The 107,689-nt window shown below is 39.6% G+C and overlaps 2 protein-coding genes and 2 pseudogenes across 2 annotated transcripts; 2 read left to right on the forward strand and 2 right to left on the reverse strand.

Annotated features, from left to right (window-relative positions):
- Window positions 1-235: 235 nt before the first annotated feature.
- On the reverse strand, window positions 236-51,196 carry HSPA4 (heat shock protein family A (Hsp70) member 4). The gene is made up of 19 exons (XM_055301781.1): window positions 50,805-51,196; window positions 36,556-36,613; window positions 34,444-34,584; window positions 31,555-31,677; window positions 29,776-29,875; window positions 28,996-29,129; window positions 26,789-27,033; window positions 18,545-18,621; window positions 16,958-17,109; window positions 16,337-16,443; window positions 15,366-15,499; window positions 14,135-14,316; window positions 12,806-12,895; window positions 8,885-9,037; window positions 7,868-7,993; window positions 6,494-6,601; window positions 3,863-3,982; window positions 2,669-2,830; window positions 236-2,453 (listed from the first exon to the last, which is right to left on the reverse strand). Exons 1-19 carry the CDS (start codon window positions 50,909-50,911, stop codon window positions 2,250-2,252), a joined length of 2,523 nt encoding a protein of 840 aa, XP_055157756.1. The 5' UTR covers window positions 50,912-51,196; the 3' UTR covers window positions 236-2,249.
- Window positions 3,989-6,487, reverse strand: LOC129494759 (60S ribosomal protein L23a-like; annotated as a pseudogene).
- On the forward strand, window positions 38,251-41,919 carry LOC129494927 (RNA-binding protein with serine-rich domain 1-like; annotated as a pseudogene).
- A 21,834-nt stretch (window positions 51,197-73,030) lies between the features above and the next one.
- Window positions 73,031-93,822, forward strand: ZCCHC10 (zinc finger CCHC-type containing 10). Its single transcript, XM_055302732.1, has 4 exons — window positions 73,031-73,125; window positions 88,683-88,847; window positions 91,328-91,369; window positions 92,019-93,822. The coding sequence occupies exons 1-4, from the start codon at window positions 73,085-73,087 to the stop codon at window positions 92,281-92,283; spliced, it is 513 nt and encodes a 170-aa protein (XP_055158707.1). The 5' UTR covers window positions 73,031-73,084; the 3' UTR covers window positions 92,284-93,822.
- Window positions 93,823-107,689: the final 13,867 nt, after the last annotated feature.

Genomic DNA, 107,689 nt, shown 5'->3' on the forward strand with positions numbered 1-107,689 from the left:
AACTCTCAAAGGGACAGACGATGCAAGACATGGATTCCTACGTACCAGGGAACTGGGCCAAGAAGATTCAACATGTGAGAATTTGAATACAGAAAAAGATCAACTTCTTGCCACCCAGTGCACTACCTCAACTGTTCTTCAGACAAAAGGTTTCACTGAAAACAAAATCATACATACACACACACACAAACACACACACACACCTTTCGTTAGGAAATTAAGGAAACCATTCCTGTGAGTGTAAGACAGGTTTTTTATTAATTTTTCCTAAACTTGTCTGTTTATTTAATGTTTCTCTTAGTGTAAGAACGTGTCCTGGAGCTTTAACAAACCAATGTGGATATTATAACCTGGATAAATGCTTGTCTGCAAACAAGTCATCAATTATCACACTCTCTGGCCTGACCTCCAAGTAAATCCAATTGGTCTTAAAGCCTGTCTAAACAGAGAGCAAGCAGACCACATCATCTTATTCTAATTTAAACTTTAAACTTCAATTTCACCCCCATCCCAACACCCATACCCTCCCCCACACAAAAAATTTTCTTAGAAGAAACGGCCATCATGGACTGAATCAGTTGCATAAGAATTGGCTTAATCCTGCAGCCAGCACGCCAAGTAGCTACTGGCCTCATTGCAGGCCAGCTGGAACTCAAAGCATGACAGGTACAGAATGGACAGACACTCTTAAGAACAGGGCCAAGTCCTGGTGCCACAAGGCTTCCATGTGTGCTCAGACATCGACATAAATACACTTCCACCTTCCTCCTCTAAGCAGTTTCTCTATAGCACTTCAGAACTTGGTAACACTAAAATTGTTTAGTGCAGAGATGGACAGAAACTTATCCTAAATAAGCAAAGTATCATCTTATTTCTAACATAGGCCAAAATTAACAGAGAGGCACTCTGTTACATAGATAACAATTATTACAAAGATCCAAAAGGTAACCAACAAAGCTTATAACAGTTTCTAAGGCAGGTACCAGCTATGGCCCCTAATATAGGCTTCCCTTGGAGTTTCCAATATGCTTCCCTCCTAACAACACTGCCATAAAGGGCCGTCTCAGGGAATGCTTTGGTGCACCTGACATGGGCCACACAGTAAGAATGCAGTGTTGCTCAAGTCAGACACCATGTTCTTTAACACTAATTTCAGACTCATCCAGTACAATCCAGTGTATCTTAGGCTTTTGTTTTTTTGTAGATTTTTTTTGTAAGATCTGTCAGCTGTTTGACACATAAATTGGTAGGTTCATGGCAGGTATTAACACTTAACATACAAGTGATTGTGAATGAGCTAAAAAACTTTTTGAATGAGCTAAAAAACTTTTAACTCTTGTCCTAGGACTTAAAGCTATACCTCAAATTTACACAGAACATCTCTCACCTGAATAAGCAGGCCAGGATACAAATCTTTACATCATAATTAAAAATCAATTCCTCAGCTCAATTTATCATGCCTATATCCAACAATACATCTATCCAATTCTAACTCTCCAAAGAGAAAATTATTTAGACTTGATATTTGGGGTATTTGTGAATGTACTTTCCAGAACATACTTTCTCAGGAAGAGCCTCCAGGTCCAAAATCCTCAGTTATCAACTTGCTGCAGGTGAAGGGGTCTATTTTCCCAAGAGCAGCACATGGCATTTTTAAGAGGAGCTCCTTTATTGGGAGGCAGGGAGAAGCAGGGGTGGGAGTCTAAGTGGAGTGGAAGTGCAGCGTGAAGGAGCTCAAAGCACACCTCTCATGTTCTGCTGTTAATCCATGCCATGCCCTCAGAAAGAAGAGGACCCCAGCCCCATTCCCACACCAGGTGGGGAGCCTTCATCACAATCTCCACAACTGATTTTTGCAGCACAATTTCAAGAGTTCCTGCCACATAGGTCACAATGAAAAGTCTGCTTAACAGCTAGTCAGAGCCTTTGCTATAGCTCAGCTTTCCAAAACAAACTTATCCTTGTGTAAGCATGATTAAACATAAAAGGAGTGAAGCAGAAGCTCGGTAAGTAAGACTAACTGGGCTTCTAAATAGTACCATTATGAAAAAGATACAATGCACTTAATTTCTGTATCTAACTATTTAGAAGTCAAAATGCTCCATACATTACCTATATCCCCGCCCACGAAATCCCCTAAAAACTGACTAAGAAATCTCCAGTATTTGATTGCTCTAGTTGATATTTAGAACAAAGTTGACAACTTAAAGCTTTATAATAGTCTGTTTTAATATAAACAATTGTTGGAATCAATCAATGTCCATTTCAGGAAGCTTCTTGTCTGAATCCGAAGGCACAGCTGTATCTGTACCCTGCTCAGCAGCCTGAGGGCCTGGGCTGTCTCCTTGTCCGTCCACTGGTCCATTCTGCTCTGCGTTTTTTTGCTCCTCTTTTGGAGGTTCCACTTTGGGTTTGGGCTTTGAAATTATAGGGCCACAGACACTCATCAGCTCCTAGAATGGCAGAGGAGAGAAAATTGTGGGTTCTTAAAAATAACAATTTTACATGACATTTTCAACTAAACCCAAGTCCACCCACCTCCCAACTAGAAGCCAGAAACTAAGAGGCACTAATAAAGCTTCCTCCTAAGTGTCGCTTTAAGGACCATTAATAATAAATAACAAGGCTGACAAGAAAAGACTATTAAATATTCAAAGCCATAAACTACCTTAATTTTAGCTTCAATTTCTTTTGCCTTGACAACTGGATCCACAGTCAGACTCTGCTTGTTCTGCAGATTCAGTTTGTTATTCATCCACTCCATGGCCTCATTCGTGCTTTTTTCTACCTTCAGCATGTCAGCAGCATCCAAATGGTCATACTGGTCCTCCTGCAACCAGGAAACAACCAGGCAAGTGTCAGAGGATGATAGTCTCCCCAACCCAAATATTACCTAGTTCTTTGCCGTCTTTCAAAAAGGTAGTCTTTACAAAAATGAAGCTCATTCAGCCTCACCATCCAAATGGACACTCAATTCCTTAAAAAAATTCAAGAAAAAGTAACGACAATTTTTTAAACCCTCAGGAAATAGACTTAAGGGCCAAAAACTTACAAAAGGGTAGCAATTAAAAGACTTCAATGGTATAAAAAGCACCAGACACATAATCTTATGTAGGTAATTTCACAAACACAACATTACAGGTCATGAGATGAGAGAGCAGAGGTTTAGGCATGCTACTTGGGAACCAAAACAATAATTAATACAATTTTTTAAAGATCTCTCAGAAGTAAATTTTTTTAAAGAATAAACAAGCCCAATTTTCTCACACTGACAAGCCATCAAGAACCTGGAGTCGAGTGGAGCAGTTAGGAACCCACAATTTGTGGAGGCAGACCTCAGGCCACACCTCACTTCCTCATAGTAACTCTAGGTGCTACTTAAAGACAATGAAGCTAAAAAAAGTTAGAAGTTACCTGTAACTACTGACAAGACTACCTACACTTCATTAAGTATTCTGGGGATTTAATTAAATAATGCATTTACGGAATGTATATCACAATGCTCAAAAGCCTTCAGTAGTTTACTGTTCAGACAGTCTAACATCTACATAACAAACCAAACTATATGCCTAATGGTTCTCAGAAAGACCAAGATAGATGCGGGTAAGTCACTGATTAAGCACTTCACAGCAGGACAAGGAAACTGAACAATATTGCTCACTTCCTGATTCCACCTATTAAAAAGAGTAGCAAATCCCAGGGTTCTTAGTAAGATTCTATAAAATGATACACATTACACTAACATCCAAAACAAAACAGTATAATTAAAAAGTCATTCTTAAAAAAGCAAAAATTGCTATGTAAATGCCTCAAAACTTAACTCTACCAAAATAACAGTAGGGAAAGAAAAAAAAATAGATACCTTGTTTTTGAAAGAGCTGATTACTTTCATATACTGTTGGATTTGTTTCCCTAGTTCTTCAAATAATTTTGGTCTTTCTTCAGATTCCTGGAATCGCATCTTAATAGGTTGACCTAGATTCTTAACAGAAGAAAGAATGCTTAAACTATCATAGTAGTATCATTTCTACTATTACTGAGATATACCATGGATTAAAGTACATTTTGCCTCGATGTGCTAGATGTAAAAAGTTCATTATCACTCCCCATCCCACTGAAATATATTCTAAGGCTAGATATGAAAATATACCTCTATACTATTCCTTATGGAGTCACTTGAACTTGTCACTGGAGTCAAAACACAGTAGGGAGACAACCCAAAAGGAGGTGCCTCCTGATAGAGATACACAAACCTAAATACAAAGCATACTACAAAAAAAATTTTTTGAGAACTAATCTGATAAAGCCTCTCGTTCTAACCATCAATGTATCCGATGATAATAAACAGCATAGAAATGAGTTAGATAATAATAAATAGCTCAGAAATGAACATCAGCAAATCCAGACTGGGTGAAAATCTGACGCAGAACATCTGATCTAGTTTTTTAAATAAATCAATAAGGGAGCAGAAATGATAGAAGAACTTCACAGATTTAAGAGAGAAAGCAACAAAATGTACAGTCCTCATGAGGATTCTGAGTCAAATAAAAACTAACTTATAAAACAATTGGAATTTGAAAACTGAATACATGGTGATATTAAACGTGATCTATTAAGGAGTTTTTTGAGTGTGGTAACAATACAGTTTAAGGTTACATTTTCTTTTAAATACATATTGAGGGACACCTGGGTGGCTCATGGTTGAGCGTCTGCCTTTGGCTCAGGGTGTGATCCCTGGATCCTGGGAGCCTGCTTCTCCTCTGCCTATGTCTTTGCCTCTCTCTGTCTCTCATGAATAAATAAAATATTTTTAAAAATATGTATTGAAGTATTTTCAGATTAAATATAACATAAAGGACTTTCTTCAAATAACTGGGAGTGAAAAGGAGCAGAAACGAAACAAAATTAGCCATTTGCTGACTGTTGTATTTTAATGTGTTTGACATCTCCCACAATTAAAAGTAAAGCAAGAGATTCCATGAAAGGAATCTCAGTGGAAGCTCTTGTTATCCTTCCAGAATGACAGGAAAACCACATGCACTGTCCTTAAGCAATTCTATTCCAGAGTTTAAACACAATGGCCCAATTTGACAGGAAAGTAAGTAATCTACAGAAATGTGAGTTCTTCTAGCACATTTGCATCCTTCTGCAAAGGCCTCAATCTTACACCATTTTTTATATTTTTTTAATAAAGTTTTATTCATATACCATTACTTCATTTAGTCCTTAACTTGGAGGAAAGGCAATGACCCTGGACATGCACTTATAAACTTACTGTACCAAGAAAGAACCAGGATCTTTAGACTTTCAGCCTGACAATCTCCCAACTCAGCTACTGTGGCACACTCATTTTTTTGTACTTTTAACCCTAAGGTTTGATGATCAAGTTCTTTAAATACAAAACCAGATGCTTTCCTTTACTGAAAATCAAAGCTCTATGAACAACCCTTCCCCAGCTGTACTGCAGGTGCCTTTAGGGCAGGTTACATCTTTCTAGTCTTTCAAACTCCACACCAAGGATGCAGTCTCCTTCAGGGAAACATTTTAAAGTCTAAACTCAACTTTTTAGAAAAATAATTTTGTTAACTATAAGGTTCTAAAAATAAGAAAATGACCATAAGTGATAAGTGATCTTCAATCACTTTCAACCTGTCTTCATTACTTGACATGAGACTTCCTCTCAATTTTAAGATAAATCCTTGGATATGGGGTGGGTTAGGGTTTCAGAACACCCCTGCTTTCAAGAACAATTTTTTTTATTTTTTTATTTTTTATTTTTTTTTTTACGGTGAAAAAATTTAGATTTAGAATTATAGCCAGCTGGACTCAGTTTAGATGATCCCAATTTTGTTGGCAACATCCAAAGCATCATAGTCAGGAGCCAATCGAACATATGCTTTCTTCTCTCCATCAGGCCTGATCAAGGTGTTGACCTTGGCCACATCGATGTCATAGAGCTTCTTCACAGCCTGTTTGATCTGGTGCTTATTGGCCTTGACATCCACAATGAACACAAGTGTGTTGTTGTCTTCTATTTTCTTCATGGCTGACTCGGTAGTTAAGGGGAACTTGATGATGGCATAGTGATCAAGCTTGTTTCTCCTGGGGGCGCTCTTTCGAGGATATTTGGGCTGCCTTCCGAGAGGCAGGGTCTTGGGTCGTCGGAATGTAGGTGACGTGAGTATCTTCTTTTTTTTGTGACTGCATGCCTTTCAGCACCGCTTTCTTAGCTTTCAAAGCCTTTGCTTTGGCTTCGGCTTCGGCTTTGGGAGGGGCAGGGGCTTCCTTCTTCGCCTTCGGCACCATCTTCCATCTTCATGAAAGGGATTCCCCCCTTTTCTTTTTTTAAAGCACTCAGAAGAAGTGCTCTCCATCCTCTTGCTTTATTTAAGTAAGCTCTAGGCCCAACCTTGGGCTTCAATTAACTATCCCAACATCAAGAGTCCTATGCTCCACCGACTGAGCCAGCCAGGAACCCCCAAGAATCGCTTACTTTTAATTCCGCCAATTTATCGACATAAACTTGCTTTGGCTGGTCTTCTCCATCCTCATATAACCAATTTTCAGTATCTTCCAGTTTCAAGGTAAAACTGTTACGATCCTAAATATGAAGAAAATATTATGATTAGGTCAATCAAAAATCAACTGATTGACCAGTGAAGTCACAGGCAAAGACTGCAATATCTGAATTTGCTTTAAAGTACAGGGCAGGGGGCTGCCGGGGATTGGGGGGCAAGGGTGGACGAGTGACACAGACAAAAATGGCAATGTTGTTTTGCTTGCTATCTACAGATGATTTTATCATGCTCTCTGCTGTAGGGGATAGGTTTTAAATTCTGGATACATCCAGATATTTGAAAATTTCAGAAATAAAAACTGCATTTAAAAATATGTAAGCTAGGGATCCCTGGGTGGCGCAGCGGTTTGGCGCCTGCCTTTGGCCCAGGGCGCGATCCTGGAGACCCGGGATCGAATCCCACGTCGGGCTCCCGGTGCATGGAGCCTGCTTCTCCCTCTGCCTGTGTCTCTGCCTCTCTCTCTCTCTGTGACTATCATAAATAAATAAAAATTTAAAAAAAAAATTTAAAAAAAAAAAAAATAAAATAAAAATAAAAATATGTAAGCTATTAAAAAAGTAAAATGTTAAAAAATGTAACCTATATAACTAAAATACTATATTGTCTATTTGAAAGCTTATAATAGGGCAGCCTGGGTGGCTCAGCGGTTTAGCACCACCTTCAGCTCAGGGCCTAATCCTGGAGACCCAGGGTCGAGTCCCATGTTGGGCTCCCTGCGTGGAGCCTGCTTCTCCCTCTGCCTGTGTCTCTACCTCTCTGTCTCTCTGTTTCTCACTAATAAATAAATAAAATCTTTAAAAAAAAAAAAAAAAAAGAAAGAAAGAAAGAAAGCTTATAATAAGCAAGTAGCTCTTAAAAGTTCTCTTCACAAGACAAAAGAACTTTTATAACTATGTATAGAGATAGATGTTTAACTAGACTTACATGATCATTTCATAACATATATAAATATCATTATGTTGTACTCCTGAAAATAATAGGTCAATTATACCTCTATTTTTTTTAAAAAGTGAATTAAAATACAGTAAACAGGAGAGAAGAGTGATGGCTGACTTCAAGAAAAATCGGTAAATAAAAGCATGGGAATGTATCAAAAAGTGATGCATTTAAAAAAAAATTATGCATGAAAACAAGCCTTTGGGAAACACTGGACTAACAGAAATATAAAAATTTTTCCCCAAAAAAGGACATCCTTAATACCTGACTGTGTACCTACAACTGCCAGTAAATAAGCCTACCACATTTAAGGTTACTCCCAGAAGACACCTAGTAGGTAGGCACATACTTACATCTTCACTCACAAACTTCTCGTACTCCCCACTAAGCTTATCTCTCATCTCGTACACATATTCTTCCACTGCATTCTTGGCATCATTCCTCTCCTTCTCCAGTTTATCCTGCATGATCATCTTACCCTGAGAACAGTACAAATTAGATATTCAGACAACTGACACAATGTCCTCTTAAATATTAAGTACTGTAGTTATAAAAGTGAAGAATCCTTCTTCCCCAAATCCTCTTAGTTCTGAGAATCGTCCAAGAAAGGAGATGTGAAAGTATTAGTCTTCAGTAAATTATGAAGCTCAACTGTGAGTTCTGTGGATGTGCACAGAAAAAAAAAAAAACAGTAATAGAAATATCAAGATTTAGACACTCAAAAGCAAAAATAAGGAAAAGAACTTAGGAGAACTTTAAGAAACAATTAGCTCAATGTCACAAGGTAGTATACTCTGCTGTAGGATTACTCTGCAATACCATGAAAAGAAAAATGATGCACATAGTATAAATGTTACAGTTCTATAAAATAAATCTAAGATCCAAGGGATACATGATAAAAAGAAAACCTCCAAGACAATAATTCAGCAATTTGTGCACCAGGGGGCCAAGCCTTGCATCACTCACCATAACAAGAGCTCAATATTGACTAGCAATAGAAGGAATAAATAGAACAGCACTACCACTAATGCTTCCATTTCTCCTACTGATCAAGGTCTATGACCCACCACTTCAAACATCCTGAGCTCCCAAGTGAACATACACACAAAACCCCAATATGAACAATACCACCCCTAAACCAAAGACATAATGTCAAAGATCTCTTCAAAGAGCTTCTAGCTATACAGACATATTACCATTAAAGAATTCTGGCATCACACGGTATTTGCCCTTGCAGTACCCAAAAATCTAAAATTATTGCCTTCAACTCCAAACAACTGAAAATGCATAGAAGTCTCTAGACCAAGAATTTCAATGCTAAGGCCACATTGATCGGTTAGCTTATTATCCTAAGAGACCTGAATAACCACCTCATTTTCAATGTACAAGTTGAGCATCTCTCTGTCTATTTGCCACAACAGCTGATTCTCAATTGGCAGGTCCACAGTACTGGTCTTCACTTTTGCCTTCTTGGCTTGAGGTGGTTGGTCCATCTTTTTATCTTTTGATGCAGCTTGAGAGGTCTAAAATAACAAGAAATCATTATTAACACACACATATGCAGACGATCTTAAATTTCTAAATGGGTCAGGTTTCAAGAGCCCTTTTTGCTTTTTTTCATTTGTTCTCTAATGATCTAAATAACCTGAAATGACTACTTATAATATCTAGAAAGCTAAAAACATAAATATTATATGAATAGTCAAATCCAGAGACTGTGAACTGGTGCAGCCACTCTGGAAAACTGTGTGGAGGTTCCTCAAAGAGTTAAAAATAGATCTGCCCGACGACCCAGCAATTGGCATTGCTGGGGATTTACCCCAAAGATACAGATGCAATGAAACGCCGGGACACCTGCACCCCGATGTTTATAGCAGCAATGTCCACAATAGCCAAACTGTGGAAGGAGCCTCGGTGTCCACTGAAAGATGAATGGATAAAGAAGATGTGGTTTATGTATACAATGGAATATTACTCAGCCATTAGAAACAACAAATACCCACTATTTGCTTCGACGTGGATGGAACTGGAGGGTATTATGCTGAGTGAAATAAGTCAATCGGAGACGGACAAACATTATATGGTCTCATTCATTTGGGGAATATAAAAAATAGAGAAAGGGGATAAAGGGGAAAGGAGAAAAAATGAGTGGGAAATATCAGAAAGAGAGACAGAACATGAAAGACTCCTAACTCTGGGAAACGAATTAGGGGTGGTGGAAGGGGAGATGGGCGGGGGGTGGGGGTGACTGGGTGACAGACACTGACGGGGGCACTTGATGGGATGAGCACTGGGTGTAATTCTATATGTTGGCAAATTGAACACCAATAAAAAATTTATATAAAAAAAAATCCAGATACAGAAAGTAATGTTGGGTGCCAGGGGTGGGGGAAAGGAAGATGCGGGAATGGGGAGTTGCTGTCTAATGGGTAGAGTATCTATTTGGCAAGATAAAGTTCAGAAGACTGCCTGTACCACAACGTGAATATACTTACTACTACTGCACTGTGTATACACACACATACACACATACACACACACACACGACCTCTCATAATCCCACCATCTGCACATCACTATTACATCTTTTCCAATTTTCATCCATTCATCTAAACGTACATATGTGCATATGAAATTAGAAGATCAAGGGTATGAAATTTCTATAGTTCAGAAACACATTTCCATTATGATTTCCAGACTATATCAACCTGCCATTGTCATGGAAGGTGAAGCAGACCATCCACCATGCCCTGGCCACAGACCAGTATTTGTTTACCATCATCTATTGTTTTCTCTGGGTCAATAACTTTTTCTTACACACTTATCAACAAAACTTCTTCACATTATCTCATCATAATTAAACCAACATCTCTTAATATTTTAATTATTTTTTCCCTCAACTAATGGGATTTCCTAGTTTCTTCCAATTTTATATTACTTATCTATCTGTACAAGTTGAATGTATCCATCCTCCTTTGTGATTACTTTCATTCCTTTCATGCTTTCAAAGCCCTGCATGATCCCCAGACTGGAAAGATAATTCATTCTAGTTGTTTGTTTTCTACTTAACTTTCAAACTCATCTGGAACTCAATGTGCTGCTCTATGACATGAGGTACAATTTCAAAGTCATTTCTCCACCTCCTATCCAAGTTGTTAGTTTCTAAAATTTATTTAGCATTTGAAAAAAAAATCAAATAAGATTTATTTAGCATTTCTATTTCACTACATACTAGGAAAGGCACAGTTCTCAAGCCACCTCATTGAAGAAGCCTAAGAACCACCTTCCTAAAATCTCCCACAGCCCCACAACATATGGTAGGGGGAAGCAGCTCTCCTTCCTCCTCACCAGCTCTCCACATACACATCAAGTATGTTCTCTCTCACCCTGCTGCCCCCAACCACACAACATGAAGGTTTTCACCCTGAAAAAGGCCTTTCCTTTTCCTCTCCCCATTATTTTTTTTTATGATTATTTGCACAGCCAAAGCCAAGTAATTAAAATGTATTAACTGATATGAAAATGAGTTAACAGGGCAGCCCAGGTGGCTCAACGGTTTAGCACTGCCTTTGGCCCAGGGTGTTATCCTGGGGTCCCAGGATCAAGTCCGGCGTCGGACTCCCTACATGGAGCCTGCTTCTCCCTCTGTCTGTATCTCTGCCTGTGTGTGTGTGTGTGTGTGTGTGTCTCATGAATAAATAAAATCTAAAAAAAAAAAAAAAAAAGAAGAAGAAGAAGGAAAATGAGTTAACAGACTAAAGCCACCTACAGGTTCTGCCAAACCTTTTTAAATGCCACAATCAGAAATACCTCACAAAGTGAGACTACATATTGCAATGTCATAATGTGAAAGAACTGACGCCAAACTTAAACATGAAAACTTGGAAGTCAGAATTAAAAAACAGAATTGTTGGGGGTGCCTGGTGGCTCAGCAGTTAAGTATCTGCCTTTGGCTCAGGTCATTATCCCAGAATCCCTGCTCAGCGGGGAGTCTACTTCTCCCTCTCCTGCCCCTCCCCACTGCTCATGCGCTCCTCTCCCTCTTATAAATAAATAAAAATCTTTAAAAAAAAAAAAGAACAGGATTGTAAAGGATTCAAAAATGTGAGGTATTCATTTAAATAACTACTTGGGATAAATATACTATTTATACTATTTACAAAATACATTTAAATACTTTTATTTATTTATCTATTTATTTTTATTTTTTTACGATAGTGAGAGAGAGAGAAAGAGAGAGAGGGAGAGAGGCAGAGACACAGGCAGAGGGAGAAGCAGGCTCCATGCACCGGGAGCCTGACGTGGGATTCGATCCCGGGTCTCCAGGATCGCGCCCTGGGCCAAAGGCGGGCTCCAAACCGCTGCGCCACCCAGGGATCCCTAAATACTTTTATTTAAAACACTATCTTTAAACAAAAGAGTCAAAGAGGTAACAATATTTGAAAACATTTTGTCTCATTTATCAGTAAAGAATAAATTATGGATAGGATGACTAATAGTAACAGTCACTCAGAAACCAACACGAACCAATCAATAGCCTAGTAAAACTACAGTTTATGAGTGCATTCTTCCCACATACTAAAGGGACTAGAGTTCAAAGTTCTTGCCAAATATACTTTCCAAACCCACTACAAAATCTTGCTGAAAAACGTCAGATATGGGGGCACCTGGGTAGTTCAGTCAGTTAAGCAGTTAGACATCTGCCTTCAGCTCTGATCATTAGCCCAGGATCTTGGGACTGAGTCCTGCATCCAGCTCCTTGATCAATGGGGAGCCTGCTTCCCCCCTCCCCGTTTGTGCTCTGTTGCTCTCTCTCTCTCAAGTAAATAAATAAAATCTTTAAATAAAATGGAAAGTAAATTAAAAAAAAAAAAAAAACTTCAGATATATTAAGAATCCTTAATACGGTTGACCCTTAAATAAAACAGGTTTGAACTGCACAGGACCATGTATATACAGAGTTTTGATAAGTAACAGTACAATGCTGTAAATGTATTTTCTCTACTTTATGATTTTATTAGTAACATTTTCTTTTCTCTAGCTTACCTTACAATAAGAACATAGCATTTAATACTGAAGAGGAGTTAATCAACTATCTTATTCTGATCAACAGAATAGGCCATAGTGAAGTTTTTGAAGAGTCAAAACTTATATATGCAGATTTCCTACTGCATAAGGGTCAGCACCCCTAACCTGCACATTGTTCAAGGGTCAACAATGTAACTACCCTCTAAGACACAGTATCTGTCTGTGAAGAGATTACAAATCCTACTCTAAAACACAACTTGTACCTCCATTTCTTCAGACTCTGCCTTATTTTCTGCTGGCGTCTGCTGTTGCTGCTCTTCAGCATGAGGTTCCTCCTGGTCCACTTGCATCTTCTGAAATACAGGTCACGTCAAATTTCGAAACCAGGTAATACTAACAAAAGACTAAGCAACCCTCATGGCACATTGGCAAAATTATATGGTATCAAACTCCTGATCAATTACCAGCCATCAGAATACCCAGACTTACATTCTAGCTATGACATATATGTTACCTACTAACAGGGAAGTTTTCCTCTCTGGATCTTAGTTAATAAATCTGTACAATGGAGTAAACACTTGCCCTACCCCACCTGTATGCAAACAAGAATGGCTGTAGATCTACTTTGTAAACCACAGGAATACTCATCTTATGGAATAAGACAATATTTAACACAATGTTTCTGAAAAGTGCAGGATTCCTTGTAGTAAACTTCTCTCAGAAGTCTCAGCATTTTCAAGCAGTTTTTAAAATTAGTCTTTTCATCCTCATAAGTACAACCACTGTCCATTAAGGGAGGTGAACACCTTGAGAATTCTGTTCAAAGAACAAAGATTGGGGATGCCTGTGTGCCTCAGTCATTTGACTTGGTTTCACCTTACATCGTGATCTCAGGGTCATGAGACTGAGCTCATGTCTGGCTCCCTGCTCAGTAGGGATTGTACATGAAGATTCTCTCTTCTTCTGTGACTCCCTCTACTCACGAGCATAGGTGTCCGCTTTCTCTTAAATAAATCTTAAGACAAAAAAACGAAGTCTAACAATGACAAAGAAGGGAAAAAGTTTGTGGAGACCTGAATCATGGGCTCTCAAAGTTTGCAGCACATTAGAATGACCTCAGAAGCTTCTAAAAGGGATACCTGGGCTGTAACCCAGACCAACTCAACATCTCTGGAGACTCAAAACATTTATAGTTTCATAAAACTTGATTTTGATGCACCAAAAGGATGACACCCAGGGCTTGATTCCAATAAATGAGTGTAAAATCAACTTATGAAAATAATAATAATAAAAAAGAAAATAATCAACCAAGACTCAAAGCATTCTTCAATAATGAGAATCAAAAACAACTCAACTTGAGAAGTACATGGGGTCTGAAAGTAGAAGCCAAACGACATTCCATCTCTATTAGAAAGACTGCATAAAGCCTCCTGCTATTTCACCAACACTGGGATAAAGGGACACAACGCAAACCCACTCTCATCAGCTGTCACAAGGTTCCTCCCTTGTCACCTAATCAAGTTGTTACAATTTGACAAGTCATCTCTACACCATCATAAATGGTTTAAAATGGTATAAAATATCCAGATTACCTCTTCCTCCTTTGCATTCTGATCTGTTTCCATCGGTTCCTCATTTTCCTCAAACTTGAGCACTTCCACTAGAGATGCACTGGACACACTGAAGATGCCATGGACATTTACTCGAACCTTGACTTTCACTTTTGAACTGGAGCCATCAGATTGAGGAGTAACTTTCTGAACTAAAAACTGAGCTAGGAACATATGAAGCAAAAGAGAACATATAACCTGAGAGGACTAATTTAAACATGAATATATGCCCACATTGCCAGGTTATGCCCATTTCTCAGTGACAGGTCAGTAACATGACACTTAAAGAGAAGTACTCTTACAATCCTAAATCATCAAATTTCTCCTTCTTCTCTCATAAATACTCAAACTCTTAGTACCTTGTCCCAACAATTAAGGTCTCAAACATCTCCTAACTCTCCAAACATTTCCTTACCTCTGGTCCCTTATTCTAATTCATCTTTATATGCCACTGCCAGTTAAGTTCATTTTTTTTTTTTTTTTTTGCCAGTTAAGTTCCTAAACCTAGGTCACTTCTCTACTGGAAAAAGCAAAAAACAAAAAACAAAAAACCCAGTGATTCCACACCACTTCTGTCATTTATCAAGAAATTGCCATACACTGAGTCAGTTACTGTATCAGAGTCTTACTTATGTTTTTTAATTCACAAAACTCTGCAAAATTTGAATTACCATTCTTATTCCTGCTTTACAAATGAGGAAAACAAAGTGGGTTAACCTTCCCACAGTGTCCAAGTGCCATTCAAGATATTCCTAATACTTTACTCATGTATTCTAAATCCGTAATGATCATGCAATTCCAGTACCTCCCCTCATCTGGTAGAATTTCCAGATTTTAAGAGTTTCTGAGGGTCTATGAAGACTCTAGTCAACATGACATAACTGTCTAATGATTTTCTGTGTACATCTGATAAAACTCTGTGTTAGGGTCAAAATGGAGTTTAACTCCTTTGCAGCATCTGTGTACTATCACATTATGTACAAGGTATACCCACTATATGTATTAACCAAGAAATACTGCTCACACAACAGGAGATCCACTTAAATAATAAACACCCTACTAGTACTAAACTGGTCACAAGACTGAAAGAGACTTTTTGTGTGTGATTTAAAATGCCAAATTTCAGAATATTATACTTGCTCTGCTCTCCCAGTTCTCCCAAGTACATAATGTTTCTTTTTTTTTTTTTTTTTAAGTTCCCAACTCTACTTACCTATAGCAGGATCTGGATAAGGCAAGTCTTGCGGAGAGCTATAATAGGCCTCAAGAGTAAAAGGTTCCTTTCTATAAAATGTGAGTACTTTAGAGAAAGGAGCAGAATGATTTTTTGTAAAGACTTCACAGTCACTAGATGGGAGGAAAAAGACAAAAATCACACAATTAATATATTCCTCAACACTTACCAATTGATTCTACATTTGTAATTATTGCATGGCTCTAGTTATTACTCTTCTCAGGCTCTCTCATCTGGCATCATTTCCAGGATATAATGGTTCCAAGGAAAAAACTTTTTTTTTTTTAAATTTTTATTTATTTATGATAGTCACACACAGAGATAGAGAGAGACAAGGCAGAGACACAGGCAGAGGGAGAAGCAGGCTCCATGCACCGGGAGCCCGATGTGGGATTCGATCCCGGATCTCCAGGATCACGCCCTGGGCCAAAGGCAGGCGCTAAACCGCTGCGCCACCCAGGGTTCCCAGGAAAAAAACTTATATGTATCTCTAAAACTATATATGAAATCAGTTTTAAGAAAAGAAATATAAATATTCAGTAAGTACATAAAAGGCACCAAATACTTCAGCAGGATCAATTATAGTAAACTAAGGACACAAATTTATTCAAGACTAAAGTAAGGCATCACTTTGCTTCATGCACTGTAATGAAATGTTACAAATCTGTAGAAGTTGAAATAAAAGACACTATTTTACTCAGACTTAACAGTAAGTTAACTGTTAAGTATAAAAATATTAAATTTGGGACGCCTGAGTGGCTCAGCGGTTGAGCATCTGCCTTCAGCCCAGGGTGTGATCGTGGAGACCCAGGATCGAGTCCCACGTCCAGCTCCCTTCAGGGAGCCTGCTTCTCCCCTCTGCCTCTGTCTCTGTCTCTGCCTCTCTGTGTGTCTCTCATGAATAAATAAATAAAACCTTTAAAAAAAATAATAATAATAATAAATATTACCTTGACCCTTCTTCAGCAGGAGAATTCCATCTCAGAGATATTGAATACGGTACTACATCAGTTATAGAAAATTCTCTGACTTTGAAAGCAGGCGATAAGATTGCACACTACAATAATAATTTTTAAAAATTCCATTATGACAAGTACAGACATTATGAACTGTTACTGTGAGACCTATAAATAATGACTGCAAAAACCATCAATAGTTTTTAAGTATTTACATTAATAATTTAATGATGTATAAGTAAGCGGTTTTAAAAACTTCTATCATATGTCAAGTTAACTATTATCTAGCCATTACTTATCTTTTTTCCATTAACCCGAAACCTTTATTTAACTGATGTACAATCCTACTTCATATATAGATGATAATATGCCAAATTCTAATATTATTTCAGGCTTAACTATGTTTCTAGTAAATTAATTCAGCTCATCGCATGTTACAGAGTACAATTCCATTTATCAACACTACCTATAAATCCATTGTAAAACTAAAATTTTAGAATCTTACACCTAGAGATCATCTTGAGCTAACCTCAGAGTATAAGCTAGTTACAGACAAAGCAATGCCTTCTTGGTAATGACCTAAAAATGGATGGTTACCTGTGAAAGAAGGCTCACCTGCAATGCACAGCCTCTAGTGACAGCTTCATCAGCATTTAGTGTTGTACTAAGTTCTTTACCAAAAAATTTGCTGATCTTCTCTTTCACTGCAGGGATTCGTGTCGCGCCACCAACTATCTCCACTGCATAAATATCTTCTTTCCTTAACTCTATTTTAAAATGGTTAGAATAGACATTGAAATTAAAACAATCCCTAAATTAGTATTTTACAATAAAAGAACATAACATTAACACAACAAAATTAACATAGATTTGTAACAAAACCCCCCACTTGGGATCCCTGGGTGGCGCAGCGGTTTGGCGCCTGCCTTTGGCCCAAAGCGCGATCCTGGAGACCTGGGATCAAATCCCACGTCGGGCTCCCGGTGCATGGAGCCTGCTTCTCCCTCTGCCTGTGTCTCTGCCTCTCTCTCTCTCATTCTATGTGACTATCATAAATAAATAAAAATTAAAAAAAAATACCAAAACCCCCCACTTTCACCCCCTCACCACCACCACCCATACACACACATACACACACACAGGTGGCCTCAGAAAACAAGGAGGTATGTTTTGATGCACCAAGGAGCAGGGGCAGTTGTGGCACGATATTGGGACTTAGGAGGACAGTGCCATGAATACTAAATATCCTGCAGCATAAAAACCCTGTCATCTCTGAAACAGTCCCACACAAAAAATTGTTAAAATATCAATAGTTAAGCTAGCCACAAAGAAAATAAGAGGGCCTTGAAATACTGAGTTACCACTGACATGGCATGATTCAAATCCCAAGAAGCCACATCAGCACTCCATCCAGAGCATAGATATAGTACAGATTATGAACAAGGGTGCAGCCTCCTCCTAAGAGAAGTAAAGAAGGTGCACATCAAAGCTCTTCTCTCACTCATAAAATACTCTTAACACCACCTGGTTTCCGGGCGACATTTTATGCAACCAATACTGCTGATGTGTTGAGAAGGGCTATTTAAAGAAATGGGCCATACCAGTATGGAAGAACATGCCAGTTTGCCATAAGCACTCTGATTTAAGAGCTGACCTTTGTCAAGATGACAGTACATCTTAACACTCTGAAATACTTAGCAACCAACGTAACAGTGAACTCCCAAGTAAAAGTATGCTGATGGTTTTAGGAAAATTAGTGACATGTTCCTAAATCAAACTTCTACTTTTAGCTAGAAGGAAAATTAAAGCATCCTGTTAAAATAACTATGTGGTTATCACATCCTCCCTTGGCTGTATTTCTCAGTCAGCAAAAGATTCACAGGAAAGCATGTACAACTACTACAGGCAGCAATGCAAAAGATAATTTTTACCACTATGAAATAAATGAGATGTTTATATTCATCTTTGAATCCAAATTAGCTTTCTTGAAAAAAGTATTAGATTTCCCTGGACACCATTATCAAAAGGGGTGAGGCTGGGGGTGCTCCAGAGGAAAGACAGACATAAAAAGAAACAATATAGCAATGAAGTAGTAGTTTATACAAGGAAAATCTGTATACCTTAAAAAAAAAAAAAAGTAATAAACAACATGTTCCAAAGAGCCTTGATTATAACAAACAATTCAGTCACAGTAGTACTTACTGGCTTGTTCCAAAACACTACGAAGTGGTGGCTCCACTCTGGCTAAGAGATCATCGCACATTTCCAGAAATTTGCCCCTATGAAAAACAGCAATAGATTTAAATCACATTCCACTTTTAAGTGGGGGAATAAATAGCTATAATCAAAAAGGCAGATAATAACAAGTATTGGCAAGGATGTAGAGAAACTGGATGCCTCATACATTCCTGGTAAGAATATAAAATGGCGTGGCCGCTTTGGAAAAGAACTTGGCAATTCCTCAAAATGTTAAACATAGTGTTACCATATGACCCAGTGACTGCACTCTAGGTATATAACCAAAAGTGAAAACGCATGTCTACACAAAAACTTCCACATAAATGTTCTTCATAGCAGCATTACTTACAACAGCCAAAAAAGTGGAAAAAAATCCTAACGTCCATCAAATAACATTCAGGAATAAAAAGGAATAAATACATTAAGAGAAACTGATACATGTTAAAACATGGATAAACTTTTTAAAAATTGTGCAAGGTGAAAGCAGTCAACCAAAAAAGAACATATATTATATGACTCCATTTATATGAAATATTCAGAAGTAAATCCCAAGAGACAAAAAGTAGATTAATGGCTACCTAGGGCTGGAGGAGGAACAACAGATGATGAAAAGATAGCTCATGACATAATTTCTTCTTTTCCTTTTTTTTATCTTTAAATACATTCTATTTTTTGTATCAGTTTTAGGTTTACGGAGAAATAAACAGAAAGTACAGAGAATTCTCACAAACCCCTCACTTTCAGCCCTCCCCAGTTCCCCTACTAACATCTTAACATTACTATAACATTTCTAACAACTGATGAGCCAATATGAGCATGTGACAGTATATATTAGAGTTCTATAGGTTTTGACAAATATATGTTGATAAGTATCCAGCTTGATAGTTATCACATGGAAGAGTTTCAGTGCCCTAAAAATCCTGTGCTTTACCTATTCATCCCTCACTTCCCCTGAACCCCTGGCTAACCACTGATGTTTTCACGGTCTCCAAAGATCTGTCTTTTCCAAAATCTTTTATCATTGAAATCAAACAGTGTATCACCTTTCAAAGTGGCTTATTTTGCTTAGAAGTATGTATTTGGGGTTCCTCCAAGTCTTTTTATACCTTGATAACTCATTCAGGGTTTCTTTATGAGATGAAGAAAATATGCTATAATTGGGTTGTGGTGATGGTTGCCCAATTTTGTGAATATACTAAAAACCACTGATGAGACACTTTAGAAATGTGATTTTTATGAATTATATCTGAGGTACAAAATGTACACACCAGAATGGCAAAAATTTAAGACCACTTATACCAATATTGGTGAGGATTCAACAACTGCAACTCCTACCTGTTGGTGAGAGTTTAAAATGAGTTTTCCCTATTAGCGCAAAAAAAAAAAAAAAAAAAAAAAAAAACTGGAAAAAAAGCCAGTGTCCATCAGGAGGGGAAAACATTAAATGTACAATGACACAACTACTCAGCAACACATAAGAAAGAATAAATAAAAGATTAAACTAAACGAATCAAATTTTATGCTGAGCAAAAGAAGCTTTACACAAGACTGACTACACACTGTATGGCTACTTTTCTAGATGTCCAAAACAGGCAATTTTCATCTCCAATCCCTTAAGATAAAAAGTTCCCATCAGCAGCTACCCCTGGGCATGAAGACCTGTGGAAACATTTCCGGACATGATGGTCTGTCTCCTGAGACAACTGGCCAGTTGTCAAAATTCAGCAAAGGACCACTTCAAGCTTCAGTATGTCATGATATAAAAATAAAACAAAAAACATAAAACAGTGAGTTCTGATTAATATGCATGCTTTAGAATCTGGAGAGAAGTATACAGATGGATGTCTGCAATTTATTTTGAGGTGTATCAAAAAATAAAACTGGTGGGATGGATAAATAAACACAGGATGGAGAAATGAACAGGTATGTGATTAAACAGGTAGAATTAACGTTATAAATACAACCAATGGCATGATGAGGATGTTCACTGTAAAATTATTTTGCTGCAGATTTGAAAATGTCCATCATACAAAAACAAATAGACTCCTGCAGAGAGGAGCCTAGAAACTGCCTATGGCAATAGCAGTCATAAACTCTTTTAAGTTGTTTAGAAAAATAATTCCCATAACTATAAAATTCACCTATTGTGTCTCTGCCTCTCTGTCTCCCATGAATAAAATCTAAAAAATAATTAAAAAATAAAATTCACCTATTTAAAATATATAATTAAATGGCTTTTAACATATTCAGAGCTGTACAACCATCATCACAATTTTAAAACACTTCCATCACCATTAACCATTATTCCCTCACCTACCCCTCAGCCCTAGGCAACCACTCATGCTGGATATCCCATATAAATGGAATCATACAAAACGTATACTTTGTAACTGGTTTCTTTCATCTGGCATAAAATTTTCTTTTTTTTTTTTTTTTTTTTTTTAATTTTTATTTATTTATGATAGTCACAGAGAGAGAAAGAGAGAGAGGCAGAGACATAGGCAGAGGAAGAAGCAGGCTCCATGCACCGGGAGCCCGACGTGGGATTCGATCCCGGGTCTCCAGGATCGCGCCCTGGGCCAAAGGCAGGCGCCAAACCGCTGCGCCACCCAGGGATCCCTGGCATAAAATTTTCAAGGTTCATCCATGTTATAGCATGTATCTGTACAACACTGTTTTAACTTCCAAGTAATATTTCTTTGTATAAACATACCACATTTTGCTTATTCATTTTAGTAGTTTAATGGACACTGGGGTTGTTTTCTTTCTTTCTTTCTTTCTTTCTTTCTTTCTTTCTTTTTTTTTTTTTTTGCTATTATGAGTAGCACTGCTATGACCATTTGTTTAAGAATTTTTTGCATATACATGCTTTATTACTCTGGAGTGTATACCAAGGAAATGAATTGCTATATCATATGGTAAATCTAGGTTTAACAGATTTCAAGGGATTGCCACCTAGTTTTAAAAGTGGGTGCACCATTTTAGACTGCCACCAGCAGTGTATGAGGATTTCTCCACATCCTCTTCAAGGCTATTGACAATAGGAATCCTGGTGGATGTGAACTGTTGTCTCATTGTGGTTTTGATTTTGCATTTCCCCAAAGGCTAATGATGTTGAGCATCTTCTCCTGCCCTTTCTAGACGTTTCTTTTTTTTTTTTTTTTAAGATCTTATTTATTTATTCATGAAAGACAGAAAGAGGCAGAGACACAGGCAGACAGAAGCAGGCTCCACACAGGGAACCCAATGTGGGACTTGATCCCAGAACTCCAGGATAACGTCCTGGGCCCAAGGCAGATGCTCAACCGCTGACCCACCCAGGCATCCCACTAGCCATTTCTTTATCTACTTTGGAGAAGTATCTATTGAGATCCTCTGCCCAATTTTTAATTAGGTTGTAATTTTTTATCCAATTATAATAGTCTCTACATATTCTATATACAAATAGTATAGTTTTTTCATCTCTTCATATCCTGTCAGAAAAATACACAAAGCAACTAGGATAGCAAAACCAAAATCCCATTAACACCTACAACAAAAAGAAATAACAGTATCCCCCACAAATCCTAAAATACAAATGAGAAAAACTACCAACAATTATACAACTCCTCTACAAAGTATCAGTATCTGTGCAAAAGCCGAAGAAAACAGGATATATAATAGACCTGAAAAAATAATGGATCTGAAAAAATAAACCAAAACTCAACAGGCCAAAATGAAAACAGCAGGTGAAATGAGGAGACACTGGCACACTCCAAAACAAAGGAATATAAAAAAGGTCCTCAATACGGTACAACATTAAGAACAGGGTGAACAGGAACCAATAAACTTTACAGTAACCAAGTTAAAGTTTCCTTCAAGGAAAAAGAGCCACAATAAAGAAAAACTGCTGATAAAATCCAAACCAAAGGGCAGCCCAGGTGGCTCAGTGGTTTAGTGCCACCTTCAGCCCAGGGCCTGATCCTGGAGACCTGGGATCAAGTCCCATATCAGGCTCTCTGCATGGGGCCTGCTTCTCCCTCTGCCTGGGTCTCTGCCTCTCTGTGTGTGTGTCTCTCATAAATAAATAAATAAAATCTTAAAAAAAAAAAAAAAAGAACACACTGGAGACAAAAAATAAAGAAAAAAGATGGAAGCCACATCTTTGAAATATTTCATAAAAACAAAAGAGGGCACTGTGGAGCAATGAAATCAGAAAAACTCTAAAATGACACTGCCCTTCTGAAAGTTCACAGGAATACTTAGAGAGTGAGAGAGTGAGAGTGTGCCTGAGTGGTTCAGTCTACTGAACGTCTGGTTCTTGGTTTCAGCTCAGGTCACAATCTCAGGTTTGGTTGTTTGTTTAATATTTTATTTATTTATTCACGGGGGTGGGGGTGGGGGGAAGAGACACAGGCAGAGGGAGAAGCGGGCTCCATATGGGGACCCCAATGTGGGACTTGATCCCGGGTCTCCAGGGTCATGCTGTGGGCTGAAAGCAGCGCTAAACCGCTGAGCCACCTGGGCTGCCCACAATCTCGGGGTTTTTATTTTTTTTTTAATTTTTTTATTTATTTATGATAGGCACACAGTGAGAGAGAGAGAGGCAGAGACACAGGCAGAGGGAGAAGCAGGCTCCATGCACCGGGAGCCCGACGTGGGATTCGATCCTAGGTCTCCAGGATCGCGCCCTGGGCCAAAGGCAGGCGCTAAACCGCTGCGCCACCCAGGGATCCCAATCTCGGGGTTTTTAGATAGAGCAAGCCCCTTGTCTGCTCTGCTCAGCAGGGAGTCTGCTTGAAAATTCTTGCCCTGCCTCTGCCTCTCTCTGAACTGGAACTCTCATGCACATACTCTCTTATAAATAAATCTTTAAAAAAAAAGTTCAGGGATCCCTGGGTGGCGTAGCGGTATGGCGCCTGCCTTTGGCCCAGGGCGCGATCCTGGAGACCCGGAATCGAATGCCACGTCAGGCTCCCGGTGCATGGAGCCTGCTTCTCCCTCTGCCTGTGTCTCTGCCTCTCTCTCTCTGACTATCATAAATAAATTTTAAAAAGTTCAGGAACACTGACTTCACATAAAAATGAGACTAGGCAGGGGCACCTAGCTGGCTCAGTCAGTAGACCATGTGACTCTTGATCTTGAGGTCATGAGTTCAAGCCCCACTTTGGGGGAAGAGTTTTACTTTAAAAACAAACAAACAAACATCAGATTAAGTAAATCCACTAAGATAGACAGTAGACTGGTAATTGCTTAGGGTTAGTGTGGGAGGAACGGAGATGACTGCTAATGGATAAACATTTCTAAAACTAGATCATGGTCCTTGTTGCACAACTTTGTGAATATATTGAAACCACTGAATTGTACACTTTAAAGTTTGATAAATGTAATGGTATATGAATTGTACAACGAATAAATGATACAAAATGAAAGAGCAACAAACAGAATTAGAAAAACTAAGAATAAGAAATAAAAGAACAGAGGAGCCTGTGTGGTTCAGTCCATTAAGCATCTGCCTTCAGCTCAGGTCATGATCCCAGGGTCCTGGGATGGAGCCCAGTATCAGACTCCCCGTATGCAGCACTTAGCCTACCTCTCCCCTCTGCCTCTGCCACATCCCCTGCTTGTGCTCCCTCGCTCTTTCTCTCAAATAAATAAAATCTCAAAAAAAAAAGAAAATGTCAAAAATGAAAAATAACATAGAAATAACACAAAGACAAATACTCCGAATAGTGACATAACGGGATGAATAGGAAAGAGAATGGCAAATATAGATTATGGGCAAGAAAGATCCAACATACTCATATAAGATTTCTGGAAGAATGAAATCAAAGCACAAGAAACGAAGAAGTACTGAACGATGTAATTCAAGAAAACTTCCTTGATATTTAAATAGCTGTGAAACTACATACCAAAATGCACACTGCATACCTAGGAAAAAATGATCAAAAACAACCTGCAACAAAGCCAAATTATCCTTGTAAATTAGACTTTCCAGAAAGAAAAACAAAAACTGGGACATCTAGCAAAAAAAAAACAACAAATAACTGAAAAAATATATTGTCACAATTAGCGATGCTAAATGCTGAAAGAGTATTACTCCATTTAAGATAATCAAGGAAAGGGTCACCTGGCTGACTCAGGGAAGTATGTGACTCTTGATCTCAGGGTTGTAATTCTGAGCCCCACATTTTAGGTGTAGAGATTACTTAAAAAATAAAATCTTTAAAAAGAATAAAACAATCAAGGAAGGAATATGAGGTAAGGTTATGTTCTAACTGGGTATAAATGTGGAAAACATCATCAACATGCAAGAACTTCACACAGTTCACATGTGCCATTTTTTAAAAACCTATTAGGAGATTATCCTTCCAACAACCAAACTGATGGAGAGATATTAACATAATAAATAAAGCAGTAGTAAATAACAAGCCTGAGCGAAGATGTGAAACTGAAACCCTTATACATTGCTGGTGAAAATGTAAAATGGTCCAAATGCTAGGAAAATAGATTGGCTATTCCTCAAAAAGCTAAACATAGAATTAGCATATGACTCAGCAATTCCACTCCTACACTTACTCCAAAAAGAACCAAAAACAAAATTGTCAAATACTTATTCATGAACTGTCATAGAAGCACTTTTCAAGGTATCTAAAAGGTAGAAACAAACCAGGAAAGGATTAAAAAAAAAAATACGTGATATGATCCATACAAATGGAATATTATTTCCCATAAAAAGCATAAAAGTACTAATACACGTTACAATGTGAATGAACCTAGAAAACATTATGGTAAAAGTGAAAGAAATCAGATACAAAAGAAGCAAACCCCATAGTTACAATTCCATTTATACACAACATTCAGAATACATAAATCCATAAAGAAAAAAGTAGTAGTTGCCAGGTATGATAGGCAAGGGAAGACGGAAACTAACTGCCTAATAGTTATGAGGTTTTAGAGTGTTGAAAACATTTTGTCACTAGATAGAGGTGGTCACTGCACAGCAATGTGAATGTATGAAAAACGCCAGAGTTGTCCACTTTAAAATGGTATGTGAGGGGATCCCTAGGTGGCTCAGCGGTTGAGCACCTGCCTTTGGCCCAGGGCCCAATCCTGGAGACCCGGGATCGAGTCCCGCGTCGGGCTCCCTGCATGGAGCCTGCTTCTCCCTCTGCCTGTGTCTTTGCCCCCCTCCCTCTCTCTATTATGAATAAGTAAATAATCTTTAAAAAAAAAAGGTATGTGAAATTTACCTCAAAAAAGTTAATCAGAAGAAAGTCTACTATGTCAGAAATAACCCAGTTTTGTTAAAGAAAAAAAAGACTGCTGGTGAGCATTACAGACTACATGAAGACTATAAACTAGAGCCGAGAATATGACAGCTTTGCACTCAATGTACACAAAGTCCAAATGTTTAAAAAAGAACAGCACAAAGGTTAATTGGTTTCAGTTTTTAAAAAGTACAAACTACTTACAAGTGTCTACCTGGCTCTGATTATCACAAAACATTCCACTAACAATTTCTGAGAGAGACACCGGTACCCTCTTGCCCTCTAGTCCCCCTAACACAAAATGAAAACCCTCACTTTCAAGTGTGGAGAGGAAAAGGGACTACAAATATAGTTACCAGGCACAGTAATGTAATTCCAATTCCATCTCAATTTTTTGAGGGTCACTGAGGCCACACTTCCCCAAGCAAGTCACCAATCGTACCTAAATTTCTACCAGTAAAGTTCACATCCTAAAGAACTTATCACTCCCATCATCCAAGCAACTCAAGAGACAACAGTAACATTCTGAGTGTTTCTAAGGATAGCCATGAAATGTCAATTACCCAGAATTCTTGCAGCAGTGTACAAAAAGAGCTGTTGCTCACACGTGACCCTGAACTATGCAAGAACACCAATTTCTCAATGACTAAAATCAAATTCAGTATTATTCAGCATTAAAGCAACTTGCCCTGATTTTTTGAAAACCAGTAACTCACATATAATGCACACACCTGTCAACTTAGTGAAATAATCAGAACAAAAAATTAGTCTACATTATTAGGATAATCAAACCCAAACTACGTAAAAACCCAAATCCTGAATGGTCTCTAATTTTTACCCACAGAACAGAAATTATCTTATAGCAAGCATGGTAATTTCAACATTTAACTAAATAAATGCTAATAGAAGTAAACAAAAATCACAGTTCAGTTTAACATCAAAATATTGATCTGGTTACCTATTCATAGTCCCAGATACATCAACATCATTCATAAAACATTCGATGCTCAAAGGGAGGTCTGAAGCATTTGCACTCATCAATTTCTTGAGTTTCTCACACTCCTGAGACAGTCGTAATAATGCACGGATTTTGGACTTTATGTCTAGCTTGTATTTCTTCCCAAATTCTTCACAGAAGTGATTTACTAAAACCTCATCAAATTTTCTGCCTCCCAGTGTCGTGTCAAATGCAGTGGCCAGAACCTTAGGAAAAAAGATAATTAATTCAAAAATAAACCAATTTAAAATTTTATCATGATATATATTTAACTGGTAAATTACAAGAGGGCACATTAAGGTTGAGACAAAGCAATGTGCACCCGTCATTTAATCACTGTAAAATGAGACACTGTAATCCTCAATTTACAGATGATGTTACAGGCCCAGACAGATCAGAGATAATCTGCAGGTCACAAAGCTAATAAATGGCAGAACTTCAATTCAAAACCTAATCCTCTCAATTCCAAAATCCAAGCCCTTTCTACTATACCCATCTGACTGCAAACTAAAATTACATATCCAAAGTCAAATGCATGAACAGGTCATTACACAATTCTGGTCTTATTACTGTCACAAAACTATGAATAATACCAAAGGCCTATCTCAGTGCAGTTTACTAGCATCAAAGATGCTAAAGGATTAATTCACAACAACTTGTAGAAGTCTCATTAGCTTTGATTATCCATTACCCAAATCTTTTACAGATTAGGAGCAAACCAGATCTAATCCAATTCAATAATAGAAAGTAGGCTAAATAAACGATTACATCCTTATGAAAAAATAAAATCAATAAAAAACAATCTCTTCAAAGATGTTAAATGTCATGGGGAAATCTTAATATATTCAGTGAAGAAAATGGACACAGAACTAATTTTGTTTTCTTCAAAAGACTAAAATGAAATACAGCATATCCTGTTCATGGTAGTAAGATTGTGACTGATCTTTCTACCCCAGCTTGGGGGTTGGGGAGGGGGGTTTCCATAATGAGTATTTTTTGAATTAAATTTTAATTATAATCGCAAAACTGACAGGTGACAGGACATAATAAAGGACAATTTTGGTGAGGAAATAAAAGGCAACTAATCACTAACACACACCACTTTGACCCAAAACCAAAGCTAAATTATGGCAATAGCTTCCGTTTAAAAAGGTCAAAGTATACAATGGACTTTAGAAATAAAGCGATTAGAGATTATAAAGTTCAAGTACTAAGAATTACACTTGGTCCACATTTACAACTGTAAAAACCATGTAACTGTTATTTCCCAACCATCCCAAAGATTTCTCTTTTTATTAAAAAAGAAAAAACTCTAGAAACAACATAAATCAGAACATAAAATGAAACCAAGTCTAGTTTTCAAAATAGTAAGACTGTAACAAATAGGGTCTCAAAATGCCCTCTGAACCTAATGAATACTTACTGTGAGACAGATAGATCCTCCCCACCAATCCACAAATTTCAAGGAGAAAGGCAACTGAGGCCTTTGCCACAAAGAAGTCTGATATTCAACCCTAATAACTAAAGCAAACAACTCAAAAACACATTGATTCTTAAGCAAATTCTAGATTAAATCAGCTAGAGAACTGATTTTATATCCCATTGTGGAACTAGTATATGCCAGTAAATTCAAATGCAACCATGTTCATTCTCTGGTCTTCCTTGCCTTTTGTACTCCTAAGACTTCTCTTTATAGAAAGCCCCATTCTCCAGAGCTCTACGATTTCCAAGAATATACAAAGAATATCACTCCCAGTCTGGTTTATCTCTGGCCGTCCAAGTTTTAGTCCGCACAACTTTTCCCATAACACTCAAAACCTTAAGATTAAGCACAGAATACCTTTGTCATCCCTTCAATCCTCAGTGTAAAAAAATACACAAAGGGACTACATGTTAAAGCATCCTCATAAGCCTACAGAGTAAGCATTATTTTCTACACATTACAGATTAGAAAAATTAAGGATCAGAAACCTTTAGAGCTTTCTCAAGGTCTATACTTTTTGCTTCATGTCAACTCTTAATGAATTACAACTTCTACTCTACCTCTACATAGTTTAGTTTACCAAGCTTCCATTAATGCAACAACATTCTCTATTATTTCAACTGTCTCCATAAATTCCTAATTACCATACAGTTGCAATATAGTTCTCCAGAAATAATATACTTACTTTAAGTTTTCCTCTATTAAACGCACATACAGAAACTTGATAAGAAGAATGCCCCATGTCTACAAAAACTACATTTCTTGGTTTCTCTTCTAGGGCAGGAAGATCTTGCTTATAGATTCCATATGCAAGAGCAACTACATAAGAAAAAAATTAAATTCAATGTATTATCATTTAAATAGTACATTTAAAATTCACTTTAAGTAAAAATATATATATATAGTGAATAGGACTACATCATATGCTGTTTTGGAAAAATCAAATTCTCCATATGCTTTGCATAATTTATTCATGAGGAACATTAACTACAAGAATCAAAGGCTGACATTCACTTAGACCTCCTTAACATTTCCAATTTTCAATTCCAATGACCTGGGCCATTTTCCCCCACCACTTCCCCCACTTTTCCAAAAATATTTTCCAGGATTTCTTCTAATTTATGCCATCTCAACATTCCCACCTATCTCTCCCTGAGATGTTTCTTTACACCCCATTACAGTGGTGGAAAAAAAGGCCAATATTTAAAACAACACACTGCTCTCGACACACAGTAACTGTGTTACCTTCCAAACAAGCATGTGATTACATACCAAAGTAAGTGCTATGTGGATAAAGAAAAAGCACTGGTCAGATGAATTCTTTATGAGTGACACAATATCCAAAAGTACTATGGCACATATGTGTAATTGCTGCAAGCAAAATAAAGAACAAGAAACCCCATAGTTTTAAGACTGCAAAACCTTCAAGATTTAGCAAGTCACAGATGCTAACAACCCCTGTTACCTGCAGTTGTTTCATTCATTAATCGCAGGCAATTAAGACCAGCAATTTGTGTCGCATCCATCACTGATCGTCTTTCTGCATCAGTATAGAAACAAGGAACCTACAAAAAAATTTAAAAGTTTACTATATTAGGGAGTCCTCATTTAAAACATACCTGCCAGAAAACAGCAAAATCCAGAAATGTCTTCAAATACCTACAGCAATTTATTCCGTATACAATCAAGGAAGTATTTCAAAAAAATAAAGAAATGTTAGAATATTCAGTAAAGAGCACTGGAATGGATGAAAGAGAAAAATTATGAGGTTGCATCCCTACTGCACACCTCATACCAAAATATATTTCAAATCAAAGATTTAACAGTTAAAAAAAAAAAATGAGCACCAGAAGGAAAGGCAGTCTTTACCATCAGAGTATGAAAAAATTCTCTAAATGTAACACAAAATAGAGAAGAGGAAAAAAAGGGGAGAAAAGATTAATATATTTGAATAGCAACATTAACAGGACAGATGGCAGCTACACTTGTGTTAAACAAGCGTAAAGTACAAACTTGTAAGATGTACACCTGAAGATGTACACCTGAAACTAATGTAACATTGTATGTCAACTATGAACAAAACAATTTTTAATCGATTAATATATTTGACTCGGACACCTGGGTGGCTCAGAGGTTGGGTGTCTGCCTTCAGCTCAGGTCGTGATCCTGAGGTCCCAGGATCGAGTCCCACATCAGACTCCCCACACAGGGAGCCTGCTTCTCCCTCTGCCTATGTCTCTGCCTCTCTCTCTCTGTCTCTCATGAATAAATAAATAAAATATAAAAATAATACCAACAATAAATTTCACTCATAAAAATTCTAATGACTAAATGGGGAAAATATTTGCAACTCATATCATAAAATGAGGAAAAATATTTGCAACTCATATCATAAAATAAGAACTTATCTCTTTTATATGAAGAACTAGAGATCAAAATGTACACCATAAACTCAAAATGAGCAAAGAATAGGAATGTCTTACGTAGAAAATAAAGAAACCTTAAATTTAAAAATGTTCAACTTCAAAAAAAATTAAAAATTAAAAAATAAAAATGTTCAACTTCACCTAAAGAGTAAACATTAAAATCGCATACACTTTGATAGCATTATTCAACTATTACAGAACTAGCTAACATCTCAATAAGTTGTGATGAGGCTGTTGTCCAACAAGTCCTCTTATACTCTGCAGGGAGAAGTGTGATTACAAATTCTTTAAAGGACAATTAAGCAGCTGCTGTTATAATTACAAACACACATATTCTTTGTCCTAGCAGTTGTACATCTAGGAATTTAGCCTATAAATCCTACAAACTTAACACATAAGAGCAAAATCTTATCAAGTTCATTGACTACAATAAATTTTTTAAATTTATTTATAATTAAAAAAAAAAAAAAACCTGGAGGGGCACCTGGGTGGCTCAGTTAAGCATTAGACTCTTGACTTCAGCTCAGGTCATGATCTCAAGAATCAGGGACCCCTGGATGGCTCAGCGGTTTAGGGCCTGCCTTTGGCCCAGGGTGTGGTCCTGAAGTCTTGGGGTAGAGTCCCACGTCGGGCTCCCTGCATGGAGCCTGCTTCTCTGTCTGCCTGTGTCTTTGCCTCTCTCTCTCTCTCTCTCTCTCTCTCTCTCTCTCTCTCGCCTGCTTCTCTGTCTGCCTGTGTCTTTGCCTCTCTCTCTCTCTCTGTCTCTCATGAATAAACAAAATCTTTTAAAAAAAAAAAAAAAGGGCAATCAAACTCACCGAAACAACACAGTCCACAACAGGCTTCTTGAGAACACTTTCTGCTGTCTCCTTCAGTTTGGACAAAAGCATGGCTGTCACTTGCTCCGTAGTAAAATTTCGCTCTTCCTCCATATATTTGACCTGCAATAAAACATAAGGATCTGGGCTTATTCCAGCTTTTCATGAGAAATAAGCAATGTCTAACACATCATCAACGGAACATTATCTTAAGAAGGAACTGAACAACACTAGTTTGAGAAGCAAAAACAACTTGAAGGTCACTTTTAGCTTTTTAACATGTTTAGCAAACATGAATACTCCAGATAAGGACCATTATGTAAACAGTATGTTGTGACCACCAACAAAACCTGAGACCATTACCGTGCAGAAGCAAACTGATGTAGCTCACCATGGCCCACGCTGCACCTCCATAAAGGGGTCTGGTGGCGGACATTCTACCATCTGGAATACTATGTGTTTTAGCTCGTTTACCGTGTTGACTTTAAGATCATTTCTGAAATTAGGATCCAATCTAACCTGAGGTCATAGTTTATTTCCTGTTATAGGCCAAGACAGGACAAACTTGACCCAATAAATACTTGAATTAAAGGATAAATGAGGGATCCCTGGGTGGCGCAGCGGTTTAGCGCCTGCCTTTGGCCCAGGGCGCGATCCTGGAGACCCGGGATACAATCCCACATCGGGCTGCTGGTGCATGGAGCCTGCTTCTCCCTCTGCCTATGTCTCTGCCTCTCTCTCTCTCTCTGTGACTATCATAAATAAATAAAAATTAAAAATAAATAAATAAAATAAAGGATAAATGAATAATGATTCAAGATAAACTACCCTGCATAAAAGTATGCAACTACAATAAGGGCTACAAACTTTAAATGCTGAAAAACTGACTAGGACAAGCCCCAGCCCACATGCCCATAGTCCCCAAATATAACCCACCCCTGAAAACGTTTACTCTCTTCTTTCCGCTGATGCTCCAGGTGACCTGAACACTATTTTCTCCTCCACTCTTAGCTCCCCAGCCCAAACCTAATTTACTCTGATTCAGAATCTAGTAGCCTCTTACTTTACTGCATGATAAAGATGGGAAAGCACCCCTCCCCAGGAGTCTCTTCTTCCCTGCTATCTGCTGGTCTATTCATCCACTCCTGTACTTGGATGCACTTGTTCCCGAGTCTTCTCCCTAGTCTCTTCCTCTTTTGGCTCTTGCAATGCTTATGACTAAATCTGACAATACCTAATCCTATTTCTTTCCTATTAGTATTCTCCATTTACTCACCTCTTTTTTCTCCCTGCTTCCCTCCCCTGTACTCCAGATTTATCTATTACCAGCCATTCAAACTGTTCTGAGATGACTGCCACAAATAATCTAAGTAAACCCAGTGATCATTCTTCAGTTATCAAAATTCTTCACTTCTAAATTCAACTGTGTTCTTAGCTACAACAGGACAACTCCCTACCTTTTTCTCCCAAGTCTCATCATTTCTTGGATTCTGAGCCTATTTCCACGATCCTAACTTCTCCAACTGCAATGTCTCAAACAACAAATCTCCCCTTGCTAAACTCACTTGCCTCTTTTGTATTATCAATTCACTGTATGCTTCACAAACTCTTCTAGATGTCCCAGAGATATCAAAGACTAAATTCCCTTTTCTCAAAAGAATACCTCTTTCCAATCTAAGAAGTCCTATTGTCAAGAGTATTGTCAAGAGTATGACCATACACCTGGTTAGTGACTTTATTTTTTTTAAGACTTATTTTCTTTTTAAGATTTTATTTATTTATTCATGATAGACATAGAGAGAAAGAGAGGCAGAGAAACAGGCAGAGGGAGAAGCAGAGGCTCCACGCCGGGAGCCTGACGTGGGACTCGATCCTGGGACTCCAGGATCGCGCCCTGGGCCAAAGGCAGGCGCTAAACCGCTGAGCCACGCAGGGATCCCTGGTTAGTGACTTTAAAGTGTTCAGTTCTTTGTTTGGTATTCCAGAAGTGTTCACTAAAGTCACACCAGAAAGACTGCTCCATCAGTAAACAATACAAGCAGCAATGGCAACGTTAACTTCAAATCACCACTACCCATCTGTCCAACTCATATTAAGAGTGCAACCTTTCGGGATCCCTGGGTGGTGCAGTGGTTTAGCGCCGGTCTTTGGCCCAGGGCGCGATCCTGGAGACCCGGGATCGAATCCCACATCAGGCTCCCGTTGCATGGAGCCTGCTTCTCCCTCTGCCTGTGTCTCTGCCTCTCTCTCTCTCTCTGTGACTGTCATAAATAAATTAAAAAAAAAAAAAAAAAAAAAAGACTTGTATTTGGGATCCCTGGGTGGCGCAGCGGTTTGGCGCCTGCCTTTGGCCCAGGGCGCGATCCTGGAGACCCGGGATCGAGTCCCACGTCGGGCTCCCGGTGCATGGAGCCTGCTTCTCCCTCTGCCTGTGTCTCTGCCTCTCTCTCTCTCTCTCTCTCTCTGTGTGACTATCATAAATAAATAAATTTAAAAAAAAAAAAAAAAAAAAAGAGTGCAACCTTTCATTTCCAATTAAAATTCAGATTATGCGGGATGCCTGGATGGCTCAGTGGTGAAGCGTCTGCCTTTGGCCCAGGGCATGATCGAGTCCCGCATCAGGCTCCCTGCATGGAGCCTCTTCTCTCTCTGCCTAAGTCTGTGTGTCTCTTTCTCTCTGTGTCTCTAATGAATAAATAAGTAAAATCTTAAAAAAAAAAAAAATTCAGATTATTCAAAAACACCAAAGGGTCTTTCCTACCAAAACCTTCTCCTAAACATTTATAAACATTTTCATTCCAACTTGAACTCAGAATGGTACAAACACGTATTGACCTGATATAATAAAACACTGTATTTCAATTACAAGGCATTACTTTGAGATCTTACCTTTATACCTGTTAATCCAGTGGGCAGTTGCACAATATCATACGCAAGGTTAGATTTTTCTGCTTCCACAAATGGATCAGAGAATGCTCGGCCATGGAATCTTTTAAATCCCTGGACTGTGTTCTTTGCATTGGAAATTACCTAAAAGAAAGAACATCAGAATCAAAGAGTAAAAAGACTAAGAGCAATTAGGGGGAAAAAAAAAACCAACAATGTCAGAATAAACTAGCATCATTTTAACTTTAACTCCAAGTTTCCTTCTGAGTTTCGTTTTCTTCAGCAGTACACCTTTCTGTATAATGCCTGCTCACATGTGAAGTGAGGAATAATGGATTTGTACAGACCACAGTATAAAGGATGGGACCAGAGCCTAGCTTGTCCTACTTCTCCATGAAGACAGGTCATTGAACATGTACAAAGGTAGTCTTCTGTTCTTAAACTTCTAATCAACATTTACATAAAATGAGCTTTAATTTTTAAAAATTACCATAATTTATGATTCAAACTTTCGGAGTCAATTCAGGGCATATCAATTCAGATTCTAGTGAAAGAAACTAAACATATTGGGAAAAAAGAGGACAGTTAAGTACACAAAGATAAATGTAAACAGACAGTAACCGAGTATTATTTACAACAGCAGAAAACTGGAAACAGCCTAGATGGTCAATTAACAGGAGAATGGATAAATAAATGATACACCCATACAGTGGTAACAGTTTTTTAGAAAGTTGGAAGACCAGTATCTATATGGTATGATCTCACTTTTGCAGCAGGGGAAGCATTTAAATCTGCAGAAAAAGTACAAAAGGTTATACATTAAGATACTAATGGTGACTTTGGATAAAGGCAGCAAGTGTAACTTCCAAATTTCTACAGAGCTCCTTTGCATCAGCTGTTAGAAAGCACTCAGAAGTCTTTTATAAAACAATGAGACCTCCAACATTGGGCCCTACTTTCAGTAGGCTGCCAAGCAGAAACTCAGTATCACAGTGACTAATCCTAGAACTAAGTTGCCAGTTTAGTACAAGAACTATTCTCAATAATTAAAGCAAGTTTAAAAACAAAAAAAAAACCTCACTGGTATTTTAGAAGAAAAGACATTTCAAACTAGCTCTGGACATGTTATCTACTGCTTCCTAACAAACCTTTTATTTTTTTTGAAAATGAAATTATAAAACACCCAATGTAATTAAAAAATTGGCTAAGTACCATTTTCTTAGGCTTTTTTAAAATTTATTTTATTATTATTTTTTAATAATTTCTATACCCAATGTGGGACTCAAAACTCACAGCCCCAAGATCCAAGAGTCACATGTTCTCCCAACTAAACCAGCCAGGTGCCCCTGGACTTTTAAATCATCAGCCCTGCCCAACCCAGAAAAAAAGACCGTTAATTAATTCTTTATGGTGATCCAGAATGAACCATTAAAAGGTCAAATATGCAATTCCTTAATTTTACAAGCTCAGACAACCAAAGCAGCAGAACTCTTGGAGTTCTGCTGTGGTTACTTAGAAACCAACAAATAATGTTAGGTTCCTATTTTATAAAGTGAAAACATTAATGTCAAGTGTGCTTCTACAAGTACGCTTTATTTCCTTGAGCTCTTTGATTAACAAGATCAAATCTACAAACACTGACTCTAAGTATGACTAAGATGAAAACCCAAAGAGACAGACTTTAAGGAACATGTAAAATATACAGGAATAAGCAAGCCTTGCTTAAACAAGTCTGGGCAAAATACATCCCTGTAGTCTTCATTAAAGAAATTATGCCATTCAAGTTATTTTTTTTTAAAGTAGGGTCCATGCCTGGTGTGGAGCCCAATATCAAGCTTGAACTCACAACCCTGAGATCAAAACCTGAGCAGAAATCAATCAAGAGTCAGAAGCCTACCCAACTTAGCCACCAAGGGGCCCCATTCATGCTATTTTAAAAAGCTATTTGCTTCTCACTCAAGCACAGGAGACTAAGGATCAGGCCTTTTTCAGCTGTTCACCTAGGAACGGTCATACTAGGCACATAATGGGCACTGAAATAGTTACTGAATGGAAAGATGGACAAAAAAGAGAAATAAGTCATTTAGGAAAAAAAGAAACAAAACAAAACTCTACCTGGCTTTTAGCTGCTGCTCCAATTGAACGATTCTTAGGACCAAAAGAAATGCAAGCCCTAGGGGAAAAAAACATTTAAGCATCAAACCTTACTGCATACAACATTACATCCAAGAGGATTACATCATCATAGCAGGCAACTTTTCTGAGTCTTAACTAAAAAGCCACACATTATAAAAGCACACTGTAAATATTTTATTTTGATCTCTCCATTGAGGAAAACTGTCTCTAAGAATGGCTGGCCTCTTAGAATAATGGGAGTCCTGTCATTTAGATGTTGAAGCACAAGTCTGATGTGTTAACCATTAGTCCTAATAAGTTTATCTAAGTGACTAGATAACAGATTATCTAATATCTATAATAGAATAGAATACTACCTAGCCAACCTCCACTATTCCTTACTCTTCAAGTCTGTTGCTCAAAATCCCAATATGAAATATTGTACCCTCTTACCAATACATCAATTAAATGTTCTTGCTTTCTCCAATAGCTTATAATTTCCCCTAGAGAACAGTCTATAAGCCATGAGAAGAACTCTTATCCTACTATGTATTAGTAAAAAATAATTTTCCTAGAACTAGCTTCCAAGGACTCACAAATTTTTTAAAGTTTACTTTTTTTTTTTTTTTTTTTTTTTAGTAATCTCTACACCCATCCTGGGGGCTCAAATTCACAATCCCAAGGTCAAGAAATTGCATGCTCCTCCAACTGAGCCAGTTAGGCACCACAAGGACTCACCATTTCCGACAATAAACTTCATTGTCGCTTGTGAACACATTCTTCTGTGAACACGTTCTTCCAAATCACCAATTCATAGACTACCTTCATGTATTTGTAGTTTCATGCATGTGCAGCTTATTTTAGAAACCTAAGGCTCACAAGTATAACTACTTCAAAATACCATGTTTAAGCTTAGAAAGTCAGTTATATTGGAATTGATGGGTTTTGCTAGCATGGCCCCTATACTTCCCCATAGGTTTTTCATTCTCTCTCTCTTTTTTTAAGATCTTTTTAAAATTTTATTTATTTCCTCATGAGAGACACAGAAGGAGAGAGAGGCAGACTCGATCCCGGGTCTCCAGAATCACGCTCCAGACTGAAGGCGGCGCTAAACCACGAAGCCACCAGGGTGGGCTGCCCTCTCTCTCTTTTAAGATTTTATTTATTCATGAGAGACACAGAGAAAGAGAGAGGCAGAGACATAGGCAGAGGGAAAAGCAGGCTCCACGCAGGAAGCCTGACATGGGACTCGATCCCAGGATCACTGACTGAGCCAACGGCAGACGCTCAACCACTGAGCCACCTAGGCGTCCCAGTTTTTTCATTCCTATTAATCCCTCTGGAATCCTGCCCCACCCTCTACTCCCATTTATTTGACACCTCTCTTTCCAGTGGCTGCTTTCTTTCAAGCTAAAGATCAAATTCACTCCAAAGCACCCAAAAAATCCTAAAAGACAAAACTAAATCCTAAACAGAGTCTATTTTCTCCTCAATCTAGTAAAACCTTGTCCTCTTCCTCTTTTAGTAACAAGGACTGCACAAATTGCTGTGTATTACCCTCATTAAATCTTCAAAAAAGCACTCCATCTCAGTTTACTGAGTCCAAAAAGATTATAAGTAAATTTATACAGGGTCACAATCTGAAAGCAATGGAGTCAAGACTCTAGGCCATTTCTCCATACTTACAGTCTAGCTATGGCCCTATCTGTCACAGACCCCAAGCTCTTCCAATTTAGAGTATATAAGCTCTGGAGCCATAATGCCTTGGTCCACATCTGACTACATTAGATGATCTACTGAGGATTATTTCACTTAGACAAACTTACTAGCAGCCCTGTGCAATCTGCCAGAATGCTGGGCCTCTCTGTGCCTCAGTGGCCTTTTCAACCCAATAGGATAAGAAGCCTTTAGTCGATCTCCCAGAGCAGGTTCAAGTAGCTATGCACTGTATAAATACAGCATAGCCTGGGATCTTATTAGGTTTGCTCTGAACCCTAAACACTGCCGGCCCAGAAGGTACTGGAGATAGCCTCCAAGAAACACAGGTGGTCAAGCTTAGCCTTTCTGCATATATATACACCCAATCACTAATTTTTTAAATGTTCTCGGTACCACAGGAATGCCTCTCCTATCACAGCTCTTGCTGCCCTTTAGGAACCTACCAAAGACCATTTATCCACTCCATTTACTCTCCACCCCAAAAAGGCCTTCTAGCCTAACCCTAACGATTTGGTAAACTCACATCTTTTCTAAAAAAGCCACCAGATCCCATCAACAACTCAACCCCAAGGTAAATTACAGGGCAGTGTTATCTACCTTTCATTCTTTACTGCAGTCCTTTAAAACTGAAACCTTCATCTCCTCAAAACAATTGCTGGCCCTAACAATAGAAAACATTAATGTTCTCAAGTTTATTATATATCCTGTTGGACAATTAATTTTCTATTCTACCTGTTTAACCCTGAAGCCACCTTGCTTGTAATTATCTTTCAAACAAAACCAGTAATTGACAAACAAAGCCCAGATGCCTTATGGTGGAATTTAAGGCTCAAATCACCCCAACCCCAACCCCAACCCCTTTCCACCTGCATATCAGGCAAAGTGAACCAATGCCAAGTTAGTCTTTCCATCTTCCTTGCTAGTACTTTTGCCACCTGAAATGCTCTCGTCCTTCTTTACCTCACTCATTCTCCAGAAATATTACCTACTTTGTGAGGCCTTCCCAATGGCCCTCAAGTAAAATTCAGATCATTTTTTATCTCTTAAAACTTGTTAGAATTGCATACAGAATGCTGATACAGAACATCTCCATCTCAACAAATGTTCTATTGTACAGAGTTGGTCTAGGTAATATTCTCCCTTAAAGTCTGGTAACATTTTTACTTTTTTTTTTTTTTTAAGATTTTATTTATTCATGAGAGCCACAGAGAGAGAGGCAAAGACACAGGCAGAGGGGGAAGCAGGCTCCCCGTGGGGAGTCTGATATGGGATTCAGATAAAATAATTTTTTTTAAGATTTTATTTATTCAAGAGAGAGAGAGACAGAGAGGGAGAGACAGAGAGGAGCAGAGACACAAGCAGGGGAGAAGCAGACTCCATGCAGGGAGCCTGATGCGGGACTCAATCCCAGGACTCCAGGATCACGCCCTGGGCCAAAGGCAGGCACCAAACCACTGAGCCACCCAGGGATCCCCTTACTTTTAAAATCTACATCTGCCTTAACAGTAATAAGAGTTGCTTTGTAATTCTTGAAAAGTTAAATAAAAGTTTGTCTCGGGTCAAATTACAGCTGACCCTTCAACAAAACTGGTTTGAACTGTGGGGATCCACTTATAACATGGATATTCTGTGATACTCTACTGCAAATGTATTTTCCTTATTATTTTAATAACTTTTTCTCTAGCTTACTTTATTATAAGAATACATAGTAGATACAATATACAAAATGTGTTAAACTGTTTCTGCTATAAGGCTGCCAGTCAACAGCACACTATTAGTAGTTAAGTTTTTGGTTTCCCAAGTCACCCCAACCCCAAAATTGTTCAAGAGTCAATCGTATTCATCCTTTTTTGGCTCATACTCACGCTACAAACAATTAACTTCTTAGAAAACAATCAAGTGTCACTACTGGAATGGCAATCTTCACATGATATAGCAGGCAAACAAGACCGCAAACAAGGCATACTCCTGCCAAATACGGGGAAAGTCCACACTCTTCTTATCCTATAGTAAGAAACCAATATCCTATCACTACAAAGCAATTCTTACATTCCTAAAAAGTTCTGTTAACAGTAAGCTTATCACACTAAAAAAAAGAAATGCTTAGCTTTTCCACTTTGCCATCAACTTTACTGATTTACAGAGAGCTCAGACACCAGAATCAGTATGGGTCTATCCAAATCTCTTCTCTGCCTTTTCTAGCTGTGTGAACTCTGTTGCTTAATCTCTAAAATTCTAAAATGGGGAAAAAAATAAAATAAAATAAAATAAAATAAAATAAAATAAAATAAAATAAAATAAAATAAAATAAAATAAAATAAAATAAAATGGGGAAAATCAGGGCCTCGGCCTTAGCAGTTGAGGAGAGAGGGAATAGTTCACAAAGGCATGAAGATAGGATCCTCCTCCTACCAAACACAAAAATCACTCTGATGAGAAGTCCAAGGATCATTCTAAATATAAAGGGGCCACCAAGGAGTGGAGCGAGAAGGATCTTGACAAGGATAAAACTTGGAACAAGGGCAGCACTTCCAGTGGTGGCAGTAGCACCAGGTCCTGGTCCAGCTCTACCCCCAACACCAGGACAGGCTCCAGCAGTGATTCAAGGTCCCCCCTTCAGTGTCAAACTGCTAGGGAAATACAGCACAACCTACAGCTCCAATTCCAGCAGCTTCTCTAGCTCAACAAGTACTTCTGGGCATTTGCATGACAGCAGGCTGCATTCCCACTTCAAATCCAAAACACCCAAAAGAGATGAAAAGAAAAGGAAAAAGCAGAGTCCTTCCGCTAAACCAGCTCAAATGTCTATCAGGAGGCTCACTAGAAATGTGAGCAAGGACCACGTGATGATGATGGTCTCCACCTCTGGGAAAATTACTATGACTCAAATGCCTGTAGAAAGGATGTAACCCCATCTTTCTAAAGGCTATGCATCTGTGGAGTCTGAAAATCCAGATGAAGCCAAGAAGGTGCTAAAGGACATGGACGGAGAACAAATTAATGGCCAGATCACTACCCACCGCTACCATCACTAGGACACCCCTCCCCCCCAGGTAATTCAGCCCTCCCAGGAAAATGCTGCCATCGCCCTCCACATGGCAGGTCCTCTTCTCCCCACCCCCTCCAGGCGATGTCACTCCAATGGCTGCTGCTGCCACAGTAGCCACTCCAGCTCCAACTTCTGCCACTAGGCCCTATAACTTCTATCTCATCCACTCCAATTTTGTCACTTTCCTAGCCAAAGGAGAATTGGTAAGAAAGAAATTACTTAGGGCAGGCTTTGAAGACAGCAACGGAGACATATCCTCTGAAAGCAAAGTTCCAGCTGCAGGAGTGTTATTGTGGTTCAGGGCTGCGCCTATAAAGATGCCCTCCAGTTTTCTGGCTAGAAAGCTTCCATATTTTGAGTTCCCGAGAGAGTCAATTTAGTAGCAAAGCCAGCAGGGACAAGCAGGGTAGAAGTGTAGCCCCAATCTGCAGGTATGACTTTCATTTCCACAAATGACCAGGGGCTAGTCTGGTGGCCTGATCATGCCCTTGCTTGTTGGTCTGCAGAGCGTCTCAGGAAAAGGCGGACTTTCATGCAGCTGCTGTTCCTACCAGCCTGGCCCTGCTCCCCTGGCCCTGTCCTTTCCCAGCCTCTAGGGTCAAACACCCCGTGTAAGTTACCAAAAATGGTTCTATTTTTACATGTACTCATGCACACACACCCACATCCCAGGTCTCCCTTTCTCTCTGAAATTGATGAGCAAGTTGAGAGCAAGCTCTGCAGGGTCATCACAGACCCCTCTATTGCAACTCTTATAGGGATCTTGCAGGCTACCTTGGCAAAACGTACACTGCTTTTTTGGCTTTTAACAGTCAGTATAAATTTTCTGTCGTGAGTCTTATAAACTTCTAGCATTTTAGGTGCTGTTTTGTTGTTGTTTTTTTAAAAGATGTTATTTATTTACGTTAAGAGAAAGCACAAGTAGAGTGAGGGGTGAGGGAGAAGCAGACTCCCCACTGAGCAGGGAGCCTGATGAGGGGCTTGAACCCAGGACTCCAGATCATGACCTGAGCCGAAGGCAGACCTTTGACTGAGCCACCCAGGCGCCCCAGCACTGTTGTGTTTATACTTTGTCATGTAGGCTGAAAGGATTGTGCTGAATAAACCTGGGAATAGAATGCAGATTGCAAAAAATATATAAAAACAAATAAAATGGGGAAAATTATAACCCTACCTCATATACCTACTATAAAAATTAAATGTTGTTGATACACCATTTTTTGGGTGGGATAGGGGCAGAGAGAGGGAGAGAGAAAATCCTAAGCAGGCTCCACACCCAGCACAGAGTGAAGGGTTCCATCTCCCAGCCTTGAGATGACCTGAGCCAAAATAAGAGTCAGACACCTAACCAACTAAGCCACCCAGGTGCTCCATGTTGGTCCACGTTTGAAGGATTTATATCAGAGATTGGCACATCATAAATAATAAAGTACTAGCGATTTTACCATTGTTCCACTGAAATCCTGGTTTAAATTCCACACAAAAATATACTAACTAGTTTGCTATGAAAGTTCTGCTTCACCTTTCCAAACTATTCATTAAAATCCAGTCAGCTAGGGATCCCTGGGTGGCGCAGCGGTTTGGCGCCTGCCTTTGGCCCAGGGCGCGATCCTGGAGACCCGGGATCGAATCCCACGTCGGGCTCCCGGTGCATGGAGCCTGCTTCTCCCTCTGCCTGTGTCTCTGCCTCTCTCTCTCTCTCTCTCTCTCTCTCTCTCTGTGACTATCATAAATAAAAAAAATTAAAAAAAAAAAATAAAAAAAAAATCCAGTCAGCTAGCTTCAAAATCAACCCATGAAGAATAAAAAGTCCTACTTTCATCCAAAAAGAACTGAATAAGGGTAAATAGTTAAATAGCACAAAACAAAGGGTTTTTAAAAATAAAAGCTCACACAAAGAAACCTAATATTTAAATGTGAAGAAATCCCAAAAGATTAAGTCAAATATTAGAGCCCATTCTAGAACCTAGTCCAGGGCTTTCTAGTTAGTTTAAGCTCATTGTAGAAAGTCAGAAAACAAAAAGTATGACAAAGAAAAGAAACATCTGTAATTCTACAACCACCCGCCCCCGCCCCCACCACGCATGGCCACCATTAGCATTTAAGTAAACACTCCTATACAATGCTAACAGATATAGTTAAGTCATGATCTAAAAAATCTTCAGTGGCTGATTTATTCCACTAAGATTTTTACAAGCAACAAGTACAGAACAAAATATTTAAAAATTTATCTACTACTCCCCACTCACCAGGAACTTCCAGTATCTGCACACAGCCTGCATCCAATCTTTAGCTATGGCAGTTAAGTGTCTCTTTCATCCAAGCAAGGTCAAGCTCCCACACCTGTTCTTTGGCCAGTTAAGTCTAGCAATCTATACTTGATTTTCCCAAATGCTCAATACTATTATGGTCCAATTTTATAAATGAAGATCTGATTCGGGATCCCTGGGTGGCGCAGCGGTTTAGTGCCTGCCTTTGGCCCAGGGCGCGATCCTGGAGACCGGGGATAGAGTCCCACGTCGGGCTCCCGGTGCACGGAGCCTGCTTCTCCCTCTGCCTGTGTCTCTGCCTCTCTCTCTGTGTGTGTGTGACTATCATAAATAAATAAAAATTTTAAAAAAAGGTCTGATTCAAATCACATTAATGTATCCAGAAACATAACTGGTAAATATAAGCATCCAAGATTCAAAATCAGGAGTACCAGACTCCAAACCCCGTATGTGCCTATTTTTGTACTGCCAAGCAAACCAATTAGATTTAGTACTACTTCTATACCTTCAATTAGTACTATTAGTACAATTAGTACAATTTAGTACTACTTCTATACCTTCAATCCCGATCTTTCCATCCATGTGTTTTAACCCCATGTGCTCAAGTCCCACCCCTGCCTTTTCTATCACTCCACCCCCCCATGTAACCTCTCCTCTGCACTGATACTTTAAGTCTGTACTTAATAACCCATCCATAACTGTACTTATTTTCTTATTTACCATTGCTTTACATCATTCATATTTACACCTAGAATGGTTACATCTCTAGACATCAAGAATCTTTATCCTAGACTTCCTCTCTATGCCACACCATTCCAATTCAATGCTGCTAAAAACAGACACTTGCTACCTGACATTACTTTTACTCCACTCCCAAGTACAGGTTGTAGTTTAGTTCAAGACTCCTCTATTCCGGGACGCCTGCATGGCTCGGCGGTTAAGCTCCTGCCTTCAGCCCGGGGTGTGATCCTGGAGACCTGGGGTCGAGTCCCACATCTGGCTGGCTCCCTGCATGGGGTCTGCTTCTCCCTCTACCTGTGTCTCAGCTTCTGTGACTCTCGTGAATAAATACTAAATAAATAAAACCAAAAAAAGACTCCTCCTCTGTTCTAATCATCAGGTCCTAGAAATAATCACCTTTTTAGGCCAGAGAATAACACTGTTCTTCCTTTCCTGGGTAAGAGATACTAGTGACCAAATATTTATGCACATTCTAATGGGATGTTATGAACAGCTGCAATCAACACAGATCCTTAAAAGGCAGTTTCATGTTTGTAAGAATGTGTAGAACTGCTCTTGAGATATTTAGAACAGCTGTTGCTCTAATTCTTTCTTAACTGATATAAAAAAAATGAGCTTATCAGAGAACCCACAATAACATTTAGATTATCAAATAACAGATTTAAGCAAAATTGTCATGGAAAAGATTACGTGAGTTAGAGTATCGCTTACGGCCTTAGCCCTGAACAAGAAAGTACCCCCAAAACCTGACATCAAACACACCAAACTCACACTTAGGATACACAGTTCCCTAAAGCACAGCAAATTCTCCAGTCAGGAAGATTCATACATTAAAAGCTATAAACTATGAACCCTTCAGGCAAACTTCAATAGTTTTCATTTTATTATTCCAATATATATATATCATTAAATGAAGAGGATTAGTAAAAAAAAAAAAAAAAAAAATACAAAAAGTACTAACAGCAATACTAGAAAACACCTGAGCGATATTTACTGTGAACAGCTTTACACTAAACACTTTAGTTTCAGCTCATTATAATCTTTACAATGCCCAGTGAATCACTTATCTTCCTGTTAAAAATTAATCCCTTAAATTTGTGTGAAGTATCCTGGTGACAGTACTTTAAGAATACATTGCTGACTCTTGAATAGTATGGTCTGAAATGTGTGGGTCCATGTATGGATAGATTTTTCAATACAATACAGTAGTATAAATGGATTTCCTCTTATGATTCTACTAACATTTTCTTTTCCCTAGCTTACTTTGAGAATACAATATAGAATATATATACAGAATACATGTTAACTATTTACATTTTCAGTAAGTAAGGCTTTTGGTCAACAGTAGGCTACTAGCGAGTCAGTTTTTGGGAAGTCAAAAGTTTTTATACATAGATTTTTGACTGCACAAAAGTCAGCATCCCTAACCCCCACATTGATATACAGGTTCAAATGTGTATGCTTTGCACTAGCAAATTCACATCTGTAACTCTACCCAACAAAAATAAAAGCATTAACAAGTAAATCCAATTATAAAAAACTATTGTCCAATTAACTGTTTATTACAAAACTTAGAAATAACCTGTTTGAAAAAAAATGTTACAGCCACAATGAAGAACATTACACATTTAAGAAGGTAGAGATTGATATTTACTGACTCTGAAAGATGTCTAAAACATATGTGAAAGAAAATTTACCAAAATATAATATGATCCTATTTCTTTAAACATACCCACCCCCCCCATGTAAATTCGTAGAAGTATGGGGAAAAGGTACGCAAGGATATACAGCCAACAGCAAATAATGAGAAGGACAAGAACTTCAGCATTTTAGTCTTTTTATTGTTACAACAAACAAATATCTTGTTAAAATGTTTTCATTTAGGAAACCCAACCGAGAGCCTACGATATAAAGTTCCTGTCGATTAGTCTACCAATTTTGTATACAAGATTCTGTTATAGCTCCTTAATGATTCTAAGGAACTACTTTCACAACCCGCAATCAGACATATACAGGAGAATGGTGTAAGCAATGTGAACTTTAGTTAACAAATCAACTTTCCTTTTCTTTAAATCCAAAAGACTCAAGATCCTACTGCTATACTTAGCTCTACACAACATGTAAAAAAAAAAAAAAAAAACCATTTACTTCATAGGAATACGTTTCTGGCACCAGTTATATATATGTTAATATTCCAGTTAACCAGAAAGTACATACTTTCAGCTTCTGCTCTCTCACGGGCAGCTAATAGACAATTTCATCTCTTTAAATTCCTACTATATCACTGTATTAGGAACTAAGTCCATGAAAATCAGAATATAAACAATTCACATAGAGAAATTATTTTAAGTAATTCATTTCTACCCTATAAGTTGTTCTTTTTGGAAAGTATGGGCCAATTCTTCAGTAATGTCTGGCACTCCAGTAACATTTTTATTCCAAAGCTTTAAGGTTGTACCTTTCTAGTGTAATAACCCTACTAAATATATAAATAGGTTCCTCATCTTACTCGAAAGCCTATGATCAAAAAACATTTACATGGATGCTCCTAATTTAAACCTCCAAAGTTTATCTCAAAGCCACCCACATCTCCCTCCCATGCTACACTAGTGGAGAACAGCTCCCACATGGACTAAATACTGCCATAACCTAAGTAGCACCCTACTTCTTCCTCTTCCCAGATAAAACCATTCTCCATGAAAATAGCAAACCATATTTTTAAAATTTAAACTGCACTGGGCAGCCCGGGTGGCTCAGCGGTTTAGCGCTGCCTTCAGCCCAGGCATGATCCTGGAGACCCGGGATCGAGTCCCACGTCGGGCTCCATACATGGAGCCTGCTTTTCCCTCTGCCTGTGTCTCTGCCTCTCTCTCTCTGTTTCTCATGAATAAACAAAATCTTAAAAAAATTTTTTTAACTGCATCAACTCTCACTGCACCTAAATAAAAATCCTCAACATGATTTACAAAGTCCTGCCTAACTCCTCTCCAATCCGTCTCACACCATTCTCGCAAGTGGCTCAAGATTAGTTATGATCTTCTCAGTCTGCCAAGTGTGCCAGGCAGTCTGAATGCCTCGGGTCTCCCTCACTTGCTGTTCCTTCTGCCTTAATCAACTCTTCCTTAGACCCACCCACCAAGTCCATGTAAATTTCTACTCACTCTCCAGGTCTCAACTTAAATGGCACTTCTTTTAAGAGCACCTTTCATTCATCCAATTTAAAATAAGCTCCCCCCAATCCCATCATCCTATTCTGTACTTTCCTATCTGGATCTTCACCAGTTAGTAATTACATCTTTGTTTAGCATCTGGCTTTTTTTTTTTTTTCCACTACTCCTGTCCATGATGGTAGGATCTTGTTTATTCGTTCAGAGTACTTCTAATGCTTAACACAATGGCTGACATATTGGAGGCACTCAGCAAAAATAAAGCAAGCCTGTACTTTGTGGAAAAGCAAGGATCTCTTCTGGACAAGAGTCAACCAGATCCTCAAAAACTGAATCGAAAAACTATTACACCCACTATGTGAAATGAGGTACTTCCAACACAGTCAACCCTCCAGAATCTGCATCTCACTTCCACTAAAGCAAACCCACATCATAGTCTCTGTGTACCTGAGACAAAAATCCATTTTCCTTTACTACAAAAATTAACCTTTCCATTCTCGTTTTCTACTTAGGGACTCCAAGAAAGAAATTTAAGCTAATCAAAAGCATAGTTCAAAAATTACTTTCCTAGAAGTTCCTGGAAAATATATATAAAATATAGGTTAAATCATATAAGGAAAACCATTTAAAGTATTTAAATAGTATTTTCTTATCACAATTACATGATGTATCTGGTCACACATAATCTAGTCACTAAGACAAACTTAATTTCAATTTGGAAAAACGAATCTTTTTGTATGTGAAACAATTCTTTCCATCTCAAACAATGGAATTTTTGGTAACTGTTAAAGCTGTTGTTTGCCTTTAAAAAGGGGGGGAAGGGGGCATAACATAGTCTAAAAAAAAAAAAAAGACAGGAACACTGTTAGTTCCAATATTGGGGAATTCTCCTCCCTCTAGATCAAAATTATGTTCAAATCTAGGCAGGAAAGGACCAAAAATGTTAAGCACCTGACTTAGTGCACCAGCCTTTTTAATTTCTTAGGGAAGACTATCTTTACAAACTTGGATCTGGAGAGGAAGACAATAAATAAAATAAATAAAAAATTAATGCTTAAATACTCAAAAATAAACCCATGCTTAAAAAAAATCAATAAACAATACCTTCCCTGCAATTAGAATTAGAACATAAAACTCATTGTTAAAAACTATGAAAATCGGGGGTACTGGTGTGTGACAGCTAATGAGTACAGGACTTCTTTTGGAGTCCTGAAAATGTTTTTAAATTGATTGTAGGGATAGTTGCAGTACTGTGACCACTAAAAACTGGAAGTGTATGCTTTAAACAGGTATAAACTATATGTGAATACTCTATAAGGCTCTGAAAAATTATAAATTAATTGACAAAGGGACATCAAATCACATTTTAGGATCTGGGATGGGTTTTTAAAGAAGCACCTGGTCTAGGTCTAAAACAAGAGGCAGAAATTTGACAAATGGAATGGAAATGTTGTGGGTCTCTGGGCAGCAAAAATCAGTGGAGGTAGCAATCTAGTTTGGCTACCAAACTCCTGAAGGGTGACCAACGTCAGGGGGGAAGATAGACCTTGGAACAGAAAACTTTGTTTTTTTTTAATTTTTATTTATTTATGATAGTCACAGAGACAGAGAGAGAGGCAGAGACACAGGCAGAGGGAGAAGCAGGCTCCATGTACCGGGAGCCCGACGTGGGATTCGATCCCGGGTCTCCAGGATCCCGCCCTGGGCCAAAGGCAGGCGCCAAACCGCTGCGCCACCCAGGGATCCCTTTGGAACAGAAAACTTGAAAGGCCATCTGACAAATAGTAAGAGAACCTAGAAAATAATAAACTTCCTAAAAGATTTTGCCCCAGGGGCACCTGGGTGGCTCCATGGTTGAGCTTCTGTCTTTGGCTCAGGTCGTGCAGTGATCCCGGTGATCCTGGGATCAAGCCCCGCACTGGGCTCCCCGCAGGGAGGCTGCTTCTCCCTTTGCCTGTGCCTGTGTCTGTCAAAAATAAATAAATAACATGTTTTTAAAAAGGAAAAAAAATGGGACGCCTGGGTGGCTCAGCGGTTGAGCGTCTGCCTTCGGCCAAAGGCGTAATCGCCAAGTCCTGGGATTGAGTCCCCCATCAGGGAGCCCACTTCTTTCTGCCTAGGTCTCTGCCTCTCTCTCTCTCATGAATAAATAAATGAAATTTTAAAAAAAGGAAAGAGGGGATCCCTGGGTGGCTCAGCGGTTTCGCGCCTGCTTTTGGCCCAGGGCGCGATCCTGGAGTCCCGGGATCAAGTCCCGCGTCGGGCTCCCAGCATGGAGCCTGCTTCTCCCTCTGCCTGCCTCTCTCTCTCTCTCTCTCTCTCTCTATATATATATATATATATATATATATATCATAAATTCAAAATAAAATAAAATAAAATAAAAATAGGAAAGAAAGATTTTGCCCCCAAACTGGTACCTCTACAGTCAAAAAGCAGACTTTTTTTTTTACCCAAGGAAAGACGAGTGAGTCACGACTTCTTAGAGCTGAGTCTATACTGGTCCCTTAACATACTATAGGCTCTAAAAGTCAAAGTGAGACCCTGAGTCATTCATTAACAATTGCGGCCAACACCCTGGTTGGAATCTATTAACTATGAAAGTGAAACGCTGTTAGGTGTGGACCCGCAAATGACCCAACAGAGTTCAACATACTGAAACAAAGTGAAAAGCCGACGTGAACGGAAAGGTATCAAAAGCACACATTGACTTCACAAAGTAATTTTTTTTTTTTTTTTTTTTTTTTTTTTTTTGGTAGCTGTGCGTTCCACCGCGAGCCCGAGCCTCCGGTGCCCCGGCTCCCTCTCTTCCGGGTGCTGCCCCGCCCCCACTCACGTGGGATTCTGGCCGCTCCATCTTCACGCCGCCGGCAGGCACTAGAACCCGTTCAATTCAACTAACTTTTATTAGGCGCCTGCTGTGTGCAAAGCCCTGAACTCTGTAGTAGGCTGAAGAAACGGCAGTGCGCCCTGGGCCTGGCCTCCGCCCTCTGAAAGAACTCGGTCCGCTAGACATCCGTGCCCTCCGCTGCCTTCCCTCCAGCTCCCACCCGTGCCCTCCGCCGGCAGGAGCAGCCGCGCAGAGCCCTCGCTCAACCGGCAGGCAGGCCACTAGGAAGAGGCATCGCCGCCGGCGCACAGCCTCGAGGCGAGCCGTGGCCACCAGCGACCTGACTCCCAGCGGGGTGTCCTTACCCACCAGGACTCCCCGGCCCGCGCTCCCCAAGCCCGCGCGCGTCGCAGACCAGAGCAGGCGCTACCTCCCCACCCCGAGCGCACGCGGCCGGACCGCCCCACACTCACGGCGTGCAGCGGTCGCTGTACTCATTAGCGATCGTCTCGATGCCGCCGGCGCGGGCCACAGCGACGTAGCAGCTCTGGAAGCCCAGGTCTATCCCCACGACCGACATGGCGCCGGCTACAGTTCGGGCTCAAGCCCAGGTCCGGCCGGCGAAACGGGACACGGACCCAGGTGGGGCTGGCGCGCGGAGTGCGGGCCGCGGGGGCCGGGGGCTGGCGGGGGCTGGCGGGGGACGTGAGGGAGCCCTCGCGGGCACGTAGGTCCCTGGGAAGGGAGCCGCCGCGGAGAGCGCTGCTCAGGCCGGCTCCGGCTCAGCGGCCGCAGAAGAGGCGCCGGTAGCGGGGGCGGAGAAGATCTCGAAAGATCTCGTCGCGACGAGAGTAAAGCCGCAGCGCGAGAACTGCGAAGGAGAAGAGTGATCTCGCGAGACCCCGACTCAGACGCTTTTCCTTCTGAAGTTCCGCCCCCAGTTACGACGAGCCTACGTCATGTCCAGGCATGAAAACCTCGGAAGGGATGGAGCGAGTGGAAGAGGGGTGGGAAGCCAACTGAGCCTGCGCGCAAAGCCCGCCGCAGCGACTCCCAATGGCGGCCGGAAGCAGTGGGGCGCCTTGCCTTCTAGAAGAAAGTAGGAGAGCCAGCTTGAGGCAAAATCCCGAAGAGGCCGTTGGCCTACTTCCGCCGTTTTTCTGTATCAAAGAAACTTCCGGTGATGGGACCTCCTGCGCCCCACTTTGTGTTGCGCCCCCAAAATGGAAGCGCAGACTAAACTTCAGAACCCAGAGAGTCTGCGCCCTTAGGGCGGGTCGGCCGGTTGGGGACCAGGCTGCCCTTGGAAAGAGGCCCTGAGACGGGCCTTAGGTAGGTCTCTGTCCAAGTCCAAGACAGCGCCCTCCCCGGCGGAGAACGGGAATCGTCTCGGTCGCGCTGGCGTGGTTTTTCTCACTCAGTCTTGCCTCACCGTTCTCTAAGCTGCTGGCGCCCTTAGAGGCCGATAGGACTTTAAGCTTGAAATCCCCAACACAGTCCAAGCACCTGTCCTGAGCTGAATGCAAGAGTCACAGATGGATGATACGCTACCTAGGTCCGCTCAGACCAGCCAGTAAGTGACAGGATTACTTGAGGTTAATGAATCTTAAACTTTAGGGCCCCTCACTTCCGGAGTGTTCCAGGAGCTGGCGAACTCCATCCTGCCATCGGAAAGCAACTCTAGATAATAAGAATTTATTCTCTCTTAAGATTTTATTTATTCATGAGAGATAGAGAGAGAGGCAGAGACATAGGCAGAGGGAGAAGCAGGCTCCCTGCGTGGGATCCGGTGCAAGACTTGCTCCCAGGACCCTGGATCCTGATCTGAGCCAAAGGCAGACGCTCAACGACTGAGCCACCCAGGTGTCCTTATTTCTGATAAATTGAAGAGATCTCAGTGGGGGAATCTGTATCTCCAAGTCTCCAGTAATTGTGACTCTTTTGTCCTAAATACTTTGTGACTTTTTTTTTTAAAGGATTTAAATGTATAATATAAGCTTCAACCTCCCAAAACCCGAATCCCACCGGCCTTGAGGACAGCTAAACAAGTAAAATGAATCCCAATACAAGGCGGCAAGTGTTATGTGCAAAATGGAGGCAACTAGGAGGACTTTACAGAAAGGCAAAAGCCTGCTTTCAAGTTGTGGGGGAAAAAAAAAAAACACAGCTTAGCATGGTTTGCTGAAAACTACAAAAACTGATGTATTGCTGGAACGGAGACTGAGTTGAAGATCTCAACCTTAAGGCTAGAACAATCGGATCTTTTAATGAATGAGCCAAGAAGAAAGTACATTTTCTCAAATCTTCATTTCTCACACACACACCCTCAGTCTCCTGGAGCAGTGCCCAAAGGCCAGATTGTCTGCCTGTACCCTTGCAAAGTACCACACAGTTCTTATATTTTGGCTAAACTGAACATGCTTTGTCTTCAACACCAAGTACTGAGTGCTACCTAAAGTGGGAGGGAGGTGGGTAATAGGAGTAGAGGCAGCAAGAAAAGGCCTTTGAGCATAGAGAACAGGGATAAACAGATACTCTACACCCGTGTTTATGGCATTATTCTCAATAGCCAAAAGGTGAAAACAACCCAAATAATCACTGATGCATGAATGGATTTTTAACGATGTATACATGCAATGATATACTATTTATTCAGCCTTAAAAAGGAATAAAGCTCTTTAACACATGTTACAACATGGCAGAACTTTAAAAATGTTATGCCAAGTGAAAGAAGTCTGACAGGAAAGGATAAATTTTGTATGATTCAATCTATAGGAGGAAACTTTAGAGGATGTTTTTGGGCAATCAACTTGAACTATGTAAGCCTGAGTAAGGAGGAGGGCCTCCTGGCTGATACAGTCCCATTAGGCAACCTACCTCAAAACAGCCATAAGCGCTAACTGACCAATGGGTTATTTACACCCATTTGTTGTAAACCAGGTACCAAAAAAGGAAAATGCTGTGAGTTCCCATACTCTCTCACCTTTCCTCTTGTACAGCAGCCCCCTAGCACTGCCTCGGGGCAATCTCTGTTTTGCTGTCCTGCCCACCACTTCATTGGGGTGTCTTCAGTAAATTTCTACCTCCTTTGTTCTGCCTTTGGTGAAAGAATTCACCCGATCTGGTTGCCCCACATTTGGTGGCCCCCATCCAATATCGACATGCCACAGAAATCAGTAGGCAAATTCATGGAGACAGAAAATAGAACAGTGGTTAGCAAGGGCTTATGAGTAGAGGGGAATGAAGAGCTACTGTTTAATGGGCATAAAGTTTTGGTTTGGGATAATGTAAAAGTTCTGGAGATGTATAGTACTGGTGGTCACACAATAGTACAAATGTATATGTAATGCCACTGATTTGTATACTTTTAGGTGGTCAAAATGATAATTATGTGTAATTTACCACAGTAAAAAATAAATAAATAAATAAAAAATAAAAAGGTTGACCTTGACCTTGTGTCTTATATTTGTGTCCTACCTAGGAGGATATCAATGGCACCAAGAACAGTATTGGCCTTTGTAATGACAGAGTCCTGTGTCTGCCCACTCTGGGTTATAAGCACTGGGCAGACAGAGACCAGGCTGCCATAGGCTGAAGTGACGTTTCTACTTAAAATATCAGTAGGTCTGGGGGAACCTGAATGGCTCAGTCAATTAAGCATCTGACTTCGGCTCAGGTCATGATCTTGGGGTCATGGGACAAAGCCCCATGTCAGGCTACCACTCGGTGGGGAGTTTGCTTATCTCTCTCCCTCTCCCTATGCCCCCCTCCTCACTCATGCTCTCTCTCTTTCTCTCTCTCAAATAGATAATCTCTAAAAAGAAAATATCACTAGGTCTGGGTTATGAATTCTTGCCTTCCTTCTTGTGGGAGACCTCCCCAGCCTTTAACTAAACTGGCAAAAATGTACAACCGTATCTTTTTGTGTTTCACCATCATACCTACCTACCTTATTTGCCCTGGCTCTGCTTTCAGTTTAAAATACCATTGGCCCTATCAATCTTTTTAATGATTTGTCCTTCTCAAAATAAAACATAACATCAGTCACAGAGAGTACTCATCCTGCTATAAATAGTTTCCTGGATCATCAAACTTATAGCTCAAGAAGCTATTCTGGGATGTTTAAGTAAATGAAGTCAGAAAAAAAGTTATTTAAGAATTCTGAGGAATCTATAGTGACAAGTTTCCAAGAACCACAATAGTGAAGCAATGAAGCTGCCAGAACATTTCATATTGAAGGCATCATGGTTGCAGCAAAATTCCTTTTATTCAGCAGAGCATCTTGAGAATTGTAGAAGGAAGTTATTGCAGGCATTTCTCTGATACAATGATTAGTTCTAAGCAATCAGGAAGGTGTCTGTTTTAGATATACAGTGTTAATAGACTGCCCACCATGAAACAAAAGGTTTTCAGTTGGGAATTCATGATCTTCCCTGCCAAGTGTCCAGTGGAATCTTGTCCTACACCCTGAAGCAGCTTCAGGTACAAGCTCTGGTAATGGTATTTTCGGCCCTCCATGAAGTCACCCTGAGTAGACAAAGTGCCCTTAACCCAGCAAGCACTCCTTTCTTAAACTCTAACATTCTAGCAACTCAGTAATACTGGTAATTATCTCATCTCTAGATCCTACATCATGGGCAATGGTGTTGAGTGATTTGGATATCATAATTCAATTAATCTTCAGAGCAAACCCATAGTAGGTGTTATTTTCCAGTTTTATAGATGAGAAAACAGATCTGATGAGGTTAAAGAACTGGTTCAAAGTCACACCACTTTCCTGACTTCAATATTGGTCTCCTACAACTATACCACTCTAAGTTCATGTTCTTTGCAAAGGGTCACTGAAGTGAATATGGAAATACAAGAGTAAGAGAAATAAAAGAGGAGGAGGAAGAGAGAGAGGAGTACCTGGGTGACTCAGTTGTTTAAGTGTCTGCCTTTGGCTCAGGTCTTGATCTTAGGATCCTGGGATTGAGCCCCTAGTCAGGCTCCCTGCTCAGTGAGGAGCCTGCTTCTCCCTCTCTCTCTCTGCAGCTCTCCCTGCTTATGCACACTCTCTCGTGCTCTGTCAAAATCTTTTTTTAAAAAAAATGAGAAATAATTCAACCAGAGTCATTCATTGTTGACATTTTGGAATATATTTCTCCCTCTCACTCTTTTTGTTACATATGATGGTTGAATTGGGTTGTGCCTTTTTAACATTAGGTTAAATCAACCTTTCCCAAACTGCTCCATTAGACAGTGTTCCCTGAGATAATAATAGATTAATATTGCCATTTTTTTAAAGATTTTTTTATTTATTCATGAGAGACAGAGAGAGAGGCAGAGACACAGGCAGAGAGAGAAGCAGGCTCCATGCAGGAAGTCTGATGCGGGACTTGATCCCAGGACCCCGGGATCATGCCCTGAGCTGAAGGCAGACACTCAACCGCTGAGCCACTTAGGCGCCCCATAATATTGCCATTTTAGAGCAGCCTTGGTGGCTCAGCGGTTTAGCACCACCTTTACACCGGGGCCTGATCCTGGGGATCCAGGATTGAGTCTCACATCAGGCTCCCTGCACGGAGCCTGCTTCTGTCTCTGCCTCTGTGTGTGTGTGTGTCTCTCTCTCATGAATAAATAAAATATTTTTTTAAATATTGCCATTTTAAAGACACTAAGAAGTCCTATAGAAAATCTGTTTAACTTTGTTTTATCATGAATACAAGTATAAATATAAGAAATACTATTTAAGGAATAGTACAGCACAATTTAGTCTCCTTTTTCCTCAAGTATTTTTCTAATCCTAATGCTCCTTTGATATAAAAACTACCATTACAGTTCACTTGTAAGTCCAAATTGGCTGAAATTTTAGCGTCCTTCCTCACTCTATTATAAACTGCCTGCTTACATAGTAACACCATGATGTCATTCTGAAGTACTTCCCCAAATCCCCACTTTTTTTGCCCTTATTTGGTCTGATTACCGTTATTTTATGTCTTGCAGTGTCATTATCAATCCCAGTCCTTTCCCTCTATATAATCCTAAAATGCTAGATGAATTTTGCACAGATACCTCCAGCCCACATAAGCTGATATGATCATGAAAATTTAACCCCTTTATCTAGCTCCATTAATCAACAATCATTTTCCTGTCCTGACTCACAACCTCCTTACCTATTGGCTCAAGACTTTCCTTAGCCAGCCACAGACTCAACTGAGTCTTCTCCCATTTCTAGTAGCCGACATTCCAGCTCCACCCCAAAGTCCTGCCTGTGAAACTGGTCTGCTGAGAGCAGAAACATGACTCTGATCTGCTCAGCCCAACTCTCCTGGGGCTTTTCCTGTTCCTGAGCATTGGGGGACCCCCAGAAATATATCTTGCCATAGTAACAGCTGCCATCTCATTTCTACTAATTATGAAATTTTCTTTGTAAGATCTTTCATTTTAACTTCAAAGTCTTCAGGGCTCAGGGCATCCTATGCTGGTTTCCCTTCAGCTGAATACAATTCATTTCTCAAGACCAAATGTTCTTTGCTTCTTGCTCTAAGACTCAAAGAAAATGATTTTTTAAAGGTTCCGTGGCCTCTGATAATAATTCATTCTTTAGGTTTCTTGATTAATGAGGAATCTGGAGCATGGAGTGTGCATACTTGTAATATGATTAAGAATCAGTGTTACTATGAACAGTGTTACTATGAACAAGCTCACATGGCATACTGCCCATACATTGCTTCATAACCAGAGGGGACCATTTATTTTCTTGTTGACCTGTAGTTAATGTGAGTTCAAAATCTAAATATATCACAGACGATTACAGTTTGCAGCTGAGTGCCAGCACTGTAAGCCCTAACTCAGAGGAGAGTGAATAACATGTTTTCCTGGCAATGGCACAGGAATCCATCCTATGGTCAAAGGCAGAGCAGCAGCAGCGACAAGCTAAAACAAGAGTGGAGATGATCTGAGCTCACTAGAAATATCAGAGTTTCTTTTCCAGACAAGACAAAGACAAGCCGGGGAAAGGTGACCAGAAGAAGCTTCAAGATATTATGAAACAAAAAGCATGATTAAAACTTCATGTTTTCTGGGAATACCTTAGTGGTTTAGTTGGTTGAGTGTCTGCCTTCTGCTCAGGTCATGGTCTCAGGTTCCTGGGATTGAACCCCACACTGGACTCTGCTCAGTGAGGAGTATGCTTCTCCCTCTCCATCTGCCTCTTCTCCCTATTCATATGCATGTTTGTTTGTTTTTTCTCTAACAAAGATTTGTTTTCTAAAAGTGAAATGCCCTTCCAAAGTCAGGGGAACACAGTGACAACTCAGTATCTCTATGTAAATCAAGAGGAAGTATAACTACATAATGGAGAGGAAGTTCATGAATGGATCCTCCACCTACCCCCTCCCTTGGCAGGTGGATCTATATATACTCTCTCTCTCTCTCTCTCTCTCTCTCTCTCTCTCTCACACACACACACACACACACACACACACACACACACACTTCGGCATTTACTTTGATTGCTTAGGGGTCTTTCCCTAAAATTTTCAATGTAATTTTCTAAAGCATGCAACACATTTTCACTGTAATATCTGAGAGTTCCTGCTATGTGTAAAGCAAGGCTAGCCACTTGCTCCTCCTTTGTGAGGAACAGTTCTCTTCATTGAAGGTGTGGTTGTGGGTAGCAGAACCATCCTGTCAGAGCTGCAAGAGAGAACACAGCATAATGAAGCAGTTATAATAATTGTGATACTTATACCAGAAAAGAGAAAGACAAACAGAAATAAAAGTCCAGAAACAAACCCAAGTATGAGAATTTAGCAATTGATAGATGGCATTTCAAACAAGTTGTAGAGAAAGTAATTTGCAGACATTAGCTAGCCATCTGGGAAAACATTTTAGATCCCTACCTCAAACCACATACAAGAACGTACTCCTGGTAAGTCAAATATTTAAAAGTGTCTAAGTTAAATTTCAAAAATAAAGCCAGAAAATAAAGGTGATAAAATACATATATGTAGTGAATTTTCATAAGCATAACACAAAAGACAAAAAGAGTAAAAGAAACCAGAGCGCAAAAAAGACCATAAACAAAGGCAGCCTGCGTGGCTCAGCGGTTTAGTGCTGCCTTCAGCCCAGGGCATGGTCCTGGAGACCCGGTATCGAGTCCCATGTCAGGCTCCCTGCATGGAGCCTGCTTCTCCCTCTGCCTATGTCTCTGCCTCTCTCTCGCTCTCTCTGTCTCTCTCATGAATGAATAAATAAAATCTTTTTTAAAAAAAGACCGTAAACAAAATTAAAGGCAATAAATACAAAATTAAGAAAGTTTACCCAAAATTGGAGATAAGGCAAAAAGATTACTGCTTGCTCTTTCAATACCATATTAAAACATTGTTTGCAAAAAAAATAAAAATTAAAAATAAATAAATAAATAAATAAAACATTGTTTGCTGAGCCTACCTAAGGGACCTGATTCTCTAGGAAAATGTAACTTTGTTCCCTTTGCTATTTTCTGTTGATTAGGGCCCAGGCTGTAAAATTAGATGTGAACTTTACAGAAGATTGATAAAGTGCAAGTGGTGTTTGTATGGGACAATGCAAATGATTTCTGTCTAGTAGAAAAGATATTTCCAAAGACTATGCTTTTATTGCCTGGTAGAATAATAACAAGTTTTGTATTTCATTTAGCACTCTGACTTCATCATTCTTTCCTTCACTTCAGCCTCTTGAGTTCTTCAATGAACCAGCTATAAGATCCTGCTGGTCCTCTCATTAATGAGTTACATAAATCACTGACACATGTATGTTTTTAAATTTTTAAAAATCATACTTTGTCCAGACAGTTAAACACAGAATTGCCATGTTATACAGCAGTTCTGCTCCTACTGTGAACAGGAGTATTATTCACAATAACCAAGATGTGGAAACAAGCCAGGTGTCCATCAATAGGTGAATGGATAAATAAAATATAGGATACATGTGCAATGGAATATTATTCAGATATAAAACAGATGAAATGCTGATACATGCTACAATATGAATAAACCTTGAAAACTTTTTGCGGGCAGCCCCGGTGGCTCAGCGGTTTAGTGCCACCTTCGGCCCGGGGTGTGGTCCTGGAGACCTGGGATCAGGTCCCACGTCGGGCTCCCTGCATGGAGCCTGCTTCTCCCTCTGCCTATGTCTCTGCCTCTCTCTGTGTGTCTCTCATGAATGAATAAATTAAATCTTTAAAAAAAAAGAAAACTTTATGCTAAGTGAAATAAGCCAGACATAAAGGGACAAATATTGTATGATTCTATATATATGAGGTACCTAAAACAAGCAAATTCACAAAACATAAAATAGAGATTACCACGAGCTGTGGGAAGGAGCAAATCCAGAATTACTTTTTAAAAGGATGCACAGTTTCTGTTTGGGATGGTGAGAAAGCTCTGGAAAACATTAGTGGTGATAATTGCACTACAATGTGAATTCACTTAATGCCATGCCATTGTACACTCAAAAATGGTTAAAATGGTAACCTTTATGTTATGTATATTTTAACATAATAAAAAAATTATTCTTTGACAACTTTGGAAGGAAATATTCTTGGGGGAGGGGACATTCTCAACCTATATGACATCAAAGAAGCAATATAAAAAAAAAAAAACAAAGAAGCAATATGCTTGATCTATACATGGTTGTCATAAACCAATCAGAAAAAAGGGACCAAAGATTAAAAGACAAAATTCACTCAAGAATAAATACAAATGACAAACCTCACTTGGTATTTTTAAAGAGTTAATTAAAACAAGAATGTAGGGATCCCTGGGTGGTGCAGCGGTTTGGCGCCTGCCTTTGGCCCAGGGCGCGATCCTGGAGACCCGGGATCGAATCCCACGTCGGGCTCCGGTGCATGGAGCCTGCTTCTCCCTCTGCCTGTGTCTCTGCCTCTCTCTCTCTCTCTCTCTCTCTCTCTATCATAAATAAATAAAAAAAATTAAAAAAAAACAAGAATGTGATTCCATTTTCCCAAACCATATTAGAAAAAAATTGCATTAGAAAGTACTGGCAAAGTATATGAGAAATTATGATCTGGTTCAGACTTCCCAAAGAGCATTTTGGGAAGTGTGTATGCCCTGTAACAATAATTCTACCTCAATAAATATAACCTTAAAAAATGATGGGCAAGCATGCTTCCCATGGGTATACAAGAGAGGGAGTATAGTAGACTGTTCAGGGTTCTTCTGTAGCCCTACAACCTGGGCTTAAATACCAGTTACACCATAATTGCCAGAGTGCCTTTAGGCAGGTGGCTTAATAGTCTCTAAGCCTCAGCTTCCTCTACTGAAAAATGGAGGAAATAATAGGACCTACCTCATAGGGTTGATGTGATGATTTAAAAAGACAGTTAAGATAAAATGTGTATTGCCTGACACATAGTGAGTCATCAATTAATGTTAGAATGGTGCCTGGCTTGCTCATTCTGAAGAATATGGGACTCTTGAACTCAGGGTTGTTAAGTTGTAGGTTGTAAGCTCACTGTGTGAGCCCCACAGTGGGTGTAGAGATTACTTAAAAATAATTTTTTTTAGGGGATCCCTGGATGGCTCAGTGGTTTAGTGCCTGCCTTTGGCCCAGGGTGTGGTCCTGGAGTCCTGGGATTGAGTCCCACATCGGGCTCCTTGCATGGAGCCTGCTTCTCTCTCTGCCTATGTCTCTGCCTCATTCTCTCTCTGTCTCTCCCATGAATAAATGAAATCTTTAAATAAATAAATAAATAAATAAATAAATAAATAAATAAATTATTTTTTAGAAGATTTTATTCGGCAGCCCCGGTGGCACAGCGGTTTAGCGCCGCCTGCAGCCCAGGGTGTGATCCCGGAGACCCAGGATCGAGTCCCACATGGGGCTCACTGCATGGAACCTGCTTCTCCTTCTGCCTGTGTCTCTGCCTCTGTGTGTGTGTGTGTGTTGCTCATGAATAAATAAATAAAAATATTTTTAAAAAATATTTTATTTATTCATGAGAGGCACACAGAGAGAGAAAGAGAGGCAGGGACACAGGCAGAGGGAGAAGCAGGCTTCATGCAGGGAGCCCCATGTGGGACTCGATTCCAGGACTCCGGGATCATGCCCTGGGCTGAAGGCAGCACTAAACTGCTGAGCCACCTGGGCTGCCCAAAAATAAAATTTTTAAGAGGAAAAAAAAAAAAGAAATCTTACAGATGATTGCTACTGTTGTCGCTCTAATAGGATATTGCATAAGATCTTTTTCCCAATTGTCCCAGAATTGGTGATTAGGGCCCATAGATGAGAACAAAAAAGTGCTCACTAATCTACACCTTTAAGAAAATTGCCAGTAACTGGAGCTGACCAACTTCCCCAAGAGAGGAGGCAGAAACAGCCTAGATTTTTCTAACCATTCCAACCACTCCAGCCCTCCAGTCTCTATAGAAGAACTGGGGAAGAGCGAAAGGGAGATGGGGAATTTGCTTTGTGGAGAGTGCAAATTACTTCAAGGTGGAAGTGGAAGGTGCTGTCTCAAGGAAAAGACAAGTGAGGAGGCTCTTATAAAGACTAGAGAGAGGTGCATACCAGGAAGGGAGACCTCCAGTCTATGCCCTAGTTGGCCATCTGCCAAGGTAGTGCACTAGCCAATTTCCTTCTCTGAACAAAGGAGCAACAGATATGAACAAAAGAGAAGAAGACTGGGGAGACCTTGCTATCAGAAGGAACCAGGAGAGGAAAGTAGTATGTCATGACAAGGGAATTTTTATTTCCCATGGATCCACTGCACATTGGAATTGGTGGCTGAACTTGGACTGTCTCACAAGACTTTACCCAAGAAGACTGCTGGCTCTGAGAGAGGACCCTTGTAACAAGAAGTAATAGTTGAGAAGGAATGGTCAAGCTGGAGCCAAGATCTCTCTCACTGGGAAACTGTGGAGTAGGACATGTCTCTGAAGACACCTATATTAGACCCCTACCACCCAGTGGGAATTAGCATTGACATGAAACAGCTTGGACTAAAGAGGCAGGGACAACCCAAGAGAGCATTACAAACACCCTCAAGTACGTATGAAACCCTTTAAGTTGAGATTTCTATGACTTTTAGCTAAAAGTATTTTGATATACTTCTTTCTCTGCAGAGCATATACTCACTGCCCTCAACTTGGAATGTACATGCTTCAAGTCCGGTTCTATACGGTGATGAAAACTTGAGACCTTCAGTTATTTACTTTTTTTGAGATTTTATTTTTAAGTAATCTCCACACCCAATGTGGAGCTCGAACTCACAACCCCAAAATTAAGAGTCACATGCTCCACTGACTGAGCCAAGCAGGCACCCCATAGACCTTCAGTTCTAATACAAAATTCCCAGGTAAGAGATCCTAACTGGTCCAGCGTGGATCAGTTAAGCTAATTCAGTCAAGTATAACTGTGAATACAGGGTCCCCACTACCCAGTCTCAGAGGACAGACATCATGAAACTAGAAAGACACCCTCGTGGTATTTTTGTCTCATGATGTTGATGTAGTGAAATAAAATGTGACCCAGAATACTAGAAAGCTGAGGAATCCAGATAGAATTGACTAGGCTTTGAAATAAACATCTCACTTTCTGGAGAGTTTTTACAAAGTGATATATAGGGACTATGGGTCCCTTTTAGAAGGGGCAGAGAGGTCTTGATCTGAGATGAAGTAAGGGAGATCAGTAATAGCCAGAGAGAAAGAGAGTGGTCACTTCATCTACAATGTGACCACCTTCCCCTTGAAGCCCATAAGTCTTCCATAAAGTCATGAGATGCCTGGTAGGATGGGATGTCTGGTGGGCACCTGCAAGGGGGAATGCAGTTTCATATACCCAGCTATGACGTGGATAGGAAAAGAGACAGGGAAGCCTAAGAGGAATCAAACCATCAAATATACAGAGTGATCTCTGAATTACTCCAGAGCCGGATATTGAAGCCAAGTTTACTAAATTCTCTGAGGGAAAAAAAAAAAAATTCTCTGAGGGTGCTGAAGTCCTCAGAAACCATAAAGGAAAAGGAAACCACAAAGATTTCACCAATAGCAGCCTGATTAAGTCACTTGTGACTAAATCCAGCTAACCTATCAATTGGGATCCCAGTCCTTCACAGGATGGGGTTTTCTGCTCTATTTTCCTATCGGCAGTTGGGCTAGTGAAATAGAAAGGTGAAGCATTTCAAAGCGCTTTACTGTCCTTTAGATACTAGGACGTCCAGTCTATATTTGCTTCTTTGAGCACCAGCTGGTCCCAGGAGTCAAATTTCCCTGGGACCTTGTTACAGGGGGGCTTGTTTTCTCCCCACACTGATTCATAATCATGAGGCCTTAAAGCTCTTAGGGAGTAGGAGCAGGGATATCTGTGATTTTAAATCAGTAAGCCCAATTTGGCCTCAAGCAGAATGGGACCAGGGAAAGTATCTTTTTTTTTTAAGATTATTTATTTATTTATTTATTTATTTATTTATTTATTTATTTATTTATAGAGACACAGAGAGAGGAAGAGACACAGGCAGAGGGAGAAGCAGGCTCCATGTAGAGAGCCTGACGTGGGACTCGAGCCTCCGTCTCCAGGATCACGCCCTAGGCTGTAGGCAGTGCTAAACCGACGCGCCTCCGGGACTGCCTGGAAAGTATCTTAAAAAAAAAATTGTCAAAGCCAAAATGAAGAGCTTGAAATATTACTAAAGGCTCTTAATATTTGAGGTTTCCGCTTTGTAGCCTTGACTGGAAAAGTCAATTTTTTCTAAGGATGGAAACACTGGATATCATGTGAGACTCCTCAAATGGTTTCAAGTTCTAGAGAAAGGATTCATGGTAATTTACCAGTACTATTACTACAGAGCTGTTATTAAATTTTGAACAAAGGTTTGTATCTTCAGCTTTAAGAACAAATTCTCACAATTAGCTCTGTTGGAATTAAACTGTGACCATTTGCCCACTGTAGAGCCATTTTCTTCTGTCTTCCCACTACCCCTTCTCTTCACCATTCTGACAACAGGGGTGGGCTTAACCCAGGCTGAATCACTCACAGAACCTCTTCCCACTGGGCCACAAAGATTGAACCAGAGATAGCTAGATGAGCCTGGGACCAAGCACATGGCACTGTTTCAAAGATGTGTCTCTTGCAGCTGGTGGGAAACTTTCTTTCTCCCTTCTCTATTGTAACAATGTTGAACTTTACTTTACCTAAGCCCTGTGTTCCTAGAAAACTGAGGTTAAGAAATACCCCCAAATCTTTCAGTTTCCAACTTTACTACAAAGAACCACTCTTCCTCATGTGACCTATTGAGGTCTCATAGATGACCCCCTGGTTTACCTATGATAAGGCAGACAGAGGGACTCCTGGGTGGCTCAGCAGTTGAGCATTTGCCTTCAGCTCAGGACGTGATCCCTGGGTCCGGGATCGAGTCCTCCATTAGGCTCCCTATAAGGAGCCTGCTTCTCCCTCTGCTTATGTCTCAGCCTCTCTCTCTGTGTCTCTCATGAATAAATAAAATCTTAAAAAAAAAAAAAAAGGCCAGACAGAAACTCTCCAAATTCCCAATCACACTGTCTCATAAATGATTATGTGAGTTATCTGTCCCTCTGAAACTGGCCAGACACAAACCTTTCCTGTTCAGCTGAGTCCCCTTGATTACAAAAACAATTGCAACTGTAAAATCACTCTACCTAGAAGTTGTCCACTTCTCCCTAGAAAGGTATCCAAACAAAATCACCCTGCCAAGGCAACCATCTTCAATCTGGAATGCTCTTCCTATTGTAATACCCTAAGTAAAATCAGTTTGCTTATTGTTTGGTTTTTGTCTTTGACAGATTGTGAAATTGTAGAGATGTGTTCCCCCAAGGTTCTAGTGGGCATAGAGAGGGGTCTGAGGGAATGAAGCTATTACTCAGATGAAAGTAGAGACTAGTGGGGCACCTGGGTGGCTCAGTCATTGAGTATCTGCCTTTGGCTCAGGTCGTGATCCTAGGATTCTGAGATCAAGTCCTGCATCAGGCTCTCTGTGTGGAGCCAACTTCTCTCTCTCCCTCTGCCTATGCCTCGGCCTCTCTCCTTCTCTCTCTCTCTGTGTGTCTCTCAGGAATACATAAATAAATAAAATTAAAAAAAAAAACCCTTCGTGACATCCATTTCTAAATGGCTTCATGAAACTTCACTGAAGAAATGGTAAAAAAAATAGAAGTTAGTAAAATATTTATTCATAAAACAAAGTATAATTACCATTTTATTTCTGCTTCACATACCATATAAATGGAATTATGATTTAGTAACTTTCTGATTAGCATCCTAATGAAAAATGAGTTAGAGGAATTTATTTTGAGGTACTTTGGACAGTTTGGGATTTTTCACTAATATCACTGGTAACTTAAAAAAAATAAAGCCTTTTTCAGTTGTTTTATCAATCACAGAGCAGAGCATTTAATTCTATAAAATATTACTTGCTTCACATTTTTTAAAATGTAAGATATACAAGACATTAATGAATTTTTACAATTTACAATAAATTTTTTACAAATGTTCAATCCATATACCTGAGGACCTATAGGTAAATTGTATGTTTTCCTATTTTTTTGCATTCACCAAAAGTAAAACTTTTTCAAAAGAGAACACTTAAGAAATCATTTTGTCTAGACTGAATAGAGAAAGTAGGTCTACATGAAACTCAATTTTTTTTTTTTTTGGTTTTTGGGTTGTTGTTTTTTTTTTTTTTTTGAAACTCAAATTTTCAAAAAGTAAATATATTCTTCAGGGAAAGTGACACCTTTTTAAGATGCTAATTAATGATAGCTGTAACGAACTGTCGGAATTCTACACATAGGAAAGCATCCTCCCCTTAATGGCCAAGCAATGGGGCTGAGAGTGATGAGGACACTGTGAAATGCAAAAAATGAACACCTTCATTCCATTCCAGATAGACTAATGTGATGGTAGAACTCTTACTCCTCATGCCTCTCGCTATGCAACATTGCTTTACAATTTGTAAAATCACTGAGAGAATGTTCTATATTTTGATTTAGGTGGTGGCTGTATTTTCTGTGGTTAAATGGATGTACTCAGTAAAATTCATTAAGCTATACAGTTAAAAATCTGTGCATTTTATTCTATGTAAATTATACTTCAACTTTTGGAAGTACTACATAAAAAGCACAGAGTGTGACCATCAATAAACGCTGTTGCTAAAAGAAAAAAATCACCAAGAAGCAAAGATCTAATTCTGCTCAGGAAAATTAAAAATTCCACAGACATACATTGTCTGTGGTATTTTAAAATGTGTTATAATTAGTTAAGGGTCAGTTGTGGATATAGGAATAACCTACATTTCCCAAAAGAGAACTTCAAACATCTCTACCTGTAGATAATGGAAGGTAATATACAATATTTTTTCTTAATCTCTACTTCCAAGTTTTTAGATAATGAAAATGGATTACTTGTGTTTAAAAAGGGAGGTGTGGTTTCAAGTCTATTATGTTCAAATTGGAATAAAGTCATTTTAGCCTGAGAACCCATGCTGCTGGAAAGATGTAGTGGAGGGGGTGGGAAGCCAGAGCAAGCAGTTGGATGAATAAGCATACGTCTAGAAAAAATATAACAGCATCATTCTGGAATTTTATGTGAACTTTTTAATAAAACATTCCCCAGGTATCTGACTTGGCAATTAAAATGATTGGATTTAGACCACAGATGTTTATCATCCTCGCCAGAAAAAAGAGAAAGAGAACTACCTTCTTCTGGCTTTGCTATATGACATCTCTAAATGCTTTCCAAAACCCTGTGACATCTCTCCCTGCATCTAGCTGTGAACAATTTACAAGAAAGATCTTGTATTTCACTTGCATTTCACTCAGGTCTTATGTCCTGTTACAGGAAATAATGTCCATCTTTTGTTTTTTCTGCTCAGTATTCATCCTTTAAGGTGTTCCTCTACTCTTCCTCATTCTGGCAGGCTGCTGATGGTGGGATCCCACCCATGACTGGAGGGATGGACACATCTCAGTAAGACGCCAAGGAAACTTCTACAGGGAACTTTACTTTTGACCTGAGGCACACAGGTACTGCAAGGAGTTGGACCCAATCATCTGCTGGCAAGAGCCAAAGAAATAGCAGACAAGTTCCCCCACTGAGATCTAGACTCCCCTGGTTCGAGAACTTCTCAAGGCTGGGAATGCAATTCCTCCTCCTAAACTATGATCTAGCTAATACACTGCCAATAAATTCTTTGTGCGTTTTTTTTTTTTTTTTTTTGCCGAAGTTTTGTTTTGTTTCTTACAATTGAGTCCTCAATGATATAGAAGTGGTTCTATGTTATTTCAAAATAAACCCAACTGGCTAGAAGTGAGAGAGAGGTATGTAATAGAAAAAGCTCAGGGCTATGTACTTTGGATAAACCACTTAACAAAGAAGCCTGAAGCTTAAGCACAGTGGTGGTATTTTAGTCCATGAGGTTTATCAGAGGCACAATTATTTCTAATTGAAAACCTTTCCCAATACCCTACCCTGCCTTGAGGACTTGAAACAAAGATGCCTGAATCTCTCAGTCCCTTCATTTGTAAAAGGGGGATAAACATTATGTCTGGTGGTAAAATCACTAATTCTTTGGGGTCAAGACACAAAAACTCAACTTGGGCCATCTTTTACTTTTTCTTTCTTAAGTTGGTTCCATGCCCAGCATGGGGCTTGAATTCACAACTCTGAGATCACAAGTCACATGCACTACTGACTGAGCCAGCCAGATGTCCCGTAACTTGAACCATCTTAATCACAAAAGAGATTGGCAACAGAGAAGCCATGATAACCAAAAAAGGAAAACAATCAAATCTAGGTAGTTATTGTTCTCTCATCTACGGTCCTCTCAGCATGTCAACTTCCTTTTCTCCTCCTGCAGATACATTTAATTACAAGAGAGGGAACCGGCAAATCCTGTACTCAACAATCACACAGTGTTACGAGCACTCCATGAAGCTATGTCACAGCAGAGTGTTATATCAAGGCCCAAAGATTGAGGAGTCCAAGCAGGTCTGTCTGAAGATAAAAGAATGTGACACAACTCCTTTTTTTTTTTAATTTTTATTTATTTATGATAGGCACACAGTGAGAGAGAGGCAGAGACACAGGCAGAGGGAGAAGCAGGCTCCATGCACCAGGAGCCTGACATGGGATTCGATCCCCGGTCTCCAGGATCACGCCCTGGGCCAAAGGCAGGCGCTAAACCGCTACGCCACCCAGGGATCCCTGTGACACAACTTTTAAGTAGTTTGCTGTCAAGCCATCTCAGGAAGTGGAAGCAATTGAGGAAAGCAGCTCTCTCCCAATTCCAGGGAGCTTCAGGCACTGTTCTCACCTCCATGCTCAAAGGCGAATGGAAGAGCCATCCTTCGTTTGGAGAACCAAAGCCTCATACCCACTGAGGTCCCAATTCCACCAGTCCTCTTGCATGGCTATTCTTCTTTAAGAAACAAATAGTCTCCTGGTTCTGATCTCTCTCTTACATTTATTATGTAATTAGAATTAGTCAAATTCTCTTATCCTACCACAAAGAAAAGGGCTCCTTTGGTTGTATGCAAAGGCATATGAGGGCAGAACCACATTTGATTTTGCCCCAGGATCCAATTTTACAACACTGAGGTTTCTTGAATAGTTACAGTAACTAGTTGTAAAACACAATGAAAGGATAAAAAAAAAAAAATTTTTTTTTAAATAATAGCCACCAATCTTCAGGGAAAAGAATGATTCTGAATTCCAGGAAATGTGGGAGGATCAGTTCTCTCCCCTCTTCTGATCCTGGTGGGGCTAGTTGCATTTCTTACAGCCTCTTGTGAAAAACACTTTGACCAACTTCTGGTGCAGACTAATTACAAAATGTATAATAGGGCCCAGTGCAAAACTAAAATGCAAGGCTCCCTGGTCAAAAGTTATTATGATGCAGTAGCACTGCATGGAATCAAATGTGGGACTTCTCTAAGCACAGCGCCCTGAACTCTAGATAGCTTGCCCATGGAGCAGGCCCTGTTCTGTAGTCAGCTCTCCAACCATAGGTGCTCACTAACAGGCCCAAGGGCGGAGCAGGAAACAAGCATCTTGCCCAAAAGCATCCCTGGCCAGAGAGATGCAACTTTCTCTCCAACACAAGCCTTTCACATACATCTTTCCCCCAGTTCTTTGAGACATCTTATATAACTGGAAAACACTTGGGATGTTTTCCTAGAATAAAGAAAGTCTGCTTAAAGTCTAATAAAATGTTCATTCCTGCCAGATAAAAATTACTTGCAGCTTTCACAAAAATTTTTAATTCCTTCAGCTGCAACCCATTAGGGTTTACAAAACTAAGTATCCAGGGACACCTGGGTGGCTCAGCGGCTAAGCACCAGCCTTCAGCTCAGGGCGTAATCCTGGAGTCCCAGGATTGAGTACCACATCAGGCTCCCTACACGGAGCCTGCTTCCCCCTCTGCCTATGTATGTGTATGTGTGTGCGTGTGTGTGTCTCATGAATAAATAAATAAAGTCTTAAAAAAAAATACTAAGCATCTGAATTTTGGCCTAAATTCTCTGAGCAAAGCTGAAGGTCCCTCAAGCCCATGGGCCCTCAGTGAGAAAACACCTACATTGACTTCCTTTCGCCACTAAAAAGCAAGTTGTTATTGCATTTTGTGTATATGTATCTGATCTCTATGTTGAACACTCTATAGACTTTTTAGTTAATTCTTGTAGGCTTTCCAGGTATGCAACCAAATCATCACAAATAATGCCATTTGCTTTCTGCTTTTGATTTGTTGTAGCTTATTCTGTCTTATTTGGCTATAATGCAGTTTCTTTCAAAATTAACTGACAAATGAATCTTGTTTTGTGGGAAACTTGAAAATTTCAGAATACAGCTTATCTAGGGAAATAAATGCCTAGGAGCAATGAAAAAATTGAGGAAAAGTATTAATTAGGAGGGATTACTGTACCAGATATCAAAATATCCTATTGAACCATGGAAACTAATGACACATGGGCACCTGGGTGGTTCAGTTAGTCAAGTTTCTGCCTTCAGTTCAGGTCATGATCTCAGGGTCCTGGGATCAAGCCTCCCATATGGCTCCCTGCTCAGCGAGGAGGCTGCTTCTCCCTCAGCCTGCTCCCCCTGCTTATGTGCACACATGTTCTCCCTCTCTCTCTCCCTCTTTTTCTGTCAAGTAAATAAAATCTTTTAAAAAATAAAATAAAATAATTTCACATCCTGACAAAAACAAGACTTTCAGAAGATCTTAAAATGTTCAAATTAATTTTGTACATATTTAGTATACAAGAAAGTAGCATTTCAAATCAATAATGAAGTGATTATTTAGTATATGGTGTTTCAAAAACTAACAATGAGGATTAAGAATATAACCATAGGGATCCCTGGGTGGCACAGCGATTTAGCGCCTGCCTTTGGCCCAGGGCGCGATCCTGGAGACTCGGGATGGAATCCCACGTCGGGCTCCCGGTGCATGGAGCCTGCTTCTCCCTCTGCCTGTGTCTCTGCCTCTCTCTCTCTCTCTCTGTCTCTCTGTGACTATCGTAAATAAATAAAAAATTAAAAAAAATAAGAGTTTAAAAAAAAAAGAATATAACCATAATTGTAACTACAGAATTACAAGAAAATATTTTATTTTTTATTATTATTTTAAGCATTTTTAAAAAGATTTTATTTATATATTCATGAGGGACACACACAGAGAGAGAGGCAGAGACACAGGCAGTGGGAGAAGCAGGCTCCATGTAGGAAGTCCAATGGGGGACTCAATCCTGGTTCTTCAGGATTATGCCCTGGGCCAAAGGCGGCACTAAACTGCTGAGCCACCCAGGCTGCTTCTATTTTAAGTATTTTAAGTATTCTCTACACCCAATGTCCGGCTTGAACTCACAAACCCAACAAGACTCACAAGCTCTATTGACTGAGCCAGCCAGGTGCTGCTCAAAATATATATTAATAATCGTAGGACATAAAAGACCATTCTAAACATGAATCAAATCCAGGAATCCATGATAAAAAGATTGTTAAAGATGCCTATTTAGAGAGGCACCTGGGTAGCTCAGTGGGTTAAGTGCCCAAATCTGGATTTTAACTCAGGTCATGGGATCAAGCCCTGTGGTGATCCACTCTGGACCTCAGCTCAGGACTCCATTTCAGGGTCATGAGTTCATGCCTTCTGTGGCCTACTTCAAAAAAAGAGTTACTAAAAAAAAAAACATCTACTTAACAATGTAATGCCTCTGGACGGGTTAAATGATCACAAAGTTGAAAGACAACAATCAAAACAGGAAAAATATTTGTAAAATATAAAACAAAAGTGTCTTTATAAAAAATATTTAAATATTCTACAAATCATTAAAAAGATAAAAATCCAATAGAAAAATAAGCAAAAAATTTGACAGACAATTCATGAAAAAATAAAGTCTCCAATGATCATATGAAAAGTACTTACCCTCATCAATAACGTATCAGTTGGCTTGTTAATTTGACCATTCTCAGTTATAGTGAGGAAATACATTTGGGTAAAATCTATTTAAAGGACACTAGGTAATACCAACCAAAATTAAAAGTGCACATACCCTTTGACCCAGCAATTCTACCTCTAGAAAGTTATATTACAAGAACACAAATGAGTGCTTAAAAATCTATTCATCTCACCTTTGTGGTAAATGATCTAATCGTTCAAAATTGAGTACTGGTTGGATAAATTGTGGAACGTCCATGTCATCCATATAACTTAACAGAAAAAGAATGAATCAAATCTGCATGTGCTGACATGGGAAAAGATGTCCATAAGTACATAGAGAAACAACCAAAGCAAGCTGAAGAAGAGAACATATATGTAAGATTCCATTTTATTAAGAACGAGATGGGCTCAAAGGTCAAGAATATCACCTTCTCTAACTCCCAGTGCTAAACCACTTTTTATCCTCTTACCCTGAATTTTTTTTTTCTTTAGAGTATTTTCACTCATAGGACATTGCTTTTGTTCATTGTTTGTAGAAAGCGCCACGTGTGCAAGGACTTTATTTTTTCAATGCTCTATCCTCACTTTTTAAAACATTTTAGGTGCTCCATAAATAATACCTGAAAAAAAAAAAAAAACGAGTGGACGCCCAGAAACATACATACATACATACATAGCTCAAAAGGTCACGTACTTTTCAAAGAATGTGGATTTAAGGGGAAAAAAATTTCCATGATCTGGCACTAAAGGCTAAAATACCCTAAAGTAATTAATATTTGTAGGATCTTTTTCCAGTAGACAAAGCAGCTTTAGTTACACAGTCTCACTTGGTTCTTTTAACATCTCTATGACATACATAAATATAGAAATAATTAACATTTATTTGAACTATATGGTTTACTATATAGTTTTTCCATTTATGGTCCCAATCTTGCCCAATTCATTCCTTTTTATTTTGTTTTCCAGATTAGTTCTGAACAGCTACAAATATATATATATATTTCCCTCATACGAAAATCTTGCTCCCTGCCTTTCCACGCAATGTACCTGTACTGATCCTTCAAAAGCCAGCTCATGGGAGACAACCGGCCTCTTTCTTCTTTTCTAAACTACAGACCTACACAGGGGACGAGACACACCACCTACCTACCCATCCGTAGCTTACCCCAAAGGCTGCCCCAGAGGACCTCCAGGCCTGACTGGCTCCGCCCACGCAGGCGGACGCCGGGGTCGAAGTCCCCGCCCCTTCCGAGGAGTTTCCCAAAACCCCGCGCGGCAGTGCCCAGCCGCTCTAAGATGGCGACTCCCATGCATCGGCTCATAGCTCGGAGACAAGCGTAAGTGAGGCCCCGAGTAGGGCCGCGGGGCGGGCTGGGGGCGGGGAGAAGCGCGTCAGCCGGCGGGTGAGCAGGGGCCGGGATGCGGGGCAGGTATCGGGTCTTCCGTGTGGACGGGCGGAGGGTGGTCGTGCCTCTCACTTGTTGCTGCTCCACAGGGGCTCGGCCCGGGTGATAAGTTTGGTGTCCAAGGGCTAGTGATTGCGTGGAAGATGACTGCGTAAGGTCCACGGGGCGGGACCCAGGTTGCGGGGTGGGTGAGTGTGTGTTGGCGGGGAGGGTCTGAAGAGAGCCCAGCGTTTGCTTTCCGCGCTGGAGACGCGCAGGAGTTGGGCACTAAGTGGCGTATGCCCCTTGGCCCCCCCGGCCGCCCACCCTGTGCGTGGCCAGAGGAAGCCTACAGGGACCCCTTCCGCTCTCACCCACGTAAACCTTGGCTTGCTCTGCAGCTTCCAGCCCAGCTGGCTTTTCCCACCCCGCTTCCTATCGCCTTCCCTAGAAGCAGCCTGACTACAATGCCGGTTTTCCGCCCGAGTTATTTTCTCGCTTTCTGCCATTTATTCTCTTCAATAAATAACTGATTCATCATCTGTTTCTCGCTGTCAGATTTTGGGTGTCAAGGAAAAGAGGTGTTCAAGAATAGGAATCTCTGCTTTCAGGAAAGTTATATTCCATTCGTAAAGAGTCGGTAAACTGAACGTTTTAAGTAAATACAGTTGGTGTTAAGAGCTTTGAAGGAAATAAGAGGTGATGGAAAGAAAGGCCCAGGTTACATTGGTTGGACTGGAAAGGCATCCCTGAAGAGGTGGCGTTTAAACAGATTGAAAGTGTGAGAAAAGAGCCAGACGTGAGAACATTTGGGGGAAAAGCATTAGACGGTACCATAATTCCTTTGAGACAGGAAAGAACTTTAGTTTTGGGTGTGTTTGTTTGTTTTTAAGATTGATTGATTGATTGATTGATTTGTGATAGACAGAGAGAGAGAGAGAGAGAGAGAGAGGAGGGCAGGCAGAGACACAGGCAGAGGGAGAAGGAGAAGTAGGCTCCACGCAAGAGGCCCGACGTGGAACTCGATCCTGGGACTCCAGGGTCATGCCCTGGGCCAAAAGCAGGTGCCAAACCGCCGAGCCACCCCAGGAAGTGGCGGGGTGGGGGAGGGGAGGTAGTTTCTTAAACTGGCTATACAGCCAGTTTGGAGCTAAACATGAGGCTGGATCCCTGACCCTGAGATGATGACCTAAGTGGAAATCAAGAGTTCACTGCATAACTGACTGAGGCATCCAGGCTCCCCAAGAACTTTAGTTTTTAAGAACTGAAAGCTGGCGATTATAGCTGGTGACCAAGAGAGAGTGGCACAAGAAGTGCCATGGACACATAATGCAGGTATTGTCCAAAATGCCCCTCTACTGTAAGCGTTTTTTCTTCTACCCCCCTGCACACCTTAACAATCTGCCCTTTTTTCATTCTCTTAGCATTTCATGCTATTACCATTTGCAAGTGCATAACATATCACTCATAGTCTGCTTGCATATATATGTGTGTGTTTCTTTTTACATTTCTGTTTTTTATTCTTTATTGTTGTTTTTCCTTCTCTTCTCTCCATCAGATTCTACCTTTCACACCTAATGAAGAGTTCTTTGAGCATCAAGATGAAGACCTAGGGAGTCAGAGTAGTATGCCTGGTGGAGAAGGCTTTGAAGTCAGACAATTCTAAGGTTAAGAATTGAGTGAATTTAACAATAGGTGTGCTACATTGGGTTTCCAGGGTCTCTAACACTCAGATTTGTTCTTGTGAGTGTTAGTTACACACTTGGATAGGTTCATTCCGTTGGTCTCAAGATGGCTCACTATCTTTGGTCCTTTATATCCTCTCAACTTCAACTTGATAGCATATCATTTGTCTAGATTGAGTCATGTCTGTGGGATTGTGATGCTCTGATTTGCAGCTCTCATTCTTTTACCAGCACAGTTGGATGGATCTCTATAAAACAATAAGCTAGATAGGTAGTTAAAATAGATAATAAATACTAGGGTGGCAAAACCAAGCAATGTCCACTTAAATATGAAGTGAAAGACTTTTAGCATCTAAAGAGTATTGCTATTATTTCAGAAGTAATAGAAAGTTGAACAAATACTGTTTTTCTATGGAATGCCTGTATTTTGTACATGAGCTACGCAGAAAAATAAAAGACAAATCTTACCTTTAGGAGCTTCTTGTCTTGTTGGCAAGAAAACAAATGGTGTATGATAAAAGTAGTCATGGTATACAGAGTAAATCCTCAGGGAGTTGGAGAAGGAGACTTTTAGCATTTAGGGGAATCTGGTAGAGTTTGGGGAATATTTTGGGGGGAGAAACAAGAGGAACCATTACTTATCATCTTGTGTTCATCAGAAAGTTTTAATGTTATTTTTTTTTTTATTTTTATTTATTTATGATAGTCACAGAGAGAGAGAGAGAGAGAGGCGCAGAGACATAGGCAGAGGGAGAAGCAGGCTCCATGCACTGGGAGCCCGATGTGGGATTCGATCCTGGGTCTCCAGGATCGCGCCCTGGGCCAAAGGCAGGCGCCAAACCGCTGCGCCACCCAGGGATCCCTAATGTTATTTATAAAAAGCACATATTACTTCCATAATAACAAGTTTTAAACTTTTTTTTTTTAAGTTGGTTATGAGAAGTTGAGAAAGTACTGTTCTTTTTTTAAGACTCTGGACTAGTAGAGGGGAGGGAGGAAATAAAAGAGGAAAAAAAAAGAGAGAGAGAGCCTAAATTTGAACTTCTTATTCAGCAGATCTTTCAGGGAGTTAACTTTAAATCAATTGAAATGAAATTACTTTCAGTTTGTTAATTGTAATTACATCTGCTTATATGTAAGTAAATTGTAGAGTCTTGGCACTATCTGGGGTCATTTCTTCTGCTAAACCTTCCACTGGATTCCAATACTATCTTCATCATCCAGGGGAATTATCTAACTTTAGCTTGAGGACCTTTAGGAAGGACATAGTACCTCCTAGAGTAGCCCATTAGCTTTTTCAAATCTGTCAAAAAGTTTATGTGGAACTGAAGGGAAAATAATATTTATGAAGCTAAACCCTGCTCCTTTCTAATTTCCTAGGTTTGGACCTAAACTGTGGTTTCAGTTAATTAAAAACCCTAGGTGTTGGATGCATGGGTGGCTCAGTCAGGTAAGCATCTGCTTTCAGCTCAGGTCATAATCGCAGAGTCCTGGGATCGAGGACGAGCCCCGTGTCCGGCTCCCTGCTCAGTGGAGAGTCTGCTTCTCCCTCACCATCTTCCCCTCCCCATTATGGGCTCGCTCTCTTGCGCGCTCTCTCTCTCTGTCTCTCAAATAAATAAAATCTTTAAAAAAGAAAAACCTAAGTGTTAATCAAGGTGTGATCAATTGCCATCAAGTCAGGCTTCCTCTGTCTTGTATTGATTTTCAGGACTTAAGTGTTAGACTTACTTTTACCCTTGTTAAATTTCATCTTGTTAGATTTGACACTGAGTTTTACTCTGTCAAGACCTTTTTTTTTTTTTTTTTAAGATTTTATTTATTTATTCATGAGAGACACAGAGAGCGAGAGAGGCAGAGACACAGGCAGAGGGAGAAGAAGGCCCCATACAGGGAGCCTGACATGGGACTTGATCCGGGAACTCCAGGATCACGCCCTGGGCTGAAGGCGGTGATCCACCTGATCCAGCTGAGCCACTCAGGCTGCCCTCAAGACCTTTTTGGATCTTCATTTGGTCATCTTTTGTATTAGCCCTCTCTCTTAGCTTTGTGTCGGCTACAGGTTGGATAAATAGGCACATCTGTGCCCTCCCAAGTCATTTCTAAAATGTTGAACAAGTCCAAACTGAAGACCAAGGCCTCAAGCCATCACTGGATACCTCTCTATACATTTACTTCAACCCATTAAACAGTAGTCTGTTGTCCATGATGATCAACTGATCTACCTAGTTGTTCTGTTTTGTTCACAAGGATGTTGTAAGAGACTTTCCAAGATGCCTTATTGAAATTCAAATACCCAAAAGCCAATAACGGTATTAGGTGTAATGATTTGATAGTTGGTGATCAGGGCTTTTCTTTCTGAATGGATTTAATAAATCTAGCCAGAATTTTGCCTGGAATGGATGTCAAGTTCAGTGTTCTACTTTGTGGAATCTACCTTTCTCCCCACTTTGAAAATCAAAACTGCATTTGCCTACTTCCAGTCTTTCACTTCTGTTTGCCAGGGTCTCTCAGATTACCAGCAGCAGTACGGTCGTCTCACCTGGAAAATCTCTGGTATGTTTAGGGAGCAATCACTTGGGCTGTGTGACTTAAACATATTCAGAATGGATAGAAGGGCTCTGTTACCCACCCCTCACTATCTTGGGGTTCAGTTCTACTCTTCTAATCGTGCATATAATTGTGTTTGAGTGAAGACGGAAGCAAAATTAATATAATCCTACTTTTACTCATAGCCTACAACATCACATTGGTGGTGTGTTCACCTAGCACCCTGAATAATGAGCTATCCGTTTTTTGGTTCTTTTTTTTTTTTGATTTAATTTTATTTTAATTTAAATTTCTATTTATTTATGATAGTCACACAGGGAGCGAGAGAGGCAGAGACACAGGCAGAGGGAGAAGCAGGCTCCATGCACCGGGAGCCCGGCGTGGGATTTGATCCCAGGTCTCCAGGATCACGCCCTGGGCCAAAGGCAGGCGCCAAACCGCTGCGCCACCCAGGGATCCCAGTTTTTTGTTTCTTTAAAAATAGCTTTAGGGGCAGCCCCGGTGGCGCAGCGGTTTGGCGCCGCCTGCAGCACAGGGCGTGATCCTGGAGACCCTGGATCGAGTCCCACATCAGGCTCTCTATGATGCCTGCTTCTCCCTCTGCCTGTGTCTCTGCCTCTCTCTATGAATAAATAAATAAAATCTTTAAAAAATTTAAAAAAAATAAAAAATAAAAATAGCTTTAAATATAGCTAAAACACAAAGTAATTTGTGTTCTTGATATTTTTCTCAAGCTTCAGCTTATTTTCGTAGGGCATTTATTTATATTAGGTTTAGATGTTTCTGTTACAGGCCTTTGTTGTTCTTTTTTTTTTTAAGATTTTATTTATTTATTTATTTATTTATTTATTTATTTATTTATTTATTTATTTATTTATGAGAGACAGAGAGGGAGAAGCAGAGACACAGGCAGAGGGAGAAGCAGGCTCCTTGCAGGGAGCCTGACTTGGGACTCGATCCTGGGACCCCAGGATCATGCCCTGGGCCGAAGGCAAACGCTCAACTGCTAAACCACCCAGGCATCCCCATTCTTAACATTTTAAATGGCATCATACTGTTCTTTATGGATAAACAATAACTTTTGGCCATTTCCTTTGCTCTTGCATAATTATTAGGTTTACTTTTTTTCTTTTCTTTCTTTCTTGAGTATAGTTGACACACAATGTTATGTTATAGTTATACACTATACTGATTCCACAAGTTTATACATTATGCTATGCTCTGTGCAAGTGTAGCTACCATCAAGTTTACTCTTATAAACCACACTGTATCTCCTATAATAAATATACAACTCAATTTTTGCATACATCTGTTATTCTCGGTTAACTGATATAGACATTTTTAAATCCAGTTTACTGATGTTTAATTTACATTTAACGAAATTCATTTTTTTATTGAAAGAGAGAGATCATGTGTGAGCAAGTGAGGGAGGGGAGGGGCATGGGGGTGTAGAGGGAGAGATAATCTTAAGCAAGCTCCATGCCCAGTGCAGAACCCAGTGTAGGGCTCAATCTCATGACCCTGAGTCCATGACCTGAGCTAAATCAAGAAACAAATGCTTAACCAACTGAGCCACTCTTTTTTTTTTTTTTTAGATTTTTTTATTTTTAAGTAATCTTTCCACCTATTGTGGGGCTTGAATTTATAATCCCAAGATCAAGAGTTGCATATTCTGCCAACACCAAGGGCTCCAAAATTTATCCTTTTTAATGTACAGTTCTATGAATTCTGACAGATACCGATAGTCAGATAATCATTACCAAAATTAAGATATAGAACAATTTTATCATGAAAAATTTCTTCATGAGCCTTTGTAAGTAAACCTTTTACCCCACCCTCAGCCTCTGGAAACCACTGATTTTTTTCTGTCCTTATAATTTTACCTTTTCTAGAATGTTGTGTGAATAGAATATATTCTATAAACCTTTTGAGTCCAGTGTCTTTCACTTGGTTAATTAATTCATTTGAGATCCACTGAAGTTCTTGCATGTATTAATAGTGCATTCTTCTTTTTTAAATTGTTTCTAATAGTATCCCATTGTATACATATACCAGTTTGTCCATTTGCCAGTAGAAGGATATTTTTATTGTTTCCAGTTTGGGGTTATTTTGAATAAAACTGCTATCATGTATATTTTTCTTGTTGTTTTTGAGAGAGTTTGTGCCAGAGTGTGGGGAGGGGAGGGACAGAGGGAGAGGGAGAAACAATCTTAAGCAGACTCCACGCCCACCTTGAACCCTATGCTGGGCTTGACCTCACAACCCTGGAATCATGACCTGAGCCAAAATCAAGAGTCAGGCACTTAACCAGCTGAGCCATCCAGGGCCCCCCATATAGTCTTTTGTGTAAACTTAAGTTTTTCTTTTTCTTAAGTAAATAATCTAAGAGTGGATTGCTTGACCATATGGTAACTTTATTAGAAACCTTATTGGAAACTGACAGCCTTTTTCAGTTTGTCTTTTTGCACATCACAATCTGATTATTCCAGTACCAGTAGTTGAAAAGACATTTTTCTCTACCAAATTTTTCTTGCATCTTTTTTTTTTAAAGATTTTATTTATTTATTCATGAGAGACAGAGAGAGAGAGGCAGAGACATAGGCAGAGGAAGAAGCAGGCTCCCTGCAGGGAGCTGGATGTGGGACTCAATCCCAGGACCCCGGGATCACAACCCAAGCCAAAGGCAGATGCTCAATGCTGAGCCACCCAGGTGCCCCTTTTTTGCACCTTTGTCACAAAACAGCTTCTGAAAAAAGGGTACCTTAACAGTCTTAAGTTTTCTGACCCCATGAGTATGTGTGTGTGTGTGTATTCATTTTTTATGAATACTTTAACTCACTGATGTTTTATAATTCAGTGTAGAGGTGTTGAACAACTTTCATCAGGGTTATCTGTATTGTAGTGGTGTTTTTATAAATTTCAGTTGTTTTATTTCAGTTGTTTGTTGCTGGTATGTAGAAATACAATTGACTTTTGTATATTGACCTTGTATCCTGTGACTTTACTAAGTAGTTCTGTTTTAGATTCCTAGGAATTTTTCAGGTGAATAATCATCATTTATACTATCTTTTTTGATGTACATTTTTAAGATTTTTCTTCTAGTTACTAAATGGCCCTTCAGAAAGTTGGTGCAACTTATATTCTTACCAGCAGTTAAGAATATATATCTTATCATATGCAGAGTGCCATTCTTTACCTCTGTCATCAATAGGTTATCAATGTAGCAGGCATGTCCTACTATTTTAGGTATTAAAGGTCATTTCACATAAAAAGCCTATACCGCTAGAACACTTCCTTAGGGCTTAGCTTAAAATATAGAAATAGAATATTGTAGGGACTCCTGGGTGGTTCAAGAAGTTAAGTGTCTGGCTTCAGCTCAGGTCATGATCCCAGAGTCCTGGGATCCGGCCCCACATCAGACTCTCTGCTCAGTGGGAAGCCTGCCTTTACCTCTCCGTGGCGCTCCCCCTATTTATGCTGTCTCTCTCTCTCTCTCTGTGTGTGTGTCAAATAAATAAATAAAATCTTAGGGGCGCCTGGGTGGCTCAGTGTTTGAGCATCTGCCTTTGACTCAGGGCATGATCCCGGAATCCCGGGATTGAGTCCCATGTCAGGCTCCTTGCAAGGAGCCTGCTTCTCCTTCTGCCTATGTATCTGCCTCTCTCTGTCTGTGTGTCTCTAATGAATAAAAACATAAAATCTCTTAAAATAAATAAAATCTTAAATAAAAAAAAGAATTGTAATATTGTGAATCGAGTATCCATATGGTTAGAAAAAAATGCTAATCTTATTTATTTTGAAATTATAGTTCTGCCTCATTCAACACTCTGAAAGATTGGTATTTTTAGGGGTGATTAATTAATGGTTTAAATAGGGACACCTGAGTCGCTCAGCAGTTGAGCATCTGCCTTTGGCCCAGGGTGTGATCCTGGAGTCCCAAGATTGAGTCCCACATCAGGCTCCCTGCATGGAGCCTGCTTCTCCCTCTCCCTGTGTCTCTGCCTCTGTCTCTCCATGTCTTTCATGAATAAATAAATAAATTCTTTAAAAAAGAATTAATATTTAAAATAATGTCAATCGTAGATAGGCTTTAGATATTTGTGAATATTCTATTTATAACAACAGAAAAGTCCACAATGCTGGTGGATAATATTTTTAATAGGTGGCGTCTTAAGTTGTTTCTTTTTTTTTCTTTTTTTGATATTTATTTATTTATGATAGTCACAGAGAGAGAGAGAGAGAGAGAGAGAGAGGCAGAGACATAGGCAGAGGGAGAAGCAGGCTCCATGCACCGGGAGCCCGACGTGGGACTCGATCCCAGGTCTCCAGGATCGCGCCCTGGGCCTAAGGCAGGTGCTAAACCGCTGCGTCACCCAGGGTTCCCAAGTTGTAAGTTTCTTAATATTGGGGCAACTGGGGGGCTCAGCCAGTTGAGCCTCTGACTCTTGTTTTCAGCTGAGGTTATAATCTCATGGGGTTGTGGAATCAAGCTCCACATTGGGCTTTGTGCTCAGTGGGGAGTCTGCTTGAAGATTCTCTCCCTCTGCCCCTCTCTCCACTTGCTCTATGCATGCTCTCTTTTTTTCTCTTTCTCTCAGATAATAAATAAATCTTAAAAAAAATAATAAAATTGATTAAAAAAATAAGTTTCTTAATACTGGGAAAACAGCCTATGATTGGAGAAGACTTTATTTCCTTGATTCTAAGAGGCTTCCCCACACTACCAATTGTATTTTCTTTGTTAGGAAATATTGTGAAAGGCTTTGAAATGGATTTCAAAACAAAAGATTACTAGGTGTCTTGTCTAATCCACTCTTCCTGGCTATGTGACTCTATAAGGGCCTATGCATCATTGTCTTTGAGCAATTTTATAACTCTAAGTTGTAGGAAACTGGTAGAACAGATTTTTACCCATAAAAATGTAGTACAGTTGATTCTTGCAATGTAGCTATTAACTAGTTTTTAACTATTTGTAAATTCGAATATTTCAGCATTCCTGATTGCATATATATGTGTATTGTTTGAATTCTCTTTTTTTTTTTAATTTTAATTTATTTATGATAGTCACACAGAGAGAGAGAGAGGCAGAGACATAGGCAGAGGGAGGAGCAGGCTCCATGCACTGGGAGCCTGATGTGGGATTCGATCCTGGGTCTCCAGGATCCGCCCTGGGCCAAAGGCAGGCGCCAAACCGCTGCGCCACCCAGGGATCCCTGAATTCTCTTTTGAACCAGTTGCACCATCTTACTGATTCCTTTATTAATTAATGATTAAATAAAACCTTTAACATGTGTTTGTTTTATATATATTTGTATGAGAGTCATGATTTTGCACTTTTTACAAGTTATCTTTGTTTCTGAATTTACTATTTCTGCAGTGCATCTTATTTTTTTTAATGAATTTATTTTTTATTGGTGTTCAATTTGCCAACATACAGAATAACACCCAGTGCTCATCCCGTCAAGTGCCCACCTCAGTGCCCGTCACCCAGTCACCCCCACCCCCCGCCCACCTCCCCTTCCACCACCCCTAGTTCGTTTCCCAGAGTTAGGAGTCTTTCATGTTCTGTCTCCTTTTCTGATATTTCCCACTCATTTTTCTCCTTTCCCCTTCATTCCCTTTCACTATTTTTATATTCCCCAAATGAATGAGACCATATGTTGTTTGTCCTTCTCCGATTGACGTATTTCACTCAGCATAATACCCTCCAGTTCCATCCACATCGAAGCAAATGGTGGGTATTTCTCGTTTCTAATGGCTGAGTAATATTCCATTGTATACATAGACCACATCTTCTTTATCCATTCATCTTTCGATGGACACCGAGGCTCCTTCCACAGTTTGGCTATTGTGGACATTTCTGCAGTGCATCTTATAATTCTGTATATGTTAAATGTGTTAGTGGTAGTTTTTGCCTCAAAAGCTGATATTAAGGCCATAGAGTGCTTTATTATTGTTGCTCTTAAAAATTCGCTATGACATTAGATACTCAGATAAGGCCCGAGGGGCACCTGAGTGGTTCCAGAGTCCTGGGGTCAAGCCCCACATCAGGCTCCCTGCTCAGTGGGGAGCCTGCTTCTCCCTGTGCCTCTCACCCCACTTGTGCTTTCTCTCACTCTCTTTCCATCTCTCAAATAAATAAAATCTTAAAAAAAAAAAAAGATAAGATCTGAAATTACAGTCATGGGTTTGGCAGTTGCTTGGTAACATTTAAGAACTATTACTAAACAAAAACCTGAGTCTTTATTATCTTTTAATATTACATCTACTGACATAGTCTTTCTTCTTCACTTGTAACCTTACTTCTTCAGATTAGAATTAGTTTAAATTTTGGACACATGCTAAAACTAAATTATTGTCAAGATTACAGAACCTGGCCCACAATGCAGGAATTAATTAATGAAAAAGCCCATAATAAGCAATATATGTTCTCTTAAACACTTGACTATTTCAGCAATCATTCATTTTACAAATATCTACTGAACACCAATTATGTGTTCTCCAGGGATAAAAGAGGTGACTGCTATCAGTCAAAATTAAGAACCCAGCATCTCATCATGCAACCATGGTATGAGAAAATTTAAAGTTCCTTGTATTATTATTCCACACAATTGATTAGCCTAATATGTAGATTGACAATAATAACTGCCAATTAATTGTGTATTACGTACGCCAGATGCCTTACTGCTTGCTATATACACATCCCAGTCTGTAGAGTGAGGATAGTGCTTTCAAACTCACTGAGTTGTTATGGAGATTGGATGTGATTATGCATAACTAATACTTAGTTAAATTCCTGGCACCCAGTAAGTATAAGCCATGATTATACTTTGATGATTTTGCATGATTCTCACAATAACCTAGTAAAGTAGGTATTGCTACATTTCTTTTTTTTTTTTTTAATTTTATTTATTTATTCATGAGAGACATAGAGAAAGAGAGAGAGGCACAGACACAGGCAGAGGGAAAAGCCGGCTCCATTCAGGGAGCCTGACGTGGGACTTGATCCCGGGTCTCCAGGATCGCGCCTTGGGCTGAAGGCGGCGCTAAACCACTGAGCCACCCGGGCTGCCCTATTACTACTTTCTTAGAAGAGGAGGAAACTAATGTTCCAAAATCACTTTGCCAAAGAGCCTACAGCTATGTGGTGAAAGAGCCAAGATTTTTAAAGATCTTTATTGTGAAATATAACACATATACAAAAAAGTTCAAAGAACATAATTATGACACTTAACAAATTATTATAAAGGGAACATTCCATGTGACTACCACCCAGATCGAGTAATAAAATTGCCAATATGCCAGAAAGCCTTTAAGACCTTTGCCAGTCATGACTTCCTACCTCCTTCCCAAAGGTAACCAGTGACCCAACATTTATGATAGTTTTTCCCTTGCTTTTCTTTGTGCTTTTACCATCTTACTATGCACAGGAGTTTAATTTTTCCTGTCTTTGAACTTTATACAGAATCAGACAATTTGGATTCTTTTGAATAATCTGGCTTCTTAGATCTAAGATCTATACAAGTTAAGCTATAAAATTTGTTCATTTTTAATACTGTATTTCACTGTAGTCTATGCCATAAATTATCCACTCTACTTCAATGTTACTTCCAATTTTGAGGCTATTACGGATTATGCTGTTACGAATATTCTTACAGTTCTTCCTCTTCCCTTCTTTTTTTTTTCTTTTTTTTTTTTAATTACTTATTCATTTATCTATGATAGTCACACAGAGAGAGAGAGGCAGAGACACAGGCAGAGGGAGAAGCAGGCTCCATGCACCGGGAGCCTGATGTGGGACTCGATCCCGGGTCTCCAGGATCGCGCCCCGGGCCAAAGGCAGGGGCCACACCGCTGCGCCACCCAGGGATCCCGTTCCTCTTCTCTTCTTGAACAAGTTATGCCTAAAGCCATTAAGTAGTATGGAGCAGGGTAGGCTTTCATGCATAGGGTTGACTTGGCATTGGAGTACTGGGACTGAAGTGGGGATAAGGAAGGGATCTACAATGTCAGCAGGAGTGGAGGGCAAGATCCAAGGTAGGGTATGAGATCCCAAGCGAGGTGAGGAAGGTGTCCACACAGGAGCAATTTAGCGTAAGTTGTCACCCTAATGGAAAGAACATCTACATAAGGGAGGGGAGGTGTAATTTGGTGTGAAGTGTCAGCCTAAGTGGAAAGAAAAATGTTACTCTAATTGTTATTAGGGCTCCATCAGTCTGATTTCAGGCTGGTACAGGGAAAGTAGATAAGCCTGAAATATTTTGTTGTACCAGAAAACAAAAAAGTGCCTCCCAAATGAAGCCGTGTCAAAAGAATACAGAATCCAACTTAAAAGGATTCCTTTCCACTGACCACATCTAGGACAATCTGAGTATCAAAATAAATTGTGGTAATGAATCGTAAGTCATTGAATAAAATTTAATGAATAAAATAGAAAAATATGAGTTCAAACTGATAAATGAATAAATGAACTAAAAATTTAATGGGCAGGATATTTATGTACTTTATACCAACCCACAAAACAGTTATTAGTTGTTATGTTAGTTTTCACTTACAGTTGTATGACAAATCCAGAACTTAGTGGCTTCTAACAAAATATATTTTCTCAGTTTCTCTGGGTTAGGAATCCAGGAATGACTTAGCTGAGGGTTCTAACTCGTGTTCTCCCTTGTCCTGGTCAGGATGTTGCAAGGGACTGCAGTCATCCAAAGGCTTCACCAGGACTGCAAGACCTTTTTCCAGGATAGCTCATTCATGGGACTATTGGCAGGAGACCTCAGTTTCTCACTGTGTGGTCTGTTCAAGTGTCTGCATGACATGGCAGTTAGATAATCTTCAAAGTCACACTCCATTACTCTGCTTTATTCTGTTAGAAGCAAGACACTAAGTCTAAGCCCCATTCAAGATAAGGGGAATTAGGGCTCTACCTCTTGAAGTAAGGAGTATCAAAGAATTTGTGAACATTAATTTAAAACCACCACAATTGGGCAGCCCCGGTGGCACAGCGATTTAGAGCCGCCTGCAGCCCGGGGTATGATCATGGAGACCCGGGATCGAGTCCCACGTCGAGCTCCCTGCATGGAGCCTGCTTCTCCCTCTGCCTGTGACTCTGCCTTTCTCTCTCTCTCTCTCTCTCTCTCTCTCTCTCTCTCTCTCTCCGAATAAATAAATAAAATTAAAAAAAAAAGAAATGTAGTAATACCTCTCCTTAATCAGGAGTTCAAAGTGCAACAATAAGACAAATTGTAGTCTTTTGTCACCTGGTAGGAATACAGTGAGGACAGCACACTTCTGTTATATTTCTGTCAAAGATGCATGGCCAGAATCTAATCATGTAGAGATATCAGATATGGTAGTTGACCTTCAAAATGACCCCCAATGATCCCTGCCTTCTGGTATTCACACTCTTGTGTAGTTTCCTCCCACATTATACTAGGGTTGGTCTGTGTGACCATTAGAATACTGCAAAAGTGATGGTATGTCATTTCTAAACTTAGGTTATAAAAGACTGACTTCATTCTTAAGTTGTCTTGGTCACTCCCTCTGGAGAAAGCCATGTTATGAACAGCCCTATGAAGAGGACAACAGGCAGGGAATTGAAGCTTCCTGAGAGCTCTATAAGTGAGCTTAAAAGCAACTTGAAGCATGTTCTACAAATAAGCTGGCCAGGGGATGACTGGGTGGCTCAGGGTGTGATATTGGGGTCTTGAGATCAAGTCCCACATCGGGCTCCCTGCGAGGAGCCTGCTTCTCCCTCTGCCTGTGTCTCTGTCTCTCTCTCTCTGTGTCTCTCATGAATGAATAAATAAAATCTTAAAAAAAAAAAAAGAATTGTGAGTTGATAAGTCATCAGGTTGGCAACTTACAAATGGTTCAGGAAAAAAAGTTCTTTGAATGATACTTACAAATTTTCTGTAAGGTTATGATTCTTTCAAAAATTTTAAGAGCTACATAAAGGAAACCAATATTCTTACATATGTTATCTGGTATAGCTGTGCATTGATTCCGTGCTTTTGTTTTTGTTTTGAGAGTGCTTACACGATGGGGGGGTGGCTGAGAAGGGGCAGAGGAAGAGGGAGAGAGAGAATCTTAAGCAGGCTCCATACCTAGTATGGAGTTTGCCCCAAGGGTCCATCTCACAACCCTGAGATTCTGACCTAAGCCACCCAAGTGGTACTGCAGTGATTTCTATTATTATATAAATAAATACTTATAAGTAGAATTGCTGAATCATGGAGTGTGCATCTCTTCAACTATAGTAAATTTTTTTCAAAATGGTTGTACTAGTTTGCATTCATCCTCACAATGTGTGGGTGTATGTCCCTCTTGCTATGTATTCTTGCTAACATTTGCTATCATCAGTTTTTAATTTTACTCTTTCTCGTACCTGTTGCGTAGTTTCTTCAGGGTGTTTTGTTTTTTAGGTATTTATTTATTTGAGAGAGAAAGCTCACATGCAAGAGCGGGACAGGCAGAGGGAGAGGGGAAAGAGTATCAAGCAGACTCCACACTGAGCTTGGAGCCTGACTTAGGGCTCAATCTCACAACCCTGAGATCACGATCTGAATGGAAACCAAGAGCTGGACTGTATTCCATATACAATTGGTTTATTCTTAGGGTATAACTCTTCAGAGATCTAATTCTGGATAGTTTGTCTTCCTAGCTTTTTGTAAGTGAGGTTCACCCTGTTGAGTTGGGCAAACATTCCCAGCACAAAAATTCACTTAAATACAGAGGTGGCTACTTATTCTTCACCCCATTGTTAGTTCTTTGATGCCTCAAGCAGATTATTAAAAATGTTTTGACATTCTTTTCTATTTCTGAGCTATCTAGTCTGCCATTACTAGATTGGAATTAAGGAATGAAGGTTTGAACTCAGTTCTGTCTAACTTTGAAGGTCCATGTACTTATACTGCCTTGTGACTAAATCTAACACAATAAACAATTTAAAATATAAAAATATTTTTATTTTTGACCTAAAAATGTTCATATTTTTATACTTTTCTTTTTTTTTAATTATTTATTTATTTATGATAGTCACACAGAGAGAGAGAGAGAGAGAGGCAGAGACACAGGCAGAGGGAGAAGCAGGCTCCATGCACCGGGAGCCCGACGTGGGATTCGATCCCGGGTCTCCAGGATCGCGCCCTGGGGCCAAAGATAGGCGCTAAACCGCTGTGCCACCCAGGGATCCCCTTTTTATACTTTTCAAGATAGAAAATGTCAAGTCAAAATTTTAAGGCCTGTGTTCTTTTTTTTTTTTTTTCTCTGTAGTGAAGCAAATAAACAACATGTAAGATGTCAGAAATGCTTGGAATTTGGACATTGGACTTATGAATGCACCGGAAAAAGAAAATACCTGCATAGGCCTTCAAGAACAGCAGAACTAAAGAAAGCTTTAAAAGAAAAAGAAAACAGATTATTATTATTGCAACAAAGGTAAGTTGGCCTGTGGTTTCCAAAGGAGTATTATTTATTGATAGAGTTTATTCATCAACTAAATGGCTCATGGTGGTTATCCAGATTTAGATTATACTGTTAGCTAATGTCTAATGAGTGCTTACTAATGTGCCAGGCTGTGTATTAAGTTCTTATAAGTGTTAACTTGTTTAAGCATCACCTCTGTACCCTAAAGTATGTGCCATTCTCCCCATTTTACATGTGGAGAACCTGGGGCCTAGAGAAGTTGAGTTACTTGTCAGTGTCACACAGCCAGTAAGTGGGAAAATTAAGTGTTGAACCAGCCAGTCCATGCTCTTTATCACTTTGCTTTGTTGACTCAGCTGCCAGTGAAATGGCAGCAAGAATACTATAAGGTAGATGATATGAGCTGTTAGCCGTAAAGATAAAATGGCCAGTTATTTTACCAGCAAAATGGTTTATTTGGCAATAGCAGAGGAATTGCAATCCAAGACAAGCAAACTGTGGCAAGCTATAGGCAAGTCCAGAGAAAAGACAGGGGCTTGGTTTTGTTGAGGAAAAGAGGAAATTGGGAAAGGTGAGTGAGAGTTCAAGCTTCTCGTTGGATGACTGTGACAGTTTCTCATGGGCTGTTTTTATTTGCGAGGCAAGAAGAAAATTTTCCTTCCTCCTGCTGGAATAGTAAATTAAGCTTCTTCCTCCTGAGGAGCAAGGTACTGGTCTCTATGTGGGGGTCTGCACTTGTGGATGGAAGGTAGTGTGTGAGTGCTCCCCCTTCAGGGCTTCCCAAGTCCATTTTAGATACCATTCCCTTTATCTTCACAGAGCTGATCTGGAACGATATCCAAGATAAGTATCCAAGATACTTAAGACTATAAACAAAGGTAGAGAACAGAATATATATATTATATATTATATATATATATATTACATATATATAGAATATATATATGTAATATTTCTATTATTTATGTTAAAAAAAAAGGAATAATAGAATTTTTTTGGAAACAGAAATGATGTGTAATAGTGGCTCCTTTCTAGGAGAACTGGGTAGGAGAGAAACTGGAAATGTGTTATTTACTCTTTTGTGTCCTTTGAATAAAGCTTTGAATAAAGCTCTTAAAATTGCTATGAATTAAGTAAGTAAACATGTTTTAGAAACTGAAATAGGAAGGTGTCAGGTGTACTCAGTGCTGCAGATTACAAGCAGCATCTTCATGAGTACTGTAGCTATAAATAGTGTCTGAAACAGGTAGACTTGTCAGGCAGTGATCTCCCAGTTAGTGGACATGATGGCTCTTCAGAGCTTGTGCAGAAATAGACAGGTAATCAATTTTTTGGGTCATCAACATTCATATATAATTTTTCCAAAAATAAATTTATGTTAGTACTTTCCTGCTCATCCCCCTTTTCTACTTCCCTTTTCTTCATGTATAAAAATTTAGACATTTTTGAAATACTGGTGTTTGTACAAAGAAAGTAGATAGCTCTAATTATTGGGAATAAATTCTTTTGTAATTTTTTTCCCAGCAAAATTGAAGAAGGACCTAATTGAGCTACCAATTTAAAAGTATTTTTTAGGGGTGACTGGGTGGCTCAGTCAATTAAGCATCCAGCTCTTGATTTTGGCTCGAGTCATGATCTCAAGATCATGAGATCAAGCCCTGCATTGGGCTCCATAAGAGGTATAGGGCCTGCTGAAGATTTTCTCTCTCCCTCTCCCTCTCGCCCTCCCCCCCAATAATAAATAATAAATAAAAGTATTTTTTAAGATATTATTTATTTACTTATTCATGAGAGACACAGAGAGAAAAGCAGAGACATAGGCAGATGGAGAAGCAGGCTCCATGCAGGGAGCCTGATGTGGGAGTTGATCCTGGGACTCCAGGATCATGCCCTGGGCCCAAAGGTAGGCGCTAAACCTCTGAGCCACCCAGGGATTCCCAATAAAAGTATTTTTTAATGATTCATCTTTGTGACTTGTGGACCACATCATCGGAGATATTCAAACAGTGACATCACTACAACAAAACTCTATTTCCATCTATCTATTTAGGGTAAGAAGGTTTCTTAGGGTAAATCTATAAATGTTAAATACAGGAATTGAATTAATGCTGAGCATTGTCACAATCTAGCAGTAAGATCCAGAGATACATGAGCTAGAAAAACAATCAATGCATTTTAAATAAATTTACTTTGATGTGTGATAATTATTAAAATGTGTAATGTATTCCTATATTATTTTAATCAATTATATAGTAATATTAGTAATGGCAACTCAATTCAGAATTTTATTTTTTAGAAAGGGAGTAAGAGAGGGGCAGAGGGAGAGGGAGAGGCAGGTTATAACAAGAATTACTGGGCTCCATACATGCCACAAAAGACAGAGTGTTTTTCCAGTGAAAGACAGTTTGGGGGATAGCTGAAGGGTTTATCTGAGCTGTGTATGATCACTTTATTAACAGGAGCTTCCCCCTCTCCCCCTTCATGTTTATCAGCATCGGAGAAACTAATGTAGAAAGGAAGACCAAGAAAAAAAGGTATGTGTGGCTTTAGGAGTATTATGTGGATAATAAATAATACTAGTGAGAGGAATGGGAAGAATGCTTTAAAAATAATTGTGATAAAGTTTGGATCTGAAGTCTCTTGTCATTCCTGATTAAGTATCATCCTTATTTCATGATCTGTTTCTCTCTTTACCCAACTGGACCTTTCTGCCTTCACTTTTTTTTTTTCTCCAGCTTTCCAGAGGCTTTCTCCCTGGAAATAGTAAATAATTTCTCTTAAAAATCTCTTATATTAGAATAGGAAATATTATTAGACTGGTAAGAAATTGTTGACCAGCTATATCTGATTCAAAGTAAAGATGTTGAAACACTTACCATGCTACCTGAGGTTTAAGAAAGCCCAGTTGTTACACTGCAACTTTATTCTAACATTATTCTTCCTGGATCATAGTACAGTAGGAGTACTTATCTTGAATTCTGTCCAAGAAAGTTAAAGTGCCAAAGTAAAGGACATTGGTGGTTGCCACGGGATTTCTACAGTTATGCAATCCCCAGCACTTCAGGTCTAGTGATTCCATGCTAGCAGAGCTTCAGTGTATGCAATCGCTGCCCCGTGAAATTGCTCTCCAACAATCTGTTAGGTGTCAGCTTCCCGTGCATGTAACTCCTCACTGTCTACTAGGTCTAAGAGTGTAACCAGTTCCAGCAGCAGTAGCAGCGACAGTTCAGCCAGTGATTCTTCATCGGAGAGTGAAGAAACGTCTACCTCATCCTCCTCAGAGGACAGCGACACTGATGAAAGCTCCTCCAGTTCCTCATCTTCATCCTCCTCCACAAGCTCTTCCTCGTCCTCTGATTCAGACTCAGATTCCAGCTCTTCCAGTAGCAGCACCAGCACAGAGAGCAGCTCTGAGGATGAACCACCAAAGAAGAAGAAAAAGAAATAGAACGCCATCTCTCTTGTACTGCTGGACTCAAAAAATTAATGTGACTCTCGAAAGGGATATTTAGACTACATTAAGGCCATATAGGGTAACCAGTCAAAATTACTGGAGTTCAAAAGTTTCTAAATGTTTTACATCAGAAGAGCATAAAGAGTATTAATAATGGATTATATATAAGACTTTTTTTATTTTAAGAGTAAATCTTGTTTTTCTTTTTTATCTTTAATATATATCTCTAAAACTTAATCAAAGCTGAATCCAGTAAATCTGTTTTGGGGATGAGACTTATCTTTTCTCCCTGTGAGATAATTGCCATCCTTTGTTATATGTTAGTGCTATGTACCAGACATATTTTCAGGATAATGCATCAGAATATCTGGCAGTGAATTTCTAATGCTTTTGGCTGTGTGTTATTATATTAGATTTAATACATTGTTACTATAAAATTAGGAGTGTTCCTCTTAATAACTGTGCCCTATTTTTATGTTTATGTTCAGAAAGTTATTCTGACTTCTTGTCCTAAATGAAAAGCTTTTGGATGGTACAAATGTCAAGTTATTGTGTTATATCATCCATTTTCTTCTGGCTCTTAGAGTTACTCTCTCTTTTTTTTTTTTTTTTTAAGTTCGTGCTGGGCTCGAACTCACAACCCTGTGATCAAGACTTGAGATCAAGAGTCAAATGCTTAACTGAATGAACCACCCAGGTATCCTGTAAAGTTACTCTTTTTCTGAGGAAAATCAATCAGAAGAACCTAAAAAGGAACCAAAATTCTGAAACTACTTAGGAGCCTAATCTTGGTGCCTTTTGATAAATTCTGTGTATTAGAAAAGAGTCATTTAAAAGCCTAATTTAAGGAAAAGTGATATAAGTATCTTCATGTTGTTATGCTATAAAAGGTAGGAGAGGAAAAAATAGGTACAAAGGTAATTTTAACAGAGAATTAGGGCAATGTTGGTTGCCTTTTATTAAGTTTTTCTAAGCTTTCATAAGGATTGCCTTTTACCATTTTTGCAATTGTGGTATAAGTTTATATGGCAGCTGGTCATATATGACATTCTACTGCATAAATATGAATGACTTGGACTAATCTGGTGTGTTTACATAGCATATACACAGTTGAAGTGTAGCATGAAAGATTAAAAAGAAATATTGCACAATGTTTCTTAAAATACTCTGCTGTGGTGAAATTATTTTGTTTCACATGACATCATTCTGTGATGTCTTTTAAGCTCTTTGGAAAGAGGTATCATTTGTAGAAAAATCTTGATTCGGGCTAAATATGGGTTTTTAAAACTATGAATGTTGTCTTTTTATATTTTTATGAGAAAGTAGTAGAAAATTGTTTTTGAAAAAAATGGGCTTCTATTTAAATGTTAAAATATGTGTAACAAATGTTGTAAGTTTAAGGAGCCTGTAATTCCTTGTATGTTTTATAAACCCTCTGCTTTCAGTGATTGTAAATAAACTCTCAAAACATCATTTCAGAGTCTCCATACAGAAGACATCAACTGACATAGATTTAATAAATAATTAAACATATTTTACAATGTTGGTCATCTCTCCGTAAGGGCATTTTTAGCAGTTAAAGAACATAGAATAGAAAAGTGTACAGAGGTTGCAACACTTGCAATTGAATAAAACTCATCATTAGTACTTATAAGCTTAAGTATCTATTATCTCTTTGCTGTTTTAATACGAGCTCTTATTCATTTTGAGGGTAAGGACATTTAAGTAAATTCTAATTATTTTTACTATTTAACTATTACAACTTTGTCTCTGGAGAAGGGCAGGAGGTAGGAATTCTCTTCTTTTCTAGTCACACACAGTTCAGTCATAACAGAATCAGTGGCAAAGTAGAGCTAATTCGAAAGTTTCCCCTTATCCTGCCAAAAAGTAAAGATGCAGAACTTGAGTGCCTGGCAAATGTATTAAATATATTATTTCTCAACCACAACTAAATCAAGAAAAGTCATTAGATCATAGGTTTTCATTCCAAAACATGTCAGGAGTACTTTATCCTGGAATTAAACTACGGTTGTAGGGGGACACCTGGGTGGCTCAGTGGGTGAGCGTCTGCCCTCAACTCAGGGTGTGATCCCAGGGTCTTAGGATCGAGTCCTGCATCGGACTCCCTGCAGGGTTCTCCCCCTGCCTATGTCTCTGCCTCTGTTAGTGTCTCTCATGAATAAATAAATAAAATCTTTTAAAAAATAAAATAAAATATGGTTGTAGGCCACATGTTAGCCCTTATAATAGGGAAAAAGTGCAAACAAGGTATACTTCATAGTTTTACTTATTCTTTTAAATTTATTTCAAACTGATTGTAGATTTGCAGAAAAATTGCAAAAATGTTGCTGTTTCCATATATCCCTCACCCTGCTTCCCCTTATGTTAGCCTCATCCATAAGCATAGTTCCCATTAATATCCTTCTTCTGTTCCAGAATATCACTCAGAATATAACGGTTGCTTGTAACTCTGCTACTGTCTGTAACAGTTCCTTAGTCTTTCATGCTCTTATCACTTTGAAAGAGTATTAATCAGTTTTTTTGTCTGATGTCCCTCAATTTGGGTTTATTTGATGTTTTCTTGTGATTGAACTGAGGTCATACTTTTTGGAAGAGTATGACCTCAATGAAGCTATGTTCTCCATCCATCCTATCACCGGATGCCTAGTGTCTATGTCTTATATATTATTGGTGATGTTGACCTTGATTACTTGCTTAAGGTGGTTTGTCAGATTTCTCCATTGTAAAGTTCCCTTTTTACTGAATAGATACTTTGGGACTATGTGAATTGTTGCTTCAGACTCATCCACTAGTTTTAGTGGGTCTTGTCTATAATTATTACTGTGATGTTTTGCAAGTGGTGATTTTCTATTTCCCTATCTCCTTCTACACTAATTGGAATTCTATAAGGTAGAGCTATCTCTTTCCCCCCATTTTAAATTTATTTTATTTTCTAAGATGTTATTTGTTTATTTGAGAGAGAGCACAGGTGCAAGAGAGAGCAAGGGGGAGGGTGCAGAGGAAGAGGGAGAAACAGACTCCCTTCTGAACAGGGAGCCTGATAGGACCTCCATCCTAGGACCCTGGGATCAAGACCTGAGCCAAAGGCAGACACTTAACCAACTGAGACACCCAGGTGCCCTTCTTCTCCCCCATTTTTTAATCTTAATTTTTTGGAGATGGAATTAACTTTATTTTTTTTAAAGGATTTACTTATTTATTTGAGAAGAGACGGGCTGAGGGAGAGCGAGAATCTCCAGCAGACTCCACGGGCTGAGCACAGAGCCCTAGAAGGGGCTCAGTCCCATGACCTGAGATCATGACTTGAGCTGAAATCAGGAGTTGGCATTTAACTGACTGAGCCACCCAGGCGCCCCTGCAATTGGCTTTATTAAGCAATTTGTGAATTGGTTAGCATCCCATCAAGGAAGTAGAGAGATGCTCTTCCCCTATTTATCTAACTGATTATTTATACTATGGATTCAGAAGTTTATTTTGTCCTCTGAGTTAAAGTCCAATAATATCACCATTTCTTTTGTTGCTCAAATTGTTCCACCTCTGGCTATGAGGAGAGCCCCTTCAGGATAACTTCTTCTTTCAACAAATCCTCATCGGGCATTTTGTTTGTTCTTAGCATGTCCTTACTTTCTGGAACCACAATATGTTCCAGGTTTCATGTTCCAGGTTCACATCTCCCTGATGCATCTTTGGAACCAACCACATCTCCAAGGGACCTGCCCTGGTTTTTAACTGAAGAATGGTGTTTACAATCCATGATGTGGGTGTTGTCTTACTATATTTTATGCATTTTGAGTACTAGTGTTCTAGCATAGTGAGACAAGGCATGGAACCTTTCCATTAGCTGGAAGAAAGAAGGAGTTATCACCTTCAACCTTTCTTATCTACCTACCTTTACTTTTATACGACTTCCTCAGAAGCAATGCTTTCTCTAACAAACAGATGGGCGAGGCAGTCTTTAATTAAAAATTGTTCTTGAGGTGCCTGGGTGGCTCAGTTGGTTAGGCGACCAGCTCTTGATTTCAGCTCAGGTTATGATCTCAGGGTCATGGGAATGAGCCGAGTCAGGCTCCACATTCAGCATGGAGTCTTCTTAAGATCTCTCTCTGCCCTTCCCCCATGCCATGCTCTAATTAAGAAAGTAAATAAGTAAATATGTTTTAAAATTTAAGAGGGAGAATGTGCGAGGTGGGAGATCACAGAGGGAGAGGAAAAGAGAGAATCTCAAGCAAACTTCCCACTGAGCATAGAGCCAGGTGCAAGGCTTGATCTGAAGACCCTGAGATGACACCCTGAGCTTAAATCAAAATAAAATATTTTTTTTAAAAACTTATTATGGCCTCCTTTCCCCTACTATATATAAATTCAGAATGGGCCAAGTAGCCATTTTTTGAAACCAGATTGAGTTGTTGACAAAAACAAATATTGTGTCTACCTATGACCATACTGCCATAACTTGGATTAGGGTGGCTTAATTGAAAGAAGTTGGCCCAGAGATGCCTGAGTGGCTCAGCGGTTGAGTGTCTGCCTTCAGCCCAGGGCATGATCCTGGAGTCTTGGGATCGAGTCCCACATCAGGCTCCCTGAATGGAGCCTGCTTCTTCCTCTGCCTGTATCTCTGCCTCTCTCTGTGTGTCTTTCATGAATGAATAAATAAATAAGTCTTTAAAAAAAAAAAGTTGGCCCAGAGTACTATTTCCAATTGTATTTTTGGATGCTGCCCTGCAGGTTTTCACACCCTGGGCAAATTGTGCCATAAAAAGATTTAGATGTACACATGCATGAGTGTATGTAATAAAGAGGGAGAGGTGCATCTTTAAAGAGGAAAAGAGAAAGCAAAGCCAATATGATACCTGGGCTGCAGACATTCCTAGATGAATTTTAGGAGGGGATACGGGGGAGGTTGAAGACCTAAAAATTGCCATTGTTCTTGACAAGTACCCTGAGGGGTACCTGTGCTTGCTCTTAGTCTGTAATATCAACCATAACCATGAGTAGAACACCTGTTTAGAAGGTACTGTACAATAATGTATAGATAACACTTCAACACTGGTTTCCTTGGAGCTCACTATCTCACTGGGGAGACCAGGCACACACGGAAATGTGAACAATGAAGGGGACTTTGAGTGAAACCTGACAAATTGAACCCATGTGTTTGTTACCATTCCTCCTGAAATCCAACCAAAATGGCAGAAAAAAAACATAAACCCATAAGGCAAAGAGAAAAGAACAAGAGGTGAAACATGAGAAATGACAACTATTTCAGAAACTCTAAAGTTGATGGAACAGTGGGTGCTGATACAAGGCCAAAGCATGTGCTAGCAGTGAGGGAAAAGCAATAGGAAGAAGCCAGTTTGTGCCACAGAACTCTAGAAATGTCCCAAACTTGGCACCATATGCTTGTTCAGCAAGGTTCAGGGAAGGCTTAAAGACAAAAAGACTGGAAGAAAGTTTATGTAAGAATCTGCACCTTTGGGGCGGGGCCTGGGTGGCTTAGCCAGTTAAGCATCTGCATTGGGCTCAGGTCATAATTCCAGGGTCCTGGGATCGAACCCAGCAGGGAGCCTGATTCTCTGTTTCTCCCTCTGGTGCTTGCCATGTTTGTTCTCTCTCTCTTCCCTTTTCTCAAGTAAATAAATAAAATCTTTAAGAAAAAAAAACAATCTGCACCTCTGTACACAACTCTTCTGTTTATGCTGTATTAGTGATTTGTTTCATATATAACCCCTTTACTGCAAGATTTTACGAAAAAATGGCAATGAGCACCTGTGTTTAACCTGCCCTGATTAAGAAGCATTATGTTAATTTGAAATTAAATAAAGACAGGGCACCTGGTGGCTCAGTTGGTTAAGCCTCTGCCTTTGCTCAGGTCATGATCCCGGGGTCCTGGGATCAAGCCCCTTGTTGGGCTCCCTGCTTGGTGTGGAGCCTGCTTCTCCCTCTCCCTCTGGCCCTCCTCCCTGATCATGCTCTCTCTCTTATAAATAAAATATTTTTAAAAATAAATAAATAGAATAAAAAGATGGTTTCTGTACTAGGCAAATCCATTATAAAATCCAGGATCACAAAGCATGTAAGCCAACGCCATTAGATATTTGCACAATCCCTAACTAGTTAGCTATCCTAAAGGGAATCATGGGTATTTGGACAAAGGAGAAAACACTCATTCATGCAAAATTTAACAGCTATTACTAAATACCCTGTCTGTCCTTCAAGAATTCACAGGCTATTAATAAACAAGTATAGATATTGCTTAAGTAATACAAAGAAGTTGATAGAGAGCTTAGAGTCTGAAACAATTGCTAGGAAAGTTTGGATTAGCCTTTCACAGGAGGTATATTTGAGTGAGAAAAAATTGGTGGGCATGGCTAGAATCCTGTTTGTGTGGGACACCAGCAGGTTCAGGCTACAAAGGGGAGAAAGGGATTGCTATATTCCCAAGGCTATTACATGTCAGGGTATTATAAAAATTGTATTTTATCTGGGAAACAACAGGAGAGCCTCACATTCAAAAAACATTTAAAATCTTTTTAAGAATGTCAAGCCTGGAAGCAGAGAAACCAAGTGAATGACATGATCTATAAGAAAAAGCCAAGCTGGGACACCTGGGTGGTTCAGCGGTTGAGCGTCTACCTTTGGCTCAGGGCTTGATCCTAGAGTCCCAGGATCAAGTCCGACATTGGGCTCCTTGCTTGGAGTCTGCTTCTCCCTCTGCCTATGTCTCTGCCTCTCTTTCTGTGCTCTGTGCCTCTCATGAATAAATAAATGAATAAATTTTAAAAAGCCAAACCCCGAGACTTCACTAAACCAAATTGTGACTCAAATTCTATCATCTCAGTTTGTTTGAAATAATATTACTAGATCCTTTAGAAAATATCAAAAAAGGAGAAAAGAAGGAAGCAGTAAGACCAGGAAGAGAAAAATTAGTACAGAAGTAATGAAGAAATTGATAAAATCCGGGATCCCTGGGTGGCGCAGCGGTTTGGCACCTGCCTTTGGCCCAGGGCGCGATCCTGGAGACCCGGGATCGAATCCCATGTCGGGCTCCCGGTGCATGGAGCCTGCTTCTCCCTCTGCCTGTGTCTCTGCCTCTCTCTCTCTCTCTCTGTGACTATCATAAATAAAAAATAAAAAAAAAGAAATTGATAAAATCCATGATTTTACCATGATGTGGGTAAATATTTATGCATGTGTCATTAATACTCAATTATATGAAATGCATAGCTTTAATTAATTTAGCACCTTACAATCAACATTTTCAAAAGTTGTAAATTTTATTTAAGTTCAATTAATGTATAAAGTATTAATTTCAGAGGTAGAGGTCAATGATTCATCAGTCTTATATAATACCCAGTGCTTATTACATCACATGCCCTCCTTAATGTTAATCATCAAGTTACCCCACCTCCTCATCCTCTCTCCCCTCCAGCAACTCTCAGTTCGTTTCCTACGATTAAGTCTCTATGATTTGTCTCCCTCTCTGATTTTGTCTGGTTTTACTTTTTTCCTCTTTTCCCTATGATCCTGTCCTGTTTCTCAAATTCCACATGAGTGAAATCATATGATGATTGTCTTTCTGATTGACTTATTTCACTTAGCATAATTTCCTCTAGTTCCATCCACATCGTTGTAAATGGTAGGTATTCATCCTTTCCGATGGCTGAGTAGTATTCCACTGTATTTATATATTACATCTTCTTTATCCATTCATCTGTCGATAGACACCTGGGCTCCTCCCATAGTTTAGTGTTTGTGGACATTGCTGCTATACACATTGGGGTGCAGGTGCCCCTTCAGATTACTACATCTGTATCTTTGGGGTAAATAGCCAATAGTGCCACTGCTGGGACACACGGTAGCTCTATTTTCAACTTTTTGAGGAACCTCCATGCTGTTTTCCAGAGGGGCTGCACCAGCTTGCATTCCCATCAACAGCGCAAGAGGGTTCCCCTTTCTCTGCATTCTCACCAACATCTGTCATTTCCTGACTTATTTTAGACATTTTGACTGGTGTGAGGTGGTATCTCATTGTGGTTTTGATTTGTAGTTCCCTGATACCAAGTGATGTAGAGCATTTTTTTCATGTGTCTGTTGGCCATTTGTATGTCTTCTTTGGAGAAATGTGTATTCATGTCTCCTGCCCATTTCTTGACTGGATTATTTGTTCTTTGGGTGTTGATTTTGATAAGTTCTTTATAGTGTTGGATACTAGCCCTTTATCTGATATGTCATTTGCAAATATCTTCTCACATTCTATTGGTTGTCTTTTGGTTTTGTCAATGGTTGCCTTTGCTGAGCAAAAGCTTTTTATCTTGATGAAGTCTCTCCATCCCTACACTGTGAAGAGTTTTTTTTTTTTTTTTTTAATTTTTTATTTATTTATGATAGTCACAGAGAGAGAGAGAGGCAGAGACATAGGCAGAGGGAGAAGCAGGCTCCATGCACCGGGAGCCTGATGTGGGTTTCGATCCCGCGTCTCCAGGATCGCGCCCTGGGCCAAAGGCAGGCGCCAAACTGCTGCGCCACCCAGGGATCCCCACTGTGAAGAGTTTTAATCAAGAAAGGATGTTGTACTTTGTCAAATGCTTTTTCTGTATCTTCTGAGAGGATCCTATAGTTCTTTCCTTTCTTTTATTAATGTAGTGTATCACATTGATTGATTTATAAATCTTGAACCACCCTTGCAGCACAGGAATAAATTTCACTTGGTCATGGTGAATAATCCTGTTAATAAACTGTTGGATCCTATTGGCTAGTATTTTGATGAGAATTTTTGCATCCATGTTCATCAGGGATGTTGGTAAGTAATTCTCCTTTTTGGTGAGGTCTTTGGTTTTGGGATCAATGTAATGCTGACCTCATAGAGTTTGGAAGTTTTCCTTCCATTTCTATTTTTCAAAACAACTTTAGAGTAAGAAATATTAATTCCTCAAACATTTGGTAGAATTCCCTTGTGAAGCCATCCAGCCCTGGACTCTTGTTTGTTGGGAGGGTTTTTTTGTTGTTTTTTTGTTTTTGGGTTTTTTGTTGTTGTTGTTGTTGTTGTTGGGAGGTTTTCGATTACTGTTTCAATTACCTTACCTGGTTAGGAGTGTGTTCAAATTTTCTACTTTCTCCTGTTTCAGTTTTGGTAGTTTATACATCTCTAGGAATGCATCCATTTCTTCCAGACTGCCTAATTTGTTGGCATATAGTTGCTTATAACATGTTCTTATAATTTTTCGTATTTCTTTGGTGATCTCTCCTCTTTCGTTCATGATTTTATTAATTCAGGTCCTTTCTCTTTTCTTCTTGGTAAGTCTGGCCAGGGGCTTATCAATCTTATTAATTCTTTCATAGAACGAACTTTTGGGCACCTTGGTGGCTCAGTTGGTTAAGTGTCTGCCTTCAGCTCAGGTCATGATCCCAGGGTCCTGGGATGGAGCCCCACATCAGGCTACCTCCTCAGTGGAGAGCCTGCTTTTCCCTCCCCCTTTGCTTGGGCTCTCTCTCTATCTCAAATAAATAAATAAAATAAATCTTTAAAAAAAACAAAAACAAAAAACCAACCAGATCTTAGTTTTGTTGATCTGTTCTGTTCTCTTGGTTTCCATTTCATTGATTTATGCTCTAATCTTTATTATTTCTCTTCTCCTCCTGGATTTAAGTTTTATTTGCTTTTCTTTCTCTAGCTCCTTTAGGTGTAAGGTTAGGTTGTGTATTTGTGGCCATTCTTGTTCTTAAGAAAGGCTTGTATTGCTATATACTTTCCTCATAGGACAGCCTTTTATGCATCCCAAATGTTTTGAACAGTTATGCTTTCATTTTCACTTGTTTCCATGAATTGTTTAAGTTCTTCAATTTCTTGATACATTCATTCCTCAGTAGGATGCTTTTTAGCATCCATGTATTTGAGTTCTTACCAAATTTCCTCTTGTGATTGAGTTATAGTTTTGAAGTATTGTGGTCCGAAAATATGCAGTAATGATACCAATCTTTTGGTGCCAATTGAGACCTGATTTGTGAAAGTATGTGATCTATTCTGGAGAATGTTCCCTGTGCACTCAAGAAGACTGTGTGTTGTGGATCCCTGGGTGGCTCAGTGGTTTACCGCCTGCCTTTGGCCCAGGGCATGATCCTGGAGTCCTGGGATCGAGTCCCACGTCGGGCTCCTGGCATGGAGCCTGCTTCTCCCTCCTCCTGTGTGTCTGCCTCTCTCTCTCTCTCTCTCTCTCTCTCTCTCTCTCATAAATAAATAAATAAATAAATAAATAAATAAATAAATAAATAAATCTTTTAAAAAATAAAAATAAAACAAAAGAAGACTGTATGTTCTGTTGCTTTAGGATGGAATGTTCTGAATATATCTGTGAAGTCCATCTGGTTCAGTGTGTCATTCAAAGCCCTTGTTCTTTTGTTGATCTTTTGCTTAGACAATCTGTCCAATGCAGTGAGTGGGGTGTTAAAGTCCCCTACTACTATTGTATTATTATTGATATATTTCATTAATTTTGTTATTAATTGGCTTATACAACTGGCTGCTCTACGGTAGGGATTAGATATTTACAATTGTTAGATCTTGTTGGACAGACCCTTCCTGATATAGCATCCTTTCCCATCTCTTCTTACCATCTTTGGTTTAAAATCTAATTTGTCTGGTTTAAGGACTGCCATCCTAGCTTTCTTTTCATGTCCATGGGCATGATAAATGGTTTTCCACTCCCTCACTTTAAATATGGAAGTGTCTTTGTGTCCAGCATGAGTCTCAGCATATCAATGGGTCTTGCTTTTTATACAATGTGATACACTGTGTCTTTAGATTGGGGCATTTAGTGCATTTACATTCAGAGTAACTATTGAAAGATGAATTTAGTGCCATTGCATTACCTGAGAAGTCCCTGTTTCTGTATATTGTCTCTGTTCCTTTTTGGTCTATGTTACTTGTAGGCTCTCTCTTTGCCTAAAGAATCCCTTTTAATATTTCTTGTAGGGCTGATTTGGTCATCATATATTCTTTTAGCTTCTGTTTGTCCTAGAAGCATTTTCTCTCTCCTATTTTGAATGACATCCTTTTTTGGCTGCATCTTTTTCTCATTTAGCATCCTGAATATATCATGCCAGTCAGGTTACAGACCTCTTGTCCCAAACTGTTTTCAGGATTTTCTTTGTCTCTGAGATTTCCAAGTTTCACTGTTTAATGTTGGGATGTTGATTTACTTTTATTGATTTTGAGGGGGTTCTCTGTGCCTCCTGGACTTGAATGCCTGTTTCCTTCCCCAGATTAGGGAAGTTCTCTGCTATAATTTGCTCTAATATACTTTCTGCCCCTCTCTCTCTTTCCTCTTCTTCTGGGACCCCAATTCTTCTAATACTGTTTTACTTTCTGGTATCACTTATCTCTCAAATTCTCCCCTCGTGATCCAGTAGTTGTTCAGCTCTCTTTTTCTAAGCTTCTTTATTCTCCATCATTTTGTCTTCCACATGCTCCACTCCTCTAGCACTGGAGTTCTGCAGTTCTCAGTGTTCAGTAAACTTGGTCTTGGCTGGATACTCTCACGGATCTTCTGAGGGCGTGTCTGCCCGGGGGCGGGGCGGGGATCCCACCACCCTTGCCAGGGGCCCGCCTAAGTAACCTGCTCGGGAAGGCTCCAGGTGGCTTTTGTTCACTGAAGGCTTCCCAGGTGGCTTTAGAGAACTTAGTGATCAGTTGATTTTTAGAGGATGAGAGTGTAAAGAGGGGCCGCCCAATCTCCCTGGAGCCAGGAGCTTGGCGCCCTACTCCTCAGGGCACCCTCAGGGAAAAGCAGTCCCTCACTCCTGTCTCCCTAAATCTGTCCCGTCCCTACTGCGTGCTCACCCAGCCCTTGACCCAGCTTTTCTGTCTCAGGGCGCAGCCGCATTTGGAGTCCCCAAACCCTGCAGGTTCCTGTGGCGTGCTGTCACGCCGCGCATCCCACGGGAGGAAGGGGGGCTCGCCGCTTCTACCGCTTGCTTGGCTCCTGCTCCAAGAGTGGTGGAGGACCCTGCCGAAGTTCACCTGGTACGGCCACCCCAAGCTGAGGCTCGCTGATCCCAGGGGGTTTCCCGCTCTGATGCGGGCGCTCCGCCGCACTCAGGCACCGCGCCTTCCGGTGATCCTGAGGGTCCTGAGACCACACAGTCCCACCGACGGTTCTGCCCTGAGCAGATTCTTCACCATCCGAGCACCTTTCAGGCAGAGAGTGCCTCACCTGAATCCGCTTCTAAAAGTTCTGAGTTTGAACTCCACCGCTCCAGCACTTTTTAGTAGCCCGTGGCTGGAAGCTCCCCCACCCCCGTGGTTCATCTTCCCTTATATCACCTCAGATTCACTTCTCTGCAGCTTCCTACCTTACAGAGAGTGATCACTTTTCTATTTGTGGAGTTGCAGCTATTTTTTTCTTAGATCTCCCGTTGAGTTCACAGAAGTTCAGAATGATTTAATAACTAACTGAATTCCTGGGACCCTATGAAACTAAGGTCTCTTACTCCTTGTCATCTTGGACTCCCATCCATAATCAACATTTGAATGCTCAAGAAAAATGGTCTCTTCATAGGTTGTTAACTTTATTGTTTTAATACCTTTAACATTAAGTTAAAATAGTGAGAGATATTATTGCAGTTGTCCAGAAGATAAATAAAGATCACTCCTGGGGACATAGGTCATCAGAGCCTTGACACAGTGACTTGTCCCGACCACTAAAGCCAAAGAGAATTCACCCTTTTATGGTAGAATCTATATTATGTGATTTTGTGTTCTTCCTTATAATTTATGCAAATTGCCAAGATATTTATACACACCTGACACATTAACAATGAGGGTGGAAAGGAGGTGACAAATATTAGAGAACTTAGTGATCAGTTGATTACAGTGGATAGGTGTACTTAGGAAAGTTTTCAGATCTGTTGTTGGATGAATACTGAAACAAAAATATCCATTTTAGTACAATTATTATAATAATAGCAACTATTCCCTTGACAGATACCTCATGGGTATCTGATAATGTTGTTTATAGAGTTCCATGTGACTAAATTGCTAACAGTTTTCATATTTGAGTAGTAAGATTATAGATGACATTTTTTCTTTCCAATTTCTCTTTAAAACTTTAACATGGATGGAGCTAGGGCATATGCTGCTAAGTGAAATAAGTCAGTCAGAGAAAGACAAATGCTATATGACTTCACTCGTGTGGAATTTAAGAAACAAAACAAATGAGCAAGGGGGGAAAAGAGAGAGCGAGAGAAAGAGAGAGAGAGACAAGCCAAGAAACATACTCTTAACTATACAGAACAGATTGGTGATTACCAGAAGGGGGAGGGGTGGCAGGATGAGTGAAATAGGTGATGGAGATTAAGGACTGCTCTTGTTATAATGAGCACTTAATGATTGATTATAATAAAAACTTAAAACTTTATTGAAGTACAGTTGATAGAATAATCTGCATATGTTTAAAGTGTATAATCTGACATACGTGCACACTTATGAAGTCAATACAAGAAAGATAATTAAATCTCATCCCCAAAGCTCCCTTGTATCCTTTAGTAATCCTTCCCACCCATTCCTTCTAGCTTACTCCACTCCCCCCCCACCAGTAATCCCCAGGCAACCACAAATATAGTTTCTTTAACTATAGCATAGCTTGCATTTTTTTTGTATTTTATATAAATTGAAAAATACAGTATGTTCTTTTTTTGGTCTACATTTTTTCCCTCGTGTAATTCTTTTGAGAGTCATTCTTTTTTTTCTTTTTTTATGATAGTCACAGAGAGAGAGAGAGAGAGAGGCAGAGACACAGGCAGAGGGAGAAGCAGGCTCCATGCACCCATGCACCGGGAGCCCGACGTGGGATTCGATCCCGGGTCTTCAGGATCACGCCCTGGGCCAAAGGCAGGCGCCAAACCGCTGCGCCACCCAGGGATCCCCATTCTTTTTTTCTTAAGATTGTTTTATTTATTTGGGAGAGAGAGAGAGAAAGAGAGGCAGAGACACAAGCAGAGGGAGAAGCAGGCTCCACGCAGGGAGCCCGACGTGGGACTCTATCCCGGGTCTCCAGGATCATGCCCTGGGTTGAATGTGACGCTAAACCACTGAGCCACCCAGGCTGCCCCGAGAATCATTCTTTTTTTTTTTTTTTTTCCGAGAATCATTCTTATTCTTACATCTATCAACTATTCCTTTCTTTTTAGTAATGAGTAGTATTTGTTGCATGGATATATCAAATTTGTTGATCTAGTCATATATATATTATATATATATTTAAATATATATATATATTTAAAGATTTTATTTATTTATTCACGAGAGACACAGAGAGGCAGAGACACTGGCAGAGGGAGAAGCAGGCTCCATGCAAGGAGCCCAATGTGGGACTCAATCCTGGATCCCAAAAAAAAAAAAAAAAAAAAAAAAAAAAATCCTGGATCCCGGGATCATGCCCTGAACTGAAGGCAGGTGCTCAATTCCTAAGCCACCAAGGTGTCCTGATCTAGTCAAATATTAATGGACATTTAGACTGTTTCCATTTTAGGACTCTTACAAATAAAGGTATTGTGAACATTCATGTACAGGTCTTTGCATGGATGTATGTTTTCATTTCTACCCGGACAAGTCCTAGCATGGAAAATGAAATATACTATGAACCCTAAAGCAACCAAAAAAATGACAAAACAAAGAGCTATAGCTAATAACCAAACAAGGAGATAAATGAATCCAAAAAAAAAAAAAAGAAAGAAAGAAAGAAAAGAAAAAAAAAAGTAAAGGAGAAAAAAGACAGCAAAAATCAAAAGGAACAATTAGACAAAAAAAATAAGATGGTAGATTTAAACCTAGTCACATCAATAATCTCATTAAATATGAGTGGTCTAAACATTCCAATTAAAAGGTAGGGATTATCAGATTGGATGAAAGAGTAAGACATTCTGCCAACCAGAAATGCACAAATAGACATGCCAACACCAATAAACAGAAAATTAGAGAGCACGTATTATAAAATGAATTCGATTTTTAAAAAATATTTTATTTACTCATGAGAGACACAGAGAGACAGAGAGGCAGAGACATAGGTAGAGGGAGAAGCAGGCTTCATGCAGGGAGCCTGATGTGGGACTCAATACTGGGACTCTGGGATCACACCCTGAGCCAAAGGCAGACTTCAACCACTGAGCCACCACTGAGCCACCCAGGCATCCTGAGTAAGATTTTTTTTTTTTATATATAATGAAGTAGATATAAGAAGAAAACATCACCAGGGCTAAAGAAGATGATTTTATGTGATAATATGATCAACTTATCAAGAGGATAAATATGCACCTTATACTAGATCTTGAAACTATATAAAGTAAAATTGATAGAAATAAATTCATAAGTATAGAGATTTCAATATCC

This window comes from Nyctereutes procyonoides, unplaced genomic scaffold, assembly GCF_905146905.1.
Source record: "Nyctereutes procyonoides isolate TBG_1078 unplaced genomic scaffold, NYPRO_anot_genome, whole genome shotgun sequence".
NCBI lineage: Eukaryota > Metazoa > Chordata > Mammalia > Carnivora > Canidae > Nyctereutes > Nyctereutes procyonoides.

Excerpts from the sequence above, each read along its gene's own strand:
- HSPA4 (XM_055301781.1), bottom strand. The coding sequence starts at position 50,911 with ATGTCGGTCGTGGGGATAGACCTGGGCTTCCAGAGCTGCTACGTCGCT. Across the intron at positions 34,585-36,555 it reads GAGCAGCAGCTAAAAGCCAG|GTAATTTCCAATGCAAAGAA; the intron begins GTAGAGTTTTGT and ends TCTTTCTTTTAG. Across the intron at positions 6,602-7,867 it reads AGAAGTTTGTGAGTGAAGAT|GATCGTAACAGTTTTACCTT; the intron begins GTAAGTATGTGC and ends CTTCATATTTAG.
- ZCCHC10 (XM_055302732.1), top strand. The coding sequence starts at position 73,085 with ATGGCGACTCCCATGCATCGGCTCATAGCTCGGAGACAAGC. Across the intron at positions 88,848-91,327 it reads TTATTATTATTGCAACAAAG|CATCGGAGAAACTAATGTAG; the intron begins GTAAGTTGGCCT and ends CATGTTTATCAG. Across the intron at positions 91,370-92,018 it reads AGGAAGACCAAGAAAAAAAG|GTCTAAGAGTGTAACCAGTT; the intron begins GTATGTGTGGCT and ends ACTGTCTACTAG.